Source organism: Melopsittacus undulatus, chromosome 7 (assembly GCF_012275295.1).
Source record: "Melopsittacus undulatus isolate bMelUnd1 chromosome 7, bMelUnd1.mat.Z, whole genome shotgun sequence".
Classification (NCBI taxonomy): Eukaryota; Metazoa; Chordata; class Aves; order Psittaciformes; family Psittaculidae; genus Melopsittacus; species Melopsittacus undulatus.
In genome coordinates, this window is record NC_047533.1 from 14,739,411 (window position 1) to 14,883,113 (window position 143,703).

Genomic DNA, 143,703 nt, shown 5'->3' on the forward strand with positions numbered 1-143,703 from the left:
AAGGACAAGAGCAATTAGCCTTCTCAGTTTTAGACTGCCTGTCTCCCAAGGTAAAACTATTTATAGACAGCATATGCAAACATGTCTAAGTGTTTGCATGTCTAGGCTCCTCTATCTCCAAGTGATAGAGGAGCCTATGAGGAGAGGTGGTATGCTGGACCTTGTTCTCACCAACAAGGAGGAGGTGGTGGTGAATGTGAGGCTCGAGGGTAGCCCTGGCTCCAGTGACCATGAAACAGTGGAATTCAAGATCTGAGGAGCAGGAAGGAGGGTACAGAGAATTCTATGACTTACAAAATCATTTGTTGACAATACACTAGGCCTCACTTTTTAAATATCTTAAAAGGAACAAGTTAGATTATAAGATTAGTCAATAACCATAAATTTTGTGGAAGTGAGAAGAAATAAAGTGCAAATACTCTTGCACATTAATAATGAGGTAATAATAACAACAGTGAATTAAAATAACCTCAATGTATAGGGCAAGACAAAAACTGGACCTTTTCTACAGTCTATTCCAGAGACAAAAAGTATAGCAGAGAGGAAATAGAAATTAAATAAATTACAAAAAGTGATCAGACATAGTACTATAGCTTTCAGTTTCCTCTGCTCCACATTTCACAAAACAGTCCTGCTGATTATTACAGACCAGTCAGTCTCACCTCTGTGCCTGCCAAAATCTTGGAGCAGATTCTCCTGGAAGCCATGCTAGGGCACATGAAAAACAACAAGGTGCTTGGTGACAGCCAGCATGGCTTCATTAAGGGGAAATCCTGCCTGACCAATTTGGTGGCCTTCTATGGTGGGGCTATGGAACTGATGGACAGGGGTGGAGCAGTTGATGTCACCTATCTGGACTTGTGCAAAGCATTCGACACTGTCCCACACAACACAGAATCATAGAATAGTTAGGGTTGGAAAGGACCTTAAGTTCATCCAGTTCTAACCCCCCTGCCATGGGCAGGGACACCTCACACTAAACAGTATCATCCAAGGATTCATCCAACCTGGCTTTGAACACCACCAGGGGTGGAGCATTTGCAACCTCCCTGGGCAATTGGAGAGACATCAATTTGATATGTGGATCACTCGGTGGATAAAGAACTGGCTGAATGGCCACACGCAAAGAGTTGTGGTCAATGGCTCAATGTCCAGTTGGAGACCAGTTACGAGTGGTGTCCCTCAGGGATCGGTGTTGGGATCCGTCTTGTTTAACATCTTCATTGGTGACATGGACAGTGGGATTGAGTGTGCCCTCAGCAAGTTTGCCAATGATACCAAGCTGTGTGGTTCTGTTGATACACTGGAGGGAAGGAATGCCATCCAGAGGGACCTTGACACGCTTGTGAGGTGGGCTGATGCCAGCCTCATGAAGTTTAACCATGACAAGTGCAAGGTCCTACACCTGGGTCATAGCAATCCCAGGCACAGCTACAGGTTGGGCAGAGAAGAGATTCAGAGCAGCCCCGAGGAGAAGGACTTGGGGGTGTTGGTTGATGAGAAAATGAACATGAGCCAGCTTCAGTGTGTGCTCGCAGCCCAGAAAGCTAACCGTATCTTGGGCTGCATCAAAAGGAGCGTGATCAGCAGGTCAAAGGAGGTGATCCTGCCCCTCTACTCTGCTCTTGTGAGACCTCACTTGGAGTATTGTGTGCAGTTCTGGTGTCCTCAACATAAAAAGGACATGGAACTGTTAGAACAAGTCCAGAGGAGGCCACGAGGATGATCAGGGGACTGGAGCACCTCCCATATGAAGACAGGCTGAGAAAGTTGGGGCTGCTCAGCCTGGAGAAGAGAAGGCTGCGTGGAGACCTCATAGCAGCCTTCAAGTATCTGAAGGGGGCCTATAGGGATGCTGGTGAGGGACTATTCGTTAGGTACTGTAGTGACAGAACAAGGGGTAATGGATTCAGACTTACACAGGGGAAGTTTAGATTGGATATAAGGAAGAAATTCTTTACTGTTAGGGTCGTGAGGTACTGGAATGGGTTGCCCAGGGAGGTTGTGAATGCTCCATCCTTGGCAGTGTTCAAAGCAGGATTGGACAGAGCCTTGGGTGATTTGGTTTAGAGTGAGGTGTCCCTGCCTATGGCAGGGGTGTTGGAACTATATGATCTTTAAGGTCCTTTCCAACCCTAACTATTCTATGATTCTATGATTATAAAGGTTTTGCTTTTGTTGCAGATTAGGAAGGCATGCATGTAAAAATATACTAAAGCCTGAAAGACAACCTGATCTGGGTTTATGTACACAAAGTGCCAGGCTGTTCCTGAGAGCACTGCATCCTCTATGCAATTAGGTCAGCCTTGGCACATGTTGTATAAATATCCTATTTACTTCCCTGGTGTTCTTCTAGAAGGACCCTGTATTCACCTAATCTGCCTGACATGAACTGCATGAGAGTACCACAGGAGAGCTGTGATTTCAGCAGTGCACCTGGCAGGTACTCTCTCCAGAGAGGCACAAACTCAGATCTGTAGTGATATATGTCATAGTCCCAGGCTGCCTCATCTGGTGCACACTGAGGCTTACTTAAGGCCACACCAATTTATGGGCTTACATCCACGCAGTTTGGACAAAAGACAAATTTGTGAATATCTGAGTCACAAAATACAGAGCCAATATAGTTGGCAAAATTCGAGTGAGCATTGGAATAAGGTAACGTCTTCTTCTCAAAGTGGGCTGTATAACTTAAGAATTTAAAACAAAAACAAACAACAACAATGACCAAAAAAAACCCACATACTAAAACAGAGGGAAGGTTCATTCTTTTCTGTTAAAAGGTACGGAGTCCAGACATGACTTTTTCATGAGAGACCAATTACATTTAAATGTAAGAGGTTTCTATTTGCTGTGCCAGAAAATGTTTCATGGAACTGGAAGACCAGTCCTTCTAACCAGAGAAGAGGGATCAATATCTGGTGAATGATGCTTCCTTTGCAAGAGCAATAAAATGACTCTTGGAAAACAAATTATGCAGGGTTTGGGTTTTTTTTCTATTAATATAATCCAGTATAGATTTCACTATTTTGAAGACTTGCTTCTAGAAAAGCCAAAATCATTGCAAAAACATTGCTCAGCATGGACAAAAGTAGATTTCCAACATACAACTGGAAACCTACATTAATGAAACCAGCTGGGAGTTCCATACATCCCCCAGCACGTGGACTGTGTGTTCCAGAGATTGTGAACTGCAGATATAGGATAAACCCTAAAAAGTTTATGTTAGGTGAGAGTCCACTTTATGAGTAGTACTGGCAAGACTCCACAACTCAAATCAGTTTTGCATAATGAACCATATTTCTAGAAACTAAACCCAGCCCTAAAGTATGAACCAGTCTGTTGGAGCTGTATATGATAGACTTCTCAGCTGGACAGCAACCTCCTATACATTTTACTAAGTTAAAAATATAACAAAAAAAACTTTTAGAAAAACAATAAGGAAAATTCAGGGAAAAAAAATGAAGTTATATAATGTAACCAAAATTCCTGCAGTTGGGGCCATTTTCAAAATCACATCCCTTCAGCAGCTCTGCTGAGGCAGAACACGCTGGCAGCCCCAAAGAGCATACATGCTTATTAATATCACAATGTGCCCTCTACCTCCTATTCATGCTAAAATATTATATGTCTCTGGGGCAAATAGAAATTGAAAGGCCATGAAGGAGGTAGCTTTTCAGGTTTATTATGGCAAAAGTCTGCATATAAATACAATAGCACCATTACCGGTACCTGGCTACTTAGAAGAGCCATTTTTTGTAATATGCACTTTGAAATATACCGGAGGTATAGTACATCTTGAGTTTACGAAGTCTAAAACCACAACATATCACAATATATACTAACATTTAAAACACCATTTTTGTCTGACTACTGTAAAATATTATTTGGCTTTCTTCTGATCCTGGAAGAACAATGCAATAAAAAAAATACACTTCTAAAAATTATTTAATGAAGAATTTAAAGACATTTTAATATGAATAATTACAAATGGATGTGAGGACTGTGGCTCTTCCCACTTTCTGGAACAACACAGGTAAATAATTCCATCACTCACTGTGGCCTCTTTATACTGCTCCAATATAGCAAAGGCAGCATAAATTGGCCTCTAGAAATTCCTAGAGTTCAGGAGTGGCAGAAAGCCAGCACAGAGCTATGGTGCCCTGCTGCACAGGCAAGCTGGGAAGATGATGGTAGGAGTTGCTGTTTCTGAAACTGCTCTCATTTGTGCCTGCAGCGATCCAGATTCTGTTTCTGGCCTGCATTTTTTCTTTTCTGGCATGCTCTACCTCCCTGAAAGTAAAGATCCTAAACCCTAAAATGGCATTATCTGCATTTCAGTTGGAACTAGGAACAACTTCTTGATCTGGACCCACAAAAGGAAGCTTTATGCAACCGAGACAGGCTGGAAAACTTGAAAAAGTGTGCCTAAGTCCCAGTGGCTGTTCTTTTGTGTTGTCTATAACCATGATATACAATTACATAAATGGCAAAGTACAGCTTGAAAAACCTCTCAGCCATATGCTTGCTTGCTGAGCTAATCAGGTAAAATACAGATTCAGGTTCACACTCATCCTTTGAATTTTACTTCGTGATATTACTGAGTAAATTTAACATGGCTCCCCCACCCCTCACCTTAAATTCTGAGTATTTTTGGCAGGTAGATTGGGTTGCTGGGGGAATATTTGCAATGGAAGACAGAATTTTTCCTATATATTCCTGTTGAGACCTTCAATAAATTAAATTGGTGGTTTTGAAGTTTTTCTGCCTACTTGCTACCATAAGTCTCTAAATAGAGCCTCTATAGTTTTTTCTGTATAACCCATCTTAGTGTTTATAAGGTGGTAGAAGTTGTGGAACTTACCTGCAGGCTTGCCAAGGTCAGTGTATGAGCATAGCTCTTCTTTATTAGACTTTGGAAACATTCCCATTTGGAGGTTCATTTTCAAATGTATAAATCTCAGTTGGTAAAATACCATGACCTTCTAGCAACTTCTAAGCAAAAAATCTGCACTCACCTCATACATCAGCATAAATCTAACTCATATCACCTTTTATTCCTCCTCCTTCCACAGCTGGTCCAGCACTCAGTGGGTAACTGCTGAGTTTCACACCTCAGGGGAGCACTTTACTTTGCAGTGGTTGCCACTGTATCAGGGTGGCAAGAGGCATTTTTATCTCTGCAGGTTTTTGCCAGAAAGAAAAAAACAGAAAAAAAGGTCCTAAAATTACTCTGAACTCCCAGAAATAATTGCTATAGTAAATAACTCTGAGTTGTAAAGTATGGTAAAGAATTGCTCTGCTTCTTCCCCTTGCAACTGAAGGCAATGAGAGTTTAATTTTCCTATATGTTTTTCTACAGAGCTGCTACACAGACATTAAAATAAGCTTTCAAAAAAAGAACATCTAAGGCCAGTTTTATTCCAGCAGGTGCACAGAGATGCAGTTTGCACCTTCATGCATGATCAAGGACTACTGTTCTCTGTGAGGGCTTCTCTCTATACCCAAGAACAGCACTTCTGCTTCTCCTGACACCCTGAAACTCTACTGAACTCAGAGTCATCCCCGAAGAAGCTTCAGGAACACCCAAAAATCTTCCTGGGGGAAGCATAGAACAAACTTTGTCAACTGGTACATCCAGCTTGGCTTAGGTGACCCTTACCTAAGCCAAATCCACTAACTTTTTGGATTGTGGCAGCCAACCAGAGGAGGAAAGGTTGCAGGCACTTGCATGCTTAAAAATTCACATCATGTAGAGGTCCATGTTGGTGGGTGTTCTTGTCAGGGGTATGCTCAGCCAATTCATATCCAATGCAACTAATAATATAGAAATTCTGCCAAGTAGCCTCTGGACCTGGGCTTCTTTCCTTCTAAATCTTGAGGATGAGGCTAGAGCTTACCTTTAATGTAAAAACCCCTTCACACAATCAGGTAAATCAGGTAAAAATATTGTCCAAAACCATGGAAGAGAGCTTGCATCCCTTGTACTTCCAGAAACAAAGAAACAGAAAAAGGAGGAAAGAAGAAAAGAAAGACTCATAAATGTGGCAGCCAAGCAGTACAACCCAAATGCCACATTTACAACCTCTTTATTGTCAGCTATAACCGAATAAGTGCTTCAATCCTTGTGACTGGATCTGCTCATGACAGACTGTAGGATGCATTCATTCATAGCACTGCTCACTGCAAAATATATACCTTCAAAATCAATGGAATTGTGAAAGAGAAAATTGTGGGCAAGAAAGACAATGAATCTAACAGGAATCCAGCATAGAAACCATTTTTGTTCTATTTTTCTTCAGCATTCAATGTCCATACCTGCAACTGTATTATAAAGAAAAAATGTTGGGGAATAGAAGAGGGAGAAAGGAGAAAAAGATACCAAGGAAAAAAAAAAAAAGAAAGGCAAATTAAGACAGAATAAAATAAACTGGAAGTGCAGAAACCCAAGAAAAATAGGAAATGGAGGAAAGAAATCAAGATGGAAAAGAGGCAAGGGTAAGGCTTGCACAGGGACTCAGAGCCAGTGTAAAGACTAGTCAGTAAAACTGTCTGCAAAGATACTTTTAGATCTTTGTGGGTAAACAGAAAGTACAAAAGTGGTGATGATCTGGGAGAAGGTGACTCCATCAGCCAGAGCTCTTGCTCCTAACAGTTGCAAAGTTGGAGCAGGGTTTTCCTTGCCCCCTGCACCATAGCATGCATCCTGCCTGTCTCCAACAGTTCACTACCCACCCACCAGCCCCACACAGTGTAGCTGGAGACCAGATGAACACTGTGCACACAGACACGCACACAAGAGCAGAGAGTGAAACCTGCAGCCAGGGCTGTTCACAGCATTCTTTTCTGAAGAGCATTTCTTTTTAAGAAGTCTCAGAAATCCAAATCCCCACACCATGATATTTCTTCTGCCTCCCATGAATGCCAGCACATACTCAGCCAGTGTTGTGATGAGGAGTGCGCTCCTACCACCTTGAAGGAAAAGATTAATTTAAAGCTTCACAGAATTCCCTAAAATCAAAATATTCTCTGGCTATTACTTTGTCCAGAACATTACAGTCAACAGTCAGTTGAAGAGCAGTATTACAGATATAAAATAAATGATAGAGTACACTATTAATTAATTTGTTTATGAAATGCCATGTATGTTCTAGATCTTCAAAAAAAGATAGTTCTTACCCAAATAATCTAGTTCACAGCATAATGACAGCACACTGGATAGAATTGAAAGCAAATGGAGAAAGCAAACAGCAAGAGAGGCACCATTAAAACACAAGCGAGACATTCTACATTGGCTAGGAGTAAAGTGGGAAACAGAATAATAGCTTTCTAGCACTGAATCTACACAGCTATTAAGAGAAAGTTTCTAATTTAAAAATCAGTTCAATTCACCATAGTTAAATCCCATGGAATCAGAATTGTACAGCTCAGATATTTGTGTGCTTGCTGCCGCTTGTGTAACTTACACTCCAGCCCTAAGTGATTACTGGATCAGCCAGCTGACATATGGGAAATATTTGCACAGAGCTGTGACATGGGGAAGTTTGTGGTTAAAAAAAAATAGGGGGGGGGGGGGGGTGGGAAGGTGCTGTTAGTATGGAGACTGTGCCACTCCAGCTGAGGGAAGCCAAAGTTTCACTTGGAAGTCTTCCCACCAGAACTTCCATCCTCTCAGCGGTGTTAGCAAGAAAAGTCTTTTGCATTCATAATACTGTGCTTTCACAGGAAGAGAGGCCTATTGCTGCAGAGCAGCAAATGCATCTCTCTCTAATAAACCACCTATTCAAAGAAGTGTTGCCAATCGAAATATTACAAAAGGAAAATAGAGTTGTCAGAGGAACTCAGATGCTGAGCTCTACTTATGTCTGCAGGGTCTATTTAAGAGGAGAAAACTCAGTTTCTTTTGCTAGTAGTGCTAATGACATAGTAAAAAGTTTCTTTTCCTTTGGTGCCAGGGAGTGCTGCAGCATTAGCAGTGTCACCTTCTAAGCGAGGCTCAGGACCAAGCTCAGCCTGCTCACTGCTCACTGACATCCCAGGTATTTTTTTCCATAAATCACCTCAAGCTGCAAGTCCTATCTAAATACACACTGTGCAATCTGAATTCTCCCTCCTGCTGCTCTCTGCACTGCTTCAGCTGGAGATCTTTACTGTGCTCAGCGCCTACCATGCTGCAGTTTGCTGCTACATGCTGTTGAACTGATGCCATGTTTTAGTTTGTAAGTGGCTGGCTTTCAGTGGCAGGAGAAGTAATACATATTAGTACATTGTATAAATGAGCTAGGCTGTAAAGCCCTTTTAAATCCACCTGAACAATAATGGCTTGTATAGCAAAGGAGAGAGAGTGCACGTTCAGTTTGTCTTTTCTGGTATTATTAATCCAGATGCGGGTTTGCACTTCAAAACCTTGTACCAGCTCATTTACATGTTTTGGGCCTGATCCTGTCTCATACAGTCAGCTTGCTACACCAGGACAACCACAGAGAAAAGTGCTTCAGGCTATGTCTGGGCTCAGCAGGTTTTTGCCATTACTGAATCAGTTATGAGAAATGGCTTCTCCTTGCATGACTTGCTTTTAATAGCGAGAAAACTGCCCAAAATTCTTCCAGTGTTCTTCATGCTTTCAACAAAAACAAAAAAAGAAAGAAAGATTTGACACTTCATATGTGAGATGAACCAACCCAATTCATGGAAATGTACATCCTACAACGAGGGAAAGTATTTTGTTACCATTGGTGTTACTAGCTTATGAGAACTGACAAGATCACAGCCCATGGTGGTATGGCTAAATGCCTGCAGAAAGAAAAAGGCTTTTGTAAGTCTGCTGGAAAGAACTTACTTGCAGCCCTGACTTCTGACTGCAATGGAAGAAATATTCTACTTTCAAATGTGAATCAAAAAATATTGCTAACATATTTCTCTCCATCGGCCAAACAATTTGTCTTATAAATACACTTTTTTGCTAATTCCTCAGAGGATGACAGCTGGGTGGTAGATTTATACAGCTAAGAAAAATTTGAGAGGAATCCAAGCATTTTGAGGCATCTGAACTTTTCCAAACTTCCAGACCTTTAGAGCTTCATTCCTCACTACTGAACACACAGTAGCTCCTCTAACAGTGTGTCATTAGAGCTTACCATGAAAAGAACCACCCAAACCCTGCATCTTTAAACTGCTGGGAATGGAAATCAGTAATATCTTACATTTATATCTGAAGCAAGACTCTAAAATATACTGCTTCTGAGCATTCAATGATAGAGCATTCGTTATCAAGGATATTAATTTAGGGCTTAGGAAAAATATGAGAAAGGGCAAAGAAAAGAGTTAGCCTGCTCAGTCTTGGACATTCTGTCCCATTAATTAAAAAAAAATAAAAACATGATCAAGTTCATTAAGCTTTTTCCATTTGTTTCTTATAAATAAAGGAGGAGCTAATGGAAAACATGTTGCTGCAAGGTAACGCGGTACTAGAAACAGTAAAATACTCAAATTCAAATTTCTAATGCAGGATTTAAGAGCTTTGGAAAAGTTATAAATTACTATTGGCAAGAACATGTTGGAAAATAAACTGGGACATCTTCCTATAAACTGAATAATTGTGATCAATATGCACACATGAAAAAGATAAATAAAAACTAAGGAAATTATCACTGCAATTCTGGCCCCACTGAAAACAAATATTAACATAGATGTGGAAGAACCAAAAGATAGCAGGAATTCCAAGTAAAAGCACCTGCATTTAATCTGAGCAAACACAAATACCTTGGGATCAAGGAAGACATAATGAATAAGGCCTTTTAAGTAGTAGCTCTAAAGCTCCAAGGGAAAGGCTAAAGGGTTGCAATAACATCTGTTAAGAAGTTCAACACTAGGTGTGACACATACACAAAACCACCTTAGGAGAGATAGGTTGCAGAGTGCACTCACGAGCATGGTCACAGCAGAGAAAGACATGCCCAGAAGACTTCCATCAGCCTAGCTTAGGTACCAAGAGCAGCTAAGCTCTGAAAGAACAGATTTCAGTGCAGGCTGTTCAAGCAGAGCTGGGGGTCAGGCCCTTTACTATGGTATTTGGAGTTCCCATCCTCTGTTTTTTTACTACTTGTATCCATCTAGATTGATAAAAATAACAGATCTGTCCAACAATACTACAACTGCTTCTCCTGCTTTGATGAGGTTCAACTATTGGTATTGATTACACTGTGTGCATGAACAATGGTAAGTAGTTCAGTACTAAAAATAAAAAACAAAAAAAGGAAGGTGACTACAGAAGAGCAAGAGAAGTGCTTTGGCTAAGCAACTAAAGATTGGCAACACAGCTTTTTCCTGCAAAACTTCTCTGAAGTCAAACAGCAGTGACAGAAATGCATTAAAAAAGAAAATATTCATATACAACTATGCTTACATTTTGCATCCTTGAAAATATCCTGTAGTTTTTACACTCTGATTCCTGTCCTAAACACTGTGTAATTTTGCTATGTGCTTTTAAACAGCAGCCATGTTTTGACACAGGAGTGCTGTATTCCAAGGGTGAGAAAAATCAATGCACTACTGTTTAAGTGGTCTGTGCACTGCTTTGAGAACCAAGCAGCAAAAGTGCCCTGCATTTATTTCATTATTTATTGTTATTGTGCAGAGGTGGCTATAAAGCCTGCAGGAATTCATTCCCCACATGTGTGTGATCGCCAGGCCCTGTGTGTGGACAGAAAGCACCTCTGTCCAATAAGGAACCTTCCAAGGGATCATGGCAGAGGTATCCACTCCAGGGATTGTGTTTTATTTACTTTGTTTCTTAAACAGAAATATCAACCAGTTTTCCAATGCTGGACCAGCTCTGATGACCCTCATCATGCAGGAAGTAAAAAGAAGTCTCTTTCTTTTAATATACCCTATACTAAGAACCAAAATATATGAAAGTTCCTCTTTTTCGATATCTGCAGTACTTGTATTAAGTAACTACATGAACAATGTGCATTTCACAAAAACAACTAATTTTTGGTGTCCTCACAAGTAGATATTTTTCACTTATACCTGGCCACGGATACATGATACTAAGAACATCTCACATCTCCTGGATTTACTCAGTTACTGAGTTACTCATTAAGTGATAGATTCCAAATCCAGACTGAAAGAGAAAATGCAACTTGCAGGGGTGTGTGACAGTACATATCCCATGACTAGCCCAAGTTTGTTGCTGGATTTTAAGGATTTTACCTCTATCACAAAAATACATTGCTATTAAATTATGATCACTCATTTAATTTGGATTTTTAAGCAAATGCATGACCAGACAATAACCCTTAAGAAAACTGTAAAATGAACTTATCAGTCCACAACTATGAATAAATGCTACTTAGTGGCAAGCAAATTCTCTAAGCCTCTGGTAGGAAATTAACAACATTAAAGTGAACACAGTTAGTCGAAAACACTCTTTTTCATTTAAAATATTTAACAGAATTATCAAATATACATAAAGCAATATGACATGGTAACTTAACCTGCTTGAAAAGAAAACTTATTTTTTAGTCATCACATAATCTAACAGCTTGGACCTTCGAAACAGGTTGAACCTGTTTTGTTACTCTATAAAATTTTTTCTATATTTTGAATTCTTTTGCATCCCAAATCAGAACAAAAAATCAAATCAAGAAAATCTTTAAGAAAGAGTATCCACTAAAGTGTTTTCTGCAACAGGGATTCATTTGCTTCCAGAAAGGTCAGAAAGATATTTCAACAATTCCATAACTCTTCTTTAAAAAAAAAAATCCCATTAGAAAACTTAACTAAATGTCTTTTTCTCACAGACAACTTCTGTTCCCACAAGCTGGAATTTTCTGATGTAATATGTTTCACCAAAAAATTCCTAAGTCTTCAGTGTTTTAACTTTAGCATATTTCAGACTATCCAGACATTTCTAATGAGTACACTTTAAAAAAATTAAAGATTTTATTCTTTTTTCTTCAGGTTCTGGGATCATCGCTGTGCTGAAAGTCTGTTGTTCTAGAAGCCAATAGATTCCCTTGTCATGCCTGCTAGTGCAACGCTGTATAGCATAATTCAGATTTATATATTTGCAACCAGTCGTTGGAGCATAGGGCCTGAGTAGAGAGTGGCTTCATAACTCTCTCCAAGTAAGAGGAATATAGTGAAAATGTGGGACAGCAGAAACATTTGAGTAGAGCTGTTACTTTCAGGCAACATACTTTGATGCTGAGTAGCACTTCTGAAGTACTGAGAGGATCCGGAAACCTTCCAGACCCTTGTTCTCCAAAATCTATACAGTAACTGATAAGAAAGCGTGCTAAGGATTCAAGCTATCACTAAAAATAGAGTCCCTGGAATGAAAAGACTTTGCACTGTCTAAGCTCTTCTGGTATGAATTGCAGTACTGTGACAGAGATACAGGTAAACCTCTACACAAGTCATGGGAAGGTCCTCAGTTTTGCTTTTGTATTAGGTTTTGGTGGGCTGGAGTGTTTTGGTTGCAGGAAGGGGGGGAGGTGGCAGGTGGGTTTTTCTTGGGTTTTTTAATTAAAAGCTAACAGCAAAAGAAATTAACAGTCTTACATGATTCTGGGTATCCACTGATCACTAGATATAATGGTGCTTATTGCAAATTTGAACCTCTCACAAACTCAACAAAGATAATAATCCTGTATTTTCCTCAGAATTAAGCAATGGTTTTGCAGTGATAGGAATTTAAATCAATACACAAAACAGAATAGGGGCATTCTGACCGCACATGGCAAAGGATGATTTGCCTTCCACCCTGGGCATCAGTCATATGAATGGAAAGTATTTAAACTTCAGTGTAGACAAGTAAGGAACATCAAAGACTTAGTGATCAGCCCAGATCTCTATAATCTATTGTCTTTTCCTCTGACCCTACTACCTCTTTCCTCTCCTACTTTCAAATGGCTCTTCCATATCTTTCTTCTATTCCTCATCATTATCATGTGGCTGTTTATTAGTTAGCTACAGAGATATTGCATACATACACAAACAAGATATCAGATGTCATAGGAATTATTTTCCTTTTACAAATATCTCTTCCATAATTTCAGGTAATTCTCAAAGATAGACTTCCATTTGTGCTACAGGCTGTACAAGTTAAAGACATTACCCTAAAATATATGTTAAACACAGTTACTACTATATAATCAAGTTTGAGTAACTTGTTCAAAATCCCACCTTCTATCTGTACTAGAGCTGGAAGAGGAACCTAGATTGCCCAAATTAAAGCCCAAGGATTTCATAACCTGCTCAGCTATCTTTTACAGTGATAACAGAAGTATATTACATGTGAAAACTTTAAGAGAGCAAATCCTTAAATCTTCATTTTTCCATTTGCAAACTGCAGCTAACAGAGAACAGTTCATACACCCATGTTTCCTCATGGTCCAGTACTCCAGGGAGTAGTGACAACTTTAGTGACAAACTGCTGTCATCTGACTGTCATCACTATCCTCTAGTATCTAAATATTAGTAAACTTCTTTGGAATTTGCCAAGAGATGGACTACACATCAGCAATAAAAACACTTGAGTGAAAGATTCACTGAGTGCCTACTTGTTATATAGGGACCTTTTTAAAATGCAGGACTCCTGGAAAGAACTCCTGGACTCTTGCTGTTAGGCTGGAAAAACCTGTAAACCCTCTGACAGAAAGAGAGAGGCAGCAAGAGATAGAGGTGGGAAATTTCAATATATTTTAAATCTTTTCATAATCTTTTTTTCTTAAAAAAAAAGACCCTTATGTCTGACTATGTTGATGGACACAGATTTAAAAATAGTTGTGTGACTTCCTGTCTGAGGGAAATAGATATAATTAAGTTTATTGGCTGACTAGCAGATTCTGTTTTCCTCTATGCATTCATGCAAGTAATTGCCGCTACATACACAGTCCTAGATGTGAAAGTTACCTTCCAATTCATGACATGCTTGTTCAGTTACTTGGGTGCCCAGTGGTTTCAGAAAGCTATTACATATTCCATCAAATCATACTCAGCTCTTCAGATAAAATACTACTATAAATATTCAGATACTTTACCACTCACAGGCAGAGACTGAAATCACTGGTTTCCATTTCATTAGCATTCATTTATTGCTATAGCATATACATTTGTAAAGAAAACAGCAAGTTGGGTTTTTTAATCTCACAATTTTGTTACCAGAGGTCTTGGGAAAGTGCTGAGTTCCATGCCATGCATCATCTTGCAAAAGAAATCAGTGTATCTTCCAAGGGTGTTGGAAGAGCACAACTGTAGAAAAGAGCAGCCTGTCTGAAACAGCCTAGAAAGGACAAACTTATATGACTGTATGTTGTGTACAATGCTATATCTGTCCATGAAGGCAGTTCTACTGTAACACGCGGGCACACTGCTGATACTTGAGGCATGGTGCATAACCCACACAAAACACCACTGGGAGGGTAGACCAAATAGTTGTCTTCCCCTTTCTGTCCTGCTTAGTGATATTTACTTGGCTTGAAACAATCAATCAGATTAAACAGATTCTTCATCATTTGCTTCTGTCTTAACTATTCACTCCTAAAGCTATGCCCAAAGCCAATTACACAGAACCATACAATGTAAATATCCCTGTTTGTACAAAAACAAACACACTGCATGTTGTTTATTTTTATGAACTGCTAAGAATCACAACAAAATACATCTTCTCCAAACAAGCTTAAGCACAAAAATGGTCATATGAAAGCATCAGCAAAAAGATGAGTAAAATCTAAATCAGTCACAGAATTCACAACAAAACAGATTTGAGTAAAACATGACCTAGTCAATGCTTACAACACTTAGATTCTCAAAACAGCACTGTAATTAGTATAAGACATCCTTTCCAACCTAGTTGGTTCTATGATTCAGTAAAGAAAGCCTTCTGGAAACTGGCTTTTGGTCACTCATAGGTAACTATCCTACTTGAATTCCTGATTCCACAATTTTAACTCAAAAAAAAAAAGCAAGGATGGGCTTCACTTACTGAATCAACTTTATTGAGAATTATTCAAGAAATGTTTCTTGCAATAGACATTAAGGGTTTTGAGATCTTTCATGTCTCTGTCTTTTACCGCTGGAAGGAGGTACTTCAAGTAATATCCCAAAGGAGGTAAATACCAGGATCTGGGTTGAAGAGATTTTACTCTGCTCTAGTAAAACTGTGATGCTACATGCATTTCCCTACAGCAGAGCTCAAAGGCAAGCATGTGTGAGGTCTCCCACAGTGAAGAAAGAGAATAGAAACTCTTCAGTTTGAAGGGTTTGTATGGACTTTAGGATCTCACAACCCAGTGAGTACGTCCAAGTGACCAAGCAAACTCACAGCTAGAGACAGTAACTTAATCCCCTCTACCAAACACGTTTTAGAAACATGTGGAAACTAGTAAGTGAGTTGTAACAAATAAGTGACCATATATAACAAAATGAGACTCATCAAAATAGATGTAATTGGCTAAAAGGAAAAAAGAAAGAGAAAGGGAAAAGGAAAAAGAAAAAAAGAAGAAAAAGAAAAAAAAAGACAAAGAAAGAAAAAGAAAAAAATAAAAAAGTAAAAAGATAAAATAGAAATAAGAAGGAAAAGAACAAAAAAAAAAGAAAAGAAAAAAGAAAAAGAAAAATAAGTTGGGAGTTAAGAAAATAAATTAGCTCACTGAAAAGCAAGCACACTAGAGCAAACCTGGCAGGTCTGACTGTTCACCTTCTCTGTATAAAACTTGGTTTGAAAAAGGATGTCTGATTTCAGCAGATCACATAAGCGTGGAAAGGATTTAAAAGAAACAAGAGGTAGCACTGCCTAGAGCTGGTATCAGAGAGCACAGTATCAGAGCAAGAAGCTTTCAGCTGGCAGGGAGACAGAGGGAAGTCCTTGAATGATTTCTCTAACTACTTTATCCCAATAGCAGTTAGAGCAAGAAGAGAATCAGGCCCATTCTGTAGCCAAATTACTTTCACTAAAAACACACTAAACAAAAATTTATAGAAGCAAAAGTGTGACTCACTGCTTGTGTTTCAGTTTATTTAAGAAATGCTTGCCTTACCTGCAGGGCTATGTTTTAAGTAGGTGGTCTTCAGTTTGGGGGTGAATATTTGCTTCTTTTTTTCAGCTTATAAAATGTTAAGATTTGTTTCAAAGTCTTGCCATTCTGCACTGCTTAAATAGCACAGCTCTAGAAACCAGCACATTTTGAACACATTACCTACCCACATTCCTAGTCATTAAATGAGCAGCTGTGTCCCAGGGCCTCATGCAGACTAGAGGAGTTTGGAGGATCCCATCTTCAGTGTGGGATATATTGACGCACATTGCTCCTCATCTGGTGAGCTTATATAGGAGATGAGGCCACTGTTTCAAACACACCTCATCACCTTCCTTCGCTTCATTCTTTGTGCTTTTCACAGGGTGACCTTTTCAGTCACCTGCATATTTTACTTTAGAGGTCTTTGTTTGTTTTCTGAATAGCTCATATTTGTGGCTCTCAAGCATGTGCCCTTTGACCCATCTTCTCAAAGGACAGTCATTTTGGTCATACCTACTTGCTTTTCCTAAACCACAAAACACTCCGAGTCTCATGATAAGGTGGTTACTTCTGCTGCTAAGCTCCAGACACACAGCCCTTTACATCTGTTGCTATTGTGTTCGTTCTCTTTGGAGATGTTTTACTTCCCAATGCTCATTTCTCTTTAAGCATAACTGAGATAGATTTCTTCCAGATTTGGTCAAATCAAAAGGATGTTTTGCTTTTTTCTCTCTTCAGAAATGTTTTCCAGAAGGCAGGTTTTTATGGTAGAATCTACATAACTGATAAATGTTTGCTTGTATGATTAGAGATAAGCAAATAATAACGCTGAGCACCTCCAGAGACACCTTTAGGTTTTCCCAGGTCTCCAGTAGGAGGGACACACACATCCTTCCAAACTCCTGTACGATGCCTGCCAGTCCCACAGAGCTGTCTCACAACCCTAGGGAATCCATGAGTGCCTATGGCTGGGCAGCAGAACTGAGCTCTATCATTTATGTCAGGCTTTCAATATACTGGGCAAACGAAATATCCTGAGGAGCTTTCATCCCAAACAGGAATTTATAGGTGGGAGACAAAGGTGTAAAATAATGTCTAAACATATTTATACCTTGAAGATCACTAAAGGTGTAGACTGACCAGAAAATACCAGTTGGCATAAACATTCAGTGACTGGAGACAGCAGACATTAGACCAGAGAGCAAGGCAGTCACACAGTGAGTGTGAACCTAAAGGGGAAGCTAATGGAACCTGCAGAGGGACTGGATGGAGAGGTTTTCCATAACTTAGAGGAAAGACAACAATAATCTGTGGTTAAAGAACAGTTTGCAATAACAGCTTTCAGAGTTAGAAATCTCTCTGCAGCTTGTGGATACTTAAGATTTGAAAGAGTTGATTAGCAAAGGTGGGGGCCTCCTTGGTTTTATGTGCTGTCTCATATACAAATTCACATATACATAATGCATTATCTTCCTTGTTCTTCAGGCTCTTACAAATCTAAATAGAAAAGAGAAAGATAACAAACACATAAGAACTACAAGTTAGGGGGATGGTTACTAAACTGTCCACTTAACAAATCCATAGTGGAGCAGGAAATTTAACCCGGTTCAGCAAGAATAGCCCATCTCCCCAACACTGTTTTGTGTGTATGTACACATATATAACATATGTCTAAGAAATAGGATTGAAAGATCTAGACTCTGTCAAAGCTGTTCCACTTGAAATTAAACATTATTTCCAGGTAGCTTAAATTGTGACAACTACACTGAAATCTGTAATCCTTGCCAGCAGTTATGTCTACACTCTTGAAACATCAAAGTTATGTTGAAGAATATTAAACTGAATTTAGATAAAAATCTCAAGTTCTGTGTCTGTGTTTAATTAAATAAGATGCAACAATATTTTCCATTAAATAATATTATATAAAATTTAAAAACTATTAGGTCTAATACTGTCACCTAACACCTGATTTTTCAAACAGGCTGACCACCTTGGCTTGCACTAATTCCAGTCCGAGCTGCACTCTTAGTTTGTATGAAAACTTCACCCCCCTGTAAACATGGGAGTAACAGAGGAAATAAGTACAAAACCAGAGACCTAAAGGGACAGAACTGAAATATCTATATATTCCAGTAATGAAAATTCAATCTCCTTTGTATTCAAATTGACACTGAGAGGGAAATCTTCTCATGCCTTTTAAAATAGCTCTATTGGTAGCTGTAGAAAAGCTGTCAGAGGTACCTGGCCTTCTGCTGCTGGGTCACTCTCTTGTGGAAGGTTTTTAGCCAGTTCAGCCTCCCACTAATAACAAACAGATGTACTTAATGCTACTGAATGTAAATATTATTCTAACACACTTTTGCCTAGTTTTCCATGAGGCCCTATTTTGAACCGTACATGCTTGTGAATCCCCCTGCCCAAGGGTTCTGCAGGTGGCCTATCTCACAGTGCCATTAGAAAGTTAATTACCTACAGGGGAAGTTTAAACAAGTTGTTCCAAAAGCAGTGGAACTAATAAAGCCTGGTTTCCTACAGATTTGTGGCTTGCATCATTCCCCCCTCCATACTGCAACAGCCCAAGCCCCTCTTCCATACTCCTTTGATAAATTCCCCTCCCTGCAACCCACACTGCCCCCCATCCCTCCCAGATCCATCAGCTTTAGGTCAAGCAAGAGGCAGCACACACCATGCTCGTTTCTGAATAGTGTACGTGCTGGTTTCTTGGCCAGGATACATGTGATGAAACTTTTCCTTTCATAGGTAGACTAATGTCTTTCCTAGCTGTAGTTTCTTCACAATAAACAGGAACTTCAATAATACAGAGGCATGTAAATTAAGCCAAAATTGGCCAATGAGTACAGAAGTTTCTTCAGAAAAAATTTCTCTACTCATACTCAGTGAATGATTTTATTAGATATTTTCCCTTAGAAATGTAATCTAATACATTCCTTTCTCCCATATCATCCATGTACATTTTCCCACTACTTTTCCCACTAGGATACTTTCTCTCTTATTCTTCTAACTAGTACTGAATCTTTGAGAACATTCCAGTCACCATCATCTTCATCTCAAAAGTAATTAGGGCTACAGAAAGATAAATGCACACCTTCCAAAATGTCAATTGTCATATAGCCCTAAAATTAAAATGAGATCACAGTCTGAGCCACTCTCAGATACTTGAATTCTTCAAGGACCAAAGTGTTTTATTTCCTCTTGATAAGCTGGTCCCACAGCTCTCATAGCATCTTTCCTTCACTAAGCAATGGCCTGAAAGTGTAATTTTCTTGGACTTTCCACTCAGTCCTCCTTAGGACTCTTTGTGAGTGCCATAGGTCTATAAGCTATACAATACCGGTTTCCTAGCCCCTCACTCGCAGAGAGATTAGACTTTTACAAGAGAGACCTTTCTTAACGGTAAAAAAATAATAAATGCACCTCCTAAAACAGCATTTGTGAATCTGGCCCAAATCATCCAAAGATATTTTTCTATCACCCAGTAACTATAATATGTATGCGTATTACTATCCCTGAGCTCTTCGGGCCAGTTTTGATTAATCCTTCCCCAGGACACAGAGCCTTCCAAGCCATGAATCATTTTGTTTGATTTTGTCTGCACTTTTCCATGTCAGCAGTTTTCCTGCCCCACCGCATGATGACAAGAGCAGCATGCAGCGTTTGTTGACTGCCAAGTGTTACACTAACTGTCACACGAGTAGGAAAGGCAATGGAAACAGATCTGCTTTGTTTAAGGATGTGCGGTAATTTCATAGGCATCTCCCTGCTCTCTAGCTCCATCTATAGAAATACCTACTCCCTTCTCAGAATAATCCCACAGAATACAGGAATATTTGAGGCTTTACCAGAGGGTAGTATGATACAGCCTACAAAAGCTTAAGTGGTGACTACACACTTACACCACCCTACTCTAATACCCATTTCTGTAGGCTGATTTCATCAGAAGAGCCTGACCCCATAACATCAGAAATTCCTCAAGACATATCTGACCTCCCCTGCACACTTGCATTGCTCTCCTTAATGAACACACAGCTGCTAATGTTCTTTCCAACGCCCATCAGCTCCATATCAACCTTGCCCTTTTAATCTCTCTCTCAATTACCCCTATTTTGATAAGTTGCTGACTCCGCAGCGAAGGTACACCCTTTTTTTGGTGGGGAGCATGCTAACTACTTTTTCATGACAATAGTCATTAAAGACCTATCATGAGTCAAGCCTTTGGTCAGGACTTTGTTTATCCTGCATGAGAGCTTCAATGAAACTTGTTCCAACTGTAGGCATTCATCTTACAGCTGATGAGAGACATAGGGAGAATTTTGTTTTGACCTTCCCAAAATAAACACTTTCAAGAAAAGAGATACAAAGTAAATAGTAAAAAAGACTGTAAAATATTAAGAGGAAACTTGGAATGTCTGAGAAGATTACATAGTGTCTTCCCATTTAATGAGATTAATTTCTTTTCAAACTCCTCTTTAAACTGTAAATTACCAAATAAACATCTATTTCAGCAATTACTTAGACATTTAAAAGCAGGACGATTACTAGAGACAACTATTAAAGGAAGAGGAAGTTAAGGATCTAACCCATTTTAAAATTCATCCTAGCTGAAATTTCCAAGAGGATATTGTATGGAAACACACAGGCAGCAGCAAAGGAATCTAACCCAGCAGCGAAGAGGCTGTCACTGCTCAGGGTCTGGAAGGAGAAGAGGACCTGGGGTAGGCTGCATGCCCCAGTCAGGGAGACATTTACGTGTCACAGTGTCCTTCTCTTTCCGTGCTCAGGCAATTCACCTGGTTCTGCCCCTGCTGGCTTGGGAGCCAGCAAGGAAAAGGAGTGAAAGTGGTTTTCCTTCAGTTTTTCCCTTCCCCTGTCCCTTCTCACTTCTTCAAGGAACAAAGAGAGGCCTAGGAGAGGAGGAGGTGGGAAGAGAAATGAACGCCTAGTTGTTCTCTGCAAGGGCAGGGATGAAGAAATAAACAACTCACATTACTCACAGGAGGGGGTGAAAGGAAAGCAAAGCAAAGCCAGTCTGGACGAGCTGGATTTTCCTGGCTTCAGCAAACCCCTCCTGGAGTAATATATTCAGCCACCTCACACCCTTCACTCCTTTATCTGAAACATGCTGTCCACTCCCAAGCAGTGCTTTGCCTTCCCTCACAGACCTGCCCCTAGCAGCTGCTTGTAGGTAAAGAAGCAGAAGAACCAAGAAGCCCAAGGCACAGGCAGAGACTCAGAAGAGAATGAAAAAAGCCACCAGAGTCACAAGGACCTGGAAAGCCCAGTGGCACCAAGGAAAGACATAGGAATAGCCTATGTTGTTTGTGGAGAGGTGTCCTGATTGTAGAGCTGCTTTCCTTTTGACCTGCCGCATGGTTATTTGCATGGCTAACACACAGCAGACCGATAAACTGCACAAGACTAAGTAAAAATAACATTTCTATTTACTGCATCAGACCTGAGACTTGAATGGCAGAGTGGCAAACTGGCCACACATAGTGAGGACTGCAGTATTTTTGGCAGATACATAAATTATTTTAATACGTTTCATTGAAAACATGTCACTACTTTTGAAAGGTAGCTAGGAGAGGCAAATTATGCACCTTCTTGAAGGCTTTCATTTTAAACATACAATTTCATGCACACAGAATATTCAAAACTCTAAATCTTTGCTTATCTTCAAGTAACTAAAAACAGAGGTTAGATAGTGCTGATTCTAGAGCTCTGCTCTTTAAAAAACAAACAGAAAAAAAAACCTTTCAATGTATTTTACCTCACTCTGCACTCAGTAAAACTTCAAATTATCTTTTCAACTGTCCCATACTATGAAAAAGACTGCATACTACACCTGCTTCTGTATGCTCTCCAGTAACTATGCAAGGTAACAAAATGAGATCACAGCCAATCTCAGAATTTTATATACCCCCACAAAATTATGGAACACACTGTGACTAGTGGAAACTTCTGTGAAGCATTACTCTAATATGTAATCACCAGATGACTGTGCAACAGATTTATAACTGTATTAGGAGGGTAACATAAAATCTGAATATAACCATTGTGATGAATGATGGTATTTGAGCTGTCTCGGAAGAAAGTTTCCTCTTCCACTGAAGATACATCACAGGGGAAAGATTTATGGCATTCACTTTTCATTCAACCCCAGTTTTCCTTAAAGCAATCCAGAGAAAGCAATGCACATACTCCAGGTCAGACTTGAAAAGAGGGCAGCCCAATGGTAAGTAGAGGGAATAAAACTGAACTGGGACACCATACTGGCAGAAGTGTTATGAGCAGTCAGGTCACCTTGGCCTCCTGAGTACCTCCATCACCAGCCTCCTATGTATAACCTCATCAGAGACCTTGTGACTAGAAATCCCACATCCAAGTCTCTGGCAGGGACCAAACAACAGCCTGTTAGGCAAACGGCAACATTCATCTTTCAGTCACCTTCTGCAAACCCATTCTTTGCCACCCTCAGTCAGTGTCTGCGGTGGCTTCTGGCACCTACTGTGGGTTTCAAAACTTCTCTTCCAAAAAGCACAGCTCAGAAGTCAAGCACAGACGTTGCACAGGAGCACTGAATTGCCTCCTACTTTTGCTTGTCACTAGAACAATGACTTTGGTGCCAGCTCCATGTTTTCAGATACAAATTAGGCATCAAGGACCTCAGGATCCACTGGTCTGCAATAAGGTTAGGTCTAAATACCACTGAGACTTTGAAAAACATGTCTCAAGTTCCTACATCTCTGAGCTGACTTCTGTAAATTGTTCCCTTCAAACCACTTTGGACAGAAGCACACATCAGAGGACCAAGATAAGTAAATTTTTATCAGCTGTGGGTGTGCCTCTCTCTCTGCAGAGGTAGCATAAAGCACACCTTCATTCTGTTAGAGACCCACAGATTTCAAGTCTCCTCGCCTGCACAATCCATTATCATTGCTAGTTTTGTTACAGCATTGTCAGAGATCACAGTACAGACCAAAGCCCTCTGTTTAACATTTGAGTCCCACGCATAACCTTCTCACTGGTTGGCCAAGATTTACAAGACCGTGCTTTCACCCAACTCAGCCCTAATAGAAGCCATCGCCTAGAAAATTTCAGACTTTATAATTGAGCCCCCAGTCTTTCATCAAAATATTAGTGTACCTCAGCTAAAGAGACCATGCTAAGATCATCAATGATGTACTTTCCAGAAACAAAATTTCTTGGGAGTTGTTCTGCAGTCTTGGGCCAGGATGAGGCAACTTGCAGTAGTAAAAAAGAGAAGCTTAAATGTAGCTCCACTGGAGCTGGCCAGTGACCGAAAGCTTGAACATTCATAGACAAAATCCTGGCCCTGTTAAAGGCAATAAGCAAAGTCCCACTGGTCTCAGTGAGGTCTGGATTTCTCCCAGATGTACTCAGAAAAATGGTCAAAAAGTCACCCTAGAGGCAGAGCCAAGCATTCACATTCCTGCTTCTGTAAAGAACAAGAATTCTCTCAAGCCCCAGTGCATGAAAAACGCCCCCATATCTAGTGTAATTAGTTTTATCTTCAAAAGCATGGCAACTGGTCTAGGAAATGGATCAAAAGGCTTATTAAATGTTAAACATGTTACACTCTTCTGTCTCTCCCCTGTGTTCCCTCCTGTTTATTTTTAAAGGGAGCTTTTTAATCCAAGAAGCTAATTCCCATCCTGCAATGTTTCAAGTGAGTGAGTTATGGGCATTACTAGGCCGATAAAATACTTACAGGATTTCTGAATTAGCCTTTCCTTTTCTAAATTCATCAATTCTTAAAATTAAGTAAGAGGAATATCCGGTGGAAATGTGTTTTCTCAAAAGGAAAAAGAGTGCACGTATATTTAGTTCCATTCAATGCAGACAGTTTCAAAGCAAGACTGTAAGTAAAACTCTTAGACAAAACTGTATAAACACATTTTTAAGTTACATTCTGGGTTTGATTAATTATAACAGGAGATCAAATGTTAACAACTTAAGAATCTTCACTCCCATCTACACATATAGGGTACTTCAAAAAGTAATATAATTTCAGAGTATTAAATACGAGCTCTCACCTAAATTATAGGGGCATTATCTTTTGGTTGCTCTAAAGGTGAACTCACAATACAGATTTTTTTATTGCAGACTTATTTGATAGCAGTTGCCCATAAATGGCCTATGAGAGAACCAACGAGGAAAATTATGTCCTTTGTAAGAACATTTAATTCGCATTCTTGTTCTGTTTTCTGTACAGCAGTTACGCTTATGACAGGTATGCATTCCTGCACTACTTACAATGTGGTTTTGTACAAAAAAGACATTCATATTCATTCTTAGCTGAGAACATGTCTTTCATTGCTGGGAGTGTTACAGTAATCCTCAGTTTCTTAGCAGAATAAGGCAGGCCAACTTTCTCAGTATTCAAAGTCCGAATTCAATTTGTATCCTTACCAATTTGCTTCCAGTTATTTTCTCAAATACTGGAAAACTTCCACTAAGCTCTACATCTTACAAAAATATATTGAATGTTTATTGCCTGATAACAATTACAGCAATTTTCGGTATAATCAGAACTGCCACATCCTGTAGTCACCAATTTAAGAGAAAGGGAAAAACCATCTCCAGTCCAAACCATAACACAGATAGTCCAAGCACATTCCAGATGAGAGAGAGCAGAAACACAAGCATATGATCCAGAGCTACCAATACAGACTTTTATATGCCACATATCACCTTATAAAATTCAATAATGGAAGTGAATCCTCTATTTGAGGTTTCAGTTATTTTCCTTTTTCCTTTCCTTTTCCAAAAGCAGACATAGGAGGCCAGAATTTCATTTTGAATTAATAGTTAAAGTGATCAACCTTAAGATGGGAGACTTACCAGGAAAGAAAGGCCAGCATTCTGGAGAAATTACAGCCGTAAACCAGGGCTGAAATCTAATTCCATGAGTTTTCATGGTTCACAATCAGACTCTTGAGAGAAACACCTTTTGCTTAACACTTACAAGTTTGGCGTCAACTATTAACCTACCCCTTTTGCAAGGGCTCAGCGGTATCCAGAGCCTGAATTTGGGTTACTTCAGAGTATGAAACATGGAGGAGGGAAACAGATGCAGAGCATTGCAGTTCCACATTTGAACCAGAAGTAGACAGGATTTGTATCAGGTGTCAACCATGGCATTCTGTTAACAGCAGAAAAATGTTATCTTTATTTTGCCACTGTATCTACCTTCCATTTACAAACGGACACCAGAAACCAAGCTATGGTTTTGTGTATTCTGATGGCTTTAACAAAAACAAAGGATATTCTAGTATTCAAGGTGTCCACCTATAACAACTGTCACATCTTTAGCCCATTCACAGCATGTAACTCAAAGAAAAAGATGAACTTTTAAATTTACTTTGCTTTAGAAAACAGCAAATAACAATTTGCAAATAACAATAAAAATTTTAGAAAACAGCAGGAGCTCTAAGCACAAATAGAACTGAATCTCTCTAAACAGTGACTGATCTTCTAAAAGTGCTCCATATAGACAACAAAACAGCTACGAAATCCAAAATAGGATTAAAAACTATGACATTGAAAACAAACAGTAGCATACAGATCAGTTGAATTGTTTGTACTGTTTACCTGCTAAATAGGTAGAATATTTTCCTCTCACAACTCAACCAAAGTTTCAAAACAAACCTGCTTTGCATCGGAAGCAAAAGAAAAAACCCTTTTATTTGGAAAATGAGTAAACGGGGATTTTTCTTTTATTTATTACACTGTTCAGAGTAACTTTATTCTTTCGCTAAAGTAATTTGTTTTCCATTCTATTCTGTTGTTTTCCAACAATAAATGTGTAATCAGAATCTAAATAATGAGTTGTAATTGTAATTTCCAGAACAGATACAAGAAGGACCTAGATAATCTGATTGGTTGTGAGAGCCCAAGAGAGCAGTGATTTGCCTTAACCAGATGCTTACTCTTGAAATAAGCCTCAAGGCATCACCCCTGCATTTTGCTCACTCCTTCTTCCCTACCATCCCCAAAACCATGCCACTGAACACTGACATTGTAAGGCAGTTACCTCACCTGAAGCAGGACCTTTCATTTCAGTACCTCCATTATCTTCTTTGCCTCACAATTCCCCTTGTGTCCAGGGGAATGCTCCATGGGTTTTTTTAAACAATAACCTCACATTTGTTCATGAACATGGAGTCCAGGGAAACCTTCAGAAAGAAAGGCAGAAGATGGGGTAAAACTCGGGGCCTTGGGAGCTCTTGCATGGTTCGTCTTGCTTCTAGGGAAAACAATTTGCTGTAGGTCTGATGAGACACTGTATTATTTGTTAGCCTTGGCCAGCTGAAAACATATAAATATTTCTGCATAACAGCATTTCTTCCTGGACCATGCCTGATATTTAAAACGTAGGTTAGGATGGTTTATGTAGAAAGCAGGTATGAAACGCTACATTGATGATGGCAGCATTAACTACTTGAAAAATTGTCAGTAATCTTTTCTACCTTAATTTTAGTATTTTCAATACTGTGTCATAATAGCATGACTCCGAATCACCACCTCAAAATAGCAAGTGGATACTCCTGTGGGTAGCACTTTTCAGATTTCAACTGCATAATTTCCATAAGAAAAAGAGCATGCAATAAACCTCAAAAATGTTAGGTAATGTTTCTAAAAACATCTTTGTTTCTAAGGGGCTTAAATGTGTAACTTTTGAGCTTTAAATTAAAAATTATGAGAAATGTTAATGTATATATGAAGAAAAGTGTTGGAGTCTAACACTTGCAAAGAAAAAAGTAGCAAGAACGGTCAAAATTCATTTTTTCTCTCTTTTTTTTAAGTTAATTGACAAAGTTACCAGATGCTAAAGGAACTTCAACAAGCTGGTGTAATCCTTGTGTAATATGTTCATTCTTCTAAACTTAGCTCAGGATTAACAAGTAACACTAGTCAGAGCAAGGGTGAAATATGAAGACTGTCTTACTGGGAGATGAATGGATAGTATGAGCTCAGAGAAACAGGTCTGGACTTTTTGCTTATATAAGAGGTCAACCAGACAAAAGCTGCAGCTTAGGTTAAAGGTACATGCATATCCATGAAACAGGTGCCACTTTTCTCCTAGTACCAGAGCATTTCTAACACAGTAGGTTTTTGTCTGCTGCTGTATTTCACTGAAGTGACTTGAAGAAGGATGAAGCCTTAACTCTTTAACCTGATGCAGAAACCTCTGGAAGAGAACTGGCCCTCCAGTGACTGCGTGTGTGTTTCCCAGCTAGCAACTGTCCCCCGGTTTATTCTCCCTTCCCAGTATTGCTAATAAAGAGAACACATTCCCTTTGCAGCTAAGCCCAGAAAGAATTATAATGTTTTTGGCCTCCTTGAAACTAGGACAAGGCAAGGAATCCTTTGGCTTTGAAAGTTTGTAAGCCCTGTCAAAGATGACGATGAATGAACTCAGAAGGTGTAAGTAGTGGCTTTCCCTCTAATGTGCAGTGTCTCCAGGCCTGCTCTGCCTGGACCAGGACATGGCTGGTGCATGGTCCAGGACAGCTTTGGAGTGCTGGACTCACAGGCTGGAAGCTCTCATTCTGCCAGCTGCTGCCCAGCCTCATCCCAAAAGGGCATGTGGAAAGCAGGATCCCATTCACTGACAGCAGAAATTATCCTGACCCTGTTTAGTTCAGCTACAGCACATCTGGAGCAAATCCCATGCTCTTGGTACAGGTGTCCAAGTGTACAGTGTACAGTGCCTCTGAATGCAGGACCTGCTGCATCCAAAAGGCAGTGCTGTCTGTAACTGGAAAATATGTCCCATGTGTCAGGCAGGACTCAGCAACATTGAGTACAAGGAATGACTGGATTAGGTAAAATGGCAAATCTCTTCATCATGGAACACTTGCTGCTGTTTGGTGACTTCTTGCATACCATATGAACACAGGAGCTGACAGGACCAAGCTCCTGGGTGTAAGCAGGCTCAGGAGGAAGGCTGACTTCACTCACTACATACGAACAGATGCAGCCCACCGCTATAAGCACCTAGCAACATACAGGTTCACTAGATGTCATTCAGATGTAAGGCACCAAATCCAGCTTTATTAACCAGTTTTCTTTCACTTTTTGAGGCACAAACAAGGGGCTCTATGAGTCCCACTGGCCTAATCAGTCCTACTAAGCATTGCTTGGCCTGTGCTATCCCAGGAAAACAAAATTACTTTGTTTTCTTTAGGAAAAAAGTTCTTCACTGAGTGAGTGATGAAGCACAGGAAAAAGCTCCCCAGGGAAGTAATCAAAGCCCCAAGCCTGTCAGTATCCACGAAGCGTTTGGACAATGCTCTTAGAATTATGGTTTAATTTTTAGATTGCCACTTGTGGAGACAGGATTTGGGCTTGATCGTCAGGCATCCCTTCCAACTCAGGAAATTCTTAACCAACAAGCTGGGATGGGGTGGCTTCGTAGTTATAGAAAAGATCCCGTTCATTGCTCTAGATCAGTAAAAGTGTTCCACATCCCGTAAATGACCCTTTCATGACAGAGATGAGTGACACAAACTCTGCAAAGTCTGTAATTTTAAAGGCTGTTTTTGAAGGAAACAAACTGCTGAGAAGTAGAATCAGCTGGGACAGTTGTGTCTCAATATAAATATTTTGCTGTTATACATGGACTGTCATTAACTTCCAAATGAATGAAAGTTTCACAAATGGAGGTTCCCCCTCCTTCAATAAATAAAAATAAACAACCATGGGTGAGCCAGCATAAAACTCACAATGTAAGAAACAGAGTTCAATGTGTTAAAATACATTAATCATGCTGAGGTCAACCAGCGCTTCACATATTTCCTCCTCAAACTCTGTCTTGTGGGTGATCTGTATCCTAACAGGTTTTGTATCACCAAGTTGCAAAGCGTTCCTGATGAATTGTTTTTGGCACTAAATCCAAAGCCTTGAAAGCCTGAGTCCTTGAAAATAAAAAGCAGAGCCTTCTTTTAACATTACCATTGGACACAACACAGGAACACATGCTGCACCATATGCATAACAGAAGAAGATCCTGCGGCCTGTGCATAGATTTGTCTGGACATCAGGGAGTGTCATGAGGCTATCAGCAGTGATATAATGCAAACCCATTTAATAAATGGAGCACATTCGAAGAGAAAGCTATTCATATTAAAGTTACTCCTTCTTCACAGTGATGCAGTAACTGCAGGACTTGTTACTACCCCTCTAACTCCCACCACCAGACAGCGATCCAGTCCATCCTCCCTGCCGTTACTCTCCCTGCCTTTTCTCAGCCTCTCACTCCCATTAGTTTCCTCACACTTTTGACAGAAATGTGCCTTTCCCTTCTACACCATGTGAAGAAGAAAGACACAAAACCCTCTCTGGCTTCCATCCTTTTATGCTGCCTTTTCAACAGTTGCCATGAACAGTCATACTGAATTCCTCCCCACTGACCTCATTCTTCACTCAGTCCAGCCTGACTTCTCCCTTGAAATTATGTCCTAGAACAGTGAAACACACTTCCTACCTGAAATCAGGTGTTCTGGCTCAAACTTCACTGTCTCTCAATTTTCTGTCTGCTTTTGCAAACTCTTTGCCATGCTTCTCCTCTTTACATCCAGCCTTCCTTTGTTTTTTGCATTCTGATTAGGCATTTGACATGTTGTCCAATGTCTCTCACAGAGTCACAGAATAATTTAGGTTGGAAAAGACCTTTAAGATCATCAAGTCCAACCATATACCTAACAGTGCTAAATATGCTTGCTATGTTAAAACAAAAGAACTATACCAACTGCTTGTGTAGAAAATAAGCACAGCATCTTACTGAACCATGTCCATGGCCTGGAGCAAATTCAGCAAAGGAGGCTTTGTGCTACATGTGTTTTCTGCCCACACTGACGTAACACAGTCTTTCAAACAGCTGACATGTATAGATACTACTCATCTCTCCTCCCTTTTCTTTCCCACTTTCAACAAAGGATCCCAAGACTCCGTCATCTGCCTATGCCATTTTTCCTTCTGTTCACATACTTCTTTATATCTGTCATTTTTATCTCCAGTTTCTCTCCAGTCTACAGTCCCATTGCAGAATTACCTTAAACTGTCCAAAAATATGTATTGGGTGGACTTCCTCTGTGTGGAATCATAAATTTAGCATAATCCAGTATCTCTGTCAAGTTTCCATGTCCTCCACTTGATCACAAGACTAACTTTGACTGTGACCAAGTTATACATCTAATGCATGTGTCTAATGTATTCCTCTTGCTTTCTTCTTACATCATTTGGGTTTTGATTCATCAAGAGCTTTCTTCAAGTGTCCATCACTTCATGTCTTTGCTGTTTTCACTGATTTTCTGCCATTTATCAAAGAGCCTTTGGTCAACACCTCAATTTCTCTCCAAGAGTTGGTGCAGTCTTCAGCATGAAAACAGGCCAGTTAGATATAAATTCTGGTTCCTGTCAAACTGAACTTCAAGAATTTTGCATAGTCAATAAATATACACAGCCAGAAATAAACATATTTCAGAGAGATTGGTCAGGAAAAGAAGTAGTATTAAATTACAACTTTTTCAGGAAACAGAAGAATGCAACCTCAGTTATGTTTGCAATCCAGACAAAGTTCTTGAGTAGAATGATTTTATCAGCTGTGCAGGAAAGAAGTGAAGTCACCAATATTCAAAATAAGTAGCATTACATTCTGTAAATAAGCAACATTCCTGGACTGCACAGAAGGACACAGAACCATTCTTTTTTTCCCTTTCTTTCTGTTCTTATATAAAATTATTGTCTGAAAACTGTTTAGCATTTTTAGGCAATAGTAAAAAAAGTAATATATAATTCACTGACATATGCCACTGTTATATGGTATGCCCTAGTTATACCTCATCTACAACATACTTAGACTCTGTCATAATTTATTTTACCCTTCGTAAGACCACCCAGGTCTTTCTAAATTACCCATAATCAATAATATGAAAGGACACCTCTTCTGTTCTCAGACAAATAAAACTGCTTTTCAAATAATAACCCCTCTCAGGTCTAAAAATTACAGTACTATTGGGCCTCGTGGCTGAGTTTATGTAGGTTTAACTATGCAGACTAATTTTTCATAAAGCTTACAACTTGAATCAAAAGACCATTTTTCCTTTCATTTTCACTACGGTCAATGGCAACCTATTCCTGTATTTCACCAGAAGCTGGATCAGACACCTAGTTTCTGTGATACTCAGCTTCATTCATCATTGTTATCTACTATTTATTCTTCACCACTTGACTAGGGTTGTGATTAAAACACAACTACACTAAACAACTCAAAGAAAGCTAAAAGACATTAAAAATCATGGCTGCTTTAATGAAATGAGAGAATACATGGCAAATAACTGTTTATAAGACAAATATTGTCTGCATAAGAATTAACTGTAATGAAAGAAATCTTACAAAATTCTTCAATCTTCAATCTAACAATATTTCATTTAAATACAATGTATAGTCATTTTAAGACCCAGCTATGAATTGTTCATAGTAATTACAATTTCACCTATGATTGTGAATAAGAGCATTAGCAAAGGGCTGTGACGATCATATGCTTCATTCATGTGATTACTTTTATTTAGTTATTCCACTTTTTGTTTGCTTATTTGTCCAAGCCATGTCCTGTCTTTTTTTGCCATTAAATGCTCAGAAAGAGTTTTCTACTCCATGTTTATAAATAACCTAGCATGACAGGACCCCAGTCCTGCTTACGAGATTCAGAAATAAATCAACTTCTATTTATAATGACTTCATAGTTATTTCTAGCTGGCCATAAGCACAGTCCCATTTAACTCCAGGTTAAATAAAACTAAACAACACTGCTGCCAGCCCCTTGCTTTTGTGATAGAACCCGTGCATTAAATGAATGTTTTAGGCATTGTAATTTTCTCTCTCAAGTACAAAAGGACATATATTTATATATGTCAATAAACCGAATGTATTGTTTAATTCTTCATGGAAACCGGTGATCGATGCTCCACCTCAAAATTGCTGAGAAGCACTATGTTAGCCTCTAACCTCAGCTGCCCCAGTATCTGCTGGGGGTAAGTGGATGCAGCAAAAAATTTCTTGGCCCTTCAAGCTTGCCAATGGTCTGATTTAGAGCAGCCCACATCACATCTGGCTAGCTGTGACCCCAGAGGGCTGCCTGCCAGCTGGGATTTGCCAGAACATCGTGTGCTTTGGACATTCCCCTGTTCCCACAGTAATGTTCTTGTCAGGGGCTGCAGGGAATGTGCTAAGCAATGAGAATACCCAGCTGAGGAGACGCGGCAATTTTCCAGACATCTACAGTGCAGAATAAAGGAGCTCAGGCTGACACACTCTGAAGCTGTTTGCAAAAGCAAACACTTGTATTCACAAGATCACATCACACTGCACCAATCCTGGCCTTGAAGGAGAGAAGGGGAAATGTTGACTACGACAGTATTTCTATTTTAATTAATAGGATAGCTAAGATAAGCAGTGCTAAGCTGTAACAGTATTTAGGTGGAGAGCACTAAGGTAAATCCAGATAACAATGCTCTGTGGTTACAGGGCACCATTCTGTCTTGCAGCAATACTATACATCTTGTGCAAAATTTTACATGTGCATTTAGCACTGCTCATCAGTGGCACATCATCTGTATAAAATCAGCGCATATAAATGAGATATTTTCTGATAATGAAATATTTTTTCACTTTAACTCTCTGCAAGGTAAAATACCAACCTGGGACAGGCCTGGATCAATCTGGAGCTGTGTTAAACAACATTTTTTCTCAAAAATAACATTCTTCGAATGAGCCTTAAAAGTGAGGTTCTAACTGCCAAGAACACTTAAAAATCCCAGACCATTTTAAACAGGGACCTAATCAACTACCTCAGCACATTATCTCCTGCTCATTCACTTCCTGTCCCAAACCACTACCCAGGATTGCTCAGTAGCATTGGGCGGTTATTGAATTCCTCTCCCATCGATCATGGCGCTCCAGTGCTGTGCTTCCGAAGCTGTGAATAGTTTTGCAAATCCCTGATGAAATGCATAAAGCACTTTGGGGGAAGGTTGATAAATGAAAGCTCCGTAGAACATTTTTGTTTAGCATAAGAGCTTAATGGAGCATGATCGTGGTGGGTGGTGTGCACCTTCCATAGGGGGCCAAAGGGGACCAGAAAACAATCTCAATGAGAAAAAAGAGAGACAGACAGTAAACTCAAAGCCATGGACTTTTTAAGAGATGATTTCTTAAACAAGCATATTCCAACATGCTGCACACATATTTTCTGTTGCTTTGAAATTGCATCTGTTTTTTATAAGAGTAGGGTGATTATTATATAAGAAAAGCCTATTTGCCTGAGTATGTGGTTACAGATTTTCTACTGACTTCACAAATTGTTCAAATTTCAGTATTTGTTGGCTTCATTATAAACCCGTGTTATTACTGGCAGATACAAGAAGGTATTAAAAAGACTTATTTTTATTGTTCCTGTAGTGTGGCATTAAGGATCAGAAAATCATCTGAGTTTCTAAGCGAAAGCTGAAAGGGCAGCAGCCAATTTATATTGCATTTCAATTTAAAATATTAAAATTAATTACATTTACTCACCGGGTCAAAGAGCTAACAACAGGTCCCCCAGGTGCATGATGCCTTCTAAGATCTCATCAGTTAGAGCTCTCCAGTTCAAAGCAAATGCTGCCTGATCATTCTGCTCAGTTGAAGAGACTCACTTCAACTGTCCCTTAGGCTTTGGTTCACCTCCCACCCAAGGCACTTTCTGGACTCCTTTAGCGTTTACTTTCCCCCCATACTTCAATATTTTCTACTGGTTTCTGTCTCATACTAATTGAAAACAAGTTTTCCACCACCATCACTCATGGGCGTAAAGCACTAAGGAGAAGCCCACAGTGTGAGGAGCCATGAAAGCATAAGCTGGAGAGGTGGCACAGGCAAAATCAACAACGATAAGCCCTGGTTTTGGGTGAGATGTATCATCACTGCACACACTGACAGAGAAAACAAAAGACTTCAAACAATTGTTCATCTAAGCCCACATGGTACCCAGCACAGGAATCCTGTGACATGAATTCAGGCTCTTCTGTAGTATCAGAGAAGGAACATGTGGCATCAGGCATTATTTTCAAGGGAAATAGGCTTGGAACAACCCTTCATGTCATCTGACCCAGCCCTGGCTCTCCCAAACACCAATTCAGGTAACTGATTTTATATAATTCACCTCAAATACTCTGTGGCTTCTTTTGTTTTTATGGGGTTTTTCTCCTATTCGTTTTGGTAGAAGACTGTTTGGTAGAAATTCACAGCTCTGAGGGGTGGAAACCTTCTCAGTTACAGCCTGACTGGCTGCGTTTCTAAGACCAATCTATATCCCTCTGTTGCTCATGTCACTGCGGTTCTCAACTTTTAACTTCCCTTTCAGTAAAAATCCAAATAAAAGCAGGGGTTTTCTTCCTTCTGTGAAGCCTTTACTAATTCATAGCTCTCTGACTTACTGTAGCTACCTCAGTGCATCACCATCATAAACAGATGCAAGGGACTGATTTTCAGAAGAGCAGTATTCCAGCCAGACCTGTGCCTGGAAAACCCATTGAAGCCAAAGGGCTGTGTGTTTTGCCACATGCTGGTGACCAAACTTGGAATAAACTGAAATTAATTAGTAACAGCACCCTTCACGAAGATCAGGTTATCCATACACAGATGCACATACACATACAAATCAGATAAAACTCATTCCCAAAAGAAATGATAGGTTAAATCTCTGTTCATTGCTTATGTTTTCAGTCTGTTCATCAGTAAAATGAAACACAAAAAAAGTGTTTATAAAATACGCAATTACAGACTCCAGTAAACTTTTTCCTTCACAGTACTAAACTAGAATTGTACAAGCATATGAAGTTTTAGTGCAGCAAACCTCTGTCACTCGTCCTGGTAAACTGAGACTGTAGAATGCACCCATACACATTAACAAGTTTGATTCTATTCTTTATAGCCTGTTTGGTTCAGTAAACACCTATGTGAATGTTACATAAACTGCTGGTTTTGAAAACAGCATGAAAACATCCATTATTTTGTTTTCTAACCTGAAGTGCTCAAAGAACATGAGAATTGTTCATTATCTAAATGCCCCGAGTACATACAGGGGCTCCCTAACTTTTCAGTGAGACACTGAATGCCATGGCTAAGCTGTTTCACTTCACAGAGTCACATCAGCAGGAGCCACCTTGCACCCCTGAGGGCAAAACTTATCTTATTGTGTCTGCTCTCAGGTAGAAGACACTCAGAAAAAATCAGGTTTAAGGTCAAACATGGTAGGACAAAAGGACTGAGAACAAAGGCAAGACAACCAGTAAAATGAAGTGCTTATCTCAGTGTATGGCAGCATTACACACAGGCTATTACAAAGTATATGTCCAGTTTGTTAACTGGAGAGGGAAAGGCAGTCAGAGAAGCATATTCCTTTCTACAGCATTAACAACCTGGGTAAACTTCCAGTATCTGCTGGTTTCACTAGACTCAAGACATCTGTAATACTATTATTTACAGCAGTATCAAACTCTCAGTAAGTTGCTGCAACATCAGCTCTATTCTTGAGTGAGGACACAAGATACAGAGCCCAGCTCATCATAAACTCTACACAAGACAAAAGATTATCAGTTTCCTATCAGTAACACATCGCAGTTGTTCAAATGACAGGTTATTTTGACACCTACTGGCCAACTCAGAGTACAGCATTGTTAGATATCCAGGTTGAGACAATGCCAAGAGGAGGCAGATATTTAAACCAGCTTCAGTAAAGTAAAAAATACCTCTTTTTTCTGTATTGAAAGTCAATGTATGATTGGAAAGTGAGGACAGACTGCCAAAGGTCCAGGGCTAACCTGAATCAGAGTTACTTCAAAATAATTTGAGGGGATAAGGACAGGGTAAGGAGGGGAAGGAAGAGGACTATGGGGGCTGGGAAGCAGGACGCTGCTTGGCAAGTGTAACATTTATATTTGTAAGCACTGGTGTGGTTAATGGCTCTAAAATAGCTCTTAGGCATTGATGCATGAAATTCATTGCCAGTCCAGGTGTTGAAAAAGGGCTTGACTGATAAGGAAATGCTGCTAAGAACTGAGAGTGCTACCAATGATACAAACAAATGCCATTTGGGGGAAAAGAAGGATTAATCACCACTGGAAGCTAATCAGAACATCGTTGACCCTAAATGCTGTTATGGGATTATAGTATCAGGGCCCATTCAGAGAGATGGGTGTAGTTATATTACAAGTTGGTTAAAATATAACATGAAAGTAAAACCTAGGGGTGTAGGATGAAAAGATTAATGAACCTTATGAGGTTTTAACAGTGGAAGTCAAAAAAGCATGGTTCTTGTCAACTGTCCTGCCAGGCTGACACTTATGCAGAATCAGTAGATACAGACACAAAATGACAACCATATCCAGCTGGTTTGACCTACAAATTGGAGAGCTCATTAAGGTCCAGAATGTTTTTTTTAATTATTTCTTTTTTTGAGAGAGAGGAAACGTGTTTCTTTAGGTACCAATCCCTGGATTTCCCAATCTTTTCCAAGAGCTTCCATAGTGTAAGCAACAGGTCATGACTAATTTCCACAAGTAAATAATAAGAGCAACATACATACTGCAAGCAAGCAAACAAAACATACTGAAAACTATTTTTTTTTGTGGAAGAAATGTAACAAGTAGTACTGGAATTGCCATATATCACATTATGCTACTAATGTTCAAGCTTGAGCTGAACCTTGAAAGTGATGATATCTGAGTGGGTTTTAAATTAGACAAAATGAGTTCTCCCATCATTCAACTGCTTGAGAAAAGACATCAACCTGTTTACAAAGATATGGGGACTGACACATTTTCAAACAGTACAGAATGTTTTTACAAGCAATGTGTGCAGCACTTGGGATTCTGAGTCATCACCGAAGGATTTTGTACCCTACTGCAGAGAAAGTGTCCAGTGTTGAGAGACCTCATACAGAGCTCATACTTCATCTGTGACTTTCAGAGAACATAGCCATTTCTTTATGCAATCAGTCTCCCAGGTGATATCACCCCTGAATGGTGGCTACAAAGAAGTGAAGCCTCAGACAAAATAACACAAGTACCACTTTTTTTCAGTTTGGCCTGGTTTGGCATAATGCGTCTCTTCAGGCTGTGCATCCCACTCAAACAGGGAATATATATTTTCTCCTCTGAAAAGAATATAGTCCCAATTCTCCAGTAGCATAAAGCATTGTGGTCAAGTAATCTGAGCATAAATGTGCATACAAGAGAAATCATACCCTGAGGATTTAACCTGCCAACGTAAGCGACAGCAATCACAGGCATCTGCAGAGAGAGAGGTGCTGACTGCAGTTCCTGAAGTGTTGTGAAACCCATTTTTGTTTGTATGTGAATTAACTACAGGGAAAACAAGCACTGGATATGGACATCGATGTGTTAAGTGTAGCCTGACCCTGAGCAGAATGACCCCTGCAACAGAAACATTGCAGTTCCAGTACCAGACAAGAAGGTACAGACAAAAGCAGATGGGAAAGTACAAAGAGAACTGAACGAGTCACCTTGAAGGGCAGCAGTCTCAGCTTGCCAGGTGCCTGCTACTGTTTTTGTAGGCTTTGTGGTAAACAGAATTTTAAGAAGTGATACTTAGAATTCACCTGCACCTCAAGCTGGTGTCAGTCTCTCCTACCCAATGAAACAGAGAAAAATTCTTGAGCTCATGCCCTCCAGCAAATTCATCTGAAGAACCAGAGGCAGCATCCACTGCATCTAAAATGTTCGAAGTGCAGAATCAAGGTTCTTGAAACTTTATACCATCAAATGATGAAACTAAAAGTCCCTGGTAGCTATTGAGCCTGAGGTCAGATATTCCACAGCTGCACTCCAAACACAAAAACAACTTTTATCTTAAGCCCCCTATGATACTTCAGATGCCGTAAGCAAAATTCTCCTCTTTCTCATCCACACTGGTTTTCATCTCTGCTGCTGTTTGCTCTTCTCCTGTGGGCAGAGCAGTGGGGTTACTACCTGAGCAGATGAGGCAGAATAGCAGAGCTGAGATCTAATGTGTGATTCCTGTGGGGAAGAAGCTGCATTTTAACAAGGCTGCAAGGAGGACCAGAATGGATAGTATCAGTGAAATATTCACCTCTCCACACCATCAAAAAGGCAGGTACCCCTGTTCCAGTCGTACATATGGAAGAACAAGAAAAGCTTGTGAACAAATTTCATAGCTGGACTGCATTACCCCACCAGGATTTTATCTGCTCATGTTATCATTAAAAAACAAACAACATACAACATTTTTGCTGCATAAAGAAAGATATTGTCCTGTGTCTTTCAAAATAATATCTGAGATACGGTCGTTAACAGCACCCAAAACCACCTAAAATGGATAACACCTTTACTTGCAGGGATGAGGGCTACATGCAGGTACTGAAGAGAATAAGGATAGGAATGACAAGCCTAGTGTAATACTAGCCTTAGCATTGTATGCTACTCACTCTACAGCTGTAGCTTGTGTGAGTAGAAAGAAGCCATGTGTTGAGAGAGAGAAGAGGGAGGCAGTGGTTGGCCAACTTAGACAATTTTGCAGCTGTACGGGTTACAGATATATATGGGTGAAACAAAGAAAACCCTAGAGCCCATTTTTCCTTCCACTAACTATCTGTCCTCTGAACTCTGATCATCTGCTCCCCCTACAGCTATAGTTCTCCTGGCTTATTTGAGGATGTAATTTCAAATTCTACATGTGCAAAACCAGACTGAAATCCCATTTTACCACTGGTTTGATCACTACTGTCTAAACTATAATTCTAAAATACAGTGACTGTAATGTAGTCATGTTTCTTGTCTGCTATTTGTAGTATAATAAGATACAGAAACCAAGAACCCACTGTATCAAGCACTGGGCAAATATATCCGTGTAATTCTTCCTCCATGAGTTTACAATTTAAGTACACAAGGGTTGAACCATGTTAACTCTACTGCTACTCTTTTTTTTTCCTAGGCTCTAAAAGACCTAAACATCAAGCTGACTGTATATGTTATAAATATTTTCTAAATATTATTTACCCAAGAGGCAGGATAACAGCTTTGAAAGTATAAGTAGAACATAGAAACACTTAAAACACACCCAACTTTCCTATGCCTCTCCCCTGCAATCGATTTAACACAAATACCCACTACTTCCTAACACCTTTATGTTAAGCATTTCCAACAAAAAACAGAGCTTGTCTTTATCTTCAAGTCACCACTTAACAGTCGTCCCATTCCTTTGCCCAGACAGCACTATCTTTTAGCTGCCCCATTTCTGACTGGGGCTTTTTTCCACACCACCATAAAGCTAATGGAACTTCCAACTAGACTAGACAGGGCAGAATCCCCTTAAAAATACTTCTCTCCCAAACTAATTTCTCCTTGTGACATATAATTGCTAACAAGTTGTTGTACTATGCTAAATTGCCTTTTCTGTCTTATGGCCAAAGATGGCAGGTCCTATAAGAGCAGTAACTCTGAAATGGCTGGTCCAACAGACAGCTTGACATAAGAGAGAAATAAAACTGGGGTTCATGATAAATACGATGCCACCGTCCGTTCTGAATTAATTCCATCTTCTTCTGACTAAAAATATAACGTGAAAATTAATCCTTCCAGTGGGTTTCCCAGTGCATATTCTCTTTCCACCTTTAAGCACTAAACTCAGTGAGCAAGGGACTCTTTCCATTTTCTGCCTCACACAGAACTGAGCAGTTCTGCAATTTGTGATGAATATGTGAAAGTGAACAAAGGAATGTACCATCTGAAGTTTCCATTGCAGGCAACTGAGTCAGTTTGTACCCAGACATTAAGTATGAATTTCTGTATAACAGCCCAGGATAGTTTCTCCTTCCTGACCCACTAACAGACCTTTTCTGACTTAATCTTTTTTCTTTCATATTTAGACTGAAGATTTATGTCATTGATTAAAGTTCCATAAATTTATGATCTTGGTGGAAATTCTTACTTGTTTTAAAAAATTATCTTTTCTTCCCCTATTAGAGAAGCTATTATGGTCACAAATTATTTAGAAATCATTATAATAACAGGATACCTCAGAATCATCTTTCTGACACACATTGCTTAGGAAAACCTTCTACATTTTCACCAGTGGCAGGTTTACCTTTACTGCCATCAGTGGTTTCATCTTAATATATTGAATTTCAAATAATTCCTTCTGGTGGTTAAAAAGATACAGAAATTTATTTAATGGACATTTAATTGCTGAATAGGCTACAATTTTAAAGCTATTCATCATGTTTTAAGTAGTTTATTACATGTAACTAGCCCATTTAAAAATCAAGGAGCTTTGATTTCACTAATATTAATATTTGTCCTAAGTTACTACTAATGATGGATACCAGTGTGAAACGATCCCTTTTCCTTTATATATCTGACCTAAAATCACCCAAGCTGTGAGCCCACTGCAGATGCACCAGAGAATCCATCTTATAGTTACAGTCATGTCTAGTTTTTCCTCTTCACTTTATAGCTTATCAAAACAGCTGTAGCAGTTTGGAGGGAAATGAGCAGTTTTATATTATTGTGTATTCCAAATACTTGACTACTCAGCCAAAATAAACTTTGGCCTTCTAGTAGCTTTAAGGCATTATTGGCACATGTAAAACAAAGCATACAACAATACATACCACGATGAGTGCCAGATGTTCATGGGAGAAAACACACAGCTGTTGGGCTTAGATCACCTGAACTCTTTTAAAAGCCAAAGACACCAGTCACCTTTGTGAGCTGTCAGATTAGCAGAGGGACTGCAAAGACTGGAAGCAAGAAAGGGTCATCTCAGTTACACTGAAGAATGCCAATTTATGCTTCATCAGACAGCTGTCATGTAAAATTCCTTATGATAGACAAGACTAAAAACAGCCAATTTGTCTTAAATACACTGTCAGGTACATCAAAATAACCTAGTTGTAGTTACTCTACTGTTAGAAGTTGAGTGTTTCTCCAGTTTACCATAAAAAAACAATTGACTCTAATTCTTCTGTTCTTCTATTCAGAAACAGCAATGAGCACTTCAGCAAAACTAAATTGCACCATGCCATGAATTACAAGCAAGTGGACTTCAAATCCCTGAATCCTATGTAATAAAATAACAGCTAGGAACTACTATAATCCTGCACACACAAACACTGGGTGATACAAACCCCTGATATAGACTTTCAATAAATTTTCATTTTCCTCAAAAGATGAAGATAGATTACAACAAATCATTAGAGCATTAAAGGTGGAGTTAACCCAGTGCTGAAATAAACTCTGGCAAAACTAGCCCCCAGAAGAGCACTTCCCTTAAAAGGATATAGCTACATGATTTAAAGTCATTTTGACAAAAACCAGTTGTAAGACTAAACACAGTATTCCATTCCCAGTGCTGAATCACAGTAAAAGCAATAACTCTTTTCCTCAGCTTTCTGAGCACCCAAACAGCAGGATCGTGTATTCTTCTAGAATGATTCAGGAGTTATGGTGTTTGGATCAATTATCGAAAACTCACCTAGTGTACACGGTCAAAACCATAAGTGTGCTATTTTTAAATCACAATAATAAACTGAATAATCTATTTCTAAGCCTTTTTTTCTTTTTGAACTCTTATGCTATGCATGTAGTCAGCTGAGGATACCTAACAGTCTGTTGTGTTTGCACATGCTGTTTCGGTTGTTTCTCTGAAATTCAGTCAGGAATGGTTCCACAAGGGTTTATATCTGCTCCTATACAAATTTCCATGCCAATTCCCATTAAAATTTGGAGATTATTTCTAGATCCTTAGAAATTGCTAGATCCTGCCGAGCTTCTCGTGTCTGCTCAAGACTACAGTTTTGTTCTCACTTTCTGAAGACATCCAACAGAAATACACAGGTTTTGAATTAGCCAAACTGTGTTCATGGAGAATCTAGAATTTTACAGCTAAAAACCTTAAGGGCATTTTTTCAATACAAGCTTGTTGGGAGGCAGAGGGGAAGCCAACACAACCAACTTCAGAAGAATGAGATTATACAGTGGATAGGTTTACATTTCCTGTGTCTAATTCCTGTGTCTCATATAGCTGTAAAAGCATGGCAACAGAATAAATGAACATGGTCCCAATATGCAGGCAAACACTTTACTACCATAAGCAGTCTCATTGCAATTACTGGAATTATTCACATCCACATATGAAGTCAGAACAATTATCATTGTACATTTTATTCTCTCACCTTCTCACTATTCAATCATATCACATTTTACTCTTTTTTTATTACATTCATATATAAAATAAAACTCCTTTTGGCAAGATATTCTTGACCACAGTAAGTAAATGTAAAGATGTACTTCTGATTAGCACAAAGAAATAAAGTTCAACAAAAGCAATCCTAACTCCTATCAGTTGTACTACTTATGATGTGATAGCAGATCCAGGCTATTTTGTCTTGCTTAAGACAAAAGCATCTCACACATTTAACTTTCTTGGGCTCCACACACCAGTTACATTCCCACACTTTTCCCCAATCATCTGTTCCCCCATACAACTCTGTAAGGGGTAAAATTATACACCTAAGTTTTTAGTCTTTATGAACTCTGCTTAAGAGCATTTACCCTGTCCTCACTCATAACCAATACACGCTAATATTTTTCTGATAAGCAAATTATGTCATGGAAAAATACAGGACATATTAAACATTTGCTGAGAAGCTTAGATCGCTATGGAAAGAAAGGCTGTGAGGCCCATCTGTTTCCATGGGGTATGAGAGCCTAAGAGATTCCTATAGTTTCATACTCTGTTATTAGTTAAGGACTTTATTGCTTCCTAAATAAATATAGCAATTCAATCCATAAACTCACCACTGTATAACATATGTAGTACCACAAGTCTGACATTGCCCATCTGACATGTGATTACCAAAAACACATGAACAATTTTTGTTCAAAGCACTGTATTTCTATATGTGCTGAGAGAAACTTTGAGGAAAAAATGAAAATATTGTAATGAAATGTAACAAATGCCTTCAATATTTTCATTGCTGCAAAATCTCTTAAGTGGTTTTCTGGAAACACCCCCTTTCTATTAAGTCTAATAAATTCAATCCTTCCTTAACCTGCTGCCTTAACTGAAGATTTTAATTGCTGTAACAGCACAAAACATTTATTCATACATCTGGTTAGAATTCCTTTTCTTTGACAAATTTAATCAGTGTAATTATCTATTTGACAGACACATGCGAGACAAGGAAGGAGAAACCTCAACAAGATGTAATTTACATGCTTCAATTCCTTGTTCTAAAAATTTGTACAGTGTAGCAAATGGATCAAACTCTATGCAAGTATTTGACCAAAGGCTATGAATCAACAGTGACATTTTCTTTCAGGCAGTAGCTTGAGAAATTAATATTGTTTCACAAAGTTAGACAAAGGAATTGTAAACCTTGCACTTACAATAGCTCCTTTCCTCATAAAACTGTCTACTACATAGAGAATATTAATGATGTAGCATTCCTGATCATGACAAAGAAAGGACAGGTTTAAAATACATATTATTCTTCATAAATATTTCCTTTTATTCATGTGAAGAACTTCACAGACCTGCAAATTAATTCACATTAACACTGATGAGCAAATAATGAAATTCCCCCACAGGCAGACACCACTGCTATCATGTAATATCACAGCATACCATCAAAGCAGAGACACATCCCTGATTTCATGCTTTCCATTAACATTGACAAAAAAAAGAAGTGCAAAAAAATTGTGGTATGAAAACAAAATCTGCCCCAGGGAGGTGGTATTATTCTAGGAAAGGCTCTAATGGATGATTTGTGCTGTACAGGAGAGAGGTGTATGTCACTGCTGATCCCCCCTGTTACAGATGGCACTGCAGTACTGCCTGCCCATGGAGGCAGCACCTGCCAGCCCCAGCCAGCAAGTCTGTCTTGCTCCAGTCTCATGAGCATTGATACCATGATATCAGCTCAGCACACCTAGCTGGCTATCTAAGAACAGCTCCGGATGTATCGGCTGAGAGCCTCCCAGTTTACACCAGCCTGGACCTTCCAGGCTGCCCTCAGAAGGAAAAGTAAACTTATTGCTTTACTCCCGTCAGTAATCAAAATACACAGCAGCTGAAGTGCAATGTTCTGCAGCAGGTTGCTGTTTTATTGCTATCTTACTCTCAGCAGTGCTGAGAATGGCCACTTGGCCAAGCACAGACATTCAGAACACCCGCAGGAACTCCCTGCTATCCTCCCATGGGCATGTGAGATGCCTGACAAACTTCTGGTCTTACAAAGGAAGACCAGCTGAGCTCCTGCAAGTCTTACAGAGATGGCCAGAGCTGCTACCTGGTACACAGATGTTGCTGATGAGCTGAATAAAGGCATCTTCCTATAGATCAGCATACAGACCAGCTTCCTACAAACAGCTTCAGCAAAATGAAAGAATGAAACTTGCACCTCTGCCCTGCTATGAGAATGGGTGCTATATCTAAGTGGAATGCCTAATCTATTCATTATCTAGGCACCCTTTAAAATAAACTCCTATCCCCTAGCAGCTATCACACTACCATGCTGCTGTCACAGTACACTTAAGATCAGGTATCTTTGAGTGACAAGTAGTACTTCTTACTCTCTAAAGCACCACAAGTGACAAACAATAGGAAGAAAGTTTGGCATAAAAACACAGTCTCTTGTTTGTGACCTTTATCATTCTGCACTCTGAGGAGTAACAGGAGTTTTGACAATGATTAAGGAGCCAACAACACGCAGCACAATCCAGACTATGTGGAATAGAACTGGGTGGGAGTAAGAAATTAATTTAAATCTTCCACTTGTTAAACACATCTTTCCATGTGTCTCTGAGTCAGCAGCATCCCCCTCAAGGCTGATACAAAGCTCAAGAGGAAACAGAACGCTCCAGAACATTTTCAGACTGAACATATCGAGCCAATATTTAGACACATCTGAGGTTCGCTCTGCTCTAAAAGAGGGGGTGGGGGTATTCCTTTCTGAACCATGAGAGTACTTCAAAGGTCCACAGTTTTCACTTCAATGTGAAAAGCAGACCTAGTGCTCTAAAGCTACAAAGCTCTAACGCCCTTGATGTCTTAAAGATTACTTAAAATCAAATCAAATCAAAATTAATACCAGATGGGGAGGGGCAGTAAGGCCAGAGAAAGCAAAAAAAATATTAACATTCTGTTTTATCTGCAGTTATTTTTGGCATTTCATATTAGTACTCAGTTTTTTCACCCCTCAGTCTGCTATGACTAACCAATTCCAAGCCTAACTGGTAGTGACTATTGGCAATTTTGCTACTTGTCAGATAATCACAGCAGTTAATTTTTCCAGATCTTTCGTTTAATAGTGCTAGGCAAATACATCAACATTTATTTGCAAATACTATTCCCTTGTCGATTATTTCTCCTGCTGATTCATTGCACTGGTCTTTGCACCCTGCTTGTTTACTTAGGCCTTGGATCCTGCTCAGTGCTTATGTTCAGAACTTACTACTCACACGGAGCCAAGCCAATGGGACTATGCAAGGATTTAAAGCTGTCTCATGCCATGGATACAGGCAGTCAAGCTTTGCATTTACAGGAAAAAAAGTAGCTCTTATTTCACAGCATAGAAATAACCATTACGCATCCTTAAGCAACTTGGAAACAGAGAACAAGATAGCACATGTTTCAGTCTTCAAGCTTTCCATAAGGAAACAAAAAGAATAATGTGCAAAACCAATGAATGATCTTATGGCATGAATAACTTGCAACAACCAAGAGAGGAAAAAAAGTCTAAAATAAATTTTCACAGATTACTGATTGAACTTTAGGAAAATGAACACATTCCCAACAGAATCCATTTGTGGTAACTTGCAATAATCTTCAGGAACACACTTTGAGAATCTGCAAAGGTCCCTTTTTACAATGTTGCTTGTTCAATCTAACTGAAAACCCAACTAAAATGTAAGATAATTTGCTTTAAAGTCTACTAAACTTAACACGGCAGCTTCACTCCACCATAGGACATTTATTTATACATGTATATCATATTATATGTAAAAACAGGCCCCGCAGATGGAAGAACATTAAGAATCCAAAGCCAAACACTGAAAAGCCTGCAAAAAGCAGAGGTCAAATTGCCTGTCCCTCCCTAGCACTGCCTGCTCATGCACATGCATTTTGACACCATCCTACATTACACGACTGCTTAGTCTTCCCCCTGAAGAGACTCTCCCCCAGATACTGCATATTTTCTCCCTTCCTCACCCGGAAAGGTGTAGCACATTCTGTTATTTATGGCATGCAAGCCTTGCCATGAGGGCAGGATTCATTTCTTCAGTGGTGAATGTGGTGTTGCACAGCCCCGTAGTAACCAAGTGCTTCAATCGTGCACGTATATTCACAACACCCCTGTCTCCATCCTCCGTCACTCCGCTTGGTCCCAATCCCTTTGGCAGGCTGCTTCCTTCCAGAGTTTCACACTCCAGTCACCCAGTTCCTCACGTAATCTTGGTCTCAGCCACACCTACAGAATGAGGTTTACATCCAAGTCACAGCTCTAGCAAAAAAAAAAAGTTCTAAAGTGGGGTTTAATCCTGACTTCTTTGAAGCCCGTGTGATGAAAATCCTCTCCACCTCCTGCAGACCTGCTCAAGAGAAGAAACACCAGTCCAAACACCCAGAGTTTAGCAGAGTTTTCACAAACTGAAGGCAGGGAACTGGAAGGGATAATGTAACGTGGTAAAACTTTGCAGAAGTTGCAGCAGCTCTGCCAATAGCTTTTATAACAGAGGACGCCAGCTTCTGTGGAAAAGGAATTTGAAGTGAGAACACAAAAGGCACACGGGGTTAGAAAGAACCCCTGGAACAGAGAGAAGCACTCACAAAGCCCACTTTGTAGGATGGGGTGCTTCATTTTCCATCACTTTAAGAGTCAGTTCCCAGCAAAACGTGCCAAGGCAAGAAAGGTAACTGCATGGAAAGCAGGCAATGTTAACAGCTGTAGTGAAAAAGTGTTTATATGTATTTTCTAGCTCAAAAAACAAAATATATTACATATTCTAAATTAACTCAATCTCTTTGCAGATTTGAATTTTCATTTCTTATTAAATACAAAATCACACCTCAGGACTGAGGTTTTGGGGGAGGTTAAGCTTAAACAAAATGCTAAAACTTCTTAACTTTACAGTCATTGGTTAAAGTATTCTTGGAAATTTTCTCCCATTAACACACACTTGGATGATCAGTTCAACACTCTCCTGCATGTCAACGAACATCCTGTGTTGATGAGCTGGTCATTCACAAACTCAAACCCAGACATCCCTTATAAAGGTTGTGTTCCTCTGCATCCCTGTCTGCAGTTTCTTCTCAACCCAACATTATAGGGCATAATCTGGATAACTCAGACAAATTAGCTGTGGGTGCATGCCTTGGGTCAAATACATGTCTTCTGTGGTATCTCTGAGCACAAATTATACCAGCTCCTAAGGGGAAACCATAAAGTCGTGTGGGGAATACTGTGTTAATTTAAAACTTTGCTGTCCTAAAACCTAGCGCTCTGCTCTCTGTTGGCCTCTGAACAGATGCTTCTCAAACACCAAGTCCCCAGCAGCTACTTTAAACCTTGGAGTCTGAAGAAAACCCCAGCACTCTCTCTGTACCTAAGAGTTCACAGTATGAGTGTAGATGCTCGAGGCCAAGACTGGTGGTGTTTGATCCAGTGCTTAGACTGGAGGCCTGTCTGCACTCTTTCGGTCACTGTTGTCCCCCAAAAGCCCCCCTTCTCATGACAGCAGTGCAGCCAGGCTTCTTGTAAGCACTCACATGATCGATAGCAAAGCAATTTCACCTCCATAGAGAAAACCCCACCATGACAGTGCAGAGGTACTGGTCTTCCCCTGTGCAGCATCAGCTCTGGTAGCAAACCTCTGTTAGAGCTGTGAGGCAAAATGAACTTTTTCTTTTATCAAATAATACAGACAAGAATTGCCCCTGCAATGTCAGCTTCTAAAGACCTCGCAGCAACCAGGAGCAGTCAGTCTTCACAGGCACCCTCCCCACCTCCTAACATTAGAGAACAAGGCAGATCATTTTTTCCTAATTGCAGCTATAAGACCAAGTAAAATGTCTCAAGTTTAAAACATAAATAAATAAATAAAATAACAGCACATTGAAAACAAAAACAAAAAACAACCAAAACAAACACACAAAAAAAACACCCAGGGCTTGCATTTATTTCAGCTTTATCAAATCTCAGTGACTTTTCAGAACATTTATTCAGCTGGTCTGGATAAAAAGTAAGACACAAAATATTCTGAAGTACCATCAGATGTAAGACTCTCTCATAAATTACAAATTGAAAGGTCAATGACTCTTTGAGTAATTGGCAACCAAGAAGTAATCAAGGGCAGGAGTCCAACTATTATGAAATCCATCTCCTGACTCTATTAAATAGGAGATTAAGTACTGTGTAGCTGCATGGATAAGCCCTTTGTCCTTTACGCATTCTATTATTTATTAAAATTTAGCAAATGTTTTGAAGACCACATCAGCTTTGTGTAGAACCAATCTTGAATCAAGGAGCCTCTGTTTTTTGGTCATAATTACTTGCACGGCTCGTAGCTTTAACACTTTTTAAACGTGGTACTCTTCAGGTGAGGGATGTGAACACTCAATATGGTGACAGCCATCTTCTTGGGTTGTGAGGTACTGAGGGGGTGATCAGGCATTGGAGCAGGCTTCTCAGGGCAGCGGTGGAATCACTGTCCCTGGAAGTGTTCAAAAAACATGTAGATGATGTGGTTTAGTGGTGGACTTGGCAGTGCTGGGATCACGGTTGGACTTGATCTTAAAGGTCTTTTCCAACCTCATTGATTCTATGATTTTATGATCTGAAGGAAAAGAAACCTTGTAATGTCACCACTCTACAGGTATGGATTCCCTGAGTTTCTATTTAATGTCTGTAGCAGAGGGAGAGAATTACAGGTCTCCTGGCCCCAATCTGAGGGCTCCATCCATGGAAGCCACTCTTTTTAAATGTTTGGTTGACAGCATTTAACCAGAATTGCTTTCCAATTGGGTATCTGCTTAGATGTCACTATTTAGCACTGAAGTGGAAATTTGTCAGCCAATAACACAAGTTCTGGATATTTAACACATCCTCTGATGTTATCAGTGATGGCTCAGGAGATGTCAAACATGCAAGCTGTGTTCCCAGCTTTCACCTCCTACTTGGAAGGTGTTGCAACACCACTATGCAGCTTCTTCATATTGAATATATATATTGTGGATATTGCCATTTACACTACATATGAAAGTATCATTGTGAATAGTAGGAATTTGAGGACAGACTTTCTTTGGTCTCCTGGGAATCCAAGAGGCCTCATTTGGCCTCTGCCTTGAGAGGCTGAAAGAGAAAGGCTACTTAGCCTTTACCAGTTGGATAAGGAATTTCAGTGAGCAAAATCAGCGTCACCAAACACCACAGATATTGCAAAGAGTAGGCTGTTGCCTTTGTCAAAATCCAACCTAGGCAGATTCTCAGTTAAACCTTTAAAGGTGCACCTGTGCCTCACTTTACCCTCATCTTTCTGCACCTATGTTTGGCTCCTGACTCCTGCACAGCTTTTTAGGGCAATACCATCCTTTGTTTCTGTATCTGAACAGGAGGGGATGCCTTTTGGTGCCAGATGTCCTTTGATGAAGCAGCTGGCTGGGCAAAAAAAAAGGAAATTCTTGGAAAAAATCACCTGCTGTGTTTCTGCCATTAATAGCAACATGTGAGGGAAAACAAAGTGAATTGAGTACCTGGGAGCACAGGAAAGGACGAGTTTGCAGATTCACGTTCTGCAGGTGGAACCGATGTCAAGAGGAGGTCAGACAGTGGTGAGAAGGATGAGAAAAAGATCACTTTTCTTTAGATTTTTGCATGGCCTGAGGAATGCAGGTCATAAAAAGCTATACATTTTCCCAGATCTGTGATTCCAGGAAAATCTGTTTTCATCTAAACACTTGCTAGTGGTGTGTTTGTGCCTCAGCTTACTGCCACCTCAGCTGTGCCTAGAGCATGTGCGAGGCCACATCAATCCTGTCTTCTAATTAAAACTGATTCTCTTATGCTCCTCTTCCACATTTTATAAACTGGATCATTTTCTCACTCCAGATAACAACATGGCCATAAAAGTCATTGTACTGCCTTAGTGACAGTGGAGGGTGGATTTGAAACACTGAAGGCTGATACTGCTGGGAACATCCAAGTGCTTTGGTGAAAGGACAAGAACTGATTTGCATACCTGCTCTCCAGTCATCTTCCCATTCCTCTGCATGAAATCTTTAATGTCTGACAAACCTGGTAACAGATCTTCAGCTCTGTAGAATTCCAAAGAAATACACAGGTAAACTGCAAGCAGTTCCCAAACATAAACTGATCTCTGACAAGCACCTTTACCATCCTTCTTTCTTTCCAGTTAAGTTCCCTGCTGATGATTCAAACCAGGTACAGCACACAGCTTTGATTAATTTCATACTCAGAAACAAAAAATGATGCTTCTAAGAACTTAGGTTGCACATAGCCCTCTGCAATCCAACAGGAAAGTTATTTTTCATATGCTGAATGACAAAGGATTTTCATCAGCAGTAGATTGTATTTAATGATTTGGTGATCTTCACAGCCCCTGTAGTTGCCATAATCTACCATATTTCTGTTGGCAAATAAACATTTTGCCAGAATAGGCAAATCCATGGTTGCAGACATCTGTGCCATGATTTACCAGGTTTGTGACTCTTTCACTGGTATCAAGTTAGTTGTCAGAAAACACTGAAAGTTGTTGTATTTACTTGTTCAGACAAATATCTCCAAACAAATAATTTCCTCCTCATATGACCAACAGATACTGGGAATCAACACTCTTTTGGGGTGAGGTTTGGCTTCATCCTTGCCATTCCAGCCTAGGAAACTGGAAAACACTGAGAATTCAGAAAACCTGAACAAAAGCCTCAAAATGTGCCCTAAGAGAGAAACATCTACAAAAATAATGGAGGTTCACGTGCACAGAGGGTAGTAGTAATTTATGAGCAGTCACTTTGAAGTTTCTGGGTACAAAAGGGGTTATAGGATTTTATAATATAACAAAACACAGAGTCAACAGCCCAGTTCTTATGCTGATCCCATCTAGCATTTCTCTACCTTTCCACATGGCCACTCTACAGATCAGTATAGGATTTCTCTGATACAGAAACTTTACTGCATGAACCCTGACTGCATGATTTATGCTACGATGCAGATGAACGTATGTGCACAAACCCACCTTTATCTTGAAATTGCTGCATTTTCTCTGAGCCTGTTTTGTCTCTGGAGGGCATGGATTTCCTGCTCCCCAGTATCACTCATAGGTTTTCCCCTGTATTTATTTTAATGAAACTCTGTTAACAAGGCTAAATTATATGAACTCAAATACATTTTTTTTTACACAGAGAGCAACAATAGCAACAGCATTAGGCATAATACAACAGCAAAGATGTCATGTAAGTATCTATATAACAGCTGCAAGAAACTGGATTTGCTCTGCACATGGAACGGGAACATGCACTTATTATTTCTAGAATTCTACAACCTGGACTGCATCCAAACCGAATCAGTATGGTCAGTATGGCTAATGAAATGGTTAGTTTCAGTCTGCACTGAAACAAGCTTCTCAGCCAAAGCGGAAAAGACTATGCCATATCCAGGAGGATGCAGAAACATCCACAACCTGCTGTCACAACTAAATAGCGACTATAAATTTACACTTCCCTAAAAATAATAATAAAAATAAAGTAAGTTTGTGTCTTATCCAAAAGACAATGGAAGAATTCAACTGCTGCTGATGTGTACAAATCCAAATGATTCTATCTCAATCAACTTACACTTCTGAGGTTGCAAAATCTGGCTGCACCTTCTTCAAATATGCTCAGTTGTGGTTCAGCATCACCACTGGCCACCATCTCTGCTGCCCTGGACCTGGCTGGCCATCAGGTGCCCTGGACAGAGGAGACTGGAAAGCCACCTCGTCAACTCACCTGATGGCTGCATGGAGACAGAGTTAAATTCTGACTTTCAACACCTGGCCATTTAGTCAGAAAGATTAGCAGAACCATAATGAAAGATAGCGAGCACTCTCTTAGACTCTTGATTATATTCAAGTTTAACAGGCACAAACACAAATTGTGCTTTTAATTTGAGAATGTGCAACCTGTTTGAATTTCTGGGTGATAAAACCAGGAAAGAGGTTCAACTGGAAAACTTCCATTGCTTTTCTTACATCAGTGTGTGATTCCTGGGGGATATGATTAGTTTTCATGTAGTTTACTCTAAGTTGTGAGCTCACTCACTGTTATAAATGAGTTGTCTGTATAATTGTTACCAATTACACACAAATTGCTGCTAAATGGCACAGACAGCCCATTTGTGCCAAATGTTGGTTTACACTTTGCTTTCTTTCCAAGACAGTGGGGAGATAAAAAAGCAATTGGATTGATGAGTGGGATGTCAAAATTTCTTTCCAGTTTCCATTATGCAGTTAAACATTGCCTCACCATTCTTTGACATATACTGGAACATATCCAGAGATCACACTTCATTTTTTCCAAGATGGGATCAAATACGTTCCCAAATCTGAGCAAGAAGTACCGATTCTTGCTTATCCACCATGTCAGATCTGCAATTCAGACACTAGAAATAGGAGCTTGATACGTTTTCCTGCACCATCAGTCAGTATTCAGGTTGCAGTAAGAGTTGCCACACACCTCCAGATTCCTTTCTCTTTGTGTTTCATTATGGATTTGAGGAGCATTTGTTCCAAGACCGGCAACTTGTCCCATGTCAAGCAAATGCTCTGATCACACAACTGAGCCCAATTTTAATTTATGGTTTGTTGGTTGTTTGGGGGTTTTTTGCAACTTCTGTATCGTTCTTGCTAGGCAAAAGTATCAGAAAAGCAATTAAATAGATGAGAAACACCTTTTTTTCATTTTAACTTGGGAGTGGCTGTAGTCTACACCTTTCACAATGGGTAGGAAATTTAAGAAACAACACCGAAATTCCTCAAAGAACTTTTGCCTCAAAGGCATTTATTTCAATGGAAGGAGAATTTCTGTGTCAGCAAAATATGCCAGAATGAATTTAGCTTCAAGTGTGTACCTAAATCACATAGACTTCAAGGGAACTTAAATACACGCTTAATTTTGAGCATATGCTTAAGTACTTTTGGTGAATAGTATCGAACCACAGCATTCACTTCTTTGTAAAAGAGAGAATGCTTTCCAAAGCAACATTTACTTCTCAGAGCACGGTGTGTGTCTTTTAAATCCTCCTTTGATGTTTCTTGGTCTACTTTGTTTTTAAAAGCTCACCAGAAATCAAAAAGGATTAGTAGGTCATGATCCTGCAAGCTACCTGGTATGGATCAGCCCAGGAAAGGACAGAAATGGAGTTTAGCTAGCAAAGAAAAAATGTTTGCCTGCAGCAGTTTGCAGGACCAGTTTTCTGAGGCACAAATTAGTTAAAAACAGTTTGGTATTTTGTATTTATAATTATTATAATTCTGAAGTGTATTTTAAACTAGAAAAGTACAAAGCAGAATATAGGATATTTAGCAGATCATAGAAAGTAAAGTTGATTATTAATGAACACCTTCACCTATGCCACTGATATCTCATGCAACATAAGCAGCTTTTTCCATTCATCCTTAACAGCAAAACTTTCCTACGGTATAATTACCACATCTATTTTATAAATGAGGACATTAAAACACTGATTGCCAAGAGGACATTAGAAAGTAGAGGCAGAGAAAGTCCTGAAGTGAAATTAAAAAAAAAAAAAAAACCTGGATTCCTATTTCCTCCAGAACTCAGTGCTCTAAATGTGGTATCTGAGCAAACACAGGCTCTTGACCTCAAATCTATATTCTTCTCTGAGGTTCATCCACTAGGATAAGGAATGCTGTGTGGCGGTTAAATACAAAACAAACCTGAAATTGGTACCTTCTGAGGTTTGGTTCTGACCAACCTTTGAAACAAGATTGCTTTCAGTCAATTGGTTATTTCAGCACTTGACATCACCCCCACATAAAACAAGGCAAATAGCCAATTAGCTAACTGGAAGTTTTCCAGTTCAAAATGGTGCCAAAATGAACGAAGATGAAGTGGAGTAAGAAAAAAAGAGTTTGCATTGGCTGAACAGTCCGCTCTCTATGGGAAGCTGAAAATAGAAATCAGTTCATGGAACTCAGGAGCTTCACTATCTTCTATTTGGGGAAGATCAAACTTCGGCATTTGCAAGTTAAACAGGGATCCCCAAGGCTTCTGGAGAGTACTTTATAAAAAGAGGTTTTATATAAGACCTGTGTATTTTGCAAATAAAACTGTAGCACATTAAATTCTAATCACATTCTATTCATAGCATCTGAAATCAGAGTATGTATTTGCTTCCTATAGATAATTATCTGGACTGGAGTTTTAATCTCATATGTATGCCATTACCCCTAGGCAAACATGGATAAACTCGAGCTTTTTCTTTTCAGTAGCATTCCGCTATTTTGACATTTTAAGTGGTTATGAGTTTGTTTTAAATGAAGACAGGCTAAAGAAATCAGATGATATGTTAAGCAGTAGTACTTGAACTAAGAAAGAAAAGAACACAACATTGTGGAATAACCTCTTTGCTTGGGAAATAATACTCAAATTCCAGAAGGAAACATAGTTAATCATGTCAGCTTTGTAACTATAACTTCTATAAAAGCCAGTGCAACTTTAAATATACCTATCAGGCCCATCATACAAACCCTTAAGCTACATCAGAAAAGAATACAAGTATCCAAAACAGGAAATATTCTCCTGCAGAAAATTTCCCATTAGTATCAAATTGTTAATTAAGGAACAGTAATTTAGTGTGCTGTCAATGCCAAAATTCACACAGGACAGTACAGTGCTGGTTTGATACATCAAGTTTTACTTTGAAAGGGTTAAAGACATCAAGTTATGGGAAATTTTTATTTTGCTTTCAGTCAGTTAGAGCTGTTGGGCCAGCCCAGAGGGCTGTACTGGGCCACCCCAGTACAGCACAGGCACATAGCGACAAGGCTTCAGCCCCACTTGCTCTTCCCAGTGACTCTCAAATCCTTGGTTTCAGATCAACATATGGAATAGGGACACTTTCTAATCAGTAGTCTCTGTTAGAAATTGTATGAAAAGGTCATGAACACCATAAAACAAAGATTACAAACGTTCTTTTGTGAAGAAACAATTATATTCCTTACCTAAAATGTAAAAGGAAAAAATAAGATTCTGACTTATTTAAATCACCATCATAAAAAAGAAAAAAAAAACACAAAAGAATAGACAATTTCAAGTATTGCTATAATTTTTCATTAAAAAATTATTACAAAATTTGGGGTACTCGGCTCATTTATCAGGTGCATTTGCCAGCATTTACTCAGATTAGCAAATTATCTCTGCACTTGAAGCCACCTGATGCTAAAGCCCTTTAGTTCCAGTGAAACCCAAATAGCACCTTATGGAACAGGTTTCTTACAACGTGTCAAAAGAACAGTGTATTCTAAAAGATCATGAACACATGGCAGGCTCTGGTGTTCACAGCATTTGGTCATAAAGTATCTTCACACCACTGTTCATGAGAGAGACTCCATTTGACCCAACCAAAGTTTAGAGCCACAAAAGATAAGAAGTTGCACGAGTTTAGTAACACTTCAAATGCACGTTTTAAAAGCACTGGTAATCTAACACACAGCCAGACACAATGTGCCTATTGGTATCCACCACATCACACAAGGCTGATTGTAGCAAGTAGCTGAACTTAGAAACAATTTTTAGCTGTGGAGCTGTTACTGAAATGATTACTTACAACAGCTCTGTGCAAGCAGATCACTTCACCAGTGTGGATCTGTGTAAGCTCAGGGCCTGAACATGTTTCTTCCCTGCATCTGGCCTCAGCTTCAGAAGAAAACACACGTCCCCCCTGCCCTAGCCCACTCCCCATGTCAATGGACATTAAGCATATGTCACCTCACTCTTGGAAAGCCTTGTATTATTTAACTTCATCATTGTTCGTTGAATTACTTTCAACCAGTTCTCACCTTGCAAAAAAACTTTAAAGTGCATTAATATGGCACATGCTTTAACTCCACCAGATGTGAATTGCGTGGATCAGCAGTGGCAAGGAGACCAGGTACAAGTTAGTGCCTAGCCTGCCTCCCCCCACACACCTCTCTCACTAGATTTTTCCACCCCTCCAGTGCCCAGAGATCCCTTGCCATCCCTGCACAACACGTCCATCTACTCCCTCTCTCTGCATTGCTTAATCCTCCAGAATTATCTCTGACCTTTCTGCTCTGCCTGGTGGAGCTTGGGCCGTAGCAATGGCAAAGGTACCCCTGAACCTTCAGCCACAGCTGCTGCAGCACTTCAAAGGCAGCTATCACAGCTATGGATTTAGGCTGCAGCTGGAATCCAAAGGCTCAAGGTGGGTCTCCTGGGGCTGAGCAAAAAGAGCAAAGCTCATTTGTAAGGATTAAAACATGGACAGGTAATGGATCTAAATGGGACAGGAAGGGCAGGGAAAGACAGGGAGAGTGGAAGTCAGTATATAATACAGAAAAGCTGAGGAGGTTAAGAGGGGCAGCAAAAGGAGGGGCTGGGGGCACAGAAAACAAAAGATTCCACGTTAGCGTAAATAATATATATGTATGCTAGGGAGGAAGAATGAGAGCAGCTTGGAAATGTAAACAATAATATCCCCAGAGGAGGTATGGCTTTAACACAGAAAATGGTGCAAAGATCAATGGGAATAAACCACAAAAGGATGTACAAGTCACAGACAGCTAGAGAAACAGGCATGACAGTAAAAGATCATGATGAGACAGAGATGTAAAATCCATCTGTAAAATACCTTGGACTGGGACATGTATCACTGCCTTCATATGGCAAGATTACCCTAAGTATAAAAGCAATACTTTTTTATCATTCAGGATAATAATGGGCTTTGAGTTACAAGTTATGAAAAAGCATTTTTTTTTCTGAAATGTAAGATTACAGAAGTTTTTAAAAGAAAAGCACTGTTCAGTTTTTAAGACCATGGTACATATTACTTGGAAATCAGAACTATGCAGCTGGCTCACATGCATGAGACAAAGATGGCTCTAACCATGCAGCTGAACCAGGTTGTGATCAGCTCCTCAGGGAAAGGGAAGTTCTCATGAATATTTGAGCATATTGGGCAGAGTTCAGGACACGAACACACTGAGAAATCTGATGGTTCAAAGAACCTTACACCACGTGCTTTGGAGGGCATAACCTTGTAAACTTCCCAGCTACTTCAGAGAAACTGTTTGAACAGAACTTCTCATCTGGTGGTACTGGAAGACAGTTCACCATTCAGCTGTGTTTAACCATAAGATAATACTATGCAATGGGATAAAATCTCCACAGAACAGGAACAAGAACACAGACTGTAACCCTAGAATGAATATTTTACTGCAAATTCACACCTACCTTAGTGTAGAATAATTTCTCAGTATCTCAGCTTGTTTCTTAGAATATTCCACATTTGAATGATAGAATATTAAGTCATTCTCATGCAGCTATGTAACTGTGACAAGCTGCATTTGCATGGTGTAAAAATGAACTTAGCTTTCCAATTAACTTGGAATATACCAAAATAATAACAAAAAACATATTCTTGCCATCTGCAATCTTTTTTTTTTTTTAAACTTGATAGGTCAACTATTTCATTAAACTAATAGTTTAGTAGTTCCAACTATTAAGCACTTGCTTGAACAGCTTAATAGGAGAACTTACATGAAGAAACTCACCATTGTCACTTGTGATACATAAGCATCCTTCACTCAGCCTCATTACTTCTCTAAATCTTTAAATGCTTTGTTGTACTTTATAAGAAAACACATTCTAGAGTTAAAACATTAGAAAGATTTCTAGTTTGGAATCAAGCTGGCTTAATATTTTTTCTCCTTAGCTTTCTATTCAGATGTGCCAGCAGAGAACTGCACATCTAAAAGAGACTGCTAGCAAAGGAACAGAGGAGAAATGCACTGATCACAAAGCAGACAGCTTTTTATTTGTCATTTACTCTGAACTAGAAAAAAGAGTATGAGGACAAAGGTAATTCATTTAGTTATTAAAAATGAATGACCCTAATTGATCTATCAACAGTTTCTAATGCATGCTGAATATATCACTCAACATTTACAGCCCAAACTGTAGACTGAGGTTCATCCATATTCATGAAGACATATGAGCATATCTACTACTGCAAGAACTAATGCTGATGTGGGAATAAAAATACACAAAAGCACTAGCATTTTTCAGAGCATCTATGGAGACAATTGGAGACTTCAGTAACTGTTTTTATACTTACAGCCTTATTTCAAGCACTGTGTCTTAGTGGATACAATTTATACATTTTGCACTATGTACATGTATTAATGGAATACTTTCCAAATTACTCCTAGATAAGGTACATTATGTGCTGGAAATTATTCCAGCAATAGCTTTTCCAAGTTACATTTCACTGAGTGTTTGTTCAGATCACAGGAGAAAAAGGAAAAATTTTAAAAATGCTTTGGCAAAATACCCTTCCATGGTGATGTCTTTAAAGTATTCTGAATGCTGGACTTCTTCATCCATTTTTATTCCAGTATCAGTCAAATTGATCAGAAGAAATATATAAACACAGTTATACTGTTTTATTCAAATATAATTTAAAAGAATATAGACATTATTTTTTCAAAGTGTGTGGTCTCAGGTTTGAATTTCAGCCAGTACAAAAACTGCCTGCCTGCTGCTTGTCAGCGTACAGTGGTGTAACATATTTGTGAAGCCTCTAACTGCACTGTTGTGACAGTCACTGTTAAAGTTCCTGGTAATCCCAGAGCCTGTGTCAAGGTAGGACAACCGCCGAAGGTATCAAAACAGAGAATAGCACAGTCATTGCACTGCACACATTGAGCTTCTAGGAGGATTAACAGTTCTTGTCACAGGTTCCTGACTGTAGTTGACAATATCTGCTTTCACCACCCTCTGTCATAAAAGAAAATACAATTAACAATTAGGAAATGTAATCTTCATGCTGGCAAAAAAAAAAAAACAACAGATATTTTGCTATAAAAGTATATGAAATATTAGGCAAAACAGGTACCATTTAGGGCTTTTTCCACAGCCTTACAGGAAGTCTTACCAGGTGCTAATTCTCATTCTAAATACCAGTTTATCCATCCTAAGCAGAAGGAAGTGCCTTGGCAGATTTTCACAACACTACAAATGGATCATGACTTTTTTGCAAAAGCAATTAATAGAGTTGTACTTCTATGAAAATTGTTTTGAATGGAAATAATAAAACAATACTTGCTTACAAATACTATGGTATGCATTCTTTAAGAATAACTGCCTAAACTGTAATTTGAAATTGTACATAAGTTTGTCTTTCAGTCTTCACTCCAAGCACTGCACAGGAACACACAGACAGAACTCAAAGTAAATTTTAAATGCAACCATATTTCAAAATCTTCAATAGGCAGACTGACTAAAGATTAAATTAACATAAAAAGAGCCCCTGCATACCGCATTTATTTATTAATACAGATCCAACAGGTATTACTCATTCTACTTAAAAGCATTCGATCAGACTGTTGGTCTCTCCCATATGAGGAGGAGGAAATGAGATGCCAGTTTCCAAATAAGTTTCTTTCTACCTGAGGCAGCTATGCCACATTTTGAATACACAGCACTGAAGGACCTCCTTAACACAGCAGCATGAAGTATTTAATTTCTTTGAAATACCTTGTTATTAGAAAAAACATGCAATTGTACAGAGTTCAAATTAATATGTTAAGTATTACAAGCACCTACAATACAAAACATTTTTCCAGTAGAACTTACTGTAACAGGTTTACTTCATGTAAAAGTAATGCAGCTTGGGAAAAAAAAACAACAACAACAAACAAACCAAGTTTTCCACCAATACCTGAACTACTGCATTGAGCAGACTTTGCTCTGGCATTTGGAAGTGTTGTGATGTTGGTTATCTTCTTCAGGATATTTCACTAGTTCTGCCCTGACAACATGCTATTAATCAGCATGTTATCAGCATAATGGAGAGAGGGCAAGGAGAAGAATGTAAAAAGAGAAGGAAAGAGAAATGGAGAGATTGATCAGTAGTTGAAAAGAATGAATGAACGAATGAACGAATGAAATAAGACTATGCAGAAGCAAAACAAAAGTGCATTTCTTTTCAGGCTTTATGACAATGCAGGAGCAATATGTCCAGCTGAAAGCATCATCAGCATTAGGGCTGCTTCTCGAGCTCCTTCAAGGACATGCCCTATCAATGCACCAAAATGAAATATTTATACATGCAATCAACAAAAGTATATTAAAGCAAGAGAAGGGACAGAATAAAAAGGAAAGTGAATCAGTGAAAGAAAAGGTGGCAATGGCCTATTCCTTTAAGGTACTTATATATTTCATTATTCAACTTCTTGTCAGCAACTGTAGCAAGTGCATTAGATGTACACATGCATCTTTTCCATTACATAACTACTGCGTTGTAACTAAATATATAATTCTAAAACTGACACAAATTAACAACCTCACATCCAAGTACTGCAACCTTTGACTTTGCTCTACATAATGCAAAAATAAAAGGCTCTCATTTTTCCCTGCTAAAATGAAACAAAATTAGTGGAAGTTTCCTTACTACTAGTACAGTGTTCATGCAAACGGGAGAATGATTCATAGAACAAAAAAGTAACAGAGGAGGTTGGTCAGTTATGAAAAATACCCTAAACCAGTTTAATACTTTTTCCTGAAATACTTCAACTTTACACAACATATTTTCAAGGTTAAAATGTATGAATATATGAATAAATACTATTTTAAAGGAAACTATTAACTGGATAATGTGAATATATAAACAGTATATATGTTAAAGATTACCTCTGTAAATAAAAGCTGAATGTCAAACAAGCAGCAACAGTTGAATTGGCTGGTAAGAGATTTGGATTTATTAGCTGCTGATGTACTCGCCTGGAGTTTAATTGATCACATTCATATTATCTTATCTAGTGGACACCACTCATGATTTGCTCAACTCCTGGCCTGATGTTATCAAGTGAAAGGTTGCCAAATCCCATGTAAGGTGGTAGTAGGAGGTTTAGCACTAAATAGTGTTATCTGACCTCACAGGACCTAGTTTCTTCATACCAATCTTTTGACTATAGCTGAGAGAAAAGAAAAAGCAAGGAAAAAAAAGTCTCATAACCAGTAGGTAATTAATTGCTCCTCAAAACACTGGTCTAAATCCTATCCTGTAAACACAGGCAGGTTAGTGACCCATGCTTAGGCACAAAGTAGCATGAAACTGACTATCATAAATGACTTGGATTTTCTCAAGGAATTTCATCTAAATAGGAGTGAGAAAAACCCACTGCAACATTTCTTCTATTAGCTTCATGGTAATAAAACCTTAGCTTTCTTTGTATCAGTTCCTACATCAGGCATATCATTGCCATGGTTCAAACCACTCTCAATAAGGACCTTTCTTGGTGCAGGTGCTCTGAATTCCAGATGAAACTTATCTGCCAAACATTTTGTTGTACAAAACTGGCACACACACCCTGATTTGCTGAACTAGCATTTAGTTAAACAGAAAACTACACATCTCTTCCAAAAATGCAAGCTCTTGCCAATGCCAGGGAACAAAGCTATATACCCCATGCAGTTTTTACACTACAGTTGAAAGTCAAAAATACAGAAAGAAAAACATTTGATTAGTAAAGGAGCTTTTTCCTCAAATTTCATCAGACCCTTGTGATTTAAAAGGAGGAGTATTTTGAGGACTGAAAATAAGTCAGAATCTGCAATTTTCTTACTTTGGAACTGTTCCATTTCAAAAACATGCTCTACTTTCCAGTCACGCATAAGGAGTAATCTAGTTTTTTGTTTCACCACAGTTTTGTCCAAATAAAGTTTTGATTAACAGTCATCTCAGCATGTTAACAGACAAGGTTTAGTAGCTCTAGCTGAGATAGTTTAAAAACTTACCACCCCCAAATGTCTGTCCTATTCCTCTGCTGGAGATCACTGCCGCCAAAGGAGAGCTGGTGGAATGTAACATGTACTTGCACCTCATCCGCTTCAGCACAAAGTCTGGCAGCTTCACTTAAAAACAACTTTCAGCAGCAGTTTAAGCTAAAACTGCTCAACTTCACCCTGATGTGGCCAAGGCACATGATCACCTTCCATTTTCTGATTCTGCTGTGGGAGTGATAAATTCCAGCAAAAGGGCAGTAACAAACAACTTGGGTTGCATTAATATCTTAAACTGACATAGCTGCTTTCTGAAAATGCATGGTAAATAACTCAATTTTTAAGGCTTGTTCTTGAGGCTCATTAACAGAAGTTGTGTTGTTAACTCAAAGTGGACCAAGAACACGCATCCACTTTTCACAAAAGCTTCTGCAGTTCTTCCAATTATCAAAGCCCTAAAGTCAAGAGTCAACCACCACAAATTCATATAAGTAACATGTTTGAGATTCCTATTATTTATTTCTAACCATCTGTGAGCCACTTCTAAGATCCTCCTAGTGAGTGTGGCAATTGTATTTGATCTTAAACACAAGAAACATGATCTTCAGGCATAAAATCAAAAGCACTAGAAATATGTTTTAAAGAGCATTCTCTACATTTGACAATCACTAATAATGAAGAAATACATAATAAAACATACACAGAGCATATATCACTGTTGGCATTTTACACAAACTCAGTATTTCATCTTCCCCTTCGTTACCACCTAGACTGAAGACATCTCATGTTCTCTGACAAATACTTTCAAGCAGCAACCTTCTTGTTTTTCAAAATGAGGAAAACTCACATTACACAAAATATGGGGAATTCAAAGATATGATCCATTATCTGAGTAGTGCACATTTGTAAAAACTACAATGTATTTTATTATTTGTTTAAAGATTAAAGCCAAGTCAACACTTGCATACTTACTGATTTCAGGATGAGTCACACCTACTATTAGATTACTTTTTTGTTTCTTTATAACATTTATGTAGCGTACATCTATTTTTCTGTCTACTTTTATAGTTCAACAGCTGTTCAAATGGCTGAAAGTTTCATATAGCCGTTTCTTAATTTAAAGAAGCCCTGTGCCCGTTTTACAGGTGAAAAGAAAAACAAACAAAAAAAAACCCAAGGAGAAAAACAATATCAAAATCTAAACATCACCACCACACTTAGGAACCTGTACCTGTTATAAAGTCTGTGGTAAACCAGAAACCTATGATGATGGCAACATCACGTAACACCACCTCCTTCCAGCTAAGAGACCAGATCCATGCTCTTATGAAATAGCACCTACACATTACTTAGACTTTTCCACCGCAGACTCGTAAATTTCTCTCAAAACATGTCATTCTATTCATCTCCCTGAGGTTAAAGTTCTCCTTCTCCAGTTTTATGGAGAGAATTCTCCTTTTCTGTCTTTAGAAGTGACCAGGGTAGTCAGTTCTATACAATAATGAACCTTAAGATACAGCTAACACACACTCAAATACAATTCCCACTGGTTTCTCACTGACTTAAACAGTAGTACCTACAGCCCACTCAAAGTAAATGTTCTACTTGTAACAAAGAATTTGTGATTCATTTTGTGTGATTCTTCAGAGTAGACTGAAACTACGCTTAATTAGAACTTTGCAAAGTCAGGCAGTTGCTCTTACTCTACATGCAGAGCGTAGCACCACAGTGACTTGTGCTGTACCTGAATGGCAACACTGAAGTTCCTTTTCTGTCCAGCTCCATTTGTTGGTTTTGTTTCTTAGTTTCTTCTTTTGTTTTTTCTTGTTCTTGTTTTTTCAGGGGTCTTTATCTTTTTTCTTTTTTTTTTTTAATCACTATAGTATGGATTCACATGAACAATAATGGGTGGGCCACAGTGAGTATTTAGTTTATGTGTTAGTAACTATTTACAAGCTATTGCTAAATAGCAGTTTGCATAATATTAACTCTGATCCACAACTGCATGTTGCATTGATCTGCTCAACAAAATTAAAAACTGTAATTACAATACTAAGGCAGGAGAAAGCCTACTTAAAGCTATTACCAATTTAACATAGAAAGTTATGCACTCTTGAGTCAGGGCTATATGAAGGGTCTTACTTTAACATAAAAATAGACACTTTACCTAGAAAGCTACAATTTTCTGTATAACTCCATTTATTATATTCTTTTTTTAATCTAAGGTATTTGCATAACGATCTACAAGCTTACTTATTGGAACACAAAAGCACTAAGCACAGAGAGGTCTAAGGCTGAAGTTCCAGTTCTAGCTAAACAACCAAAAAAAAAACTGAAGAGCTTTTAATGTGCTGAATTATTTATATGCAAATAATCATAGAGCTCAGAACAACAGGCAGATGGTGCCTTAGCAGTAAAAACCATTGAATGAACACACTCAATATTTCTTTAGCCATAAATTACAGCTTTTCAGAACCTCTCAGCCTTGCTCATTAGGTATGCACTGTAAGCATATTTTACCATTTTACTGTTTGCAATACAGTTCTCTAGTTGACCACTTCAACACAGATTGCAAACACCACCATGGCAAAACACTTTCAGAAATTACATATTTATTGTGTATTTCAAAAAGCAGGAGGCCAAGCTGTAGGTAAAAATTGTTTTGCCTTTTTTTCTTAAGAAACTGTCTGACTTACCTTGTGGTACTTGCTTCATGTTGGTAGTAACTAGCAGTTCCAGGACAAACAAAGCAACTACTTTTAGTTCAATAAGTAAATTTAAAATAAGTGTATTGTAATCCCAAACATCATTGTATAGTAAGGTTATACTACGTATATGTATGTGTAAGATTATATTCAGTAGTATAATCTTTGTTTTTGAGGTTTCTGAAACAAGGTTTGTATAAAATCTTTTTTGTTTAAACCTATGTTTTACAAGCAGGAAAATTACTTTTAGAAGCAGGAGTTAGGAAGAAGGAGGGAAAGGGAAGGATAAGGGAAATGGGGTTATACTACAAAACCTCTTGCTTGGTTGTTTATTTGAACAATTAACACATTTTTTGATGTAACTTTCACTGACAAAAACTGACTTTCAACTCTAGTAGAGAGTTAAGCAAGCACTCACATTTTAATTAATATAGTTACAGTTCTAATTTTTTTAAATAGCAAAAATATCTTTTCCCAGTAAATTCATAAGGTCCTAAAACAATGCCCTCAATAGAGCCATTCTGCATATAGCAACTAATGCACAGGATGAACTTGGAACAAAGCTCTACTACAGTTCAGAGCATGACATGCAGCAGGGTTCTGCCACGTGTTCACTGTGCAATCCCTACATTCAACATCCCTGACTCACGGCTAGCTAATGTAAGAATGGTGGACAACCTTCTTGATGACCTTTCCACCTATTGTTGGGAAACATTCTCCCCTCTCACCCCTTTCTCACTGCAGAGGAAATGACAGAAAATCCCCAAGATAATACCCATAACTCAAAGAACAAAACACAAAATGCAAGGACGTAAACCATGCAGCTCCTTTAGGGGGAGATTATTTGGGACTGGTACAGTGAGAAAAATAAATGCAGATGCCAGGTAGCCATATAGCTACCCAAACACACAATTCCACAGCTCTGCCTGCCACCGAGAATGGGTATACTGAACCATTCATTTCTCATTTGCAAATCAGAATAAAATGGGAAATAGTGACCTTATAAAGCCAATATTCCTTCCCCGAGGCAAAGAGTCACTTCTGAGGTCCTGTATTATACAGGCACACAAAGACAACGAAAATCTGAGATTAACCAAACATAGGATTTAACATGTTTAATTCCCAACTCTCAGACTGAAAAAATACTATTTTTTCCTGTATTACTACAATGAAGTTTGACTTAGAACACTTCTGCTCACAGAAGCTTATGCCTTTTATCACTTAAATTTGTAGTGTTCTAAGATTAAATTGTTTTTTAAACATGCACAGAATTAAAAAAGAACAATTGTTATAAAAACCATATCTGACACCAACATACAGTATTTAATGTATATAAAAAATATCTTCCATGCTACCTGCATATGAATACATACAGAGAGGATTTAATTTCTAAACCAATTTTATGCTCTGTTTTTAAACAAATAGCTCTCAAACTGAAATTTCTCCCTTGCTTGCTTTAAAGGACACTTCCTAATTTCCAATTTACTTTTTTTAACACTAAATAAAATACCAGGAAATAAAAAAGCACGTATTTGTGGAAAAATCACCTGTGATTGCTCCAATTCTGCTTTGTTTAGTTTGATGCCAAGTATGTCAGCAGCAATTCTCTGAAAACACAAGAAGACCTATGGAAAAAAATTAAATGGCACTTAAAAGATTAAAAACAGGCATTCTCGAGGTTCTTTAAAATATATCAAAACAGCCTTGAACTGTTAAACAACTAGATATATTAAATTATGACCTGTGCGAGATCTGAAAACAACCTCATCTGGTGCATTCAATTTCGTTTAAAAATCAGAAGAAAATAACTCAACAATGGTACAAGGAATGAACAGTATGCTGGATTGTTAAGCAACACTTCTATTCTGCCTCCAGAGACTTAAGTTTAAACAAGCTTTTACACAACTCACCTCTAAAATACTACTCTCAGTGCTATAAAATATGAATAAGGGTATTCACTAATGTTTAGTACAAAAAATATATTACCAGTGTATTCTGCAATAGAGAAACCCAGAGGTTTCTGAAATTGAAAACAGAACTGTGCATCAACATCACCAAAAGCTATACTGCCCATGTTTAAAAAACCTTGTCAATATGAAAGCCATGCAATGCTCTATTTATTCTGAAGTCTTACAAAATATTATGGAGGTTATAATGAAACAAAGTATCTAGAAAACAAGCAAGATGATGCAGCAGCCTGGCAGAGTTAGAATTTGGACATGGTTGGACAGATAACACTGGGTGGCAATGCTTTACTTCATCTCAGTCCAGTCCACCAAACTTAAAGTTTAGGCAGCTGCATTTTAAATCAGATTAAAGAACACAACAGATGTTAAAGAGGAGCACCTTAAGCTTGCACTGCTGCTGAACTCCGTATTATATTTTATCTACATGGTTATTTGACTAAGCTCACAATCTAAACTACTAACAAACATTGCTTTTCATCAGGCAGCTGCCACCCCAAAAAGCCTGTGTAAGTGATTTTAGTAATTTTTAGCGAAAATTCAAAACCAGACAATTTATACAATCTCTTCTTACACCCAAGATGGAAAACAGCAACAAATTAGTGGAACAACCAACAAACCATAGTAGCTTCCAAAATAATTTCTCTTTCTCTAAACTACTTGGTCTAGTACTGGTCTATTCTACTAGAATCCACACAGCAAGAAAGAAAATCCTGAACAAGGTCTCTTTTCCAGACACCTACTTTAACCCATACCAGGCTCTCGGTGTACTGAGATAGATCACCTACCATGAGGTTGCTTTGTGTGCAAAGCATCAGGTACAAGTTCAGTGCTTTATGTATACAATTTGATAGACAGTAAGACAGGTATACTAAATCTTTCATAAAATTTATTTCTCCTCTGAGGAGAATTTTGGGTTTTTTTTTAAATTATAAGAATTAAATATAAATACAAAATTATCTTTTGTAAATGAGTCAGTTGGAAAGATCCAAGGTAAACAAAAAATCATTTATCGTAACTAAGCCTATAACCAACGCAGCAATTGATGGTCTCTTCTTAAATCACTGTCTAGGGTAAGCACCCTGCCTTTCCTGCACAACTACTAAAAACCATGAAGAAGTAATTCAAATCTATATTGAAACAAAAAAAAAATGAGCTACTGTAAACCATACTTCCTACCTTCTTTTCTTACTAGATAAACAGATTTCTGGTTAATGCTTTCTAGGTACATTTAAATTTATTTTTGTCTTTATACCTCAAGTGAAAAAAGGAACAATCAGTACATACAGCAGGATGCTGCTGCAATTCATGACTCAATTAAAAGACATAATGAAGATTCCTTCATATTTTGCTATGTTAAATATATCAGATCGTTTGCCTGAGAAAGGAATACATTTTATCAGATGCATACTTCATTGAGTGAAGTATTATACATTTTTTTCTTCTGTTCCTACCTTAAAAAACCTTAATTTAAACAAAAAAATATGCCAAAGACTCAACACAAACTGTAAGGAGAATGAGGACTCACTGCATCTGTAACAGCAAAATTGTTAGACTTCAAAGAAAAGCTATTATCTTATAAAATTAGGCAGTACATTGCAGATGTTTCATCAAAGATCTTAAAAACTGATTCTATTTGTATTACAGAGTTATACTTTCATATAACTGAACATGGTCTTACTGTTCAATAACAAAAATGAAGTATGCTGTCATAAGTAACACAGGAGAGAGATACAGGACTGTTTTATGGGAATGAGAGTCATTAGGCATGTGACAAATCAAGCAAAACAATACAATGTGATTTAATTTGACTGACACAGTCAACTAAGAAAGAACCTTTTCTTCCATACACTTACAACTAAAACAAATAACCGAGCTAGCTCAGAGTCAAAAGGTTGTTCAAAAATATACTCTGCAAAGCATTAAAAACACCAAATGTTCAAATTTCAATGGACCTGCAGAAAGAGTGTCTCCAATGGCTCAGGACACCTGTTAAAAACTTTGATTGCAACAGGGTCTTGTGACACTATCAACTGGTCAAAGTTTCTATACTGATGGACTCCACCTGGAATGAAGGAATACATTTAACTACAGGCTGTCAGCAAACAGATATAGCTGTTCTCATGCTGATGTATAAACTAGACAATTATCATGTTAAAAACTATACATTAAACTACAAATCAGATGAGAAATAACTGTAATTAATAAAGATTATACACAAAGATCTATTTTTCATTTAACTAAGCAGGCTAAAACAACCTGCAACAGTCATTGTTCTCCATGGTTTGATATGTGAAGTACAATAAAACTTCTGCATCTTTAAAAAGAAAAAAAAAAAGACACTTACAAGGTGTTTATTTCTCTTACTTACAGAATCTCCTGTCTTAGCAGACACGAAATGGCTACTGAAATTGTTTTCCTGACAAAATCTCTGGTGCTTGTCAACCTTCACCACACGCATATGCTCCAAGTCAACTAAAAAGTTGAAGAAAGAAAAAATTAGTAAAATGAAGCCCATTCAGTTACCTGTCTTAGAAATTATTCATTGGAAACACATCAGATGTAATCTTTTCCTTTACAGGTGTATGCAAATGAAGGTTTCTTTCTTCCTATAATCATTTGCCATAATAAAAATAACAAATTACATCAGGTTAATATTATTTACAAAACTAAAATGAAACCACAAATAAAACTGCATGGTCAAATGCGACTAATTCTTATCTAAAATAAATGAGAAACTTATTGCTGGATATGCACAATTTGTAACAAATTTACTGTTAACCACATACAGAAACTTAAGACAACTAAATTTTGCACATTCTGCTTGCAAGCATGATGCATATCTAAGGTCCCAGTGTCATCTAAAGACTTCTACAACATAGAGTTGACCAAGCACATCTGAATCTACATATTTTTCTAATCAAAAAATGTAAGTAGATTATAAAGAACTTAGTTGCAGAATATGGTAGAACAAAAACATTCACTGTAATAAAAAATGAACTGAGTAAAAGCACTGATTCTTCCTTACTCATATATGAAGCTTTCAATTCCATAAATGTACAGTTCAGAAGATTAAAACCAGTAAAATGCGTATTTCAAGAGTCACACACATTTTCATTTTTATAATTTTACAACCACTGGAAGCAGAGCAAAGCTTTCAAATAATATTTTATGTTGAAAAAGCACTGGTTGCTTCCAAAGCAAAATGGAAGCCTTGCACAGGTTTTATTGTACACGTTCCAGTTTCTCCAAATCTGATCCTAAGGTAACTGGAAACTATATTGAACAGTTTCTCTTTTTTATTGCATTGCAGTTCCTATAAGGGTGTTGACTCAATGCCGTCAAATTATAAGGCAAATATATTCAGAAGGATTTAAGGACAACCAGGCTCTTTGAGTCAATACAGGAAAAAAAACTTAAACTGATTTCCTGAGGAAGGGACCCAACTGACTTGTAAAAACTTGTAAATTTGCAAATCTAGTAAGCCTGCATAATAGTGTCATTTGATTATCAGCTGAAAAAATGCTCTCCTACTACATAAAAGGCTTTATTTTAAAATGACATTGGAGGTCTTTAATTTGTAGGCTCTGGAGATTTTCTCTTGGAGATTTTTAGTCTAGCAGGGGATTCCTACACCCCATTTATACTGCTTACCTTGGTTAATGTGGAGTTTTTGCCACATATTACTGTTCCTAGCACATCAGTAAGGCCTTGTTTATAAGAACAGGCCTAAAATCATCCAGTTACCACAAGCATTAATTTGTGAAGGACTAAAATACTAGGCTATTAACACTAATGCTTGTAGCACAGTTTTTCATAATACTAAATGTAGAATATATAGTTCAAAAGGAAGAACAAATACATTGACTAAGATAAAGCCCAAAGTCAATGCCATTTTTGTTTAAAAATTGCTATTGACATTGCAGTCTATGAAACAGCTACTCAATTTTTTTCTCTGAAATCTAACTAGCAGAAGAGAGCCTCTGTTGAAACGCTTTTAAGGCTAAAATACAGCATGCTGCCTAAACCATATAATTATTAACTATTATTTTTACTCTTTGCATATTAGCTTTAAGTGCAGCTTGGAAAACGCAACAGTGAGATTACTCTTTTGGGAAAAATAAAAATCTATCTTCTTTATTTTTATTTGATGAGCCCTTAAAGGAAACTTAACCCTACCTTCAAATTTGACTCATTGTATTTCTTTGACTATACCTCAACTCCAAAAACCTACACAAGATTACAATAAGAATAGATCAGTAGATAGCATTTACAATCCATCCCGCTAAAATACCAGTCTGATTATGTAAGTAACATATAGACGTTATGTAAAAACAAGCTCACAATTTACAATCTGCCTCAAACTCTCTTTCCCAAGATGGAAAGAATTAGGGAGCGGGAGAACACAACAACTTATAAATTTTCAGGAATAAAATGCCACTGCCATATCGGAAATCATATCCTCAAATGCCTCCTATTTTTTAATTTGAAGAAACATCAAGAATATTATATGGTTAGTGGAGCATATACTTTACTACAGTAGAAAAACTAAGAGCACAAACAATCCTAGAATCTAACAGACTTGCAAGTGAAAATCAAGGTGAAATTATGTTTCCAAATTTTCTGTAATTCTCAGTTCACCTCCCCACTTAAAAGTATTTTACCTTGTCCCTTCTGAATTATGGACAGTCTGCTGTGAACTGTACAGTTACTGTTACGCCAGATAACTGCCAGGTAACTGTCCACGAGCATACTCTCAGCCCACAGCAAATGCAAGGCAATTCATGTTACATTAGCTCTCAATGAAAGAGGGCACAGTGTTAGTACAAGAAACGGGTTTCAAGTGTTAATAAATATTAACCTACACAAAACTGCAGTTTGCAGTCAATGAAAGACGACTATCCTAACTCAGATTACTTTTCATTTCCCCAGGCTAAGGGCAAAGACATAGTTACTGAAGATCAGCTAAAGTACACCAAATAGATACCCTCCAGTCTTTTTATTTTTTTTAACATCTGATACTGGTCAGCTTGACAGGCAGAATTCTTAGCACACCAGGAGATAAGTCTTGTCCAGCTTTTATTTAGACATCACAGTAAAAAAACTTTAAGAAGGGATTTGAAGGAGAAAAACGATTTTCTAAAAAGATGCTTATAAGGAATGCAGGAACTTTATAGAAAGAAAACAAACATTTGGCCAATGTGGGCTCCTATGATGAGCCAATTAACAGCAGGGAGAGATATCTTAGGATGAACAATGATACTAAAATGCACTTAAGCCATGAAAAGTTGAAAGGCAGAGACAAATAAGTTTTGGATAGAATCAGATATATAAATACGGCTTGATTTTACAAACCAGGACAATGATCTTGCATAATATTCTAAATGGCTAGATAACATTGCATTGGCCAAGAAAAAGCAATTACTGAAATGAAGATGCAAAATAAGAACATTCTAACGGCGGTAATGGTTATGATAGGCCATATCTAACAAAGGTCTCAAAGAAAGAATTTGCAAGATTTGGACACACATCAAACACGAACATTTAAAGAAAGTCCCAAAGTGAAGTTTATGTGCCAGATGGTGCAGTCATCCTTCTCATCTGAAGTGAATGAGAAAGACAAGAGTGACAGGGGAAAATTAATAGCTCCATTTTTACCAAGTAGAATATAAACTGATGGCTAGAAATTCACAATAGGATGTCTAAAAGAGACATGAGGATTTTAGTTTTCAAAGTGAGATTTATTTGCAAACAGTGAATCTCTAAAGCACACAAATGTTACAAACCAGTACTTTGCTTAAGTGTTTGGATATAAACTCTGCTATCTACATTAATAAATGATGTTTTCTGATCACAAAAAGCTAAAGCAACCCCAAGATGTGCAAGTTCTACAGAATGCAGTGACAGCATTTCTTTGCTCTATCATTTGTAAAATTCTAAAGATCCTAAAAATGGGACCAATTGGCAGGAATAGTAGTTCAAGTAGTTATGGTGTCAAAGTAGCACATTGTGAATTCCTTGACTATACAGGAACCACTTAGTATACTTACATTAAACGGAATGCTTAAATAAACCACATAAAAACTGGAATCAGGGGAAGCAAGGGGACATGAGGGGCAATGGAGGAGAGCGGAAGGATGTCACAAGCAATGGGGGAAAGGAAGAAACTGTAGTGTTTTACTGATTGACTTGAGGACAAAAAAAAAGGGGCTTATCAGTCCCCAGTCATTTTGAAGTCCCTTTCTAAGAAAAGGCATCCAAAATATGGGTTGCTGCAGTTTGCTCATTTTTATGCTCAAAATGGACACTAAAAGAAGTTTGTACAGCAAGTACAAAAAACCCCATGGTTTCCAGTTACTCTCCAAAAAATATCTCCATTGCTTTACTTTTCCTCTCCTGCAACTCTGTTTCTAACTAGCTAGTCAGTAGCCCAACTTTATGTTTCTCTGAAATAAAACTAAACATTCACCTTTAAGGCTGTCCAGTGTAGTCATTTCAATTAAAGCTATCAAGATAAATTGTTGCTCCATAACACATTTGTATGCATTTGTATGTACACATACCCCATAAAAATACTGGCACAACAAAAATATATCAGAAACTTCAGGAATTGAGACATAACTTCCACCAAGCCGAATGGATCCAAATGAAAATCTTCCACCGGAGATGAAACCAGCAAAGATCAGTGTCTGCTGCAGCAAAAGTAGGTAAGGATTACTAAAATACTTGCTTCTCATGAACTCTGGAGAGTTCAGTTTTGATTTGTAGGTGAGACTAAACAGAGATCTACTAAGATTAAAAAAAAATCCAACAGAATCTAGGAGAGAAGTATGGAACTCCCACATCCCAAATCCCAGGGATACTCCCTTTAAGCCGTTCCTGACAACATGAGAAGAAAAACAGGTAAGAAGAGCATTGCAGAATTTAGGTTAAAAAAATATATTTAAAAACCATCATGGTCACCTCTGCGGAGAGCAAAAGACATTTCAAGGAAAGCAAGGACAAAACAGTAGTTTTAAGTTAGGACCAGATAGAACTGATTAGGTCACATCTTCAGTTGATTTATATAAACGACATTTTCATTACCCTTTGAATTGCTGCTATACATCACTTATTTGCAGTGAAAAGCCGACAGTACTAACTCTAAGCAGAAAAAGAAACCTTACTTTAAATGACTGTCTGCAAGGCTAGATATCAAATGATAGAAAAACTCTGAGCAAACACTTGAGAGTATAGTTATTCAAAGTCAAAACTCTATATAACCCTACTTGATAAATTAAGTCACCAAAATTTTATTGGGTAGTAGCAAGGAATACAAAAAAAAAGCATTAGATGAAACACAAATGGGTGCTTTACAATTTACCCACACACAGCCATTCAACAGCAACTCAGTCTTGATTGAATAATGCTGCTTTTGACTTTAGACTCTGGAGCCACTAATGGTAAATAAATTAATGCCATAATTGTTTCTTTTACATCATTTAGATATATGTACCATTGCATAAGAGAAAAAAAAAGGCCTGAAAGAAGCCACATAGCACCACCGTGCAGAGACAAACGATCATTTCCATTCCATTCCACCATGTATATGTGGAAAACCAATAGTTAAGTATCTTTAATACTACTTTAGCTCACCTGCTTCACCAAAATGAACCAGAATAAATGCAATTTGCTCAGCAGAGTTTGCTTCAAAGAATGTGTGACATCAAATCTCACAGCTGTATTGTCTTTAAATTAGGGCAATAATGAAAAACATGTAACAATTTATCAGAGTAATACAACTCACAGAAACAGAGATAGTATTTTAAAATATATTTCACTAGTTAGAACAATGGTTAATGGTCTGGGTTTATAATCTTTCAAAATGCCAAAAATTTAATAGTATATTTTGATTTAAATATTATCACACAAGCAAATAACTGCACATACTCTAGAAAGACAACAGAACATAATTCATACAGAATGTTAAGGCTTCTACTCATGCTATTTATCTCCCTTTCCCACAGGGCTGCCAGTCTCCTTCATAAGATCACTGGAGAAGAACTCCATGTAAAATACAGGGTTTTTTAAAAATCTGGAAACATCCATTTTGCATGAATCTTCCTTTCAGGTAATTTTGAAAGAAACACAAATATATAACTTGTACAGGTGCTTCCAAGCAGCTGAAAAAATAGTGACAGTACTTGTTCAGAACGGTATAAACAGTTGAGTAGCATGCATAATGCGTGTTAAGCAACTGTGACTGCTTAATAGTTTGTTGGCATTTCTCCTGGATCATGAGATTACACTTGCAAACTGTAAGGCACTATACAGTCATTTTAGATTATTACATACCAGTGATAACTAACCCAACCACTTTCTAAACTGCATGTATGAAAAGAAACATGAAAGAGTTCAGAGAATCTCAGTAGAGGGACGCCTCTCCACACAAATCTGATCATCTTTCACTTTCAAGCTTTGCAACAGCAGTAACTGCGCAAGACGGCTACAAAGGGGCAGTTCTGCTGTTTAAGCTCAACTTTTTATTGATAATACCAGTATTTTCCATTAAAAAATTATTAACACATAAATTTACAACTATCTAGTTTTGGTTTTATCATGCATATTATAACTGTTTCATATCTTAATATAATTGAGGGTAGTTTTAAATTTACGAGTAAACATCTGTGTTAATCTATAGTACCACACAAAAATATATTCTTTTATAGTATGCAGTGAAAAATGAAATATAAATCTTTCTGCAAAGTATTTGCAGCTGTTCACACAAGGTATACAATTACATAATGTTTAAATAATGAGCTATCACGATTAGCCCACACAGACATGACAAGTAAAATGCTTTAATAATTTATTAATTTGATTTACATGTGCTTAAAATTATGTACATATTTTCTCTTCTGAAAATACTCCAGGGTCATAAAAAAGGGGGCTGTATATGACGATCTCTCTTTCACCCTATTTTTTGGTATAATTTCAGACCGAGTGCTTAAGAACAAACCTAGCTTGAGCACCTGAAAATCCAACAGACTGAAGACGACGATACTGTTACACAGGATTATCCTCATGCAGCAGACACTGCTCAGCAAATCATCTTAATCTCACAGTGTGAAGGTTCTGCTTTTTGCATGCATGAGCAAAGTGCACAAAAAAGGGAATCAAAGAGGGATTTCTCCAAGATGTGCTAAATATCCACTATTCTAATGAATAAAACAGAAATCACGATGAACACTGTGAGCAGCATTCTGGGCAAAAGGATTTACTGCCCAATTTATCAGACCTCTGCCCCATAGCACCTCAGCAGAGCATAGTTTAGCAGGTCCCACCACTCTGGCCACAAGGAAGCCCTCTCAGGCCTCTTCTGCCACAATTAACCACTTTTAATTCTAATTCTGCCATAACTCAAAAAAAAAATCGGGGGAAAAAAAAAAGGGCAATGAAAAAACCTCCCTCACTTTTTATTTCTCAGCTTAGCAGCAACCTACTGCTTTCCCACTAAAAAGACAAAAATATTTCATTTTGAATAGAATATTTGACTGGATTACATAGAACTTCAAGCATGTGCACTTTCATTTTCTAATTAGACAGAAAAGGCCTTTCTGTGTAAAAAAAAGTAATCTGATAGAACAAGTATCTGATGTTATTAATAATCATATAATAACGGTAACCAGAATTATGCAGAAGTAATAATAAATTAATTTGACAGCAACTGCACCAAATCTGCACTACTATAAGATTTTGTGTATTATCTTGCTTTTCAAAAATCATCTTTGATTTGGTAGTTTTAAACTGCTACCGCACGTACTTCTCAAATATTGAAACCGGAATGTCTGAGTGCTAACTGCAGCTTTTTATAGTTAATTTTTATTAATGCTTTCAATCTTTTTTCTCACACTAAAATTGTGTAACTGCCAAGAAAAGAAAACTCTTCCATGGAAGTCTGAAAACTGCCACTACTCTGATTTAAGGAAGCTCAAACCAAAATATAAATATAGTTCCAGTACAGACTTTCTCAGTAATTTTTTTAGGTTATCAAGAAAACATCTAGAGTGTTGATCTGGTTATACTCATGTCAGACAAACTACATGTCACATTAACTACCTCCAGGAAGTTATTCCAAACACAAAATAAACTGTTTATGCCGCTTCTCAGATAGATAGCATGACAGATTGTTATTAATTGAAGACAGATGAAATACATTAATTTGATTGCAAGCATGTGTTTACTTTCTCACTGTCATGTACACTCTACTGCTGATGCTTCCCTGTGAGGACACAGTAACAAATCAAACATTGTATTAGAAAAGCTGCTAAGGCACAATAATAATAGTTGCTGCTGTACTTTATTACTTAAAAAGCTACACTTAACATTTCCAGCTACAATAGGAAATTACTGGTTTCAGAAAGCAAAAAAAAACCGATAGCTTAAAAACTCTTATAATTTACACAAAATATAGTAACACTTTCTCCTCTAAAATAAAAAAATTGCAAATATGTTTCTCAATTATTAAAAGTACAACTCTGTAAGTGTCAAATCTATTATGTAAGCTCCTTCTAAACCAACATACAGATTCCTACAGACATAAGGCAAGAAAATGTATGCCTAATATGGGAAAGAAGAGCAATTTCCTAGGTCTCCAGTTAAAAACAGAATGGCATCTTGCCTGTGAAGTGAGGTTTGCCTGGTTTTATGAATAACTCTTATGGGTCTCCACTTATTTGTACAAAGCCTACGTGGAATTCTCTTTCCTCTCAAAGAAAGACATTTGAAGACACAAAATCTGTGATGAACTTCCTAGAATAAGGGTACTTCACAAAATAAAAATCAGGTTGATAATATTTTGTTCTAACATAGGAAACAGTAAGAAAAAATATGGTTTAGCATGAAAAGTTCTCTTTGATTTGTATTTATGGAAGTAGCTATAGTTTTTATATAAAGTTTCCTGCATAAAAACATCCCATATTAAATGAGACTTTCAAATACTGTTAATGAACGAAGATTTACAGCACTTTTTCTAAAGCTATAAAACCATTATTTCTTGTGCATCTTAGGTTAATAAGGTTAACGAGGTTAACATTTCCAAGATTTAAAACAGGCTTCAACAAAAACCAAGAAGAGCAGCCAGAAGCAAACGTCCCAGTCTCAGCACACCAAGTGCAGCTAACTATAGAGGACACTATGTGACAGGATTCTCACCTAGTAACAAGCATGTATAATGTTCTGGCAGATGACAGGTCGTTTTTAAGAAGGTATGTTAACCTTTGCAAATACAAACAGCAAGCATCTTTTCATACCAGAGTGAAATTTCTTATGAAGAAAAAAATAATACACCCAAGTTTCTTTTCAAAACTAAGATGACAGATGACTGGCTTGCACAGCATGAAGAGACAGCTGAAGTGAAAATAAGACTATATTTTTTTCTCAGTTAGACATTTCCCATTTTCATTCTTTATTAAATTGTTGGCAGAAATTCTTGCAACCAGTCATTATTTGACTGAATGGACTAAGATTACACGGATTGTTACAGTCTGATCCCTTGTGTTAGGTACCTATACTCCTTATCCCTGCAGACATGTTTGGGAACAAGTATTCCAAAAGATGGTATTACACACAACTGAGTCACCTCATAGTGTTATTTTAGGATTAAAACATAATTGGAACAACTATTTTTTTTTTCTTCTTTTAGAAGGGTATCGTAAGGACACAGAAAGTAAGAGAGGAGGATTAAAGACATGTTGACTGTCATCTCCCCACTCTACAACTCAAGTGACTAAGTACACTGAAGATACATCTAGGTGGCATACAGTGGCATAGCAGAGATGACCAAATTAACTTGAAAAGTATTAATTTGGCACATGGAGTTTAGATGTAGCAGCACAGACCCCTGTGCAGAAGATTTTACCAAATATCTGTTTACTGTCTGCAGTGTACACACCTAAATAAACAAACTCTTAGGGTAAACTTAACAAATTAAGTGGGGATGTGAATGAAAGAGCACGGAACACTTTTGTGCATACAGGTCTGGAGAATGAACAGCCCAGCTTCAGGAAACAAATGCCACTCTCTCAAAAAAATAATCATCTCACAGGACTTTAATGTTCTCTGATTTCACACCTTTGGTTAATTAGTTCTTACTTTCCACAGAGAACTGTATTATAAGATTACAAGATCCTCCTGGAAGGAAGACAGCTTTTTCACTGTTGCTTTTTATCCAGTCAGATCCTTACATGGCCCTTACTGCCAGTTTATAACCACTCTGCAGTTACTAACAGACCGTTTGCTGACTGATTCTCTTCCCAGTAAATTAGGCAAATACTATTCTTATTTTTACAAAGGGAAAAATGAAACATTAATGAAAAGACAAATTTAGCCTTGTCTCAGATCACATGAAGTTTCACTGAACCATCTATTTATTACTTTGTGCATTGAATCCTCTTTCATCTTCTTTAACACTTGTGTTCAGGCTTCCTAACCTTTGTGCCAATGAGAAATTTGACAGCAATTAGTTTTACTTCCTGATTAAGTTAAAGCTGTTAACTCGGACTCAAACATCTTTATAAATAGCTGTCTCCTGGAGACAAGGAGAAATGAGAAAATGGCTGAGACATAAGAACACCTCCCAGCTGGATTTTTCTTGCTATATTCATTAAATTATAAAAAGCACTGTGCAGTCACAGTGAACACAGTTGAAGGTTTTCCACAAATGACATTGAGAAAGCAAAACAAAAAACAAAGTTTCTACAAGTAATAATATTTCATTTTCTGGACCCAGCATCCTTCACAAAACACTAATTAAACGTATACATTGATAAAAAAGGAAGATTCAAGTGATATGTCATCTTCTATTTGCAAATTTTTTAGCAACAGTAACAAGACAAAAGTTATGCCATTTAGAACCTGTATTTTCTCTCACTAATATTATCCTTTACAGAGCAACACATGAGAAACACAGAATTACTTGATTTATAATACTGTAAGAAATTTTTAACAGCACTATGACTATTATACATCATTTAAAATATTTGTATGAACTCATTTGGACAAATTATCTTCTATGAGCCTAATTTCAGCCTTTAAATTACAGATTACCATTTTTGATAGGAGTTTCCAAGCTTCTCTATACTGAACCTTAATGCCTGCCCAAGGGCTCTGAAACATGACTTGCTGACACAAAAACAGCAACAGACCCTTCTTTGATTCAGCATGAAACAATTTTTATCAGGATTACTGAAACTTTTTTCAAACTTCTTAAACTGATTTAGCTGAGCTACCACTGACAAACTGATGGACTCTCAATAGCTTTCTCAAAGTAATTTCCTTCTTTGAAATATTAAATCTACTTTTTAGGACAGAGGTTAAAAATGTATAAAATAAAAATCTTAATTTCACACTAATTTAACTAGCTGTCCTTTGGTTTGGTTTAATTTAACAATTTCATAAACTGAATAGAGTGTATATACAATATTAGAGTACTGTGACTACTGAAATTCAAAGTTGAGCGAGTATTTTTTTAAATATTCTTTAATACCTTAGTGAAGACATAAAACTGTAATGTACTAAACATTCAGAAGATGGTGCTAGTCCAATATATCTGCAGACCATGGATGGATCAGCTTTTTCAGCTCCCTCTCAGATTTTTTCTCTAATTTGATGTATCTGCTACATCTTCACCAATTTTAACAACTCCAGAACAAAGTATAATTATCTTCAGTTAAATAATAAGAACACTACTAAATTATTTATCATTCTAAAATCCACAAAGATTTACTGGATTGCCAACCATAAAATATAAAGCTTACTATAATTTAATAAACTCAGGGTCTTGGAATCTTAATGTAAACTCACACAACATGTCTTAGATCCTACTTCCAGACACTCACATCTGTCTCCTGCAGTCAACAGCAAGAGTTTCCAGCCACAGTCTCAAGACCTACCGATATCGGCACCAAAACCTGGAAAATCTCACCATCCTGTCCCACTCCTGGTTATTCATGCCCACCTTCATGCCACAACACACTATTCTCTCCTCACCTACTTAGGAGGCCATGGAACTCATATGAGCTTATGATGCTCAGTGACCTGATCCATGCTAAAAATAGCTATTCCTTTTTGCAATGTTCTGTTTAACCCAAGTCACAGATTCAATTTCCCATGGGGCAGCAGTGCTAACTTCAAGCTGTAAACTGGCTTCACCACAAAACCAACCGATTGTGGAACCACAGTCTTCGTCAGTTCAGAAGGGCTGAATTCCCTGTCAGCAATCAAAAGGGCAGGCAAATTAAGTCTGACTCACTATTGCTTGTGAAATTTTCATGTTATTAAAAGCAGGTATCTTCTTATAAATAGATTAGATGCTGTCATTAGAGACAGAATATGAAGCAAAAACCACCTACCTTGCCCCCACCAAACACCCACAAAATGTTAGACACATTTGAGTTCTGCCTATAATTCAAAAATTCTACAGTGCCTTGCAAGCTAGGTACAGCTGTACAAGTAATTTCTTCCAAAAATAGTAAATCCGGACATGCTATAACATCAAACAAAAAGATTTATCCTTACATAGCAGTTCCTAAAACAGTGTTCTAAAAAGAACACCACTTTAGTGTAGCATAGAATGTATCTCAAAGTAATATATATCATGAAGCTATTAATTAACTATTAATACAGAAATTCTTCCTATAAAAAGCATTTACCTAATACATAACAATTCCTTACAGAACCCACTCCAGCATTCTTGATGGCTGCTGCTGCTGCATCTATCTACACAGACCATTTCCACAGGTATACTTTCGTTGACTTCATGCCAAACACCCATGTTAAAAACTGGCTGTCTTCTCAAGTGCAATGCCTTTAGCCAATACTATGAATTACTTGCTTCTGACAGAGCCAGCCCAGGTCAGTTGCAGGGCCCTTCCATGCCTGATTCCACTGTTGCTTCCAGCAGATGTAATAAAGAGTTGGAGACACTTCGTGCTTCTCCTACATACCCCTCTGGGAGCTCTCCCACAACAAAAATTATAAATTAACATGAAATCATTCACTAGGATATAAAAAGAAGCTTTAAATGTTCAACAATCAGGCCAAGTCAGTATTATTGTTATTACAATAAACCTCCAGCATTAAGCAATTTTAAACATCAGTTCTTCTTCCAATTTTTTTTTTTCAATGTGGAGGCAAGATTGGCACATATCTGAGTGAAATTACTCAGTTACTAGGCAATTTATTACTGCTTAACTGTTCCATGTGTATCAAATCCTGTTTGACAGCAGCCCAGTTTTTCTTCCATTTGGAAGCTTTTGTAACTAATTATTACCAAGCCAAACTGTTTTCAACTGGCAGTTAAAAATATTAATAGTACAACTCAACTTTATATTAAATTACTTTTTATAACAAAAAAGCAAGATTGCTTATTAAAGACATATACTTTGATTAGCTATAAAAGGAGAAATAAAACCCAAACATACTCCGATTGCTGATAGCAGATTTGTCAGCTATTTCTTTAATCGAGCCACAGCATTTCAAAGACCGCAAAGAACTGAATTCAAATTCTTTATATTTCAACAATATGATTATTTCAAACCAGACAGTAGCAGTGGGGCTGCACAGACCTCTTTCACATTTCTCAATTCACATATTTCATTACCACTAAGTAGTCACACAAGCAGAAAAAAAACCCTGAATTTTAATGAATACAACACTCACTGGTTCATTATTGTACTGAAGTACAGTACAGAACTAATTGATCTTGTCTTCAAGTAGAATTGGCATACAGTTTGTTTCTTCCTGACATAAATTTATATCATGATGTGAACACTTCAGTCCAAACTTCATTTGCTTAATAAAAGGCTGTAGTTCATTCAGATTCTGAGGAAAAGCTACAAAAGCTCTTCTACAATATTTATATTTACTGTTTTTCCAAACAAATTGAAGACATCAAATAGTGGACATACTAAGACAGAATATACTAATACTGCAACTTTACAGTATTAATCAGTCTCAGGTGAGGAAGGGGAACCAACTCATCAGGCTAGCTACAAGGGACTGAAAAAAAGTCATTAACATTTTATCCAAGACTTAAAAAGGTACATAGCAGCATAAAGGACCCAAAGGAATAAGAAAAGTACTTTGTACACGATTTGCTTGTTACAGATCAAACAAAACAGGGTCCATACTCTTCTCAAAGCTAATGTGGCCAGCTGGCTGTGCAGAGGAATCCAGTTCCCTCCTGTCGTATCTCTCTCACACACACAACAAAAAAAAAAGAAAAAAAGAAAAAAAATAAAAAAACCTCACATGAAAGTTTCTTTTTATCAGGAAAGTTGATGGTTCAGTGGAAGGGCTGCCCTGAAATTCAAGTTAGAAAAGTGGTAGTTTTGTTAGCAACTTAAGCTACCATAACTGCAATTCTAATGGATGGTCCTGGCTTTCCCAACGCTTCCAAAACTTCGCATATGATAGCACCACTGCAGAATAAAAGGAATCCACAACTTCTTTCACACAAGAACTCCTCCCATTGTTCTGTTCACTTTAGGCTGGATCAGTGAACTGAACCAACTCTCTGCACATTGCTACCAGGACTAAACTGCTACCAGCTGACAAAAGTGAAACTGGGTTAAGTCAATAGCAAAACTACCTCCTCAGATTGCACTGGGTGTTGCAGAGAATACAACACAGAACAGCTGAATTTGGACACATGCATGCACTCCTAATCATTTATTTCAGGATTCAAATTAATTTGAAAATATTAAGCAAGTTAAGGTTCAGCTGGGACTTTTTGTAAACTTTTTAACACTGTTTTTCTAAAGCTTCCTAAAACCAAAGATGATTTTGATAGTTCCTGCTTCCTTCAATTTTTACTGAAGTTCAAGAAACCAGCTACATCTGTCTTATAGCAGAATTTAGATGCTGAAAGTGTATTTTCTCAAATCATTTGGTCAGTAATGACCTCACACAGTTAAACAAACCCACTCTACTTTTTATAGTTAGGAGTCCTCAAGGATAAGCAGCACTTCCTTTGCTAGGTTTGAAAAGGAAGGGGAGAATATGAATCTAAAAGTTAACAAGTCCCTCGTAAATAGCCACAAGATATCATATACCAAAATTTTAGCATGGCGATGATGATGACCTAGTTTCTTTGTGACTTAGAACACTCCTTGTCTTCTAATATACATTATGAAAGAGTGGAGTTTTCACAGGCATAATTTCCATGGGTGAAGTTTTCAAGTTTAATATAGCAAAGAGACTGCAGTTAATGGTTAAACATCATGTTCATTCTGAAAAACTGTGTCACCCTCATGCTTCCATTTAAAACATGCTTGTAAAAATATCCTAAACAACATGTTAGACTTTTAACACTTTTCAGCAAAAATGAACTTCTTTAACACAATCTAGGCAAGAAATAGGGCGAGTACGCAGCTGAATTTGTCGATACCGTCAAGAGCGAGGGGCTAACATTAACCAGCAGGGATTAGTCAGCTACCCAGTGCCTTTCTCCATCCCGCAGACCTCTTAATTACTTTATCCAGAGACTGCTGTACTGAAAAATAAATGAGACTGTGAAGCAACCACCAGAATCCAGGTAACATTTTCTCTACCTGCACTGTTCCAACCAATCAGCTAATACACACAAATACAGCTACACAACCTAAGGCACTGAGGGCAAAATGGTGAAGAGGGGCATTTTGTTCACTGTTCGGGGGTTTTTTTTTTGGAGGGTGGAATGAGAGAACAGGAGTCGCAACAGCTCAAAAATCAGGAATTTGGGTTTTTTTAATCTGATATTTGAAGGTCTGGTATAACCCATGCCAGTAACCTGCCACGAGGAGCAGCCAACAGCAGGTATTGAGGCAAGAGAATAAACTGTACAACTACAGCGGTCACACCTGATACACACCTCACTCTCAGGCAATCTGCATTCCTCAGCCTGACACTCCTGGTTGCTAGGAATACAGCTGAAACGTTTTACAGCCACTGGTGGACCAGCCCTTCACAAGTCTCTGCAGTTCCCTTCTGAACCCATGTGCACTTCTGGCTTCTGCAACAGTCAATAAATGACTTTCACAATTTCATTTCATTTTTCATATGAAAAAAATTATTTCATCTATCTTAAGCATATCATTTAATAAAAAGGCATGTGATTTCCTTGGGCTTGTATTGAAAAGATGCTATATAATTGTCCTCTAGTCTCTTCTCATGGTTTTAGAAATCTTTTTCCTACTGCTAAGGAACTCAATAATTTCATCCCTCTTCATGTAAAAGCTTCTTCATTTCTCTGGTCATTACTAGTCTCCTGTATACACTGTCTAGACTGGGACCACCTAAATTTTTCGCAATTCTTGAGGATAATTCTATGAATTACACCTAAAATTCTAATCCCAGCACATACAGTCCTGCGAGAGCTTTACAGTTTCGTCCAGGAACACTCATTGTGACAGAAAGAAATAATTCCTTTGGCATTTTGTTTGTCCCAGTTATTTCTTCTTTTCCTGTCTGATAGCAGGAAATTTTTAGGGAATTTTAACTAACCAATGCAAAAATGAGACATACACAAAACTGGAAGTGATTAACAAGCTTTTGGATTCTTGCTTGCTAATAATATGAAGTTAAACATATTTAGACATGTAAACAGAAAACAATTACAAAATAAAAGAATTGCCACCCTACTCTTCTTCACTAGCTGAGCATTGAAAAAAAAAAAAAAAAAAAAAAACAAACATGGGCATATTGCAGAGACAGATGTGTTAAATGGAAACCATACCAAACTTTCAGACCCCCCAAAATTAGGCTGCACACTGCAGCCTACATTTTTGGGGGCAAAAGTGATACTGGAAGTGCAATACAAGTGCAGAAACCCCAGCACAGCAGTCAGAACTGTAACAAAGCAACAAAGACTAAGAGAGACCATTTTAGTGGTGGCAGCAATTAACACAGGCTGTAATTTGCTAAGATTAAAATATTACAGATACCTCAACAACATAAATTCAAAAGAAACAATATAGCTTTGAAGGAACTTCAAAAGCATTTATGATCATTATCATTCTGCTGCTGCACATAAAGTTAAGAGACTTAATTAGAAAGTGTGGCTCAGGGGACATCTCATTTCAGTGGATCAACACTGAGCTTTTTAGGATTCAAAGCTCATTCTGTCCCATTCACACACACAAGGTTATATCTATATGCCACATGTAGCCCAGGTCTGTGATACAGCCATATATCTGCCAGGCTTCCAAACTGTATGAAGACAATCCCACATCCAGATATGTCATATGAATATTTGTGTACACTGACACAGTAAACTTTAAGCCAAGCGAACCTGCTGTCCTCTACAACCAGGTAACATGGTGACACAGGTCATGCCTCTTCACAGCAGGTAGAATAAACAAGAAACAATCAAAATCTTTCCTCTTTCTTTTAAATCTTAACATCTGATAATTTCCCTGCATGTTTCTGTCCAACTGATTAGTCAGATTAGGAAACTCAAGACTCAAAAATAAAATCCTATGATTACCTCAAAATGCTTAAAACATGAGCAGGACTATAATGCCTGCAAAACAGGGCGCAAGGGAAGTATTATCCTTTTACTTTAGTCTTGGAATTTGGGAATTTCAATGAACAAGATCCCTCATTAGAATCAGATGGGGACAGATGTACCTACATGGTGGGTGGGCACAGAGGGACATCAGCCCCTCCAACCTCTCTAATGAGCAATTTCCCCAGATTCAAAGAAAAATTTCATAAAAAGTTAAAGAGACATGGCAAGCTGCCTTCTATTACACTGGCCTAACTGCTAGGGCTGCTGCTTCTATAAAATCCGGGGGGGGGGGGGGTCAAAGAAAATTATTGTTAAAACCATTTGGCTGAAAACAGAGCTATTGAAAAGTACAGTCAAACTGGCAGCTTGCTCTTAAAATTCCCCCCACCACTTTTATAAGTATTGTTTTGCTTGTGGCTTTTAACAGCTGTTCACACACGCCTAAGCTAGATGTGAACTTTTATTTTCCCAAAACGAAACGGGAAGCTTTAAACAGCATCTTATTTAATTTTTTTTTTTTAATTAAAAGCGGAGGTTAAAAGGACCGTGGAAATGGATGATGCAGCTGTGCTGATGCTAGGGAAAAGAATTCCAGAACAAGAAGTGAGGTAGAGTAAACACACAAAGTAAGTTTCACAAAACTAAGTGCACACCACACTTAAGTGATTTTATTAGCTAATGGGATGTTAACTCTATGTTTCTTCAGAAATGTTTTCCAAAACTAAATTAAATTATAATTTGCAAAAATAATAGAATTTGGCTATTATGCTCTTCCCTCAAAGTAATCCTAAAATTAATTCCAGAATGAAGTGGCTTCCTAGGTTCCAATATTATTCCTAAATACATTTAGGAACTCATAAAACTCAGACAGACAACTCAGAAGTAGCTCACTAGTATTGTCATATATTTATTGTCTTGGAACCCAAGAGAATTTAACTTCCCCTGCATTTACGTGTCTTCTTGGAATAATTAAACACTTGGAATCGGATTTGCAACAGTACTGAGATACTTCAAGAGGCAGGCAGGCATTCCTAGGGAGACTTTTCAAAGTACCAAATCAACTACTGGGCAACCAGGCAATGCTTTAACCACATCTGAAAATCCCACCAGACAGCAGTCTACATTTTTAAGCACCGGCATACTCACAGAAATCCTGCCCTCTTGGCCTAAAGACTTAATGCCTAGCACTAGACACTAAATTCAAACAAACAAACAAAAAACCCACAGAAAGAAGAGAATTAAAATGCCACATTTTATTTCTACTTGTACACCTTAAGTATAAAAGCACACAATGACAGTGTAATAATTCTAGATATCACCACATATTTAAAGGGTCTTTTCTACTAAAACTCTTAGGAAAAACATAAAAGTATTTTTAAGGCAGAAAATTCAGAGGATTATGAAGGAAATGCCACATTAATCCACATGGATTATATACCCTGTAGTCTGTAACAGCTCCAAAAGAAATCTTTTCCAGTGCACTAGTACAGTCTACTATTTAAACCAAAAGACCTTAGTAGTTCATCCATCAAGTTTATTCTGTCAAAGAACCTGCTAGAATTTTTAGCAGATGTCTAATAGACTAAACCCACAAACTAACCCACATTTCTCAAAACAAAAGAGAGCATCAACAACATTAAGAGCATTCCTTCTGCACCAAGCACAAGGGACAAGGTGTAAAGAGAATGGAGAGGATAAAAAGTGCAAGAAGAGACACATGTAATCCAGTCTGGACAGCAGAGCCTATAGAAGGAGGCACATGGAAAATTTTACTGATGCAGTCATTTGCTTGCCTCCCTTTTCCACCTATATATAAGAGACTCAAGGATGAGAAATAAAGCATTTGTAACAAGTATGAAAATCTGAGCTAATCAAAACCAGGAATCCAGAATGTTCTAGTCAGGTCCAATAAAAAAACACTACAACCTGGATCCATGCCTAGGGTTCCTCTGGGACATAACCTGATATTGTCTTTGATGAAATAAAGCCTTGATTTCTGATTCTTGCTGAATCCAAGGCACAGTTTAACAAATGAAACCCAGGTCACAAGTAAAACACTTTATGCAGGTGCATATAAAATACATTTGTGCACTTTAATACATCAAACATAACAAATAAAATTTTACCACAAGTAAACACACCGATAAAGCAAATGCAGCATTAACATTTCTGAACCTTCTACAAACAAAACCATGCTTTAACAACTGATGCATAATATACTGTATGTCACTAACAGATAAAATGATTCACAGCACACTAATTAATAAAACATGTTTCGTATCAGAGCAGATAGAAAATTCAACTTCCATAACTATGAAGTGGTTATAAGTCACTTTTTGTTTAGTTGCCTAATAATGCTTCTCTCAGCAACACAAATATATATAAATCACTTAGAAAAGTATCACCCAACAAAAATACAAAATGAACTATCAATGACCAATACACACTTGGCAGAAATAGTTCCTTAATTTTCCACAAGCTGACTGAGGGTGCTGAGGGGAGGAAGGCCAAGCAACTTCAGAAATGGATACACACTACAAAGACCACAGACATGCACCCATGCTATAAAATGCTCAAAAATGGATGGTATGGAAACAGAAAATGCTTTGTTCCCATAAGATATTTCTCTGTCCAAAGGATACCGGAATCCTTTTTTCTTTTCCTACAAGAGCATGTGGTTCTGCAACCTAATAAAGAAAGGCATAGCACACTGAAACTAATCCAATGGAAATCAAAAGTAACCATTTCCATCAATAAAGCAACATTATCTGCTCAGGATAAGGAAAGCGATTTTACTCCATATTTCTTCTGTGTTCCCTTTGCACCTTGGTTTCCTGACCTCTGACTTTGTTGAGACATTGACTTTATCTCCTAACAGCAAGCAGGGCTTGAGATGTTAGTAGGGTCTGCACTGCTTGAAAAACTGACAGCCTTTCACAATGGCCTCTTCCAGTTCAGTCTGAATTACTAGACAAGAATCAAGAGTTAGAGAGCAAAATACTATGACCTGTCCCATTCATATCAGGAATGATTATAAAGCAGGGCTTGTGGCTAAAATTTCAAAACAAATCTTGATCACACTGACTTCAAAGGCAAAACAGTAGAGTGAAACTAGACACTTGGTTTTAAATTTATTATTTCAGTTCCCTCACAAAATAGATGAAGAATATCCTAAAGCTTATCCTCACATACTTGCCAATATTATAAAAACGTATGGTACTAAGTGTAAACATCGCAATTAATCATTATATCATCTTTTATTTCAAAATTAAGAGATATGGGGAGTTAACAGTTGGTTTAGTGACTGCTAAAGAGCAAAACAGCAGATAGGTAAGCATGCTTCAATTTTAAAGAAACCATATACAAGGCATTTTTCTATTTTGCTCTCTAGTGACCTATTTCCATTATTATTAGTTCATTGGTATGCTCTAAGTTTAAACATATGAAGGAAACTTTAGTGCTCTTTCATTGCTTTTGAAAGCCAATGAGTCCACTTGGAACAAGTCAGGATAAGTGTATACCGTGGGACTGTGATGTTGCTATATTACTTACTCTTCCATGAACAGTAATTACTCTAGCAAGTGTGTAAAGCAGACAGGCCCAGTTGCATAAGGCTCAGTGCAAGTTTTATGAACTGCAGAAAAGCATGATTAGTACAGGGCGGGGGGGACGACGACACGACATGTTTCACACTTTTATTGTAAAGAACATGACAATCTGAAAGAAACTGCCAGAACAGATGTTCATAAATTGGGCCCTTAATCTACAGCACTTTCCAGGTTTTAAGCTATATCCACTGGCCTGTAGAACATATTCCTCTCTTTTTAATATAATTCTTTTGTTTAGTTTTTTTAATAAATAAGTTTATGACTGTAGTAGTGTTGCCAGCTGTTCAATTTTGATTTACTGTCAGCGTCTGCTTTAATATATAGTGGCTTTTGTGGCTTACCCATATAGATTACATTTTAAGCTTCAAGATATCACTATAAAGCAGCTGGAAAAAGTACTGGCTGTGCTCAGACACCAGCATTATTGCCCTAGTGATCAACCACTTAAACATGCAACTACACCAGTAACTTTTCTCTGGAAACATTTTGGATACACTACTCCTAAAATAAAACTGCAAAACTTACGTTGCAAGAGGAGGTCATCTTAACATACGTCCTTCAAAAATCCAGCCCAAGAAAATTGTTAATTATTAAACAGGAGAAGTATTAGCTGCCAACAGAGATCTCTACAATGACTATTCTTTATTCTTTCATTACATTTTCTTTTACTTCTACTGTGTAGCTTGGGACAACTTCGAAAATTAAAACCTTTCATATTCACAGAAAAACACCCAAAACAAACATGTAAGTTCAAACATTATTAAGTCCAGACATTTTCAGTAATAGTTCTTGATAGACATCCGTAGTGTTATAGCAAGTTACAGTCATTGTAGCAAGAAGTTATTGTAGCATGACAAGAAGTAATGAACGTAGTAAATAACTCCTAGGAAAACTCAGAACCTTTCTAGCCTAAACATTCTATCCCCTTTCAGGAAAAAAAAATGACCTATAAAATAAACCAAAAAAGTAGACAGCAGGAAAAAATTGCAGCTCATTCAGAACCTCATCAGGACATACCATCTCAAATACTGGAACAATGAAGAATTCATAACAAGAGGTGTTAATGTCATGAAGGCATTAATATGCTTAAAGCTCTATCAAGAAAGCCACACATTTAGCAGCATATACATGCTCCTATACTGAAGTGGGCGTCATAAACTCAGAATGTCTCATTATTTCAAGTATTTGGAGCTTGTGGACTAAACTTGAAATAGTACCATTAATTTCTGCTTCTTCTCTTGCAAATCCCCAATAAACATGATAATGTCCTGATAAATACACAGTTTTAAAATATACATATAATGAATTCTTACACCTGCATGCACATAGCTCATACTATACCATAGAGAGGCATATTTGCACACTTTACTCATTTATTCATCCATTGTATCGTGCTCCTAAAGGACCTGACAGCAAATGATTTTGAAAAACAGAAACATAGCAACATAATCCTACAGTATTATCAGAACTTTAAGGTCTGTAAGAACCTCAAATTTTCTCAGAACAATGTTTCAGAATTGCATTTTTCACACTACAAGCTTAATCATATTAATGGTGGTTACTCATTATTATTATTCTCCATATTGATACAAGCTAGCCTTCATTCTCTAAAATGAGCTGAAATAACTACTGTTTACTTCCAATAAAAATCTTAAATATTTATTGTTCATTTAAACAAATAGAAAAAGCTCATTTTTCCTGGTGATTAGGAAAAAACTTCTCTTCCGCACTTTCTGCCTGTACAGAATAGTAAACACATTCAATTACTATATGCATTTCCGTTGAAGTTGCAGTGTACACAAATACTGTACAACTGTTACTGTATTTATCAGACTGACTCTGAAATTGTGGAGCATTATAAAATGATTTTACTGATTTATCTAGCTTTTAAGTACAAAATGATGCTACAGTAACATTCATCCTTTTCCCACTTTGTCCAAAGTCCTAATAACTAATGCTCTATTCACACTTGAAATTTGGTTATCCTCTCTCATCAACTTCCTTCAATAATAATATATGAGAATATATTTCCACAGTAGCTAATGGAGACATTCCTACAAATCAATGTGCTGCAGTGATACAGAAATAAAAGCTTATTTCACTGTAATGATGCTTCCAGACTTCCCTCAAGTCAGGTGGTTACTTGCAGTTAATGATCTGTGACATACCACACAAGTAGTCCTAAAAAGACTTATTATCCACTGCATGTGCAACAATATTTGCTTTATGGATGGCTAAATGAATGAAGACATTCAATGTAACTGTAAAAGTAAAATCAAAAGAAAACTTACAAGTAACATGTTTTCTTTGAGTAAAAGAGCTGTGAACATTTTCCATTAATACTTAACCTTTTGCTGGAGCAGTGCAACCACATATAATGCTTGAATCCATAAAGTCCAAGAGCTGCTCAGGGTTAACACTGATTAACTGCCTCCAATCAAATGCTACAAATTTAAAAAAATTTAGAGAACTCCATTCCACTAATGAAATCAAATTCTGTTTATGTCATATGGCAAAGGTGGGAGCAGAGCAACTTGCAAAGAGAAGATATTCTGTCCTGTCTTAAAAGTTGGTATTTTTTTCAATCCAAGAAAACAGACATGAAATGGACTGGTTTTTAAAACTACATATTTTATGCTGCACTGACTTCCATTAATATACTATTAGAAAAGAACAGCAAATTATCTTTAAATAAGCTACAATCCAACATTACAGTATCTCCCATGACTCTCAGACTGTGCAGACATTCACACATTTTTTGTTTATAATTTTTTCATTTACTAGACTCAGCTTTTGTCCACCATATGTCCACCATAGATTAACTATTCCCTTAGGTACAATTAAGGGCTTTCCATTTGTTGCAAGAAGACCTAAGTATGAAGGACGCAGCCAGAAAAAACATTTCTACCTAAACCAAAAACAGAAGCACATTCAGCCTGGACTATGGTTTATGCAGCATCTTTTTTATTAGATGTATGTCTATATTGCTAAATAAACTACAGACAAAATCCATGGAAACAGTAAGAGATCTCTCAGCATTTCATTTGTGTATTATTATAAAAATAGGATACATATATTGTTCTAACCTTTGTATTTAAACGGTTTAATTCTATTTCCATTTTTCAATGACATCTTTACATTTTTCTCTGAATGTAAGCATAACTCTTTGTGAATGAGAATAGACTATTTATAGGCACTTCTGTCACACTGGCATTTGAGTTCCAGCTACATTAACAATATTCTACCAGGTCCCTGAACTTGTCCTAATTCGTGGTTTGTCTTACCAGGCAAAAATTATGTGCCCAAATTAAAAAAAATGAAGTGCAGCCTCAAGATCTTAAGTGCATTAAGAAGAAACCAGGTAATTCATGGTCACTAAAATGTAAAAGCATAACATAAGAACTGTCTAACAGTTGGACTTCTTAATGGCTATCCTCTCTTTTTAAAGCACCATACAATCCAAACAAGAAAACATTAATATCAGCAGTCTGCACATTATCTACTTTGTCTGGGTTCAAATGAATGCAAATTCATTGATTTTCATGGAATTACACCTGTTTCTGTCAGAGCTCTGTCTAGCTGTACAAATCTCAAACTCAGACAAGTGGTATAACAGTAATATACCTTCTATGTGCAAGATGTATATATTATTCAGTTTCACCCCTATACTGAGTCCCATACTGCAGCAGAACACAACAAAAAACAAACTCACTACTAATAACTAATCCTATATGCATTGAACATCAGAAACCAGACTTTAGACAGGTAGGGCAGAAAATTATAATAATGACTATTAATTATGTTTTGAGAAGCACAACAGAATATTTCCTCTTTCTACTCTACTTTTGTTGTTAGTATTCTGGCACAGGCCAGTTGGCTTTTGACAGCCTCTATCAAAACCCATCCTGTATACATGCTCCAGAAATGCTACAGCACTGGAAGAAAGTCCAGAAGTCTAAAAATCTTCCTTTAATCAGGTGATTTAGCAGCTGCTGTGTTCACTGTGACTTCCCATTCAAGTGATCATTTTATGAAGGATTCTGAAAGACGGGTCCAAGTAAAAAATCATCTGATGATACATTTATCACAGCACAATGCATGAAGATTGGGGCCGGAACCATTGTGATCTATGCTGTCAGGTGCTTTCCCTTCTCAGCCAATGGAATATGTCTAAGTAAATACTACACAATAGCAATAAACCTTCCTTCTTTTGTTCTGTATAGTTTTCTGTGAGCTCAGCCACTTTCTAAAGAAAGACACAGCTCAGGCTCCGACTGTGTATTTCTGTGTGGCATACAACATAGTTTAGTAGACTTACCCACACGGCAATTTAACAGACATAATTAAATAGATCACTTCAGCACCATTACTATTAAGCCAAGCATGATTTAGGATCAAAACCTTGCAGGACAGATTCTCTCTCAGACAAGCAACATAATTTTCTGATTCAAAAATGTGCGTTTCTAAGTTGCTCCCATCTTTAAAGTAATAAAGAGCATATCCAGACAACAGATTTGAAGTGTATTATTATGGTGAATAAAAGATTATTTTCACCTGTGATTTTCCCTTTCGTTAAAGTTTCTTCTTAAAAATGTCTTTAAAAAAGTTAACCAACCATTGAAACAAACAAATCCATAAGACTACCATTTTCTATTAATCTTACAAGTTTGTCAAGACAAACATTCTATACATATTTTAAAACAGGGTAGCATTCTACATTTATTCAAATGAGTTGGTAAATTGACCGTAGCATAGGACAAGGTTTTCTTTTTAAAGGAGTCTCTACATGTAAGTAGTTTACCCTCCAATCCCAGGAGCATGTGTGAGGCTCAGGTGACTGGACCTGCTGTCAGGCATACAGGAACTTGAGTTTAATCAGATGTAAGGCTTAAAAGAACAGGGGGTCTTTGCATTTGCTGCTCAACAGTTGTCTTAATCACAGGTGAAGACCTAACAAGGGCAAGCCCACAAGAAACAGGAAGAGAAAACTGGGGGAGGCTGGAAGGAACAAGAGAATGATTGCATAGTTCTGAATTTTAATAAATCAAAAATCTCAAAGTGAGTATTAATGAAGAAATTTTATGAGTAAAACTGAGGAGACTAAGTATGTAAGGCAGTCAATGTCCTAAAGCAGACTGGGTATGTGCTGCTGCCAGCCAAATTCACATTAGTACACAGTACGCCACACATTCATTGGTATCTGGGCTGGAAAATGTTTCTTTCTGTGCTCAGATAAGATAGGTAAAAACATTTTAAGTTGTATGTAAAGGCAAGTTAAAGGGTACACTAAAATGTAACCTTTAAACTTCACAATGTAACAGCATACCACTTCCTGTTCAGAGATAGCACTCCAAGATCAATTAATCATGACTAAGACGAACAAATGGTCAACATTCTTAATTAGTGTTGATGCATTCTCCTTTGTGCCCTCATCTGTCATGAAGACTGTTTAAAAATCTGAGTTATTAGTCTTTATTGAGAAGTGGATCTGGTTAATATCTCTAAGAATACAAATCATTCATCCATCCACACTACACTGGTACCTGATAATTCCTACCCCCTTTATAAGCCACAGATAACCACTGCCCTCAGAACATCTTGGTAGCTATAAATCGAAATGAGTGTAGCTCCCATGCAACCTGGTTTAATTTTTGTTTACAATATATCCACTGAAAATGTTGGTATGACACTTGAGGAGACTGCTTACAGCTTAGTGCAAAGGAAAATATATAAAGGAGTCAAAGTAAAAAGGAAAGATACACATCTGCTATACAAAACACAGTAAAATCTCTCTAATTCATACTAATGACTAGAAGATCTATTGTGATTACTGAACTCCATCAATACCAAATTTAAGCAAAGAACCTAAGTGTGCAAAACACAATTCACTTGATAACTCTTATTTCATTTATACTATTCAATATAAGTCAAAGTATTTCACAGCAACCTATCTATAAAACTTTTAAATTCCTGCACTGAAACTCAAAGGATTTGTTAATCTTAACAGTAAGGCTTATTTCCCTATTTCTGGTGCAAATAAAGTGGTATTAGCAACATACAATACACAAAAAGCACATTTCAAATACACTTTATATTAAATAAGACCAAAATACTGCAAAGTTAGTTACAAGGAAAGTTAAATTTAAGATTCAATGTCAACTGTATATTTTAGGATTATAAATGAAATTTATATAATTTTAGGATTATTAATTTAGGATTACAAATTTAGGATTATATAATTTAGGATTATTAATATGAAAAAAAGCTACATTAAATGATGCAATTCCTTTTGTTGTTTTCTACAAAACACACAGACAAAAATCTATGTAAAGACAGAGTTAACTGATAATCAGATGTAAATGCGGGAAGCAGGTCTGGGTAAGATCTTGACTCAAATCAGTTTTCTACTCTTTCTGACCAAATGAGTAGGTCAGGCTACGGAAAAGAAAAAAACATATGCAAAAGAAGAAGAATGAAAAATAAAACTAAGCACCAGGAAGAAAACAGTCACCTTAAATAAAGTACCATTTTCACATAGGAGGACCACAAAATGGAGAAATATGCATTTCTCTTAGACAGTATTAGTAAATGAAAACAGACAAATGAGAATATAATATATGGGATTTAGCCCTAGAGGGCAGGGGGGCCCAAGTGTGTTCATTGATATTCAAGGATCACCTGCTATATGCTCAGGAATGTTGCATCCCAAATAGAAGAAAGTGCAATAGGAGGGCCAAGAGATCTTGGATGGATAAGGAGCTACTGAGGAAAATTCAAAGGAAAACAGAGGCTTATAAAAGGTGGAAGCAAGGAGAGGTGACCTGGGAAGAATACAGGGATGTTATTTGGGAAGTCAGGGACCAGGTTAGGAAAGCTAAGGACCAGTTAGAATTAAACATGGCTAGGGATGTTAAAGATAATAGGAAGGGATTCTCTAGGTACACTGCAAAAAAAAAAACACAGACAACAGACAGCGTTGGCCCTCTCCAGTAGCTATCAGAACTGGATATGCCAGATTTGGAGAAGGCTGAGGTTCTGAATGACTTCTTTGCCTCTGTCTTCACTGGCAAAGGCTCTGATCACACCACCCAAGTCTTGGAAGGCAGATGCAGGGACTGTGAGAATAAAGACCCTAGGCCCCTTGTAGGAGAGGATCTGATTCGAGACCATCTTAAGAACCTGAACATGCGCAAGTCCACGGGACTTGATGAAATTCACCTGAAGGTCCTGAAGGAGCTGGTGAATGAAGTTGCAAAGCCACTGGCCATCATATTTGAAAAATCATGGCAGTCAGGTGAAGTTCCTGACGACTGGAAAATGGGAAATATAACCCCCATTTTCAAGAAGGGGAAAATGGATGACCCGGGGAATTACAGACCAGTCAGTCTCACCTCTGTGCCTGGCAAAATCTTGGAGCAGATTCTCCTGGAAGGCATGCTAGGGCACATGAAAAACAACAAGGTGCTTGGTGACAGCCAGCATGGCTTCACTAGGGGGAAATCCTGCCTGACCAATTTGGTGGCCTTCTATGATGGGGCTATGGACAAGGGTGGAGCAGTTGACGTCATCTACCTGGACTTGTGCAAAGCATTTGACACTGTCCCACATGACATCCTTGTCCCTAAATTGGAGTGTCATCAATTTGATAGGTAGACCACTCAGTGTTTATCCTCGCTGGAAGGCCACACGCAAAGAGTTGTGGTCAATGGCTCAATGTCAAGTTGGAGACCAGTAACAAGCGGTGTCCCTCAGGGATCAGTGTTGGGACCGGTCTTGTTCAACATCTTTGGCGGTGACACGGATAGTGGGATTGAGTGTGCCCTCAGCAAGTTTGCTGATGACACCAAGCTGTGCAGTTCGGTTGATACGCTGGAGGAAAGGAATGTCATCCAGAGGGACCTTGACATGCTTGTGAGATAGGCTGATGCCAACCTCATGAAGTTTAACCATGCCAAGTGCAAAGTCCTACACCTGGGTCGGAGCAATCACAGGCACAGCTACAGGTTGGGCAGAGAAGAGATTCAGAGCAGCCCTCAGGAGAAGGACTTGGGGGTGTTGGTCAATCAGGAAATGAACATGAGCCAGCTTCAGTGTGTGCTCACAGCCCAGAAAGCTAACCGTATCTTGGGCTGCATCAAAAGGAGCGTGACCAGCAGGTCAAAGGAGGTGATCCTGCCCCTCTACTCTGCTCTTTTGAGACCTCACTTGGAGCACTGTGTATGCTTGTACACTGTGTACACACTTGTGGTGTCCTCAACATTAAAAGGACATGGAACTGTTAGAACAAGTCCAGAGGAGGGCCACAAGGATGATCAGAGGACTGGAGCACCTCCTGTATGAAGATAGTCTGAGAAAATTCAGCCTGGAGAAGAGAAGGCTGTGTGGAGACCTCATAGCAGCCTTCCAGTATCTGAAGGGGTCAAATAAATTCATCAGTTCATCAAATCGCTTTAAACCTGTTGTTGTTCTTTCAACTATCTTCTCAGCTACTGAGTAAAGAACTTGAGCTATTCTGAACACAGTGATTCCATCTGAAGAGCTTGTTAGTACTGGTAGCTTTATCCTTTCATAATATGCAGAAGTCAACACTATGCTTCTAAATAAACATCTTGTCTGCTATTTATGAAATAATAGGAGTCTAACTAGTTCCTTCTCACAGGTCATTGAAGTATTGGAGTGGAAGCCTTCCTAGCTTTTCTTCTACTATTATAGAATTCAGAAAAGCAATACACTTCTAAAAACTTAATTTTATCTGCTGAAATAAATCAAAAAGTGACCCCTGTGAACAGCATCCCCTGCATGCTCCACATGTGCAACAACAAACATCCTTAAGATCACATGGAACCAATAGTTTGCTTTCCTTCTTTAGGCACAGCTTATGAAGGAAAACAAGGTAGCAAGCATGCTGTTCCTTCAGCTGCTATTGTCATAAAATGAAAGTGTCATCCTTTATCTGGAAACTCACCTATGCAACCAGATACCATCAGCAGATGCTCCTAAGGAAATACTTTGATATTAAAGAATTGCAGACACATATATGAGAATATATACTCTAGGTACATTACAGAAATGAAACTCCTTCAAATGGAAACCAGTGTCTGATTTTCTACCTGTGGTGTGATTCTAGCAAAAGAACATTATTTATTACAGTGTATCTTACTGTAGATATTTCGTAAGATTTGCAGAACTCCAGCTAGGAAGTCCAATTTTGGGGCAAAATATAAATCACAGAAAAATATTTTTCATCTGAATTTCAACAGAATCTGTATTATGGACTCTGGTATGCTGGAGTACAACACAGTCTATGTTATACTTTCAGAAGTGCTATTTATATATTGTAACTCTAAGAGCTTCTCTGTTTTCTTTCCAGAAAATAAGTAGCCTTTCATAATTAATATCATGTTACAGCACCACACTAGCAACATTACAATTAACAGTTCTGAATCAAAGTGTTGTTTCTACATTGTTTTCAAATGCTTTTAAACAATACTAACTTGCTAGATGAGGGGCTTTTTTGGGGGGGGTTGTTCATGTTAAGGACATTGTGACATGGACACAAATTACTTGGAAAGTAAAAATAAATAAAATTCGATTTTTGTTGTTCAAATAAATACATTTACATTGTTAACAACATTAAAATCTGTATCTGCTTCCACCACTTTGCTTCTAAAATTGCTTTATTTTCCTTTTAGCGTCTTCAATTAAAAAAAGAAAAAAGGTAAGAGAAACAGGATCAAGTCCAGAGATATGCTAATAAGGATGTTAATATAAAATTTCTTAGCTGGAAACAGAGGAATCTGGAAAGCATCTAATTAGGCAATTACCTAGGTGATTATTTAAAGTAGCACATTTTGGTGGTCAGAAGAAATCCATTGTATTATACTTACATGATCAAAAGAGGACAGACTAAAAAAATCCCAGAACAACAGGAAATAAGTAACCTCATGTGTAAAACTACAGATAGCATACAAAAACAAAAGCCTAACAAGCAACTGGAATATTATGCCTAGTGCATAACATTTTAGTTATTTTAGATAATAGTATATTATTTTTATATGTATTATATATCTTTTTATATATAGTTATAACTATATATGTAATTATTTTAAATCATATATATACCAGCACTTAATTTAGCACTCTCTTGACATACAGAACCATCCAATATCACACCCAGGAATGCTTCCCAGTTCTCCATTCCAGATGCATGCCACGGCTATATCCTGAGGTCTTACCCAATTCAAACATGGGTGAGAGAGATCTCTACTCCTGTGTGCTGCTCTCCAAGAAAAGAAAACACGAAGAGAGAGGCTGCAGGCTAGGTAAAGCACGATGCAGCAAGTCTCTCAACCACACTGCCCAGAACCAGAATCCTGAGGTACACCCAAATATGTCATCTGTATACAGCAACATCACACAAGATGGCATTTAGTTTCATTTTACTAAGATATATGCCCTGTCCTATTTCTTCAACAGAAAGCAACATCAGGAACATTTAAATTAATATTTAAATATTAATAACTTACTTTTATTTCCAACCAAGGCCACAAGTGGCTGTGTTTCTGAATCTTCATTCACTTTTTTTACTGCATTATACCAGTCTTCTAAATTTTCAAAACTCTGGCCATTGGTAATATCATAAACCAAGAGAACAGCCTGAACAACAAGATACATAAAAAATATTACTTGACATAAAAAAATTTTACCATGGTAAAATTTGCATCTGTCTAAATTACTATTATCATAAAAAAGAGCATTAACAAATAATGGCATTGTGTCTTTTCAGGAATAATTAAATTATAAATCTCTGTAATAAACACATTATTACAGTATTTCTCCAGCATTTCATGTGTTCCGAATTCAGATGCTAACAGAACTAAAAGGGTAGTAAAAAAAAAAAAAGACAATTCAATAAAGAGCACAATTATCTTAGAAATATTCCAAACTGCATATGCTTTATGAAAACCCCAAAAGCACTTCACACTACTAGTAAGGTAAAAACCACACTGGAGAAGCACTTTTATTTTAGCTGATGTTATTTGTAGTTTCACTGTTCTCTTTTTAAAAGGAAAAAAGGCAGTTCAATTGTACACTTGTGCACATTGCCCAACTTGTTTCTCTACTCTCCTTTGAGGAGAAAGGCCAGATACCTTCATTCACTGTTGTAGGAGACAAGCAAGAAACACTGCCAAACTTCAGACTTTCAAAGAAGAAACTAAAGATGTGGTCAGAAGGCAATCCCATGTATTTCAGAAGTCTTGTGCCAGGCTACACTTAACAAATATTCACAGCAGATATTACATCCTCAGAGCTAATGTCCAATATTATAATGCCTATTGACAGCCCAAACACCCAACTACTCCCTCCATAATTGTAATATTAGTTCTCAGAAATCACTCTCAGCTACTGAGGCTTCTGCCCCTGCTTTCGACCTCATTCCAATAAAGTATCTACCTTGATGAGGAATAAAATCAGAATTGGCTTCTTTTGTACTTGTCCTCATGGAGTTCCCATCTGGGGAAAAAAAAAAAAATCCCTGCAACTGCACACGTTCCCTCACATAAAAACTGTACAAATATTCCAAAAAAAGACCCCAATGTAACACATAAAAAATTAGCTGCTTCAATGAGCCACTGTCAACAGCAGAGATTTTTTCAAGTCAAGCATTTTCAGGCATTTGTCTGGGACAAGCTTTACTTCTCAGTTTCATGAACAGCGTCTTAGACCACAAAATAGGATGCACACTTTTTAAATTAATTTCACAGATGACAACAAACTGGTAGAGACCACAAGATTATTTGAAGAGAGTTTAGATTATGTGATGAGAAACAAGCTAAAAATAACAGGATGCAATTCAGTAAGTCCCATGACAAGTTCAAAGGAAGCAATAATCACCTGCACAATAGGAAACATCTGGCTTTGTAGCAGGTTCCATACAACAGGATCAAGGAGTTATAGTAGATCACAGTTGAATATGTCAAGCTTATTTTATAGCAAAAAGGCAAATATCACAGTGGCATGAAACATTCCATGTAAAATAATGCATCCAGCTTTGGATGCTAAATGTCAGGAAAATGGTAGACTAGAAGAGATCAGTAATAGTGGAGGTTTAGAAACCATGACTGACATCATAAGTTTGAATAAAACTTTGTATTTTAATGCAACATTGATGGCAGGTACAATGATACTGGTAAAAGTTTCAAGAGAAGATAACCATTATCTTTTTATATGCTCTTATATATAGTCTGCAGATGACACTAATTTGGGAAAACCAGCCAATAGGCCCAAGGTTTAAGAAATGCTTAAGGACACGCTTAAGGAATGGACAAACAGGAACCTTTCAACGTTCAACCAGGACAAATGCAAAGCCCTGCATCTGGGGATGAATAAACGATATAAGCTGGGGGGACTGACTAGCTAGGAAGCAACTGAAAATAACCTGCAGGTCTTGGTAGACAGCAAGCCAAGTATTAGCCAACAATGTTCCCTGGCAGCAAGGATGGCCAACACGACCCTAGGCTGTATTAGCATGAGCACAGTCACTAGATCAAGGGATCTCTTCCATTCTACTCAGCACTTGTTAGATCATATCTGAAGTAATACATCCAGTCTTAGGGGCCCCTCATAACATCAATGAAGTGGAGTAAGTTCAGCAAAGGGCCACCAAAATTGTAAGACTGGACACTTATCCTATGAGGAAAAGCTGAGGGAACCAGAATTTTTCAGCATGAAGAGGAGGTGGCCTTGGGAGAACCCAAAAGTAGCCTTTCCATACACATGAGGAAACTATAAAGGAGATGGAGCAAGGCTCTTCATAGAAGTGCATGTCAGGAGGATGAAACAACAGGCATAAACTGAAACAAGGAAAATTCAAAATAGATATAGGGAAGAGCTTTTTCACCAGGAGGAGATTCACGCAGTCAAGTACTTTGCCCAAAGAGGTTGCTTCATCTCCAGACTCAGGGGTTTTCAAGAAGGAACAAGCGGCTAAAGCCTTGAGCAACCTAGCTCCATCCCACAGCTGACCATACACTGAGCAGATTTGCTAGATGTAGGTAGGAGATCCCTTCCACCTTGAACTTTCTTACAATTCTATGATCAATATGGCATGCAGCAAGAAGTTTAACTGCAGCAAGAAGATTACAGCAAGGGTACATATAAGGGGGGGGGGAAAAAAACCATGTAGACAATAAGAATAGTGAAGCTCTGAAATATACCACCTTCAGAGACAGTAATCAACACTGGAGGATTTTTAAAGGTTGACAAAAATGAAATAAACATGAAACATGTATAGCTTCAGAAGAGAGTAACAGATCCTACCTAGATACTTTCAATTCCTACTTCTCTATGATAGCAATACAAATCTGTTTTTTCCTTCAATGCCATCAACTGTTGGAAAAAAATAGTTCTTGTTTGTTATACTTATATGGCCGCTATTAATTTCTGTAGAACAGCTTTCACCAGTTCTTTCAAAGAAATTAAGAACTCACATACATCTTTTTCCTTGCTATCTTTTCTCCTTTACCAATCAAATCCAATATTAAACGCCCAGTTCCCTCTTCCAACTTCTGTACAATTTATTCCTGGCTGTCTTGTATCTCAGTTAACTTTTCTTAACTGTTTTTATAACTACTCAAGTGCCTGGACATGTATATATGCTCATATTCCATAACATAAGACTTGCTCTAGAAAGGGCATACTCATGTTGTTAAAATGCTCATTGGAAAAGAATAAACTCAAGCTGATGGACAGGTATTTTAAAAGTTTAAAAAAGACATAAGGTTGAATGTTGTAAATAACAAAGTGCACATGGCATGCTTCTTTCAACAGTGGTCAAGTTCTCTCAGCAGCTTGCAGAAAAACTGAGCAGACTGTCTATCTTCTATCTACCATCTTCACCACTGAAGAGCTATATCAGAATCAGATATAAGACAAAGCTAGAATCTGAGCATTTAAGATTGGCCAGCTCTGTTTCTAACTAATTCTTCACCAAATGCCACTCATACTCTAGACAACTGCAGCCTACCTACACATTTGGAAGAAAGGGCATTCACAGTGGATTTACCATGAAAGAAATAATTGAACATAGTCTGCAATTAGAGCTCACCTAACTTCCTTTTGGCACCCTTCTCCATGATCTAAAGCATTTCCTTCAAAGCATGTTCTTTTCTTAACCTCTCTCTTTCTTAATCTTGTTAATATTTGCTATACTTAAGAAACAAAGCTGGCAGGCATGACATCTCATGACATCTCAGAGATGCAATAAAAGGCAGCATGGCATCCAGGTCATAAGGAATACTTCTTGTTTGATTTTTGCCACAACAGCACTCTACAAGTAACTTAGTATGATATATGTAACTAATGAAGGACTAGTCATAACTCATAGCTAAAATTTATTTCACCTTTTTTATTTAACATAGGAACACCATCACAAAAAAAAACCCACGTATTTTCCACAGTATATGGAGTATAGAACAAGTAAATAGTATAAAAGCTGTTGTTTCCTTCTTATGTGTGAGCAGCTAAGGTAAAAAACTAACACTGGCCTTTTTACACAGAAGTAGTCAATTTCCCTGCCACGAAAAAGGTTTGAAACACATGGTGGACAACATGCCAAAAACAGCACGTTAATTCTCTAGTCTCCAGCAACATGGTAAATAGTCCCTGCTTGCATAATTGCACTCTAGTAAGAGAGACATTTTGCCTATATTAGTGCATATGTGAGTGCTTTTTGTTTTGGAATTATAGAGTATTTTCAAAAATAGGTCACTGGAAAGTGAGAATATTGCAGAAATGATTTGCTGGTCTCTGGAGAAGGTAGGGTCTGCAGTACTCTTATTCTATTAACACACCAATTTATGAGGTACCATAGGCCAGCTCTTAAAGATACTTTAAATGAGATATGTGGGTAGGGGCAGCAATTACAGGTAAGAGATGGGAGCGGCTCTGAAACATTTACCATGCAAACAGCAATGGTACTATTATACAGCAGAACTGCTATTATGGAAGTGTTGTAACCAGGCAATATATTCACACTAAACAATCAACATTTAAAAGGTGTCAAGTTTATGTCAAGATCTGTCACAATAAAAGAAAGCTACAGAAAATACTAATTAAACCTGTATGTTTTCTTCTTCAGGTTTATCCTCAGCTGCCCTCATCCTGTGACTGACTTTAGTATGAAGGAACGACATTAGCTTTAAAATTTTCATTAATATTTATGAAATATGTCAAACCAAATTTCTAAAATATTTTTCTAGTCACAGATTATTCATTTTAGCAAAGAGTAACTTTATTATGATATCTTGCACATCTGCAGAAATGCTAATTTTACAAGTGAAAACAGCTTACAGTCTACTTAACCACAGTTGTCTTTGTTGATACAGAGGACATGGTCACTTCAAATGCACATGATTAAGTAGCTGTAATTGAGCTACTGTCTATCAGTTCAGCTGTGGTAACTGACTATACAATTACTCTTAGCCTCTCTTAAATCTGAGATAAATGTGTCAGTTTTAATCACCGACAGAAAGCTGTTTATTAGCACTTTTTATTCATAAAGATCAGAGAGCTCTTTCCCCCTCCCCCCCACCCACAATTTGCAGAGTTCCCAGCAGGAAATTCAGCTACCAAAACAGGACGCAGCAACACCAGATCAAAAACAGGTAGGGAAAAGACTGCTCCAAGACAGCAATAGTCTCTCTCAACAGCAGCTGCCTTCCAGCACAGGACCATTCATCCCAACTTGGTGCCATTTGCAAACGATAATTTGTTCCACTGTTCAAAGAATTAATAAGACATGACTTCAGTACAAAGCCCTAAGGAATACGCCTTACAACCACACACCAGTAGGCCACTGAGCAGTGGACCATCCCCCTTTAAGTCCAGCTGTCCCTTCAGTTTTTCAGTCACCTTATTGTCCGTCTATCAAGTCTATATCTTTACATGTTGTCTGTAATAATATTATGGGAGATTATATCAAAGGCCTTGCTGAAGTCAAGGTAAAGGACATTGACTGCTCTCCTCTCCACAGAGCCAAGCATCCAACCACAGAAGGCATTCAGGTTGGTCGGGCAACACTTAAAAATTCCTAAGTACATGCTAGCTCTTCCCAGTTACTCTCTTGCTGTTTTGCTCTCCACTTACAGGAATTTTTGTACATACTTATAATGATTTTCTTTCTAAATACTCCTTTTTCTTCTAAAAAGCTATAGATTTCAACATGAAATAAGCTTCTGCCTAGAAGTACGCTGCACACAGTGCCTTTCCAAATTATTCATGGTGTTTCATGAATTGATGAAAATAGTTTCATGTGTCTTTAACATGATGCTGTTACAAAGCTAACAGAAAAGTGCATTACAAGTCAGCTTTGATGGCAAGAAGCCTATTACAAACAATGGCAATACCTGACACCAATGGGAGAGAAAGCAGGTATCAGTTCATTACAAAAAAAAATAAAAAAATAGGGTTACAATGAGGGTTGGGGAAGGATTAAAGAAGAACAGATTTGATGCAGGGGTTTTCTGTTAATGTGCTCAGAATGACTGAAAAATCAAACTTTTGTAACTTCAGGCTTAATGATATCCACTTTTTCACTACTTTGGGGCACTGGTGTTAACTTTTTGACCTGCTATGGCTGATAAGAAACCCCTAAGTTTATCACCAAATTCAATACAGAAGAAGTTAATAGCCTTTTATTTCCTTCATTGAGTTTACTTTGAGCATATGGCAACAATTTGTGATCAATCAAATTCTCTGTCATGGAAGCCACTTTCTTCAGTGGCTTGGTAGATCTTTAACAGGGCAGCAAAATGGTTTTTATTAAAAATAAAAAAACACTATAAAACAGATGCAACAGAATCATTCAGACATTTTTTTAAAGTGAAAGAATGTTAAATTGACAAGTTTGTCTTTATCCCACTAACTAATAAATCCTGATCTCCTTAATTAGCCATTACTGTGCTGTACTTGTTAGTACAAAGTTTCTGCCCAGTAAAAGTTTCAGGATTCCATATTCCTATCGCCTAAAGTACTGGAGAAAAAACATGTTCATTCATTTTCTTTTCAGATAAATTTAACATTAAATAATAAAACATGTCTATTGTTCCCATTACAAACTCCAAATTAAAGAACAGAGCATATTTTGGGATCGCTCATATCAAGTACTTTGAAATATATTACATCCTCCAAAATCGTCTCAGAACTCTAGATACTTCTATAATATTTAGCTCTTACTTAATCCTACCATTCACTTTAAGTTGCTTAGTTAACCTCAAGATAAAATTAATTTTCATTGGATAGGAGTTCTGCAAAAATATTTAACTACGTGGTTGCCTCCTTTTGTTTGCCCTCTTATAACCCTAGTTGCACGTATGAGTTTAATGGTGTAGGATTGCCCTTAATTTCCTCCTTCTACTTTACCCCGCAGGAGGCATCTGTTCTAAAAGCAGCCACTCTATATCTACCATGTGGATATCCAAATAGCCTTTTATTTACTATGATTGCTTTTCTTAACTCAAGACACAAAGCATGGAAACATGCATACATCTGCTCTTAAGAGTTATTCAGATCTACAAATGTGTATTTGTACTTTGCTTTTTAATTCAGCTCTAACAAATTAACTGCATACCAAACTTAGATGTGCACATTTAATATCAATTAAGTATAGGTTAAGCAGTGATTCAACATTTTTGAGATTTACAAAATAATAAGTTATAAGATATGTATAATTTTAAGAAGAAAGTTTCAGGGAATTTTTTATCACTACTATAGATACTATTATCATGATTTATACTGTACCTGAGCTCCATAAATATATTTGTCCAGCATTTTGCCTCCTATCGTTTGTCCCCCTACATCCCACACTTGAAGAGTAACATTCAAATTTCCTGAAAAGGAAAATGATACAGATACTGAATAACCTGGAAAATTTAAATACAAATAAAATTAAAGATATCACAGCAGGTAATACAGCTCTAGTATATCAACAGCAATAACTTTTACAAGTATACAATAAATAGTAACTAAATAAATTTCAAAACAAAAATGAACGTATCATTTGAAAAAACTCCCTTGTGTCCAGCTAAGTTAAGATGCAGTAAAACTAGAGCTAGACAGTAACATATTTAATATTAACAGAAAAATAAGTGGAATTGCATAGTATAATATTCCGGCTATAAATAATATAGCATACTTTGCTGAAGAAAACTGTATAACTTTACAGAGAGAGTTCTAAAGCACAGTACTTGGAATTGAAAGGTAATATATAATTAATGCCAATTTCACCATATTATTTCATAGGTTGTGGGTCTTCCCTCCCCCCTTCCAAGTTTACAAACGTAGAAGCAGGGAAAGTCTTCACAGCAGCTGCACTTGGTAGGGATGCTCTTTGTAACATACAGTTAAAGAATTACATAGATGACAGATTGAAAAATGGAAATACTGACACACATCTAACTTAAGGATAGAAAACTATGATTATTTCCTCCACCTACTACCCCAAAGCAGGCAACTAAATTGGACATGATTTACCTGGAATTACATTAATTACATTGGAATTTACATGTCCAATTTCATCTTTGAAGAATCTACACCAAGAATAAATCTTCCTTTCTATTCTAAACAGTTTTAAGGCTATACTGAAAGTGTTAACAGGCTTTCAAAAACAAAGAAACAAAAGATCAGTGAAAATACAGAATATTTAATACTGGCACACATATTCCGCAAGCTAATAACTCAAACACAGACTAAACACACACATGCACACAAACACAGTAAAGCATAATCTGGCACATTTTGCATGGTGAAAACTTTTCAAAACTGTACTATTACCTGGAAGCACCAAACTTTAATACAGTGAGGTCTGATGAGAATTTTTCTAACCTACATAAAATTCACTTGACTTTAACAACAATTCTATATACTCACAAATAATCATAACTCCCTATTGATTTTACTCCTAAATTTTTTTAAAAAGTAACAAATTCTACATCACAATTGACTGTCGAGCAAAAAAGAACACATCATTTTTGGCTACCAAGAAAGGTACACTCTTAATTCAATTATCCTGTTAACAACTTTATTTTACACAGTATGATCTATTCCACAATCAGTTTATAACTAACACACTCGTATTAGTTATGTAAGGAAGTGTGCTCCATAGAAATATATCCCAGCACTCAGTGAATATAAACAGCAAATTAGAACCACATAGCTGAATATATGCTATTCATGGTATTAAATATACCACATTGTATTTTTATGAAGCATCTAGCTTTAATCTGATTAAAAGTGCAGATTTCCTAAACTGATGCTTTGCTCTCAGATATATAGAGATGAATGTGGGACAACCTACTCAGTATTTTTAAGGTACACTGGGTTTTATCTAACAGTAAGATAAAGAATTTGATTTGTAGTGCAATAAATACATCATAATATTCCAGTTCAATAAAGGCAACCTTTCATAGAGTAAAAAGCTTATTTCTTTTGACAGTGCATATACTATTTATTAATTATTTTTAAAGCTTAGAACATAAGGTGACTGCAAACAACATAGGAAAGTCTTCCATATAGCATCTGGCATGGATAAGCTGGCCAATCTGCAGTCAGAAATTATTATACATCCTCAATGGGTAAACAAACTAAACATGCTCAAAGGCTCAACATGCTGCAGTGTTCTACCCCTAACTTGGTTGTTTGTATTCTTCTGTAAATTTACCATGTCATTCATATCAGCTATTAGGGAAAAAAAGCTCTATAAATATTATCACTCTCAAACTCAATTTCCAAATGCCTAATTTTGTGTTCAAATGCTTTAAAAAGTTTCTAACTTCATTTTTCTTCCTAAAAGTAGTAATCATGCACAGCATATGGGCTTAGTACCTGAGTAATTGTATGGCATTATCTGAGAAAATTTAACATAGGAAGTTAAATTAAATGGTCTAACAGTAACTGTTCAACTTAAAAATCTACTGTTATGAACTAGTTACTTTCCTTCACTGCAACAGAAAAAAAAAAAAACTGGAAAGAAAAAAAGAATTGAATGTTCATTTAAGGTGATCTTCAAGAAACCGGAAAAAAAAAAAAAAAGATTTGAATGTTCAAAGGTGAAGTGATTCTTCATTAAGACCTCACTAACTACTGAAATTCAGGCTGATGATCTCCAGCAAAAAATCCTTCAGTTCCTTTTTATTTCTTTTTTTATTTTTTTTTTCAGTTAGGTGCCATAATACTTACTTTGTTTTCAGAAATTGATTTTATGAGTGAAAAAATAATATTAGGATTATTCTGACAGAAGGAAAAACTCCAGACAAAGTGCCTAACAAATATTTAATTAATAACTATGACAGTAGTACATGAGGTTTTTTTGCAATGAGTTTGAAATCTTCTGGTTTTCCATAGATTTAGGAGGAACATACAAGCTGGAAAATTACAACAAAAAGAAATCCTGCATAATAAGACAGTTCTTAAGAAACAACTTTAACATACCAATAAAAAGAACTAAACAATCTCATAAAAATAATACACAATATGCTGACATGGAACAATAAAACATTAGTACTTCTTTACTTTGTAGAAAATACACACGAGTAAGAAATGAAATTAACTGCGGCAACATCGTGCAAGTATCTAGATTCCTTCTGGTATGAAATGAAGCCACTGGGCTGACTCAGTAGTGATTCTGCAGAAGTATACCTGGGGCATTGGTTAATCTTACTTGAAGTGATTCACAGGCAAGTTGAAACTAAAAACACAAGTCTGCCCACCTTTTGCACTGACTTAGAAAAAAAAAAACCTTTTAACAGAAGAATCCTGTTTACTGGACTGCACCCCACAGCCCTCCTAAATGTATTCGACTAAGGCTCTTACGAATCTCTACCAGCAGACCCTCTGACTAACAGATACACTATATAAGCAGTAAAACCTACACCGTGGTTGCATCCAGACTACACAAGACACTGTATCAATAAATATACTGAAGTTGATTTGCATTTGAAAAAAAAATATTTTTAACAAACTGCATGAAGAGAATTTGTCAACAGCTGAACACTGAAAGTCGCTTTGTTCAAAATTAATTTTTCTCCTATTTTTATTAAACCATATTGTTTTACCACATAAAATACTTATTTCCATTGCAAAACTGCATCAGTTACTAAAACTGGAGACAAATAACACTATTTTTAAAGCCCCAAAACAGAAAAACAGTACTTTATTTTACAAGCTAACATACATTCCTAATGTGGCCTAATGTAAACATCTCTGCAATTCTAGAAATCAGTAATTTTAACTTCTGAAAACTTTGTTTACCAGAAAAAAAAATCAACTACTGAACCGCAGTTATGCACCAATTCTCCTACTAAATAGGAGAAATTGAGGGGGGTTTCCTATTGATATACATATTATAATTCCTGTGCAGTGGTATGAATTAACCTTTCAAGTAAACACAGCAGTTCTGCAAACCCAGAAGTAATCAAGAAATTAGAAAAATCCGCTTACTTAAGTAATGCTTCCCATTCCAGTATTTAGAAACATTACCTCCCTCCCTCTTCTTTCACTCACTCCCCACCACCAGTTCAGCTTACCTATAACACACAGAAACCCACAGATACCTATACACATACATGGGCGTAGGCAAACCAGAATGACAATCTGCAGAAAAACGCATCCTTCTGAATATGAACATGCTCCACAAACATTACTATTTTGTTAATGATAAATGAAGAAAATAGATGTACAGACTTTGTTGCCATTTTTGGTGCTATATGGTCCTATAAAACATTCTGATTTTATTACAAAATAAACTAGAAGAAAGCAAAACATGAATGAATCAATAGTTGATAATTTTCCAAATTTTCTACTCCACACGAATATTTAGAATCCCAGTAATATACTAATAGCTTCTGTATGCTTAACAGCTGGAAAAAAACTTGCAAAAAGAAGTTCTCAGCATGCACACTGCATGATTTGTGTACACATTCCACTTGCAAGTACTGCTGTTAAGTATTATACACACTGGTATTTTTAGAGGCATGAGCAGGACAATAAAAAAATTATTCTGTTGATTTTATGGTGAAATAAGCATTGAAATTTGGTATTTTATTACTCACCAGATACTAAAAAAGTACAGCAAAATTGCCAAACCAAAATAGTGAATGCAGGAATAGTCTGAAAAGATTATTCTGTTTCACTTACCAAAATATATACACATAAGCAAGAAGTTATTGGCAATATAATTTAAACAAAATAAGTTCAAGGAGTGTATATATTTTCTTATAACTTCAGGTTACAGCTAAAATGCTTCATTTCTGGCTTTGCTTCCCTCCTCGTCCTCTACAAGGAAAAAAGACAGAACTACAGAACTGAATTTGCATCAGCTTTACCAAATCTCACTACAATTTTTAATAATTACACATACTTTTGCTATCTTCTGATTTTTGAAGCCAGAAGAAAATGCATTTAATTAAATTCTTGCATACTTAGAAACTGAGCAAACACAAATCAATGAAGCCTTATTTCAAATCTCCAATTGTTCAGAGACAAACTTCTACCAGCAACTATTCTTTTTTAATTATTTCTTTTAATTTTCCATGCAGTGTGCTGCAACTGGCATCTAAATAGTTTCTTTGCAGTCGTGAACTGAAACATCTTGAATGCTCAAACTGTATTTTTATGAGTGCCAAGGGACCCTAAATTTTAGTGGTCTATTAAATGCCAGCAATTTCATGCTGCCTTGCATAAAACAGCATTCACATATTAGAGCACTGCGATTCCATAGGTGCATTATGCTTCTCTCACACAACTCAAACGCAAGTTGTGTATTTCATTTAAAAAAAAAAAAATTCTTTCAAAGCACATATACTTTCTGAATGAATATATTTAAAGTTCCATTTCATTGTTGTATGCTACACTATCCACACAGACAGCAAGTTCACGCAAGCAGAGATAATAAAAATCACTAATATAGATAGCATTCCTTTTATATGAATTCAGTGTTTTAGATGCAAGTTGCAAATGCATAACCCTTTGTCACCTGTCAAGAACATACTAACAAAATTTTACTTGAACAACCTAATTTACTTTTCCATAAAAAGCACTGTACTAAGCTTACTTGGTATACACTACTTTGAAGAATTTGTTTCTGGAAGCCTTGCTCCTGCCCAGTCTTTCAGTGTTATTTTTTATTTTCTTACCTGGCAATATTATCCTCTTCAAAAAGAAGTCCAATCCTATGGTTTGTCTGTACTGTTTTCCAAATGTTTCTTGAGCAAAACGTGTAGCTAAGGATGTCTAAAACAAAAGAATATTAAATTAAGTTGTCGTATTAAACAGAAAAAAAACTTGATGTTAAACCAGAAGTATGAAATACAGTTAAGCACTTTTCAAATCATTGCATGCCAACAGTGTCCATGGATTTGGACTGACAAGTATCCCAGCCAGCTTCAACATAATAAAAGGTTACTTCTCTTCTTAAAAAGGCTACTAATTTATGCAAATAAGCAAGGTGCATATTTCCTTTGTGTTTCAAAGGTACTATTTAGTCATATTAGAAAATATTACACAGATTTGAATAAGGCATCATTCGTACGCTCAAACTGAAACAAATCTAAGTGACAATATCCATACCTGAAGAGATTATTTTTAAAAAGTATTCATTTCCAAAACAAGGGTCCTTCCCTGGTACAGAACACCACGATCCCAGACCAACTTTCTGGGAGGGAATGGAGATCTGCAAAGTCCCACAGGAGCTCCAAAGTGTGGCAGATTCCCACCACTGTATATCGAAGTTCCAGGATCAGATATTACATAATAGGAAGACTAGTTTCTTGTACACAGAAAATACTAAATCCACCTTAAGAATTCACATTTGCACAATTATTCCTTTAAGCAGAACTTTGGAAACTTATTTCTTCAATTTATATTTTGTGGGTTTATGAAAGTAGACCAATACACTGTTGATCTACTAATCAGCTATTACTATATACTGCTAAAGGGATATACAACTCAACTACATAAAGTAATGAAGCAAGGCATTTATATCACTAGTAACTTAAGTTCTCCATTCATGGAAAACAAATAAGGGAAAAAAAATGGAAAGAAAGAAAAAAAAAAGTCCCACAATCCACAGATTGAAAAAAGAAAAAAAGAAAAAACGAGAGATGCAATTTTAAAGAATACAAATGTTTTTATTGTGAAAAAAATTAGATACATTAAAAAACCATGTCACACTGATAAAATACATCCTACATCACATTAGTGGTGCGCACCTAAATATCTTGTTGATGTGACATCTGAAAATATGAAAACAGAGTAATTGCAGAAAAAAATCTAAATACGCATTTACACATACAAGGGAATAAAAGCCTAAAGGCCTCACAAAATTCTTTTGCTGCCTGAGAAAACTCAAATGGGCAAGAAGAATTTTTTTCTGCCAGCTTTCCGTTCATCCAGACACAAGGAGATGATTCACATTGTTATTAGAAATAGCTGTTACAGCACACAGAATTAATGCAGTAGCAAAATAATGCCAATAGTTCTGAAACAATGAGAATAGGCAAGTTCTGTTAATAGAACAGTTATAATGAAGATCTAAAGTATGCTAAAAATGCCAAAGGTACACAGGAAGAAAAGACAAATTACACTTTTTGCATGAAAACATGGTTACCAGAGCTCCAGCATTAAAGCTCTAGTATGAACAGGCAAACATTTATTCTGCAATTAAATTACCTGTGAAGTAAATACAAGATTTACTGTTTTCTTGTTTCCATATCACTTTTATATTCCTGCCACTCTCCTATATATGTAATAAGTGATATTTTGATATCAGAATATACATTTAGGAAGTAATCCAAAAAGTCAATTAGAGACTATGGCAACATTTTCACTTACTTCACTGAATTCAAGCCCCAAGAGGATTAAAAATAAATAACTAAATGGGGGGGGGGGGGGGGAAGGCAAGTAAACTAGAAATAGCATGAATAGGGTTATATATTTATATCACTGTGGAAAGGGTGAAGACCACAGAGGATTAATCATGAGAAGATTTTTCTGCCTACAGCTATGTGGCAGGACTAACAACATACACAAAATGAAATTCAATACAGATTTAGACTGTTGCACTGGAAAAGTCAGTAGAACTTATTCTTTGAATCACAATAGTTAGTCTGTCAAGACTACAGAGATAGTATTTTTAATATGTCGTGACCCTAAATACATAGATAAGAATAAAAACATTGCAGGAATACACCATACAGCCTCCTCCTTCAAATTTTCCTTATCATAAACGTAACCAGTACCCAGAGTATAGATTAAAATATCATCTATTCTATGATTCTATGATCTAACTATATCATAGTATTCTATATTCTCAAACACACTAATTTAGATCTCCATTAAATAAGCAACCACTCCCTTCTTGTTTTAAGGGCTCAGTAAATATTAGCTTTATCACTCTGTGACACTTGATATTCCCTGAGGGCCTCTAGGGGTGTTAGTGAAAATAAACAACATGCATTTAATTAACAGCCAAGCAATAAGAGCAGCAAACAACCAACAGCATGGCAAAATTCTCAGACAGTTTTCCTCTACCCTGCTCTTGAATGTGAAGGAATTTATAGCAAAAAAAATCATTGACTAACTCCTTTTTAATTTTTTTTCTAATAAATACTAGAGCTCAGGGCATTGGATTACCAGACTACACTCCTCTATTCTCAGAACAAACATTTATCCACAAAATACTAAGAGCAACAATTCAAATTTCTCCACAACAGTCAACAAAGTTATGCTAATGCATACTCAGGTACCTCTACAATGCAGATACTCCCTTCAATACTAAAATTGTTCCCTGCCATGCTTGCCATAAAAGATTCTGTATGACAAAATCTTTTCTGTCAATGTAAGGATATGTTGAGTGCAACTTATGTAAAAAATAACCAAAGTTAAATAACCATTCAGTAGAACTGTAGTGATCAGTGACTGGTTTTGAAAAAGATTATGCTACATTCATAAGATTTCAACCACCAATATATAGATCAGAGTATGATCAGTAATGAGTGTGATATCAGTATGATATCAAGAAGGCCTTATTCCTTTATCTCCTAACACAACCAGGGCACCAACTTTCACAGCAGACTTTCCATTAGACCCAATCTGACAGGTTCACACATTTGTCTTAAATACTTCAAAGCAAATGTTTAGACTGTTCAAATGCTGTTCTGTATAGCAATACACTATTGAAGGTTGGTGTGACAAACTCCCTCCTTTCAGACAATGAAAAGTCCAAGTTTAAAATACAGCAACAAAAAAAATAATACCTCAAATTTACAGCACCCTAACGGCACAATACAACGCAATATTTTGGAAGTTTTTCTGAAAACAAAGATGAGATTAATTCTCACAGACAAGGCAAGACAATTTCTCATTTCCATCTGTCAATGTCAACAAGTCACAGTACAAACTGCTGACATGCTGTTCCTAAACACCTACCTACTGTATAAACAGAAGAGAAAAAAGGCAAACCCTATTTATTAAATAAATGGAAATAAACTGAATGTCAAACAGAACAAGCAATGATAGCCAGCTCTAACTGACACTGACTATTCACCAGGACAGCATAGAAACTTGTAGAGAAAACCTCATCAATGATGATTCTTTGAGTAAAATTCTACAGAAGAAAGTCAAAGTGTAGTATCATAGTCATAAGAAAAAAAAAAACTAAAATCAAAATTCAATGGGATGCAAGCACACAGTTCTGAAGCCATGAATTTCCATTCATGTACCAATCTTACAAGCCAACCGAGAATCCACTTTTCAAAAACACTTATCTATTCCTTCCCTCACTCCTAGATCATCAGTCTTTCTCCAAGCACAGCAACATTCACCCCTCCGTCAGGTCCTACCCCAACCGGCAAGAATTTTTAAACAAACAAAATGCAAAGAAACACTAGACTAAATAATTAAATGCTTTAACTAGCATAAAAACACGTAACTGTCCAACACTGAGAACAGTTGGATGGGAAGTATTTTGTAAAAAAGAAAGAAGTTCTGCCACCTTTCCACCACACCCCTAGTTACTGATGAAACTTTTTTCACTCTAAAAGAGAAAATTATCAAGACTCAACAATAACAACAGTGTTTTTGTCAACACTGGTGAAATTTTTGAGCCCATGTTTAAAAACAAGATCCAGAATTGGCACAATGCTTAGAAATCTGGCATCTAAAAAATCCTAAAACAAGCAAGACACCACTCTGTATTCCAGCCTATGCTTTAGCTCCCACATCAGGTCAAGCATCAGCTCTTTCATCTTCATAATTAGCTCTTAAGAGGAGAAGAAAAAGGTAGGATGTTCCTGCTGTCATATTTCAGCCCCAGCTGCAATAGATGGCTGGAAGACAGAACCTCGGCTGCTTTGTGCCTCCTGCACAGCTATTTTTCAGGACCTCCCTTCCCATGAATAGCTCCAAGATTTGCTTTCAGAGGCGCAAAACATTGTTCAACAGTACCAAGTCAGAGTAGTTATAGCTTAAATCAGCATCAGTATATACTTCAACATTAAGCCAATTTGTGCATAGCAAGGGTAGAAATACCTGAATCATAACATCATTTTTTTATGCATACTAGTACTGCTAGTTTATTTTAACAGAAAACCATTCTGGCTCAGGATGAGTAGCTTGATTTAAACCCTAGGTGCATATGGCTTACTCTGTATATATATGGTCCTTCCTGGAACCAAAAATCAAAGAGTCAACTGTTATTAATAATTGCTGTTTATTTCATCTCACATTGTTCCCACCTACAATTTCTTTTGGGATTGTTCTCCTAATTTGTCTAGTTCATTAAAATAATTCTTTGTTATTATCCTCTTACTAACCAATCTTGCCTTCCTCAATTTTTCTTTTTAACAATTTACCCTTTCCTTACCGTCTCTGTTGCTCTCAAACACTTTTCCAGATATATTGTCTCATTCCTCCCATTCATTTCTTCTTCCATTTCTGCTCTTCTCCCCTTAAAATTCTAAGTATCCAATTATTCATTCAACCACCACAAAACAAATTAGGAGAAGCACAACAACCCTCCCTTGCCCCACAGATAGAGCAACTCCCAGCTAGTGGAAACATAAACATTACCCTTACCTTGAACTGGCATTGATTCGTTTTAAAACTGCTACCAACCTTTGCACAGAACCTGAATCACATTGCTTCTAAACAATGGGTGAGGAAAAAGAAAGCAAGTTTACACCTTTGGCCAGCTGACTCTGAAAGACATAAATTTTTCCCCCTGGAGAACTGAGAACCAGAGAGCTCCAGATGGCCAAGTGAAAAGAAATAAAAATATCTTTTTTTTTTTTTGGCAGGAAGATGAGCAATAGAAAGAAGTCGGATGTGAACATCTCACACTAAACACCAGACACAATATTTCTAAGATATATTCCATTATTCCCTACACTTCTCCTGTCCAATGAGCCCAGCAACAGAGGAAGAGGAAAAAATGTCTCGCACAGTAAGTGAGAGGCTAAGTATGCATGTGTGTAAAGACCAGCTGTGAACCAGATGTCACAGACAGGCTATTTAGAGTTGAAAACATATAGACATACATGTTTCAACAAGCAAGCCTAACAAGCAGCCAACAAAGGACAGGAACCTCAACAATTTAGTCTTCTGAGGTGCTTTTAATAGCACTAGGTATATTTTATTCTTCTATTCCATAACCCAATCACTTCTTTATTTTCACAAGACCTTACAATAAATCTATTATTGCAAGTGTTTGCTGCTAGGCCCTCAGAATGGCTGGAAGAAGTCTCTATTACAGCATCATCTAGGGGGGACAGGAGGAAAAGCAGCCCACCACAATATAGCTGCTGCTCATGCAAAATAAACTGCACTTGAAGCGCAGGATTCCTAGAGCCAGCAGGAGATTCAGTGAGTGGCAGCTCCCACATGAGAGGTAGGAACCAGCAGGAATATAAATCAAAACTGAAGAACACTTGAAAATCCATGTTTGGCAAGAGGTCTTGCCACAAGGTGCTGAATAGTAGTAGTGGAAGGATTCCTCAGTTTGAATGGAAAAGTCTTGGGGAGCACTATCAGTGAAACAGGACTTCAGCTGTCAATCCTGTGCATTTATTATGCTCTCATCACATAGTCACCTGGAATTGCCTATCTACTGACCCAGATGAATACAATACCACTTCATACTGAGTTTGTAACCACTGGAGACAAAAAAAAAAAAAAAACAACCAAAAAAAAACCTTTCTTCACAGAGCTCTGCACAAGTAAGTGAGCAAAACCATGCACATACATAAGACCTTATTTCTACCAATGGCAGGCAGTTCATTTAAGCCACCACTAAGAATACTTCTACTTTTCATATGAACTGGAGCCAGGCAGACCTTCTGCCTCCCCGTGTTTTCAAAAGTAAATGATAAATGAAAAATTGTATCCTTCAAACACTCAATAAAATTTCTATTTTCAGGTGTATCTCATAAAAGAATTCATGCCACATATAGCACTAATGTTCACCTGTGTCTAATAAAGATCACTACCTATTTTAATGGTTAAGAAAGCAGTATCTCTTTTGCCTTCTCTGGTCTATCAAAATTTCTCTTTTAAAAATACAACTTGTTTATAAACAAAGTTTTGTAAGTAGTGCTGCGTTATGTTGACAGAAAAAAAAACCCTGTAAAAGCCACAACAAAAACTAAATTGACTCAGAAGTGCCTTTCCAAACTCTGAACAGGAACTCAAACAGATGCACGCTGTTCTATCCACCTCAGGAGGTAAACAGCTCTGAAGCCGAATCGAAGAGAGCCTATAGATCCAGCTAGGTAAGTTCCCTGCGTGTCCTTTCGGCGGGAGCCTGGAACTCATATGCCAGGGCCTGGCCTCGGCCCCCTCTCGGGCACTGACAGATACGGAGAACAACTCCGTGTACCTCAGCCGGGCCAGCAGCGCACGGCCATCATCAATGCGGGGAAGCAGGACCAAGCAGCACCATAGTCACAACATTATTAGCCGCTCCTTTCATTAAGGCTCAAGAAAATGGGATTGAATCCGTACACATCTATTTGTTGACCAAGTCTCGCCGGGTGCCGCAAGGGTACCGAAACGCCGGTAGAGGGTTTCGCTGCCGAGTACGGAGCGAAAACAGGCGGTCCGGGGGCACAGCTCCAAGGCGAGGAACCCGTCCCGGCTCTCCGCTACTCCCCACCACACACACGACGGGGAGACCACGGAGAAGAAGAGTACAGGGCCGGGAGTGAAAGTGGAGCAATCAGCCGAGGTCACGGCACTGGGTATCACGACAACGCAGCGCGACAGAGTGGAAGCCGGGGGTAGCGCTGAGGCGGAATACCAGGAAAGGGGCTCGGGACACCGAGGCTACGGAGAGGAGAGGGGTGCTGCCGGCCGGGGCTGGCACTGACCTTGCCAGTGGTGCCGTCCCCCAGCACCACTAGCTTGAGCTGGTGGTCCGGACTCTCCTCCTCCTCCGACTCCGACATGATCCTTACACCCTCGACGGGGAAGGAGAAGAGGCGGAGGGCAGCCGGGAGAAACGGGGTGCGACAGCTAGGAGGGGAAAGGGGAAAGGAGTGAGCGCCGCTTTCACAGAGCCGGCAGCTGTGCAGAGGCCGAAACCGCCATCTTGCCTCAGCGCACAACCGTCGCTATGGTCCGCACGGGACGAAACCAATGAGAGACCAGAGAAAAGGGGGAGAGGGTAACTCGCAGGCGAGAGCTATAGCAACAAGTCCAACAGCCGCTACGAGCTCAAGCAAGGGGCACCCGCGAAGCCCTCACTTCTGTCCCCGTCCCTCCCCCCCAGCGGCTGGGCGAATGGTTCAACCCGGCTGTCTGCTGCGCGCAGCGATGGTGTGGCCCCGAAGTGACGCCCCGCGCGGTAACTAGGGAGCGTGGAGGTCAGAGGGCGCGGGGCGGGCTGCCTGAGGCGGTGATCCGCCGGCGGCTGAGGGCGCAGGGCGGTCCCTGAGGGGCGTGCTTTGGGAGCAGAGCACGGGGCACCTGACCGCTTCACCGGGCGGCTGCATTTCCATGCTAACGGACCCGCCTCCATGGCCAGGTCACGTTCAGCTCTGGGCTTCCGCACAGCAACAAGATATATTACTGTTTTTAAAGAAGTGAGCTAGCACTGGAAGCTCATAACGGTGGCAAGCACTGTACCGAGTCCTAATATGCCTATGTTGCAGCACAGTCGTTCTTGCCTAAATTTCTTCTAAACCCTCCTTTCTTACGTGATCTACTTGGAACCTTTCTATCCATCCATTTAGTAAGAAAATTTGTCTACATAGCCGTAACTGAATTTTAAACCAATATTTTATTATGCATATTGACCATGGAGAACAGCTTGTATCCTCCCCTTTCTTAGCAGCCTTCCACGTATTTGAATACTGTTAGCATGGCTTCAGTCTGTCTTTTCTGCAGACTAAACACCTCCTCTTTGTTCAGTCTTTCTCTAGGTTGTCTTTTCTAGACTTCTGATTATTCTTGTTGCTTTCCTTTGGCATCTCTCCACTTACATGAAGTGGTGTGCCAAGAACTGGATACAGTACTTTGGTTGAGGCCTTATGAGTACTGAGTGGAAGTATTACTTCATGTGTCTTACATATGAGACTCCTGTTTATATATCCCAGTATGATGTTTGCTTTCTTCACAGTACGACATTGCTGACTCATACTGTTTCTGATTTACTAAAATACCCCTGAATCCCCTCCTGTTATCAGAATTTCATACACTTTCCAGGTTTTATTCCTGCCCAGCTGTAGTCCTTTATGCTTGCCTGTATTGAATTTAATGCTATATTTCAGGCTACCCACACAATTTGTCAATGTAATTTTATTTATAATCTTGTCCTCCAAAATGCATGCTATCCCTTCCAACTCAATTGTATCTGCAACCTTAAGAACCGTATTCTTTGTCCCAAAGTAATTCATAAAGCTATCCAATAGTACCAGATCTCTGCAATCCCATTTGACATATTTTTCCAATAAGTGATAGCAATTCTTTAGGCATAGTTTAAACAATTTGAACAAAAGAGGCAGCTAGAACTCCTTAAAGTATAGATGTATTTTAATGGGTTCAATATCAAGCTAGGAATGTGTAGAACAATTTTGTGTAGTGCCTGAACAAAAAAAAATTGTTCCTGTTTCAGTCTCTTTCAGGTTTTCTTTTTGAAACATGTGACAGAAAATTCCAGTATTACAAGTACACTGTTTCACTCAATCCTCAGCAGGATCAAGATTCCTTATTACTCATGTATTCAAGTGTTTGCAGAATTGAGGTCAAATGCTTTCCCAATGACATTCTGAAAAAAAGGGGGGGGTGAAAAAACAAAAAACAGAAAATACCTTACTTTCAAGTGGAAAACGAGACACACGTCTTTGTGACTTTCTTCATACTTCAAAACAAATTAAATGTGTTACTCATCAACTGTTTTCCACTTAAGATCATCTAGCCTAATTATACTGCAAGTTCTCTTAACTAGGGATTTCAGCAACATCATCACCAGGGCTCAGCTGAACTCCCTTCTTGGAAGGAAGCACAAGAGGGCAAACATGGAATTTTCCTTTGTGATTTCTGACATACTGAAGGGTTGTACAATTGGCATTAGACATGTAAGAGCTCCACATCTCACACCAGGCAGACCGATGATTGATAAACCACTATTGAGTGAACTATTCCTATTCCTGCCAATTCTGCCTCAATCACATTAAGAAAGAACATAAAAGATTAATTCAAATCTTCCCAATACTTTTGGGGAGAAGCAGGATTCTATTCAACCCCCAAAACAAGAATTAGGAGTGTTCAGGTTACACATACAAAACCAGGATGATCAGAGAGCAAGAGGCTCCTTGTCTCCAGGCCACATGTATTCTCATTTGAAACACAACAAAACAAGTGTGAGTTATAATACACATCCCCAAACTTAATTTTCTCCTTAGATTATAATTTTTTTTCTCCACAAATCACCCAAGCATATTAAAATTTTAGAAAGTCATCATCTAAATGAGTGAACAATATAGAAAGAACTGTTTCATCTTGAATATTACATTTGCAGACTTAAAGTTGCCTTGAGGCTGTGCATCTGATCTGTTTAAATAAGCACTTACATATTATGGCCTAATTTGGGAAATACAAAGATTACTTGCTGTGGATAAACATGCATATTTGCTATTGACTACCAAAAAGGGTGAATGGAAAATACCCCAGGAGACAGCATAATAACATAATCAGACAGCTCAGCCCTTCAAGAGCCTCCTTGCAGTTGTTAATTGTAAAAAATCAGTGTACAAGATTAAAGCTGCCTGGTGGAGTTAATGCTTTAATTAGCAATAAACCCATCAAAACTACCATTATTTCACTTTATACTAGCACAACAGAGTAAACAATCAGACTGAAAATCTATATACATCTTATTTGTCAGTGTTCAGCAAGCACATTAACAGCATGATGTGGTTATTTTATGTGTAGTGATACAGATTGTTGGTACCAGCACATCCCCTTTAGAGAGGTTTTCAAACTGTAATGTTTTAGTCAGCACAATCTTTACTAGTTTGTTATTCAGTAAATATATGAATATAGTTATATGAATATAATAGTTTGTACACTAAATTTTATAGATTAAAGGAAGCTAATAATGAACTGCTTGATACTTTACAGGTAAAGAAAATATATTATGCATGTTGAAAAGCACTAGAATTAACAAACAGCACACTACAGTCAATTTTTTTTCTATTGATGGCAGTACACAAATAATTTTAAACTCTTCTGCATTTTAGAATACTAAGAAGAAAATCCCCAAGCACTGCCTTTGAATAGAGCTTTCACTGAAAAATTACTGTCACCCAATGGCACAGGAAACAAACATGTTACTTTGTGGACATTCAGTTAGTTGCTATTTATTCTGTTGTTTTTCATTATATTTTTTTATGAAGACATTTTACTAATAATCCACTGTATTGTCGGGGATAGTGGGATCTTGTGAGTGTGTGATTTTTTCTAGAATATAGTGTAAAGTTGAATTTCCTGCATGCAAGTATCCACAAAAGACCCAAAAATAATGACCTACATAGGAAGTAGCCATATGCTTCTCCTAACCGCTGAAAAAAGGTGTGAGTCAAGCTGAATGATATGGGATTCTGGGCTGACAGGAAAAGGAATGGCATGTGTGAGGGCCTGCAACCTTTCTGCCATCCTCTTCAGGAATGCAGGGTCGTTAGCTAGGGAGGCATCTCTGCTGTCCTCTTCAGTGCTTGATGGAAACAACACATTTCTCAGTGACTGACAGGAGCTGTGTCCTCTGTTACCAATAAAAACTATTCTTTTAACTTTTGCTCTGCTTTTTCTCCCCCAGTGCTTATGCAAACACGTGCATTTCTCTTTGCTTTTCATTTGTACCAGTTTTTTCATTTCAAGTCTCTGTAGCTGGGATCCATAGATGCTTCTCTTCTTCAGTGTGGAAATTGCCATTACATCTGTTTGAATGAGGAAAGTGTCCTTGGAAAAGAAAAGCAAAACTATTGCCAAAAAAAGTGGAATGTGCATTTAAAAAAATTTAAGAGATTTACTTGCATTATTGTGTTGATTTTGCCACTCAGCCCTGGAGCAGAGTAGAAAGCAGCTGTTACTTTTAATTGCACTAGAGATTTGCAAATAAAACCCAAACTGTTTCTTCTTCATCAGTACCATCTCTAATGTCTTTACCAGACAGTCTTTTCTTGTGTACTGCTTGAGTGAGACTTGGTGATTAATGTGGTGGACTAGACTGACAACTGAGTGGAAATGTTAAATAATCACTTGTTTTTATACATGTAAAAAAACAGTTCCTACTCATGTTGGAAATCCTTGCTTTTTGAAGGGCATTCTTCCATCTTGCTTCCTTATAATCTAAGGTCATTTAAGGAATAACTGCTTTAAATGCTCGTTGATTACAGTGATGTAAATGCCTCTGGCCCAGACACTGCAGTGAACAAGACTTTCCACACATGAATATGGTTAAGCCAAAGGCCGCAACTTTTATGAACTACATTGCCTAATAAAACAGGGAAGAACCGCTAGCCAGCTGTTCTCCACAAACTACCCAGTAAAACAGGACCAGTGAGGTTCACCAAACATGGGACTGTGGAGGCCAAGCTAAACGTTTAAGAAAAGGCTAACCGCATCCTCCCTCCCGCAAAAGTGACCAAGGCTGGTGGTCCCAAACAGAGTATCTCCTTCTACCCTGTCTGTGCTGGGGAGAGAAGAGTAAAGTAAGTAGTAGCTTTTTCCTTTGTGCAAGGTGCTAAATTTTCCCTGCTGACCAACACCTGGCTAGTATTTAAGGCATGAACAGTAATTCTGGCTACAGCTAACATGTAAAACCCACACTGGAAACTTGCTCTCCAGTTGTGTGTATGCACAAACAAGTTCTCTGGTCTTTCCACTAGCCGAATTTACTAGTAAAGCCACACCACATCTTCAGTGTGGTAAACACTTTTTCTCACTGTGGAAGGAAAGTGCTAGCCAGGTCAGAGCAGAAAACCCAGCAACAGTCAGGGTAAATAACAACAGTTAAAGAAAGAGAAGGGGTCAAAGAAACGTTCGGAACAAGAACTAACTTGTAAGAAGGGGCAGCTGGAATTCACGCAGAGTAGATCTAATTTCTACTGAGAGTGTCATGCAAATCTGAGATTTCCTGCCCAAACACAGATGATCACTGGGAACTCCTGTTCCTTGTGTCCAAGCCACCATGCTTGCTAGAATGGAGAAAGCTGTCTTTCTCACAGTGTTGACCTGTTACCAGTCCAGTATGGACTATGGGGACAGGCTGAGAGAGTCGGGGTTGTTCAGCCTGGAGAAGGCTCTGGGGAGACCTTAGAGCAGCTTCCAGAACCTAAAGGAGGCTCGCAAGAAATCTGGAGAAAAGCTTTTTATAAGAGCAAGTAGTGATCAGATAAGGGGGAATGACCTTAAATTGAAAGAAGAGAGATTTAGATTACATATTAGGATAAATTCTTCACTAAGAGAATGGTGAGACACTAGAACAGGTTGTCCAGAGAGCTTGTGGATGCCCTATCCCTGGAAGTGTTCAAGGCCAGGTTGGATGAGGCTTTGAGCAAGCTAGTGGAAGATGTCCCTGCACATAGGGCTAGATGATCTTTAAGGTCCCTTCTAACTCAAACCATTCTATGATTCCGTAAAATATGTTACCCCAGAGGTGCTGCCACCATCACTGATGGGCTCAAACTTGGCCAGCGGTAGGTCCTTCTTGGAGCCGGCTGACACTGGCTTCATCCAACATAGGGGAAGCTTCCAGCAACTTCTCATAGAAGCCACCCTGTAGTTCCCCCACTACCAAAACCCTGACACACAAATCCAATATGCTACCATATCACCCTTGTCTAAAAATTCTTTCAGAAAAGAAAGCTGTCACATTAATGACACATGAAGTAAACTTGTGTTGCAATGTGTCCTATTTTCAGTTTGCATGGAGGTACTTGTAATATTCTTTTTCACACTGAACTTTATGCCAAGAGAAGTCCCTTGGAAGAACATCAGTAAATATCTTTATATAATGTATCAGTCTGTGAAGATATGATTTACTTGTGAACAATTCACAAGAAGACAAACTGAATTTTCTGAATAAATTAGTAATTGCACATGATTTTTAAGACTTCCATAATAGCAAATATATCCCTTTCAGCATTTTTATGATCAGACTCTCCAACAATAATCATTTGCTACTGATCTCCAACAAGGAAGAGCGCATACATGAATTGAATGAATCTTGACATGGGAAACCCACTAAAGTCCCCTTTCTGCCAAGTCTAACTGACCTGCTCATCAGATGACATAGGTGTCACCTGACATCTGTGATGGCAGCCTCAAAGGTAAGATTAGAGCTCGGGGTTTCCTACCTCAACCTCTCAAAAAATACATTTATCTTAAACAGTAAACTGCAGATGTTATAGTCATGACTGTTATACCTAAACATGCCATTCTGTGCTCACTGCAGCACATACCAGCCATGCTTTCAGTATGTTCAAACCTAATTAGTTCCCCAGACCTCTAAGCTTTATTTTAGTGGTCTCTGAATAGCATAAAAAAATATTCTGGGTTGTGATCCACTTGGCAAAACTTGCATCCCTGTTCCAGGAGCTTTTCTTCCAGAAAGGGATCTCTCTAGACCTTGAATTATGTCAGTTACGCATCTTCATAGCTCTTCAAGAAGCTCCCATACTGTATATGAAAAAATGTTACCAGTCTGATTACACAAGGACTCAGATGTGAAGAGATGAGAGACTACTACTCTGCTCTTTCACTGCTCAACCTCCTTGTCAGTACTGGAAGATACTGATGATCCAGTACAGTTGTGTGTTGTACTGAATGAAATTGTCTCGTCGTTTCTTTGTTCTCCCCCATGACTGCAACAAGTGTTCGTTTCTTTCTTTATCCCTAGATTGCAATTTGCCATTTTTAAGGAATAGATATGATATATTGACTCTACCTGCGTACATCACCTAGTGAGCTGAGATCCTCATGCTTGACTACAGCTTTTAGATGCTATGGATATACGGGCACTACAGTCAGGTGTACACCTCAGTCTGGAATTGCTCAGCTGGATGCACACTTCCCTGTGAAACTTTCACAGGAGAGATAGGTTTGCACTGACTGCAGACAGCAAAGCATGATTTTCTTGAGTAGGCAACTATTCTAGTCCAAAATTAATTTGAAATGGCTGTAAAGTTGTCATTCAGTAGCCTCCTACTTAGCTATGTACAGCTCTTAAAGTCTATATAAGATAGAGGGCAAAAGAGGATGAAGCCTGGTTACCCCCACAAACCATCCAGCCATTCATCAGCAGTGCTATTTCAGTGCAGCATTTCAGCAAATGAAGGCAAAGATGACTGAAGCACAAACCACCCCAGTATACTTTGCCAGAAAATGATCCCCGTTTGGATAACTGAATGTAATATGTCATAATCAGCTTCAAAATGTCTAATGTGCCCAACAGGCATTTGTGTCACTACCCAGTGTGGCAGAGGACTCTGACTCACATTCAGAGAGCAAACAGCTGCAGCAGTTCATGATGTTACCATTCCCACACCCTCCGTTGTTTGCTACCACACCTTTGACAGCAGTTACCACCATAGCAAGAGATTTGGCAGCCACAAATGTGCACCCGCACCTCACCCACACCACAGCCTTCTGCCTTCATATGAACTTACCTTCATCAGTGACTTAAGCCGTGACACAATCAGCAAGGCCAGGCACAAATCCCTGCTGCCACTTCAGCTGCTGTGACATCCAGCAAACTGGGGAGCAGATGTCCTGGCTGGTCAGTTGGGCATCACAATCTGATTCAGCAGTTGGCCTGAGGTAGCTCTAATGAACATACTCTTTTGGATATTATTGATATTATTTAGCACAATAACACAGCTAGAATGACAAAGGGCTAAAATTTCATATACTTTTCCTATCTTTCTTACTGCACACAACAAACTAAAATCAGAACTGTCAATAATCCATAAGTGAATATGACCAGCAGAGTTACAGATCTGGGATAACTGATTTTCAACACTCTGCTTTGTATTGATTTTCTTTTGATGTGGTATCAAAAGTTATGACTCACACAAAATGCTTTCAGTCACCACTAGCCTACGTGCTCCCAAACTGATTTCCTCCCAGGAAATTTTACATCTTTGAGAGCAGATCCTTTACCACTGCCAAAATTATAGGTGTTCTTGAGGGATCTGAAGTAGTTTTATGGCATGATTATCACAGGTCTATGTTTAGCTAAACTATAGAGATAGAAGCAACCCAGTGAATAAAGAAAATAGTAGGGAAGAAATAGTTAGGAGAAGCACACCAGGCAAAAATAAAAATAACACCTGTAACAGTTTATATGTCTAGTTCTGTACTCAGGTAGATCAAGATGAAATCTTGCAGTTAAGATTTTGAGAATAAGAAATATTCAACTATTACTAATCAGAGATTACCTAATAGTAAGCGTATACCACCACATACCCTTGTTAGCATGTTATATTGGATCAGATCCTGTTGGTTTTGCTTCACTCAGGTGAAATTTGTGATGGTTAATAACAGACTAAAATTCATGTTCAGCTTGGCAATACATTAAATAAATTAAAATCTTACACTGTTTATTGCATGGACCTGATGAAATACTATAAACAATACACATCTAGAGTACTATGACAATAGAGATTCAGACTTAGACCCAGATGAATCGAGGTTCAGACTTAAAATTAGATGTACTAGCTGTAATCCATGCAATACGATTTGTAATGTCTGGAGTAAATTTCTATGGTTATTTGCAACTAAAGTACAACTTTTTAGAAGAAAACCCAGTATCTGAGTAGTGTTCCTTTTAAATGGACAAATGTACACTCACACCCACAGCCACCCACACTGATGTATGTATCTGTGACTGCTGAAGCACATCAAGTGAAGTGCCTGGATTTTAGATCCCCAGGGGCAAAACCAAACCTGTTGGATGCTATGCAATTCTGTCACTTCACTGTGGTGCTTCAGTGACAGCTGTAATCTTCTGGAAAAGAAAATTTGGTCTCATAAATGTCTGAGCTGTTTGGCCAAGTTCCTGCTGTCCTTTGCCTACACAAAACTGCCTTCTCCTCAGGCTCTGTTATCCATTAAAATGTTACCAGAGATCTCCACTGACCTCACTTTGTCACGCAAAAACTTTTTCAGAATATTCCCTGCTAGATTTTAGCCCTAACTGATAGGAGTTAGTGTGTTTTTGTTTGTCCTGAATCATTCAGTATCTGTCTCAAATGCAAAACAAGGACCCCTGAACCAGACTCTTGCCATGCACAGGCATAAGAAATTTTGGGGAGATCAAAGGAGAAAATCTGGCTGGTCTGAAGGGTGATATCACTGCTCACCCCATTTCATTTTCTGCCTAGTGAGAATGAAGAGAAAGCTTTATACAATATACAATGTAAACACAACAGAGGGCATGAGCCTGTCAGCCTATTGCTGACATGAGACATGCATACCTGAATCCTGACAGGGACATTTTGTGAGCAAAGGCAGTAATGAGGCTTTGAAAAGCACACGTTTAAGAATGGTGAAAGCTTTAGAGCTGTGCTCATACAGGTTGTGATTTAAAAGGCTGGAGGCTTCAATCTGAGCCATTAAAATTCAGAATGACAGAAACTTACAAAATTTTATTGCTCTGCATTTAACAAAATTTACATTTACAAGCTGTCAGTTTGAAACACTGAATAACTCATAGTTTAGAACACTGAACCTGATTGCACCTGAAGTTAGTTCACTGCTCCCTACTTACAGTCTTTTTCAGATACTTTGAATAATTCTTCAATTCACACACTTTTGTTGTCTCTCTTAATTCAGCTTTGGCCCCAAAAATATATTGGCTTCGCTGGAAGGTCAGGGAAAGACATGTATCTTGTTGCCATTAAAAATAAAATAATAAATAGGCATAATTAAAAGCTCTATTTCTGCTTGTTTAATGTGCTAATATGAGAACATTAAGGCCAATGTACCATCTACAGCTTGGTTGCTTCAGCTGTCTGGATTTTTTTGTTAATTTACAGACTCAATTATGCAGACTCTTAAATCCATAGCATTGGTGGGTGGTAAGGTAGATGGTTAATGAAGAAACGTGGAGTAGGAAACTCCTTTAATACCTGTTTTATATGTATCTTGGGTAACATTTTTAGGAGAACAAGGATCAAAGATTGTAACTTCAAGAAATTCTCAAGACAGGAATAAACGTACATGGTTTTAAGGCACCCCTAGAAATTATGAGATGGCTAATATCCCCACGATTCTGTGGTCTGTTCTGAAACAAAAATATTAAGCCAAATGTTTGGCTCTTACAATAAAAACAGATTATCTAATGGTTTCCAGTGGGAAATATAAGAAAGACCATTCATAAAGACTCTGTAATAGTTATGAATTATAAAGACTTCCTCATTTTCAGTATAAACTGAGACCCCAATAGAAACTGCTAGGTATTTATTCACATGCCCTCAAAGGGACTGCACGTGGACATTTTTAATTAACATTATTTGAAACACCTTAGTCAAGTTGTTCGTTATTAATTTGATATGTTTTGAAGTCCTGACCAGAAAGTTTTCATCACTTACTCTAATTACACCATTCTTATATGACTTTAATACTTTTAAAAGGATACAGTAATTTGCAATCTATACTTATTTTAATTAAGAAAGAAAACCGTGTTTAAGTAATCTAGGTCATAACATGGGGGGGGGGAAGGAAATATTAAATAAACTTTGGGTCATTATCTTTAACATGCCACTAGGCCTTCTCTGAGGAAAAAAAGATAGATCACAAAGACATTATTTGACAGCTCTTCTGCATTTCCAGAGACTCCTCTTTTGTCCCCATTTTATCCTTCCCTTTACAGCTCCCCAGAAGGTTTTTATGTTTATTAGTGGGTATAAAAGAGGTACAGCACCCTCAGTTCACCTCCACCTGTCCTCACTGTCAGTCAGTTCAAATCATTAAGCTAGGGTAAAACTTTCTTGTCTTGCCTTATTCGAATTATTTTCCCTAGCTTTTTTTCTTTTCACAAAGTTTCACCTCTCGTGAAGTTTGCCATTCACCAAGATTTCATGGTGAGTCTGCAGACATTTGTCTGAGGTTACAGTGGTGGTAGCAAGGGCAGAAAATATGCAGGAAACTGTTGACAAGACCTTCATGTTTGTGTCTACAAAGGATAAATAAACTCTACTAGTTTCTTCCTAGAGAATGGTAACCATGACTAGGAGAAAAGTGCCACTGGAGACACCTCAGAGATCAGCAAAACCTGAGTTGTACCTTGTTGTACCTGAGTTGTACACAAAAAAACCCTGCTCATCCCTCAGGAAGATCCAGCAGGCTCAGTTAAACTTAAACTTTGCTCTTTAGCTGGAAGCTAAAATGTTGAAATTTAGCGTGTTACATAAATAGGGCACCTGGCACTTTGAAGGCATGCGTTAAACTCTGCAGGCTCAGCTACACCTTTTTCTGTGCAAATTAAACCGGTTTTGTAAATAATAGCTGAAACTCTGGAACACAAGATGGCAGTGTCAGACACCACGTACCAAGCCAGCGGGGGACTGCAGGCTGGTTACGCTGGGTCTCTTGGCAGGGGAACAGAAGCAAACAGCACTGAGGGCTTTGCGCTTTCCTTGATACTCCCATGGAACTCTTGCTAGAAAGCTGAGACCTTTCTATTCCAAAAATACCTAGGAAACGTCCTGTAGAAGAAATACAGAAACGGTACTTTGCGGAGCAAGCATTGCTCCTATACAGATCTCCAAGATCTCCAGGTTTAAGATAGTGCTTTCACACACAAAATAATGTATGTCTTGAAAAGTTATAGAGGAAAACAGACCTTCTGGAACACTGTTTTTCTTCCCCTGGAGTTATCCTAGCAGAGAATGGAAACATGGTGGGGGGAAGGGAAAATTGTGTTTGATCGTGGTTTGGGAGTTTTTCTTCCAAGTTCATGCATCACTAGTCTCTGTAGTGGTTAGAGTGATGCATATAGTAAAAGCCTAATCTCTTTCAAAGACATACAGGAAAATGCATTTATTAGTTCTATTTAAGAACGGCTTTGTCCTGTTGCTTGTTTTAGGAATCTCACTGTAATCCGTGAGGGTGAGCATGTGAAGGTCAGAGTGGAGAAGGTGTAAACGTGATCTAAAACATTGCAAAAGCTGCAGACCAAACCTGGCAGAAATCGAGCTATCTACAGTCCAGACACCTGGCAGAGCCTCGGTGGGGAAACACTCTTTAAAGACCCTTTAATCACACCAGTATGTCCAAACCCGGTGGAGGTCATTAACAATTATTGTTCTGCTGAATTTGGGGGGTTCTTACTGGGGTGTCTTCGATGACTTTCAGAGCGCCTGAGCCCTAGCCCTGCTCCCTCCGAGGGACGTGGCCCTCTTCCCCTGCACGACTCAGCTCTGGACCCCAAACCTCCCAAGAGCAACCAAGCAAAACTTCACTGGGTGTCCTTGGACACTCGAGTACTTATCCCTTTGACCTTAGACCGGGAAGATCTCCTGGAGCTACAGGGGGGAGGAAAGTAAGGCGTTTGAGGATCCAGGTGGTGCCGGATACAGGTCCAAGTTCTCAGAGGTGCTGGTGGCCCTGCAGAAAGAAAAGGCCGGAGGGATAAAGCACCTGGGGAGGATGATGGCAAAGACAAGGGGCTGGAGTCCCTCATGCATGAAGAAAGCGAGGGTACAGGGGAGGGACTCGGCTTCCAAACTCCCTGCCCCTCCCTTCGCTTTCCCTTTTCCCCTGCGGTGTGCTTGAGTCCGCCTGAGGACCGACGCGTTTCGGACCAGCCCTCGCCCTGGTAGACTGTACAAGGTGACTCGTAGTGCCCTCATTTGTAACGTGCGGTGGGCTGGTGTTCTCTTCCATCGTCTTTACCTCGAAATAGAGGGCTGAGAAAGTAAGTTGTTGTTCTTGAGGAAACTGCAATAACACCTCAGACATACCGTGAAACTTTAACTAGAAATAAACATCCTAATCAAAATACCTGCCGAGAACCGAGAAACCTCACGCAGGCAATCCCTCTAGTCCTTATTTTAAATCACATCGATGGAGACATCCTGCTTTCTCCGTTAGTAAGGCTAGGAGAGACACAAGTCCTGCCTCCCAACTGTCCAAAGCGGGTTTCAGTGTCTTTTGCTCTTTGCAGGGCCGTTTCACTGTGAACACAGCGGGGCCGGGCCGGGCCGGCGGTCGGTCCAAATTCAGCACTGGCCCGCCAGTGATAGTTCCCTCTCGCCGCTCCGAGCCAGGTCCGGCCCGGCCGCTTCCCCCGCCTGCATTCCTGCAGCATCTTCCCGGCCGCGGCACGGTATGCTTTGTCTCTACTGCCGGCGGCAGCTTTTTAGCTGGTGCCCAGGGAAGAAACAGCAAGGGGAAAAATAATAAAATAAAATAAAATAAAATAAAATAAAATAAAATAAAATAAAATAAAATAAAATAAAATAAAATAAAATAAAATAAAATAAAATAAAATAAAATAAAATAAAATAAATAAAATAAAATAAAATAAAAATAAACTTTAAATTTTAGCTGTCGGGTTTGGGTGGGTTTTAAGCATTTGAAATGAAGACAAACGATATCCAAGACAACGGGGAAGGTCTGTGTGAGGAGATCATGAGTGTGTTTTGCAGAGTCTCTCAAGGAGCGCAGTAACGGGATGAACGCGCTACGAAGCCCCGCGTAATGCTGCGACACACTCGGACGTGTGACCCTCACCCTCACTGGTGATCACCAGCCCAATCTGCCTTTCCCAGTGGAAACTTACATGTTTTCACGTGAACCTGTGCTTGTCAGTCGCTCTCACTACGCTTTGGGCTGCTCCCTGCAGGGAGAGCGGCACGGCGGCAGGACCTTATTTGTTCCCTGTCTGCCCTTCCTCGCAGCTCTGACTGGGATAGCCACAGTCAGTCATTCCTGCCGAAGGAAATATTCCATGTAGCCCTTTAAACATTAGTGCAGCAGAAATATTTGGGGAGCTAAAAAGCAAGCGATGCCTGTCGGTCTGTGGGAACGGGGGGTTTCTCGCCTTGCAGCACTTGGCAGGAACTTTATGTCGTGGACGTTTCGGCAGCACTTTTGTCGTGCGGGAAGGAAACCCAAACGCTACGGCTTCGTTCCTTAATTCACTCAAAATTTAAAAGGAATCACCGAGGGTAAATCCACACCCGGTTGCTTTGACAAAGCGTGTCCCTGTGCGGAGGGGTCGGGGACACCGGGGCGCGTCTGCCCGTGCAGTGGGAGGGAGCCCCGACGGCCCGGCCGGGCTGGGCAAGTGGGGCTGGGGCTGGGACGGTGGAGGTCGGAAGAACCGGTCCTGCCTCCGTCGGATTCATTCAGAGACCTTTCATCGTGTGCACCGGATTTCCAGGGGAAACGCGGAGATAAACTCCCCAGGAAAAACGATGGATGCGATGGAAAGGCACTTTCAACAGCTGAACCTTCCCCCCACCCTTCTCTCTATCTCCCGTACGGGGAGTTCAAGGCCATATCTCCCCACGTCGAGGATGATCGGGACTTCTCGCCTGCGCTGAAAGCGCGAATAAAGGCGGGGGTGCCCTGGCCGCGCTGGCGATGGGGCAGCAGTTGGTTTACAGCCCGCAGGACGCCTCTGTCCACCGGCTCAGGCCGCTCTTCCGACCGGGAGCGGGGCTTTCTTCGAGTGCGACTGCCCCGCGGCCGAGCACAGCGAACCCGCAGGGCTCGCTTCTGTCCCCGCCGGCTCGCCCCACGCGTGCCGGCGGCCGCGGAGCTGCCAACTTGCGGTAGCAAACGGCGGCCTCGGGCAGAGCAGGAGCCCGGGGGGTGGTGGGCTGGGTGTCACCCCAGGTGCCCCGCTCTCCGGAGAGGGGCTTGCTGCAAATGTCATCAGAGCCTCGCCGCCGAGCCCGGCGCGTTTCAGCCACATATGGTGGGTGGATTTAGGTGTCAAAAGCCGGCGAATTAGAAATGGTAATTGTCCGTCATTATGGGTGAAACGCGATCTATCACAACAACTGGAACATGTCTGGGCACTAGCAAAAATAATTTGAATGATTAGCGATCATTATGGATGTCAAGCCACGTCCATTAAGTTGTATGAAGAAATTATCCTTGACGTGCGAAATCAAACTACAAATACACAGGCCTGGCATTGAGGAGACCCTCCCTGCTGGGCCGCGGGAGGCCGGGAGCGGCTCGGGAGAGGCGCCGGGGCGACCGCGCTGCCGGGGCTGGGCTAGGGTGGCCCTGAGCGAGGTCTCTGCCCCGAACCCCCTTGTCCTGCCCACGGCGAGAAGATGGGGAGAGGCGCTTGGGCGGTGGAAGAATGTGTTGCTGGTAGAGGGAGGCGAGGGGCAGGGAGCCGGGCGGGATGCGGTTGTCCCGAGTAGCCAGCAGGCACCTCGCGGAGGAGAGAAGTGGTGGGGAATGGTTGTTCTGTAACGGACACGTCTGACCCTCCCGTATTGTCCCAGGCTTTGGCAGAAGGGGCCGTTCGGGGACCTGCTCCACCGTTGTTCCCGCGGGGTGCAGAGCTCCCCGGCCCTGCCGCGCCCGCCTGGCGAATGGACTGTGCCATCGCCCTGAAAACGATACTCTTCCAGGGCGAGAGCAGCTCTCCAGCAATTCCCACGTTGGAAAGGTTGCATATATTTTTGCTAAGATAAAATGTCGGGTTTTCCTCAGAAAGTTCGCTTCTTACGGTGAGGGCTTGTGGTAGGGTTTCATTTTTTCCCCCTGCACCTTCGTTACTGATGCTTCTTCAGCGAAATTATTCGCAAAAACGAAGCGGATATTTCAGTATCCTACGGAGGTATTTTTAGTAAAGCTATGCCATTGTGATGTCCCGGGCCACAGCCTCACACGGACATCTAAGCACAACTTCCCAGGGTCCACGAATCCGCGGTGCAGACCGCAGGTTTTAAAGCAAAACGTAAAAGGTTTTCCCTGCAGGCGAGGAAAACCGATTGTTTCAGAGATTTTATTGGTTTACTCCGATAAATTAGTAAAATTTCAGAAAACAAACGGAACCTTCAGAGTCACTTGACAAAATAACAGCACCCCTGCAGAGCGGTGTTTGCAACCAGCGAATGAGTGCAGATGTGCTTCTCTTGTTGCGCTCTCTGGAAAGCAGTTGTACGTCCGTAGAAGTTTCCCGTTTGCGATTATTTTTTATTTTTAACTGAATAAAGGAACCGCGAATCGTTATTTTGTTTTATATTTTTTAATCAGCCAAATAAAAATCCCTTGTTGGCTGTGTTCATTTTGCAGTGCTGTGCCCCTATGCGGGATACAGCGGCCACTCTGCCACCTCGGTAAATCCGCTCACGACGCCCTAAATGTGCTCACGACACCCCCACGGGGATAAACGGCCCCGCGGGTCCTCGGCGATGATTTTGCGGCTGTGCTCCCCTCCTCTAGCCCGTTGCCAGGGCACCCAGTGCCGAACAGGCAAAGCCCGAACACGACCCGTCCCTCGTTTCCCTACCCAGAGCAGAAGAGCCGGTACAAGCCCGAGCGCTGCCGGCAGCCGGCAGAACTGCCTCCCTCGCTTCCCAGCTAGACCTGCTTTATGCGTACGGTTTGCAAATCTGTATTATTCCCTCACAAGCCAAAAATAATATTAGTCCTCTCCACGCGCATTTCATCCCTAATTATCACTCGAGTCCTTTGCGACACAAAGGCTTTCCCCGGCCGGTTTAAGCGCAAAGCAGCGCAGATCCACGAGCAAAGTGGTTTACCCTTTCCCGGGAGAAAAGCCGGGGGGGGTCTCGCCTTCTGGTGGCTTTAACGGGGAGCCGAGCCCCGTCACCGACGCCGAACCGGGTCCTCAAGCCGCCTGAGCCGAAAGGCTGTGGAGGGCTCTGGAGCCCCGGGCAGGGTAGGCAGCGTCTTTCAGAGCCATCCCCTCCGGCCGGCAGGATTTACTTTCCCCATAGAGCAATTTAGGAAGCAAAGCAGCAACCAGCGACCTCCGAGCAATGTCTCCTGTCACCCTCCCGGTCCCTCCGCCCCTGCTGCTGGCTCCCTGGGGCTCTCGCCAGTGCCGTCCAGCCCCGGGAGGCTGAAAATGAGCCCCTCCTGTGCCTTTCCGCCCGGTTTATGGGTTTCTGACCATTCTCTCTCGGTGTGGAAGCACTGTTTTGGTTGTCAGTCGGCCGTGCATGAAAAGGCTGCGTGTGGCCTTTTTGGCTCCCAGGCCTTCTTTTTTTTTTTTTTTTCTTTTTGTAAGAAAGGGGGCGGGGGGGAAAGAAGTTTGAAATACCTATGAGCACTATTACCTAGATACGTATTTTTATTAACAGCTGTGTCCCTACTCTGGTGGGAGGGACATCAGTCACTAATCCTGGTGGCACCCTTTTGCAGACAGCAGGTAGTCCCTGCAGGTCGTCTTCCACCGTGTCCAGCAGCCCCGCGGCCGCCCCTCGCCTGCGCTCCCCGAGCCGAGAGGAAGCAGAAGTCGTCTTCTGCTCACCAGCAGTTATGCCCCAGCGGAGGGTCCGTGCTGCCTGTCAGCAGCGTCTTTGGGGAGCCCGAGCGCCGGCCTCTTTTCTACCGCGTCAGATTTTAGGGAAAGCCCCTGTCGCACCTGAAAGCTCTGGAGCCACATCTCCCCGCTGTCAGTTTTCCAAGGAGCTCCCCAGCGACTGCGCTCCTCCCCAGCATTACTGTCGGCCAGCCGGTACAGAGCTGGGGAAACAGCCGGGGAAAGAGGTGTGGAATGCTCTTCAGCAGCCCCGAGGCAGCAGAGTCAAAACCCTCAGTCCGCTGCCGGGGCTGTCCCCTCGGGCCCACTGGAGCTGGCTGGGCTCCGGGCAGGCCGATGGCCTCGCTGCCGGGGTTGTGGCAGCATCCGTCGGCCCTGGCCTGCCCCGGACACTGCGGCATCCCGCTGCCGGGCGGTGCCGGGAGTGAACTTGCCCTCCGGAGGGAGAGGGGGTTTGCTTAGGGATTGCCGGGATTCTCTCCCTCCTTTAGAGAAAATAATAATGAAAGAAATTAAATAATACACATAGAAACCATAAGTTACAAAAACGACAAGTCCCACCGGCAGATGAGAAACCTCCCGCTCCCCGGTCCTTCTGCCAGGCATCGGAGCGGTCTCGGAGAGGGGGAACACCGCAGAGCCGTGCGCGGGGACGAGCCGAACTGGGGGTCTCTGGGATGAGCCTCTTCGCCTACCGGCGCCCCCCTCGCCTCTGGCGTTGAGAGCGTGGCCCCGTCGCAGCGCTGTGCGGCGTACCCGCGTTGATGGTGTGAGGCTTGGCTGGTACATGTTTCATTTGCTCCCTGGTTTACCTTGTCCCCGGGGAAATCATGTTATTCCCAGAGCAGAAGGAAGGGCCAGCTTTGGGGAGGCTTTCGGACAGGCTGGCAGCGGTGGCATCCCCGGTGTTGCGGTCGCGGCAGAAAGAAAGACCTGCCCTTTATTTTCCACATCACCTCAGCAAAGGGATGACCCCGGGCTGCTTTCTGGGGCCACCACTGCCACCGCCTTCAGGCTTCCCTTAAGGCCTTAACTATGCGGCTGCCCAGCTCCGGCAGATTCCCAGTGTTCCCCTATGTACGGTGAGGACTATCCCAGCAGCGGGACGTCCCCGCTCCAGTTGGGTGCTGCAGACCCAGGGGAGCCGCCGGGTTCTCTGTGCTCCTGCCCGGGGGCCGCCCTCGGGCGCGTCGCCCCCCCACTGGCGGGAGAAGAGGAGCGGAAAACTGTCTGCCAAAGCCCCAGGCCTGCCGTGGAGAGGCCCTTAACCTCCGGGCCACCTTTGCCCCCTGCTCTCCGGAGCCCCTGGGAGGCCGGGCAGGTGCTGTGTTCCGGAGGGGGCTGCCTGCGCTCCGGCATCTTCTACCGCTTCTCCTCCACTTCTCCCCGGGGAAGTGTTGCTGATTCCTACCTGACAAGTGTGTAGGGACGCACACACATCTCTGGTGGTTTCCTGTTTTATTACTCTGTGAGCGAGCGGGAAGTATCTAAATATAGACAGCTTCCCTGTTGCAGAGTTCGTCTCCGCGCCTGTGCTAGTGTTTAATACACAAACACAAGCGCCTATGGAGACATATGCAAAGATATACACAATTTACATTACATTTCAACAACCGAATTGCTCGTAGCTGCAGCAGTTTCTCTCTCCCTCTCTCTCTCCCTCTTTCTATTGCGACCGTTTTCCCTTTTTAAGATTTGAGCTTGTCCATGTCCGGATGGAAATTTATTCCCACGGCTTTTGTATGGATTTGGGATTTGGGAGAGACTGAAATCGGAACATATCGTTAGGGGAATTATTTTCATGTTGCATCCGTATGTGCTGATGAGTTGAATGCGTGTTCGGGGAGAGGGGTGAATGAACATGGGTGTAGAAGGGATTTTAGAGCCCAGGTTTTGCTGATGATTTAAACTTCGAAAATCCAGATTAATTCCTTTGTCCCTGGTACAGTTCCGCTCTGGCTGCGAGGGGTTTCGTCACTAAGACAAAAAGCCTCAGAGCGTTTGCTTTGTATTTGAAATAGTAAAATTATCAGTAAAAACAGGAATATAAACGCCTCCAAATTCCGATAGAATCTCATTAAATTGTCGATTAAATTTTCTCGATGTAAAATACTGCCGTTTCTCAAATATTTGATTTCGCCAACGGCAAACGAAGACACCCTCGATGCTTAACATTCGATATTAAACACAATCCTAAATTTCGAAGTAGCTTCACTCGAGTCAACTTTTCCAGCTATTTCTATCTCGAGTAAAATGCATCATGGTTTTACCGGGTTCGAGGGAAAATAGTCCGAGGCTTTATTCTGCGCCTGTTCTCCTGTGTTACCCCCCGGGTAAGTTCTCATGACAGACGCTTTCTTTTCGTATCAGGCGGTTTCCTCCAGTGTTGCATCTGACAGCGAGCACGAAGCAAAATAACAAAACACGGCGACCTACAGGGAAAAGAAGGCTTCGAAATAATCCTCTCTCTCGAACGAGAAGCCAGATAGGAAGCATAACCAGTTTCTCCGAAACCCACCCCACTGCCTTGCCTCCCCATCCCCACCGGGGGCTACACCTCCCCTGGCATGAGTTGTCCCGTCGAAGCTGGGGTGGGAGTCGGCGGCCGGTGTCTGCTGTGGGGTTGCAAACCTCACCGGGGGACACGGGGCTGCAGGCAGAGAAACTACCCCAGGGACAAAAAAATGGAGCAAATTGAGCTGTCTGAGCGGCAGCAGAGACTCCTCTTCTTCTTCCCAAGTGCTCCTGACATCCAAACGTTTAATTTTTCCAGAAGAGAAAGAGATGGGGAATGATGATATTAAATAGTTAGAGAAAGGGAAAAGAAAAAAAGGAAAAGGGTCAGTCCTGCGCATCCGCCAAGGTCTTGGCTCTAGCGTACAGGACCTCTACGTCCGGAATGCTCCTGTCGCCTACCCGCCGGCGGAACAAAACCAAACCCGAAGCATTCCCGCGGTGCCAAGACGGCTGATGGGTCTAGGAGCAGAGTGCTCGCCCAGAGCCACTCCACCCCTGAGGGCTAGAGTGGCCGTCACTCGTTTCCCCACCGCCGAGCGCAGCCAGGGCCATCTCAACCTCTGAGCACAGGCAGCCCGAGCCTGGGGGCGTTTCTCCTGCGGAGGGAGAGAAGCGGCAGCGATGGAGGATCGGGGGCGCCGGGCAGCGCTGCCGCCTGTGAAAGGGTTCCGTCGTCGTGGAGAAACTACCACAGCTATTACCGGGTCCCGTCCCTCCGAGCGCCGTTGCCCACAGCACAGACCGCCCGCCTCTTATGGCCGCGCTGGCCCCGGCGGGGACTGCCGAAGGACAGCGGACGGGGGCAGGGTGCGCTGCCAGCGCCGCGCCGAGGGCCCTGTCTCGCAGCGGTGGCTCAGTCCAAGGCGGAGGCTGCTCCAAGCGGCTATCGTTGTCGTGTCGGGATACAAACGGCCTCGGCAGTTTTCGCCGAAGACTGCGCAGCTCCATCCTTCAGACCCAGCCCGACCCCCCGGGCTCCAACAACGAGAGAACCACTCTCCGATCCGCACACCTTTACCCGAGCCGCCAGGGTATTTAAATAGACACGGCCAGTGGCAGGGGGCACTGCCCGTCCTGCACAGCGAGGCCGCCCTCGCAGGGAAAACCGATCCGATGTCCCTACGGCTCACTGCAACCCGCGCAGCCGCAAACTATACCAGCAGCTCTGCGGCTCCATCCCGGACACAAGTAACTCTCCCAGGCACCCGGACCGACCCGGGAGCCGGCTCCGGAGCTGCCCGTGAGCACGGGCAAGGCGGCCCTGGGGAGCCGCTGCCAGCCTGCGGGCGAGTGGGAAAGGAGGGATGTGGTCTGTGCTACAGCCTGAAGTCAGCTGCGGGGAAAAGGTCGCTGGGGAAATCCATGCCAACTATCAGAAAAGACACAAGCGGCAGAACCGAGTGTTAAACTAAAGTTTATAAATTAAAAAGGAAAGAAAAAAAACACCCCAAAAGTACAGCGGGTAGCTTACAAACATTCACAATTCATTTGAAGTAAATAATCTAGTTGAGTGCACAGTGCCGTTGAAAGAGAAAGGGAGTGGGTAAAAAAAGAAAAAAGAAGGGCAACAAGTAGAAAGAATGAGTTACCTTGAAAGAAAGTGAGTGTAATTACATTGCTGAGCAGATCTGAAATCCCCACCCCTGAAGGAGAGGGCTGCAGAAGAACTCTAAAAGGCACTGATGGTATTAGGATTTCTCATTACATCGATTTCTTAAAAAGCCTGACTAGAAGTATTCACATTGAATATAAAAATAATAATAACAACTTTAATACAACTGGAAAGTGCGAAAAATCTGTAACTCCTCCCTCCCTGAACACGGAAAGATCTCAGGAAAAAAAAAAAAAAGAAGATGTCTGGCGTTTCAATGTAAGTCTCACCCTTTTGTGACATATTTATCCTTTGCCAGGGCTCATGGAGTACAGGAATAACATGGGCAACAAGAGCAGGGGGATCTGAAAGAGGCTTCCTTACATTCAGCACCATACAAGGCACAATCAGTTTGCAACGAGTTGGAAGACCAAGGACTCAAACATACATCAAAAATAATCTTCGTTACAATCCACCGAGGGAGTCCTTGATCTCTTCTTTTGAGCTGCGTTTGGTTTTGCAGGTTGGTTGCTTTTGTTTGAGGTTTTTTTCTCCTCTACATTTTTTCCTCCTCTCTCTTTGTCCCACACAAGATCGAGTCTCTACCAATCCGAAGTGAAATAAAACAAACAAACAAAAAGTCTACACCAAATACACTGACAACATGGATACCATGAACTAGTCGTGCCGAATCGCTCAAGTCCTCGGCTGGCAGGGTGGGGACGGAGTGAGAATCGGGGCGGGGTGGCCCGCAAGTCCTATGCTGGGAGAGAGTGAGGAACCATCCAAATAATATTAATAATAAAAATAACAATAAAATAATAATAAATACTGTCCGAGGCACCGAGAGCTGCAGCTGGGGCTCTGGATTTGAGAAGCTGGATGAATGGATGAACAGGCAGCGGGAGGGATAGGAGGTGGCAGAGGGGAGATGGGTTTCCTGGCTGCCAGTGTGTGTGGTGGGGGTGCTGCAGGTTATGTTTGCTTGCCCCTCACTGGGTGCCGGCGGCTGCGGCGCAGGTGGACAGAGCCCACCCGGGCAGGCAGTAGTAGGGGTAGTAGTAGGAGGGCTGGAAGGAGAGCAGCGAGGGCGGCCGCAGCACCTCGCCGGGGTGGTACTGTCTCTGGTCGTCGCGCACCAGCACCTTGACGGCCACCTTCTTGGCGGCGGGGGCAGCGGCCAGGAGGTCGGCGGCCATCTGCCGCCGCTTGGTCTTGTACCGCCGGTTCTGGAACCAGATCTTCACCTGTGTCTCGGTGAGCTTCAGCGAGGCCGCCAGGTCGGCCCGCTCGGGCCCCGACAGGTACCGCTGGTGGTTGAAGCGCCGCTCCAGCTCGAAGACCTGAGCGTGGGAAAAAGCTGCGCGGGAGCGCTTCTTCCGCGGCTTCGGCGCTACTGCCTCCTCCTCTCCTGGCAACAGATTCCCGCACTTGCCCACTCCTTCCTCCTCCTCCGGGGGGCTGCGATCTGCAGGCAGGACGAGAGCACGGCGGTCAGCGCAAGCGAGCACTGGGACACCCGCATCCCCACTCCTCGGCGGGAGTACACCCGCGCAGCCGGGCG

The 143,703-nt window shown here is 39.1% G+C and overlaps 2 protein-coding genes across 3 annotated transcripts in view; both read right to left on the minus strand.

Moving 5' to 3' along the window:
- Positions 1 to 58,509: 58,509 nt before the first annotated feature.
- On the minus strand, positions 58,510 to 120,757 carry RAB28 (RAB28, member RAS oncogene family). Of its 2 annotated transcripts, none has more exons than XM_005148485.3 (7): positions 120,414 to 120,752; positions 113,187 to 113,283; positions 107,797 to 107,885; positions 100,524 to 100,653; positions 69,233 to 69,336; positions 66,445 to 66,522; positions 58,510 to 59,186 (listed from the first exon to the last, which is right to left on the minus strand). In XM_005148485.3, exons 1-7 carry the CDS (start codon positions 120,489 to 120,491, stop codon positions 59,094 to 59,096), a joined length of 669 nt encoding a protein of 222 aa, XP_005148542.1. In that variant the 5' UTR covers positions 120,492 to 120,752; the 3' UTR covers positions 58,510 to 59,093. The 2 variants fall into 2 exon arrangements, with proteins under 2 accessions (XP_005148542.1, XP_030904315.1); XM_031048455.2 differs by lacking the exon at positions 58,510 to 59,186 and adding an exon at positions 59,956 to 60,230 and having other exon boundaries at positions 120,414 to 120,757.
- A 22,374-nt stretch (positions 120,758 to 143,131) lies between these two features.
- The window catches only part of NKX3-2 (NK3 homeobox 2), a 1,283-nt gene continuing 711 nt past the window's right edge, over positions 143,132 to 143,703 (minus strand). Inside the window, exon 2 of the mRNA XM_034064985.1 lies at positions 143,132 to 143,607. Within this exon, the coding sequence (XP_033920876.1) occupies positions 143,132 to 143,607 (476 nt within the window). The remainder of the gene's footprint in view (positions 143,608 to 143,703) is intronic.

Bases quoted from the DNA above. Each gene is read 5' to 3' on its own strand.
- RAB28 (XM_031048455.2), bottom strand. From the start codon at position 120,491: ATGTCGGAGTCGGAGGAGGAGGAGAGTCCGGACCACCAGCTCAAGCTA. The intron at 69,337-100,523 runs GTAAGTTATTAA...TCAACTTTTTAG, and splicing joins GGCCTTGGTTGGAAATAAAA to TTGACTTGGAGCATATGCGT. The intron at 66,523-69,232 runs GTAAGTAAGAGA...TTTTTTCCATAG, and splicing joins CTGCTAAGACAGGAGATTCT to GTCTTCTTGTGTTTTCAGAG.